The sequence below is a fragment of the Miniopterus natalensis genome, chromosome 19, assembly GCF_054644295.1.
Source record: "Miniopterus natalensis isolate mMinNat1 chromosome 19, mMinNat1.hap1, whole genome shotgun sequence".
Classification (NCBI taxonomy): domain Eukaryota; kingdom Metazoa; phylum Chordata; class Mammalia; order Chiroptera; family Miniopteridae; genus Miniopterus; species Miniopterus natalensis.
Window position 1 is genome coordinate 5969872 of NC_142099.1, and position 138991 is coordinate 6108862.

At 48.9% G+C, this 138991-nt stretch overlaps 9 protein-coding genes and 1 non-coding gene across 10 annotated transcripts; 6 read left to right on the forward strand and 4 right to left on the reverse strand.

The window, feature by feature from the left end:
- The first annotated feature begins 3435 nt into the window (after positions 1 to 3435).
- LOC107545276 (acidic mammalian chitinase-like) lies at positions 3436 to 9259 on the forward strand. Its single transcript, XM_087828279.1, has 11 exons — positions 3436 to 3460; positions 3878 to 3907; positions 4916 to 5117; positions 5656 to 5712; positions 5809 to 5974; positions 6279 to 6403; positions 6582 to 6705; positions 7355 to 7540; positions 7994 to 8113; positions 8229 to 8370; positions 9012 to 9259. The coding sequence occupies exons 1-11, from the start codon at positions 3436 to 3438 to the stop codon at positions 9257 to 9259; spliced, it is 1425 nt and encodes a 474-aa protein (XP_087684405.1).
- Positions 9260 to 15128: 5869 nt separating this feature from the next.
- LOC107545272 (chitinase acidic) lies at positions 15129 to 21582 on the forward strand. The gene is made up of 11 exons (XM_016223313.2): positions 15129 to 15153; positions 15753 to 15782; positions 16314 to 16515; positions 17604 to 17660; positions 18350 to 18515; positions 18820 to 18944; positions 19123 to 19246; positions 19554 to 19739; positions 20226 to 20345; positions 20447 to 20588; positions 21323 to 21582. The coding sequence occupies exons 1-11, from the start codon at positions 15129 to 15131 to the stop codon at positions 21580 to 21582; spliced, it is 1437 nt and encodes a 478-aa protein (XP_016078799.2).
- A 5456-nt stretch (positions 21583 to 27038) lies between these two features.
- Positions 27039 to 31767, forward strand: CIMAP3 (ciliary microtubule associated protein 3). The gene is made up of 6 exons (XM_087827745.1): positions 27039 to 27095; positions 27319 to 27461; positions 28105 to 28200; positions 29095 to 29225; positions 29867 to 29984; positions 31261 to 31767. The coding sequence occupies exons 1-6, from the start codon at positions 27053 to 27055 to the stop codon at positions 31327 to 31329; spliced, it is 600 nt and encodes a 199-aa protein (XP_087683871.1). The 5' UTR covers positions 27039 to 27052; the 3' UTR covers positions 31330 to 31767.
- Positions 31768 to 32659: 892 nt separating this feature from the next.
- Positions 32660 to 40050, reverse strand: PGB (pepsinogen B). Its single transcript, XM_087828155.1, has 9 exons — positions 39916 to 40050; positions 38675 to 38812; positions 38410 to 38476; positions 38104 to 38222; positions 37490 to 37689; positions 35964 to 36086; positions 33958 to 34105; positions 33030 to 33128; positions 32660 to 32812 (listed from the first exon to the last, which is right to left on the reverse strand). The coding sequence occupies exons 1-9, from the start codon at positions 40033 to 40035 to the stop codon at positions 32660 to 32662; spliced, it is 1167 nt and encodes a 388-aa protein (XP_087684281.1). The 5' UTR covers positions 40036 to 40050.
- A 3807-nt stretch (positions 40051 to 43857) lies between these two features.
- On the reverse strand, positions 43858 to 51863 carry OVGP1 (oviductal glycoprotein 1). The gene is given in 14 exon segments (XM_087827666.1): positions 43858 to 43919; positions 43922 to 43995; positions 43997 to 44066; positions 44069 to 44545; positions 45528 to 45663; positions 46100 to 46216; positions 46410 to 46595; positions 46685 to 46793; positions 47286 to 47410; positions 47869 to 48034; positions 49817 to 49873; positions 50681 to 50885; positions 51274 to 51303; positions 51839 to 51863. Coding segments are annotated over 14 exon segments (1839 nt in total).
- Positions 51864 to 56762: 4899 nt separating this feature from the next.
- WDR77 (WD repeat domain 77) lies at positions 56763 to 63078 on the reverse strand. Its single transcript, XM_016223296.2, has 10 exons — positions 62894 to 63078; positions 62461 to 62646; positions 61118 to 61259; positions 60886 to 60935; positions 60408 to 60478; positions 60215 to 60269; positions 59667 to 59738; positions 58934 to 59042; positions 58415 to 58483; positions 56763 to 57841 (listed from the first exon to the last, which is right to left on the reverse strand). The coding sequence occupies exons 1-10, from the start codon at positions 63006 to 63008 to the stop codon at positions 57682 to 57684; spliced, it is 1029 nt and encodes a 342-aa protein (XP_016078782.1). The 5' UTR covers positions 63009 to 63078; the 3' UTR covers positions 56763 to 57681.
- Positions 63079 to 63275: 197 nt separating this feature from the next.
- Positions 63276 to 73663, forward strand: ATP5PB (ATP synthase peripheral stalk-membrane subunit b). Its single transcript, XM_016223439.2, has 7 exons — positions 63276 to 63395; positions 63672 to 63708; positions 67373 to 67518; positions 68381 to 68544; positions 68971 to 69096; positions 72309 to 72488; positions 73418 to 73663. Exons 1-7 carry the CDS (start codon positions 63356 to 63358, stop codon positions 73493 to 73495), a joined length of 771 nt encoding a protein of 256 aa, XP_016078925.2. The 5' UTR covers positions 63276 to 63355; the 3' UTR covers positions 73496 to 73663.
- A 4864-nt stretch (positions 73664 to 78527) lies between these two features.
- Positions 78528 to 83526, forward strand: LOC107545261 (uncharacterized). The gene is made up of 3 exons (XR_015716129.1): positions 78528 to 80546; positions 82489 to 82524; positions 83317 to 83526. It is a non-coding gene; the product is annotated as an uncharacterized LOC107545261 (transcript).
- A 1668-nt stretch (positions 83527 to 85194) lies between these two features.
- Positions 85195 to 87643, forward strand: C19H1orf162 (chromosome 19 C1orf162 homolog). The gene is made up of 4 exons (XM_087828156.1): positions 85195 to 85198; positions 86335 to 86487; positions 86779 to 86828; positions 87084 to 87643. Exons 1-4 carry the CDS (start codon positions 85195 to 85197, stop codon positions 87213 to 87215), a joined length of 339 nt encoding a protein of 112 aa, XP_087684282.1. The 3' UTR covers positions 87216 to 87643.
- Positions 87644 to 90400: 2757 nt separating this feature from the next.
- On the reverse strand, positions 90401 to 100576 carry ADORA3 (adenosine A3 receptor). The gene is made up of 8 exons (XM_087828157.1): positions 100220 to 100576; positions 97989 to 98591; positions 97618 to 97626; positions 95209 to 95309; positions 93175 to 93522; positions 92884 to 92950; positions 92268 to 92368; positions 90401 to 90471 (listed from the first exon to the last, which is right to left on the reverse strand). Exons 1-8 carry the CDS (start codon positions 100567 to 100569, stop codon positions 90401 to 90403), a joined length of 1650 nt encoding a protein of 549 aa, XP_087684283.1. The 5' UTR covers positions 100570 to 100576.
- Between the last annotated feature and the right edge of the window lie 38415 nt (positions 100577 to 138991).

A 138991-nucleotide genomic window follows, 5' to 3' on the forward strand; every position in this document is an offset into this window, starting at 1 on the left:
ACCCGTTACACAGGGAACCACCACTGGGCGTTGGCAACACGTACAGTCCGGGTCCCCTGCAGCCAGCGCCTCAAGCTCTGGCAGTGGGCGATGAGTCCGCAGGAAGGTTTCGCTCATCCCACTGATTTTGGCTCCTCACAGCTCTCCATCTCCTTTCTTGGACAATGTGATGGAAAATTGAAATGAATAGCGAGAAAGTCCTGGCAAATGATACTAGATATTTGCTGAGAGTCCATTCTGATCCAGGCACTCTGCTAAGCGGCTCACGTGCATGGTCACATGTGATCCCCACACACAATCCCAAGGGGAAGGCAATCTTATGGCCCCCACTCTTTAAGGACTTTCCCTGGCCTCTGTCTGCAAAGAGTTGGGCGGGCCCAGGGACAGGTGATGTGTGATTATCTCAGGCCCCCTCCAGGACCTGGGCCCCCCCTTCTACAGCACGAACTCTGACAACAGCTTTCTTTTCATCTCTGCCTACTGTTCCCATCCTCCTGCGCCTCCTTCCTTCCCCAACTTGCAGTTCTGCAGACCTGGCAGTCCCCCGAATGGGCCCCACTAGCAAATCAGAGGCACTTTCAGGGCCCAGCCCCCACCCTCGAAAATAGGAAGGTGAGACGCTCTCAGCCCACATCCTGTACCTTAGCAAAGTTCCCACCAGTGGTTCAACCCAGGCAAGACGTTATGCAACCTCTCGCAGCTTATGGCTAGCCTGGTGGCCACCAGGCCTGGGCTCCCAAGAGGTCACTCACAGTCATTCATTCATTCATTTATCAATGATGAACTGCCAGCGACAGGCCTGCTGTGTGCAGGAGCCAGCGGGAAGTAGCAGATGAATGAGCTCTTCATTCATTCTTACACTGGCTTATTTAACAATGACTTCCTGAGACCCTCTTTTGTATGAGACAAGTCTTGAAGATCTGGTGGCAAGCAAGAAGCGGTCTTGACCTCACATTTCACTTAGCCGAAGGGAAAAGGGTTGGAGCCCATTATTAAAGGACTTTACTATCGTCCAGGCTCACACACAAAGCCCCGAAGAATATACGAGAGATTTTTAGTCAAGGTTTGATAGTAACTTCTCAGGCAAGAGGGGTTCTCAGACAAGGTGGGTGTTTGGGTGTCTCCTTCTGTTTGCCTTCTTCCTCCCTCGTTCTCTGGGTGCTTCACAGGCCCACCCCCCACATCAGGGAGCAAATCCGAAACCTGCTCTCTCTCCTCTCCTCCCCTGTGGGCACTTCCAGCGCCCTGCCTTGTGGGCGGGCCTCTCTTCCCAAGTGTCCCACGGGTCCCAGGCTGACATATGTGGAAAGAGCTCATCTCTTCTACCTTGAGGCACATTAACAAGATCCCTTTGTCATTATGCCAAGTTTAGGTCTGAACCAGGCCCAGAAAACTAGGAGGGCAGGTGGCAGGCCTCAGGAATGCGCATGTGTTGGGGCAAAGGAGGAAAATCTCTTTCTCCATGGTTAGAGCAGGGTAGAAGAAATGGCTTTTCTGCATTTTCCCCTTTGCCCTTCCCCAGTGTTCTCCCTCCGCTTCCCCTTTTGGGTGCACTGTTTCCACAGTGAGCCAGGTCATGGACTCATTCTCTCAACTTCTCTGAGATGATCCCCATCCTAAGAAGAGATTGAGAGGCTGGGGAGACAGCAGCCTCAGGGGACCCAAGGCCAGCACTCACCGGGTGTTGAGGCACCGTCAGCCACCAGCAGAGGGCGCTAGGTTTCCCTCTGGGCACCCCCCCCCCCCCCACCCCGTGCTCCTAGGCTCTCTCCCAGTCTAGGCTGGGGGTGGGCCGCAGCACTGGGGTGGGGGTGGAGGTGGGGTGGGGAGCTAGACCCAGGATTCCATCTCGACCAGTGACAGTGCCTCCGTTTCCCCGTTGACTAATAAAAGCCTCCTTCACTTTTATGTCCATTTGGGGCAGAACTAGGTTCTGAATTTCCTCCTTAAGCAAATCTCTTGGGCAACTTATTTACCTTCTCTGTGCCCCAGTTTTCTCATCTGTAAAATGGGGGTAATAAGAGTGCCTGTCTCCCAGGGATATGAGGGGTAAGTAAGTTCTTATTTGTACAGCATTTAGGCGAGTGCCTGACACATCACTAACACTTTTTGTGTTTGTTGTTACTTTGATGATTATGGACAGTTGCCCAACATGTTAACCTTGGCCTTTCTTAGAGCCTGAGAGTCCACCAAAGGCCCATGTCTTGGGCTCCAAGCCCTGAGCTCCATGGAGTCAAGTCTCATACCTGCTGTGAGGAGAGAGCCATTGCTTTGCAAGCATAGGGCCTCTTGTTTAGCTCCTGGTGCATTGTATTTGTTGAATGAATGGCAGCTGCTATTATTCTCTTTCAAGATGGGCCCAATTCTAGTCAGTCAATGCCTCACGTTCTTGCAGTCAATGACGAGTCTTCAGACAGAAGCCAGCTGAGTTGAAGGCCTGAGAAGGACCGGGGGAGACTGGACAATAGTCCTGGGAGTGCCATCAGCTTTTCATAACACGTACTGATGTCTAGAGGACCCATTCCCAAATTTTCGGTGAACCCAGATTGCCCTTAAATGAGGCTGGATTCAAAGTTCCCTAGGGTCCGATCAGCATCTTTCGAAAGATCTTGACAACTCACCTGGTGGATCCTTAAGTGGGAGGTGTCACCACACTTCTTCTCATGGTGCAGCCCACAGTGCCACCCTGTCCTAACTGGGATTGTAGTCAGGCTGCGTGGATGCCCCGGGGCTGGTATCCATGGCAAAGGTAAAGCCAGGCCATGCCTTTGTTCCTCCCATTGCCTCTGAGGCTGGGGGACCCTCAGGCGCGGTCTGGACACCTACAGTCCCTTTTGACTCCTCTGTTTTAAATTCTGTTTTCTCTCCTCTTTGGAGGAGAATAACAATTGTGAAAAGGGAAACAAGAAGGAAAATCTTCAGAGTGCTCACTGGTTTTCAGGCAGGTAAATTCTAGCAAACCGTACATAGGAAATTTGAGAATCTGGACATTTATTCTATTTAAAAGGGGTTGTTAGATATTCTAGCATCAGGTGTGAGGACATGGGGGAAAGAGAGAGACAGAGTGAGAGCATGTTAACCTGTTTCTGGAAGGAACCACGGAAACCATTTGCTACAAATACAAATGGGGGAAATGGCCAAGCAGAGAATAGGCCACTGCACAGAACCATTTTGAATTACATAAGCTATTCCATAATGGAGCTTATTACGGCCCTGGGCTTGAGCCCAATCCTTTCTTCTTGTAAAGTTAAGTCAAGATAATATGGTTTCCCCGTCAGTAACGGGCTCTTAAATGGGTTTGAGGTTTTCGAGCACGACCAATATCAACATTGACTTTAGAGGCGATCACGATAAAGGAGAACCTGATAAGTCACGGGAGGGGAGGAAGGGGTATAAAGGCAGGTGGAGCCAGGGCGTTGCTACCACTGAGGCAAGATGACCAAGCTCACCCTCCTCACCGGTAAGGAGCCACCGCCACTCCTGTGAACCTCTCTCCCTCCCGCTTTTCTGCCCCTTTAAAACTTTCTTTTACCTTCAAACTCAGCCAAATTGTCTGAGATGACTGCTTTGAGGAGAGCTCAGGGACAGAGTTCCTTCCCTAGCGACAGGCCTTCCACTGCTCTGCAGTCCCCTCCCTTCCCCAAGCCTCAAGGCTCATGACCCGTGAATGGTTTTGTGAGCAGGAGTGGAGGGGAGTGGGCTTCTAGGAGAAACCCACTGAGACTTTATCAGCCTCAGCAGGTTGCGAGTCTACAGACAGTGTTAGAAGAGTAAAGCCTGGGGGAAAATGTCCTACTGTGAATGAAACACTGTGTAGAAAGGCTGCTGTGTCCACAGACAGGTTCCTCCAGCTCACTGACCTCTCTGCTGCTTTCAGGTCTGCTCCTTGTGCTGACAGCTGAGATAGGTATGTATTGGTCGTGGCTCGGCCCCTCTATTGTTCCCTTGTTGTTTCTTTACCATCTGGACACTCAGCATGGCCCTCCATCCTTCTACATAAAACAAAGACCTAGTTAATTTTTTTTAGAGAGTTCAAAGTTCCCTAACCAAGTTAAAGGATTGGGATCATTGGCCTAAAACTCCAAAGCTAAAATCGACGAGACAGTGGTCTTCTAAATAAATGCTAACAATAGAAAAATAACATGGCGAGGCATCTTCATGGGGCTGTCTGCTCTGTTGAAGCATTTTCTAACCTGTCATCTCACTGAGTCTTTAAAAGTAACTTCTCTGAGAGGAGGACAGGTAAAAGTATTACCACTCATCTTGCGGCCCAGTCAACTAAGACAGAGCTGACTTGTCATATGACTTGTCCCAGGAGATACAGGGAGGTCGTGACAGAATCTAAACCTGAAGCCAGGACTCTTGACTCCGAGGTGATGGATCATTTGAGACTGATTGAAATTATTACTCAGGGAGACAGCTACAAGAGCTAAATAGACTTATGCCATCACCCTCTCTGGGTTGTAGTCTCCAAATGAGTAAAATGGGAATAATAATAACACCTACCTTTTAGGGTTTTGGTGGTGATTAATGAATGAATTTAAACAACCTACTGAGAGCAGTGCTTGGTACATAAATGCTGAGGAAGCCTTAGCGATGGCTAGGGTTAGCCCGCAGAGGGGACTAGAGTATATTTAAATGGGCGTTTACAGCTTTAAGGTCTCATTTCAGCAAAGGGCACTGATGGCCAAGGGTCTTTTATTCTTTCTGGAGGGGCCTCTGAGAGGTATTATCTCCAGCCCTGAACTGCCTGCTAGCTGCGGGTTGGCTACAATACACAGGATCCCAGGCACGTCTTCCCCTCCCCGTGAGGCTCACCAGGAAAGCTGTTCAGAGGGCCAGGCTCCCGGGCAGTCGCTGGCTCCCCAGGGAGCTTGCTACTCCCTCATGTGTCTCTCCCTCCTCCTGGTGACAGGCTCTGCCTACCAGCTGACATGCTACTTCACCAACTGGGCCCAGTACCGGCCGGGCCCGGGGCGCTTCAAGCCCGAGGACATCGATCCCTGCCTCTGCACCCACCTCATCTACGCCTTCGCGGGGATGCGGGACAACCAGATCACCACCATCGAGTGGAACGACGTCGCCCTCTACCAGGCCTTCAACGGCCTGAAGAGCAAGTAAGCGATGAAAGGACTGGCGTTTAAAATCTTCTCACCTTCGAGAATAGTTTGAAGGGCACCTTCCACCGTAGCCTCCAGGCTGAAACTCCAAACAGGCCACCAAGCAGCACACTTTCCACTGCAGGGGCGGCTCTAAGCTAAGGGCAAAGCTGGCTCTCAGGAGAGGGTGAGCACTACGTGCAGCTCAGTTGCCAAGGGGCATTTAGGAAATCCAAGTCATGAGGACCCAGGTGAGGGCCATCCACCAGCTGGCTGCAACCCAAAGCTGGCATTGCCAAAGCCCTTAGTGTCCGTAGCTGCTTCACTGCAAGGGGAGGGATCAGAACCGCAGGCACATTGAAGCCACCAGCCTTAGGCCACCTGCCCCAACCGCTCTCACAGTGTGGGAGGGAAGGGTGCGAATTTAGGAGAAGGGGACCCGGTATGAGAGGCTGCGGGAGACCTCCTGGCCCCTCGACCATGCAAACAGCCGACGGTGAAAGGATTTCCCTTGCTTTCCCTTTGTTCTGACACACTCTCTGCTCCCTGCACGCAGAAACAGTCAGCTGAAGACTCTCCTGGCCATCGGCGGCTGGAACTTCGGAACTGCCCCGTAAGTTCCTCAAGATGACTTCCTGCACTGATGTTACAGCAAGGTGTTGGGGCCACCGAGCAAGCCCTCCCCCTGCCTTCTTGGGGTCTCCCGTAGTTTCACTGCCATGGTGGCCACTCCTGAGAACCGCCAGACTTTCATTGCCTCGGTCATCAAATTCCTGCGCCAGCATGACTTCGACGGGCTGGACTTTGACTGGGAGTATCCTGGCTCTCGTGGGAGCCCGCCTCAGGACAAGCGCCTCTTCACTGTCCTGGTGCAGGTGAGCTGCGATCCGTGTCATTTTATAAAATTTAAATTTCATTTTAAAATTCCAGTTTACAGTCAATATTCTTTGGTGTTAGTTTCTGGAAAGCACACAGCCGGTCTCCCGTGAAAGATCGCGGAGGCCATACAGAAAACCCAGCTCCCTGCAGGCTCCGTGGGAGAGGAAGGACCTGGACGCCCCATTCCAGCGAGAATGCTAAAGAAGGAAAGATGGAAGATGAATTAAATTTCATTCAAAGAGTAGTCATGGAAGTCAACTTCGAGGTCATGCTCATAGACGGTCTCCTGCTCTTGCACAGGAAATGCGGGAAGCTTTTGAGCAGGAGGCCAAGCAGGTGAACAGGCCCAGGCTCATGGTCACCGCCGCAGTAGCTGGTGGCATCGCCAACATCCAGGCTGGCTATGAGATCCCCCAGCTGTCCCAGTGAGTGGTCACTTGTCCCACAACCCCTTCCTCTGTGTGTCACTTGTGTAAGAGATGTTCATCCTTAGTCTGTCTTGCTGTCCGGGACCTTGTTGAGGAGACTTTGGAAGTGGTATCTTTGCCTGCAGAGGTGTGGGAGACACCAGAGATGATTTTAACTGCTTTCCCTGGACTGCAGGTACCTGGACTACATCCATGTCATGACCTATGACCTCCATGGGTCCTGGGAGGGCTACACAGGAGAGAACAGCCCCCTCTACAAATACCCAACCGACACTGGCAGCAACGCCTACCTCAATGTGGTGAGTCCCTCCCTACACAGGCACATACAGACCACAGATGGGGTCCTAAATCACGTGGAGGTTCAGGGACAAAAGGCATCATAAATTTGGTCAGGCTCTCAAATGGGCAATTAGGCTGCTATAATTAATTAACTAGTTCCATTTATAAAAAAATTCACCAACTAACTAACACCAAACTGACAGTTCTATCAGATAGGAAAGATTAATAACCAGTGCTTTTTTTAATAAAAGAACATGATATGCCATTACTCATATTTCAATAAATTACAAAATGCTTCTCTGATCTTTCCCCACTTCCTGTTCCCCTTTTACCTTGTCTGATTTCTACCATTCCAATCTTTGCACGTGTGTGCCATACAGAATTTCAGCCATTCACCAACAGGTCATACCAGGAAAATTACGGGGGGAAAAACAAACTTAGTCCTTCACTCATATGTTTTTGATATCTAAAAGCATATCTAAAGCTTACACATTGGCATGTTACTAAAAGAAGTTAGGTGAGATAGGATAGGCCACTTCAATAGAGGTCCATCAGTGATGCTTTAAAATACTTCGTACAACAGACACGACCGTACCACAGACACTTAGCTAATTACTAATTACTAGGCCATCAGCCTGGTGGGCCTCTCGCTAACCCGCTGCCGTTCAGGATTACATCATGAACTACTGGAAGGACAGCGGAGCCCCAGCTGAGAAGCTCATTGTTGGATTCCCAGCCTACGGACACACCTTCATCCTGAGCGACCCCTCCAACCATGGAATTGGAGCCCCTATCACTGGCCCTGGCCCTGCTGGGCCCTACACCAGGCAGTCTGGGTTCTGGGCCTACTATGAGGTATGTTCCTGACAATCTGAGAGAGACAGAGAAGACTGGCTTCTCTGGGTCATGAGTTCAACGATATAAACAACTCAACACTTCTCAGCTCACTGAACTAGGAGTTGGTTCTTTACGGGGGGAAAGATGAGCACTCAGGTTGCATGTTAGGCTGGATTCCAAGTACAGGGCGAGTAGGAAACAAAGACATCGGCAGTGAGATTATATCAGTGTACAGACACTGCTCACTGCCTGCCAAGGCATTCTTTGATTTAAGAGCTCCCCTCATTGAAAATCAATGACCCAGATGTGACAAAGAATCAGAATCCTAGGTGAACCAAGAAATTTGCTGATAGAGCTCTCCTTTTCAAGTAGCTTTTGTCTGTCCCTTCTCTTTCCCCCTCCCCCATGCCCTTTGTCCCTGCCACCTGGACACTTTGCCTACCTCTTGGCCTCCTGCTTATCTCCTCTTAGATCTGCACCTTCCTGAAGAATGGAGCTACTGAAGTGTGGGAGGCTGCTGAGGATGTCCCCTATGCTTACAAAGGCAATGAGTGGCTTGGCTATGACAACACCGAGAGCTTCAAAATCAAGGTAGACAGTGTTCTGTGGACTATTGGTGCCTGTGAGTCTGTCCCCATCTGTAGGCCTGGAGCCCCAGGTTGGCCTTGGTGTCTGAACTTCATTGGATTCCCTGTCATTGCCACAGGCTGACTGGCTGAAGAAGAACAACTTTGGAGGCGCCATGGTCTGGGCCATTGATCTGGATGACTTCACGGGCACTTTCTGCAACCAGGGCAAATACCCCTTGATCACCACCCTGAAGGATGCCCTGGGCCTGCAGAGTGCAAGTGAGTTGAGGTTGAGAAGGGACCCTAAGCCTCAAACTTGAAAGAAATTTCAAAGCCTCCTTGAAAGTCAAGGAGCCATTGTCCAAGTGAGGTGATGATTGTTGCTCCATTCACATCTGGTAATGATTCAGTAACGGCGGGAGGGCCAACAGGGCTCTTCACCCTTCCTTTATCCGTTACTGATTTCACAAGCAAGTTTCTGAGCACCTGTTAGGTATCCAGCACTAAGGAGGTATCACGGGGGTTCCTGAATACATCAGTCACAACCTCTACCCTATAGAAGCTTACAGTCTAGTTGGGGAGATACTATTGATGTGATTACAAAGTTCGGTAACAACGCAGAGGATATTCTATGGTGAAATCCCAGAAAAAAATAAGAAACTTCCCCCTAAGTTTATGACATTAAGGTCCCAAAGCATCAGGGGGATCTAGGAAGGAGGGGGAAAACAAAGTGTACTTTGAAGGATGAGAGTTAATAAGTAAAGAGGAGAGGGGAGGGCGGGGATCCCAGATCAGGAGGCTGACATACGCAGAGACGTGGGAGGAGGCGCTGAGAACGAAATCCACGATGTTAGTTCTCTTGCATCAGACACGCTAACTGAAAGCAGGTGGGGCTCAGGATCTGGATTTTTTTCTTTTAGGTTGCAAAGCCCCAGCCCGGCCCATCGCTCCCATCACCGAGGCTCCCAGGACAGGTGGTGGCACTGGCGGTGGCAGCTCAGGGGGCAGCCCCGGTGGCAGCGGATTCTGTGCCAACAGGGCCAGTGGCCTGTACCCTGAGCCCACAGACAGAAACGCCTTCTACAACTGTGTGAATGGACATACCTTCATCCAGCACTGCCAGCCCGGCCTGGTCTTCGATGCCTCCTGCTCCTGCTGCAACTGGTGACGTCTTTGCCAGACACCACGCCCCTCATCCCAGCTCCGAAACTGCTGTACAATAAAGGGTTGAGCGTTCCTGTGCAGTGGCTCCTGCTACTTTCCTGAAAGGCCTTCGATGTAGCTGACCCCAGCCTCCCAACGACATGCTACAGCTCCAGCAGCCCACCAGCTGCGTGGTCGCTTTGGAGACCACCCACTGCATGCCCAGCTCTCTCCTGGGTGCTGGGTGGCAGGAGCAGAGGGATTCAAGGAAGATGCCTGGTCCTTTCATTCTCAAAACATGTACTCGGAGGAGGGTGGGCAGCGACAAGGGTGTAAGACCCAGACAACAATGACCCGTACACAAATGTGTCTCTCTACACTCCTCCAGAGCAACGATTTTCAACTGGCGTGCCACACGAATTTTTAAAACATGCACAATCTGGCCATTTGGCCAGGCACACTGACCTCTTTTTCCTTAGATTAGTCAAAATTATACCTATTTTTTTTGTCAGATCAGCAAAAAATATATTTCTTGGAGTGCTGCAGAATTTTATTAATTAGTTTATGTGAGCCATGAGATGAAAAGGTTGAAAATCGTGGCTTTAGAGAAACATTTCTAAATGTCCAAGAGGTGAATAGTGAAGGTAATTTATGTGTGAAAATAAGACAGGAAGTGGGTGTGAGCAGGATTTGGGAGGATTAGGAGGAAAGGCGAGACAGAGGAGGTGGGGCTCTCTGGGAGGGCAATATAAAGTGAGTGACCTGGCCCTGGCGAGTGTGGCTCAGTGGTTAAAGCATTGGCCCGGCACCAAAGAGTCACGGGTTTGATTCCCAGTCAAGGGCATGCACCTGGGTTGCAGGTTCAATCCCTGGCTCCGGTAAGGGTGCGTGCGGGAGGCAACCAATCAATGTGTCTCTTTCACAACAATAGTTTTTTCTCTTTCCCCCTCCTTCCCTTCCACTCTCTGAAAATGGACAAAATATCCTCAAGTGAAGATTAAAAAAAAAAAAGCATTTGGAAATAAAAGTGGAGACATTTAAAAAAAAATTTGAGTGACCTGGCCTATATAAAAGTTTGGAGGTTATATGTAAATTTCTTGAGCTAAACCCAAAGAAATTAAGCTTTATTATTCAAAATAAACTTAAGATAAGAATTTAAATAACTTTAAAAAATTGGTGCTGAAAAGTGTTATAAAAACATAGAGGAGAGTAGGGGGCTGGGAGGCTGATGGTGGAGGGGTGCAGTTTTAGACGGGGTGGTCGTGGTGACCACTACAGAAGGACGTATGAGTAGGGCCAGTTTCCTAAGTACGTGACCTACACACTCAGTGTCATGCTCTGCTGTTGACATCTTGGAATTCTTTTTTGTTGTTGTTTTGTTTTGTTTATTTTTGTTTAAAATATTACAGATGTCCCTTTTTCTCCCCAATGACCCATTCCACCCCGTCCCATCCCCCTCCCCAGTCCCTCTCCCCACCATTGTCTGTGTCCTTGGGTTGTGCATATAAGTTCTTTGGTTACTCTCTCCCCCTCCACCCACCCGCCCTCCTCCATCCCTCTGAGATTCGTCAGTCTGATCCTTGCTTCCATGTCATTGAATCTATTCTATTCATCAGTTTATTAAGTTCTTTAGATTCCACATATAAGTGAGATCATGTGATGTTTGTCTTTCTCTGCCTGGCTTATGTCGCTTAGCATAATTTTCTCCAGGTCCCTCCATGCTGTCCCAAAGGGTACGAGATCCTTCTTTTTTTACAGCTGCGTAGTATTCCATGGTGTGAATGTCCCACAGCTTTTATCCATTCACCTACTGATGGGCACTTGGGCTGTTTCCAGATCTTAGCTATTGTAAATTGCGCTGCTATGAACATAGGGGTGCGTATATTCTTTCTGATTAGCGTCTTGGAATTCTTAATGACTTTTGCACATGGGGTCCCATGTTTTCATTTTATGCTGGGCCCACAAATTACCTGAGCAAAGAGAAAGGAAGTGAGGATGCTAGCTGTCTAGGGGCAGTGCTAGCTTGTGGCCACCTGGGGACAGTGTCCCCTACAGAAGGAAAGACCAGTGCAAAGGCCCCAGGGAAGGAGAATTCCTGACATATTAAAGGAACAGTAGCAAGGAGGCCAGTCTGGTTGGAGAAAAAAGGAGCGAGGGCAGAGGAGTCTTAGGGGGTGTTATAGCGGATGTGATTGGAAGAAGGCAGATTGGCCAACTTTTTCTATAAAGGGCCAGCTGGTAAATCTTTCAGGCTTTGTGGGCCATGTGGTCCATGTTGTAACTACTCAGCCCCGCTGGTGTCATAGTGTGCAAGCAGCCAGCGATGAGACAGAAAAAAGAAGCATGGCTGCCCCCAATGAAATGTTATTTATGGACACTGAAAGTTGAATGTCATATAATGTTCAAGTGTCATGAAATATTGCCCTTCTTTTTATTTTTTTCCACCCATTTAAAAATGTAAAAATTATTCTTAGCTCAAGGGCCACTGTGCAAAAACAAGCAGCAAGTTGGCTTTGGCCCTCAGTAGCTTGCTGACCCTTGGTTTGAGGCCTTGTAGGGCATTGTAAGATTTCTGCTTCTGCTCCAAAAGAAACAGGAGCCTTAGAAGGTTATAAAGTGGACAAAGAATTTGATTTGGTTTCTATTTTTAAGTAATCAATTTAGCTGCTTTGCTGAAAATGCATAGTTTGGAGACTATTGCAATCCCCAGGAGAGAAATAATGTCTTAGAATAGGGCAGCAGACAGAGAGGTGGCCAGAGGTGATTGGATTTAGGCTGTATTTTTAAGATTTGGGGAGGGGGAGGTTGTGGGGGTTTTTTTAGCTAGTCCAAATTTCTTTATGACTTGTATGTAGCATATGGAGGGGACTAGGGAGGAGTCGAGGATAATTCTGACATTTTGGCCTGAGAGTTACCATCAACTCAACTGAGAAAGGTGAAACGTAGAGCCGGTTTTGGAGAAAGGTCACGAATTCAGTTTGGACGGGTCAGATTTAAGATTTCTATTGGGTTTCGAAGTGGAGATGCTGAGTAAGCATTTGGTCATAACATTTTGGGAGGTAGCTGGTACGTAGTTGGTGTTTAAAGTCAGTAGATTGGATAGATCATTAAGGGTGTGAATATAGATAGGGAAGGAAAGAACCCAAAGACTGAGCCCTGGGCACGCCAACGTCCAGAGGCTGGGGACAAGAGTAGGACTAAGAGACCCGGGGTTAGAAAATCTTCCTGGTGTGCTGTGGCCGGTTACCTTCAAAGGTTGTTATGACAGTCATGGGGACTAGTTCCCCAAATTCCTGAGGATTCAGTGATGAAAAGAGACTGGGTAGTTAAAAGCACCTAGCCTAATACTCCACGGCTGTTTCGCTCTCACATCGATGTTTCTCTCTCTCTCTCTCTCTCTCTCCCTCCCCCACTCTCAAATCAATAAACATACCCTTCAGTGAGGATTTAAAAAAAGAAGAGAGACCAGATCTTGATCTCTCTCTCCTCCCCTCTGTAGACAGCCAGAAAGAGAGCTCTTACAGAAACTGAGCCCTGTTGGAACTTTTCTCTTGGACTTGCCATTCTCCAGAACCGTGAGAAAAGACATTTCGGTTAAATCACCCAGCCTGTGGTATTTTATTGTGACAGCCCACACTTATTAAGACAATGTCCGGACCTAATCGGATGGCTGCTTCATCTCTTGTTACCCACGGAGGCTGGGAGTGAAAGGATGCGATGGAGCCAACTCAGAGGCAACCCGCTCAAGCCCATGTTCACGTCTCACGGGGAGGCTAAGGGCGTCGTCTGCCCAGGGCTATAAATGTCCCAAACACAGCCATTCCCAGCAACACCCATCTGTTCTCAGCCATCCGCTAGGAACCTGGAGCCTGAGGACAGGAGGTTCTCCGGGGCCTCCTGTGAGCTGAGAACCCAATCCAGGTAACCTTTTCTTCTTTTCAGTCCCCTGACTTTGCCCCCTTGGTGACTGTGAGTCAGGATCGTGTGCTGTGCTGAGTGAGTGGAAAACAAGCCGGGTGGCTGCCACCTCTGCCTGGCTGTTGCTGGAAAACCTAGCTGCAGCCGTGACTATTATTTACCTTGCTCTGGGCCCCGGACCCTGTCGTGTGGGCACCGAGAAGCCATCCTTATCATGCTGCTGGTGCAAATAAAGTGCCCCAGCTATGGCATGACCACGGAATGGGGATTCTTTCCAACACCCAAGTGCTCAGCTGGCCGGCAAGCTGGCCGGGGACTCCCCTGGAGCTTTTAAGGGGCTATGAAGAAGGGGTGCTTTATCTGCAGGTCCTTCATGTAGCGCTGGGGCTGCCAAATTCAACAGCAAAGATTTCACTAAGTCTACACAGCAGGTAGGCCTGAGGGTCAAATTGGATAAACCTGGAACCACGCCTTGCTGCTTGGTTTTTGCAAATCCTTGACTTAACCCTGATTTGACACAGTTGGGGCTCTTTGTCCCAACAGCATTCTTCTGGGCGCCTGAGGGAAATGCCTATCCCAGGTCAGCCTAGACCACCAACCAGCCTCCATATGAATATAAGGGGGGAGCGCAGTGTAAATGTTAGATTTTCATTCAGGGGGCAGCTGATCTTGGCGCTGAATCCTGGATCCGGCATTTACGATTTTATCTGTTTTCTCTCCTACAGAATTAGGCTGAGGGCAAGAATTATTTTCATAGGCTAAATGAAATCATGAGCAGAGCCGTCCGGTGAACATTCATTGTTTTTCGGTCACTCGGTAGTCACTCTCCGTACTTTTGAATTTCATTTTGTGACCTGATGGAAATGGAAACCCAAGTGCCCTGCCCTTTTCATCATCAAACTAGTCTGGGTTCACAATAAGTCTGCTAAGGTGCCCACATCCCACGATGGGGCTGCCCATCGACGGCATTCCGGGGATTGTCACAAGACCGTAAGCAGTACAGACAATATGTACTCGGGGCCATGAAATATTTCAGAAGAAGGAGAGACCATTGAACTTCAAAGAGAGGACCTGAGCTGGGCACTGAAGGAGTGTAATATCAGGGTAGGCACTGAGGAGAAGGGGAGACATTACAGGCAAGGGACAGAGGGGTAGTGTAGTGTGAACAAATGCATATGACATATTTAGGAATAACGAATAGGTCGTTTTGGCTGAAGCAGAAGTTTATTATAAGACAATGGGAGTGGATAACGTTTGGAAAGGTGGGTTGAGATAAATTCCAAACAAGAAATTCTAGCAATAGTCAAGTTGCAAATATTTCTATTAGAAGAGATTCTTTTCAATATCATCGCCATCATCTCTGTCAGCAACATGAAATACTTTTTAACATCGTCTGGGAGTAATTTGGAATTAGGGAACACTGGAGAGCTTTTGGTGACCTTTGGAGGGGATAGTTAGGGAATCATACCTTCTTAATGAAATTATTGTAAAATAATGACTTAATGTAATTCCTTAATGTTCACAAAGTAGCACCTAGAGTGGAAAAGTTCCTTAGGCACTGCTTGTACAAATTACATATAAATAATTCCATCAAAAGATTTAAGAACAGCTAATAACTTCCAAAGGCATTCATTATTTACTTTCCAATAAAGGTATGCTTCAATGCCAGGCACGAAATGTCCACAACATAAAAGCCTAACCACAGTGTTGAAACGGATGCTTATCAGCCCTGGGAACTCCCCAAAAGGCTATTTTCTGTGGCGGGGGACATGGCATTGTTGAGTCCGTGCGGAGCAGGGAGAGTGGTGGTGGGGGAAGGCAGGTTGGAGGCCACCAAGCGCTGTTTGCAGGAGAGGAGATCTGTTGGTTTTCTGATAAGCTAAATGCCCTCCGCTGGGAAGCCCTCATGATAACCAGCAACTCGCATGGCATAAAAAGCCAACCCGGGCTCTGCGGGACCCACACCGACAGCGACCATGGCAAAGCTCGCGGTCCTCGCAGGTGGGTTTGTAATCAGAGACCGAGCCTTACTCTTCAGCTGATCGCTTTTCCTCCCTGGGCCTGGCAGCCCTAACGCGGTCCTCATGTTAAACCTCAACCCTTTTCCATTCTTCCTTCATTTCAAATTTCCAAGACAATCCTGACATATACAAACCTGCCTACCTCTTGTTCCCTTAATCGATTCCGGTAACATTTCCACCCTCATTAAGCCCATGGGCATGGTCCTAAAAGAAAGGTTTGTTGGCTTCCAGTCTTTGTCTCACTCTCTCATCTCCCGTTGGATTGTTCCTCTCCTGCACCCCCTCATTTTAATTGGTATTATTTTTATGTACATGCTTGTGTCCTTGGTCTAGCTTTCAAGGGTGAAAGTCAGTAGGAGCTGAGACAGAGTTAAGCAAGCTATTTTTTTTCTAGAGTTTTCAGAATTATTTCTCTTTCATCCCCTACTGTCCTACTGCGTTGCTGTTATATCATAAAAATGTCACTGCTAGAAATTCAATCATTCAAAGGGAATGATTCAGTAAGTCCTTTAGAGCCAAGTTGTAGCCATAGTTTATTAGTTGCTCTCGAGCTGTGATTTACTTTCTCTCTCTCTCTAGGTCTGGCCCTTCTGTTGAATGCTCAGCTAGGTAAGTCATGGACTCTATGTTTGATCTTGGACAAAGTTTTTTCCTTCCATAAGCCTCAAATTTTTATAAATTATCCCTGTGGCAATTGTCTGCTAATGTACGTGGTTTTAAAATATCCCAATAGTACTTTCTTAGAAAGTATATCAAGAGATAAGCCATATTAGGGACGTGAGCTATGATTGACTTCATAGACAGATGGGTTTGACGTTGGGGAAATCTGGGGTTTTGGACTGGCTGTCACTGTGGCCTCCTTTAGCATGACCACCTGAGATTAGAAACACCTGGGCATCTTTCCTTCAGTGGTTCCCAGGCTCGTCCAAGATCGAAAAATAAATCCATCAAAGTTGAAAATAACCACCCCAGTCCCCAACTAGTTTCCAAGTGGGAACCTTTGAACTCATCTGCAAGAGGACTCGCGCACAGAGATCGGGCATCTGAGGCAGAGGGAGGAGTCTCAAGGGAGGGCCAGACTCATGGCACGTTTCAGTGGCACCCAAATCAGGCCATGTCCTTTCTCCTTACTACCCACAGGCTCTGCCTACCAGCTGATATGCTACTTCACCAACTGGGCCCAGTACCGGCCGGGCCTGGGGCGCTTCATGCCCGACGACATCGATCCCTGCCTCTGCACCCACCTCATCTACGCCTTCGCGGGGATGCGGGACAACCAGATCACCACCATCGAGTGGAACGATGTCGCCCTCTACCAGGCCTTCAACGGCCTGAAGAGCAAGTAAAGGAAGGGGTTGGGGACCAAGATGCTGCATTTCTAACAAGCTCCCGCATGCTCCTGGTGCTTCTGGCCCAGGAGCCACACTCTAAGTAGCAAGAATATAGATAACATAGCACATTGCCCGCTCTAGCAGGTGTTCAAAAAATAATAGTTTTGTGTCTTCCTTTCTTCGTCAATATCTTCTTTATGACGCAGGAAACCGCAAGCCGTCCCAGCTATTTGCATCAGAGATCAGGAGGCAGGGTACTAACACTTAGACGTGGCCAAACCCAAGAAATCAGCAGAGTTTGCTGTACTTGAACAGAGTTCTATTTTGTGTAAAAAACAAATGAAATGAAAACCCTGGTATCTTTTCATTTCCGATTTGTTCAGTTTGGTTATATCTAGGAGGAGGAGCCCTGCGCTAGGAGTAGCTCTGTTCTGAATGCAGCTGCTCGACTTAAGCTCTGATGCGTAAGAGGAAAGGAACCCTTTTGGAGCCGTGTTTCTTGAGATGTGCTCCAGTTGACGACTTGCATGGAAATCCCCTGGGGCACTTGATAGGAATGCAATCCCTAACCCAGGCCAACTGCATCAGCATCTCTGCGGAAGGGGCTATAAACCTGGCATTTGAACATGGTCCTCCCACTCTGACGCTTGCACTTAATTCTCACATAAACTGACGCCTGAGAGCTGCTACTCCAGAGAATGTGTGTAATTCTCAGCCACAGAGAGGCTGAGAGAGTATCTATGCTCAAGCAGCATTTACCATTCCATCGGATTGAATTGAGTATGAGCTAATTATGCTGACAGGTAGATATAGATAGCTATATATATTTCAAATATATTGCCAGTACATTCTTTTTTTAAACAAACAATCCATTTCCAAAATTTAGGTTCCCCAGGAGAACCCTGAGTACACTTATGAGGATCTCAACTCAAAGAGTTTTTATGAAGGACGTTTTCAGGAGCGGAGAGAACCTGTCTACACTCTAGCATGTCAGGGCAACACCACTGTAGAAGATCAGGCCCGATACTCAGGCAACGGTATTTTCAATAGAGAGGCTCGTGGGTTTTAAAGTGTCTTTTTTCCATCCTTTGCTTTACAGGAACAGCCAGCTGAAAACTCTCCTGGCCATCGGCGGCTGGAACTTCGGAACTGCCCCGTGAGTCCCTGTGGGAGAGGCTGGTGCTTATTTATTTGCTTTGGAAACAAGGTAGCCCGGTGTGACCCGCGTCCCTTCAGACCTCACCATCTAAGACAGGGCATTAAGGACTCACATTAAGCAAACGTGCTGCTTAACTAAATTACCACACCGGAGCCTCGCTATCCTATAGGACGCAACTTATTTTAGACATTTAAATGTGGATGGATATTCTGAGACCCTACTCACCAAGACTTAGTTAATGAGATGGCAAAACAATTGGTTCCTAAAGTTTTTCCAAAGCACAGCCCCCAGGAGGGTGTTAGAGCAATTTTCTCTATTTATCCGCTGGGGGAAGGGAAGGGAAAGACATGCAAGTGAGCGAGACTCCCCTGAGGCAGAGGAACTTGGGGGCTACTGGGAGGGAGATCTCGGGGAGCAGGTGGAGGCAGCCAGGTGTTCAAAGCAACCGGTGCGACTTGGGAGAAAGATCAGAGTTGGATCCAGGGCAAAATAAAAGGCGACACTGAGGTACCCTGCTGGGCAGAGTGATGATTACAATGTAAGGACGGGAAGCCAGGAACATACTTTATTCGGGCTGTGGGTCCAGGTGAAGAGCTCTGAGGCAAAAGTACTGGAGTTTGATTTTATGACAAGATTTTGGGACCACTGAACATGTCCTCCCCTTGCCTTCTTGGGGTCTCCCGTAGTTTCACTGCCATGGTGGCCACTCCTGAGAACCGCCAGACTTTCATTGCCTCGGTCATCAAATTCCTGCGCCAGCATGACTTCGACGGGCTGGACTTTGACTGGGAGTATCCTGGCTCTCGTGGGAGCCCGCCTCAGGACAAGCACCTCTTCACTGTCCTGGTGCAGGTGAGCTGCGATCCGTGTCATTTTATAAAATTTAAATTTCATTTTAAAATTCCAGTTTACAGTCAATATTCTTTGGTGTTAGTTTCTGGAAAGCACACAGCCGGTCTCCCGTGAAAGATCACGGAGGCCATACAGAAAACCCAGCTCCCTGCAGGCTCCGTGGGAGAGGAAGGACCTGGACGCCCCATTCCAGCGAGAATGCTAAAGAAGGAAAGATGGAAGATGAATTAAATTTCATTCAAAGAGTAGTCATGGAAGTCAGCTTCGAGGTCATGCTCATAGACGGTCTCCTGCTCTTGCACAGGAAATGCGGGAAGCTTTTGAGCAGGAGGCCAAGCAGGTGAACAGGCCCAGGCTCATGGTCACCGCCGCAGTAGCTGGTGGCATCGCCAACATCCAGGCTGGCTATGAGATCCCCCAGCTGTCCCAGTGAGTGGTCACTTGTCCCACAACCCCTTCCTCTGTGTGTCACTTGTGTAAGAGATGTTCATCCTTAGTCTGTCTTGCTGTCCGGGACCTTGTTGAGGAGACTTTGGAAGTGGTATCTTTGCCTGCAGAGGTGTGGGAGACACCAGAGATGATTTTAACTGCTTTCCCTGGACTGCAGGTACCTGGACTACATCCATGTCATGACCTATGACCTCCATGGGTCCTGGGAGGGCTACACAGGAGAGAACAGCCCCCTCTACAAATACCCAACCGACACTGGCAGCAACGCCTACCTCAATGTGGTGAGTCCCTCCCTACACAGACATATAAAGACCAGAGATAAAGACCAGAGATGGGGTCCTAAATCACGTGGAGATGATTCAGGGACAAAACAAACAGATTCTGCAAATGTCTTACTTGTCATAACTGTCCTTTTAAGTGGCTGATCAAATCTCTTTTATTATAATTCCATGAATATGTTTTTTTAAAAACACTAACAAATCCTCTGTCATTAACATGAAACAATTTATCTGCTAGCACAGGGGTCTAACATAACTAAGCCTTTGGCCACCAGCCTGGTGGGCCTCTCGCTAACCCGCTGCCGTTCAGGATTACATCATGAACTTCTGGAAGGACAGCGGAGCCCCAGCTGAGAAGCTCATTGTTGGATTCCCGACCTACGGACACACCTTCATCCTGAGCGACCCCTCCAACCATGGAATTGGGGCCCCTATCACTGGCCCTGGCCCTGCTGGGCCCTACACCAGGCAGTCTGGGTTCTGGGCCTACTACGAGGTATGTTCCTGACAATCTGAGAGAGACAGAGAAGACTGGCTTCTCTGGGTCATGAGTTCAACGATATAAACAACTCAACACTTCTCAGCTAACTTAACAAATAGTTGGGGCTGAAAGTGGATGCTCCTGTCTATTTATAGGGGAGGCAAGACACACTTATGTTGCAAGTTAGGTTGGATTCCAAGTACAGGGCGAGTAGGCAAAAGAGATACCATCAATGAGATTATATCAATGTCTACACAATGCTCACTGCCTGCCAAGGCATTCTTTGATTTGAGAACTTCTGCCCACATTGAAAATCAATTGACTCAGATGTGACAAAGAATCAGAATCCTAGGTGAACCGAGAAATTTGCTGATAGAGCTCTCCTTTTCAAGTAGCTTTCGTCTATCCCTTCTCTTTCCCCCTCCCCCCTCCCCCATGCCCTTTGTCCCTGCCACCTGGACACTTTGTCTACCTCTTGGCCTCCTGCTTATCTCCTCTTAGATCTGCACCTTCCTGAAGAATGGAGCTACTGAAGCATGGGAAGCTGCTCAGGATGTCCCCTACGCTTACAAAGGCAATGAGTGGCTTGGCTATGACAACACCGAGAGCTTCAAAATCAAGGTACACTGTTGTTGCCTGTGAGTCTGTCCCCATCTGTAGGCCTGGAGCCCCAGGTTGGCCTTGGTGTCTGAACTTCATTGGATTTCCTGTCATTGCCGCAGGCTGACTGGCTGAAGAAGAACAACTTTGGAGGAGCCATGATCTGGGCCATCGATCTGGATGACTTCACGGGCACTTTCTGCAACCAGGGCAAATACCCCCTGACCACCACCCTGAAGGATGCCCTGGGCCTGCAGAGTGCAAGTGAGTGACAGCAGGAGGACGCTCGGGGGTCTATAAATGCTCCTTCTCCAACTCAAAGGGCAGTTCTCACATCTGCCCACCCCCATTGACCAGGGAGCTTCTTCCCCTTTCACACCTCTGCTCTTTAGAGACTGATGCTAAAATCTTTCCCTACCCTTGAACTTCATGTAAGAAATATCATGCTCTTATGGGAAACCAAGAGTACCTGGGTGGGTTTTTCAGGTCTGCTAAGTCTTAGAGCTGTGGCAAAGCCTCAAGAAATCAGGCTGACCTTATAACATAAGCATGTACTCTTTATGATCCCCTTATTAAAAGTCTCTTTCAGCCCACCTGGGAAGATTTAACAAGAAACCCTCAGTAGTGTTGACATATTTCTAGTCTGTAATTCAGGAAAAGTACCAACTCCCTGAACTTTTCCCAGATTTTCTCTTAGAGCTTATTTGCTCAAGACTTACACTCAGATCCAAATTTTGCACATTTGCATGTTCAGTAAATTTGTTTTAATGATTTTGACATCGTAAAGGAAGAGAGAACTTTATTAGAAACCAGGCCAACTTGAAGTTATAGCTTTCCCAGCTCCTGAGTATGGAGCTATCTTGCAATCTTTTCAGTGGTAGGGATCCAGCGTTAACTATCCCACCTCCAGACCTCACCTGCAGATCCACTAGTCCCTGCACCTCTAGGCAAAGCTGGGAGCCTCTACCAGTCACTAGTCTGCTCTTCTATCGTTTCAGGTTGCACTGCCCCCTCTCAGCCCACTGCACCAGCAACTCTTCCTCCCAGCACCGGTAGTGGAAGCGGAAGCGGGAGCGGGAACGGAAGCGGAAGCGGAAGTGGGGGCACTGGCTTCTGTGCTGACAAACCTGATGGCCTCTACCCTGTGGCGGACAACAGGAATGCTTTCTGGCACTGCTTGAATGGAATCACTTACCAGCAGAACTGCCAGGCCGGCCTTGTCTTTGACCCCAGCTGTTCTTGCTGCAACTGGCCATAAACCTGACCTGTCTCCATTCCCTAGGGTTCTGAACAGTCTCCTTTCTTTACAACATCTTGCTTCTACCTGGAGTTCTGCAATAAAATCCATCAGTCAAAACACGAGTGGTCTTGGTCTAAATGATTTGGGTGGAAGCCTCTCTAGATGGGAAAATGCAGGCTGTGCAGGGGGCGGAGTGGCAGAAGCAAGTGTGTGAGAACCTGGCGGTGATGACCACATGGTTCTCTATCTGGCTGTGTTGATCAGCATGAGGGCTGGAGGCATCAGGTGGAAAGGTTGGAAGGTTTGCTGCTGGGATGGGATGGGGCCATGAAGAAAATAGGTCTGTAGCCTGGTGACTGTCCTGAGGAAGGAGCCAAAGTGATTCCATGAGACTTGGGGGCACAGGCCTGCTTGGCTCACTCAGAGAGCAGAAGACTAGGGCATTCTCTTCATGTCTGCTGAGGTCCCAGAGCTGGTACAGCACCTCTGGGATGGGCAACTTTGGGAAGACCTGTGCAGTGGACTCCTTTTGGGGTGTCTACCCAGCCCATGGGCCAGCAGTGTCCCTTTCTTGGGAGATTGCCCCCTCCTTGAACCCCCAGCAGTGGTCACCAGCTCCTGGGCTTGCAATGCATCATGTCCTCCCCTGGTCTGACTAGTTGACTGGGGTGGGCATCAGACTCCACAGGGCCAATCAGATTATCACCTCTTGGAATCTGCAATGGGAAACGAGGACTGGTTGTCAGTCCCTGAGAGTGGCTGGGCCTCTCTCAGCTCAGGAGGTGTAGTGAGAGACAGAATGGAAAGTTGTCCTGGATGCAGAGCAAGAACACTAACGGGGAGCTACAGAGGAAGCCACAACATCGTGGAGAAAGAACCCTTACCACTGGCTTTCCAACTTGATTCTAGCTCCTTCCCAAGGCCCAGATGCATTTCTGCCTGTGTGCTCTGTGAAACTCCCCTGTAACTACATAATAAGTTCTTTGCTGCTTAAGATGGCTCGAGTTTCTTTCTTTTATTTGCAACTAAAAGAGCTTCAACTATATAAAAAGAACATAACGGTTCCTGTTTTTTCCTAGTGTGGTAACTATGTGTCAAACTCTGTTTTAAGTGTTTTACATGTCTTTATTTATTTCTCCCAGCAACCTTGTGAAGCACAGAGGAATTAGGTGACCTGCCCAACATCGCACAGCTAGTAAGTTGCAGAGCCAGACCCAAAGCCTAGCAGGCTGGTTCCAGAGCTCATACATAGTCCTAACGACTGCATTTTCCTGCCTCCCTTGACACTGCCCCCTCCTGGTGGAAAGCGGCATTCTGGTACTGACGAGGCACATGCCTGCAGCTTTCCAGGTAATAACCATTCATGAGCTCACAGCACTTACTGATTATTTATTATGTGTCAACTAATGTTCTAGATCTAAAGACAGTGGTCAAGTTTGGATTTTATTGTAAGTGAGCCACGAAGCCACTAGAAGGGCATAGCAGGGATGGCGGGGTGATGAAAATTCAATATTGGTAAGAGGGGGCTGGGATAGAGTCACAGAACTTAGGAAAAAACGTTCATTGTGATTGCAGCTGATGTATTGAGTTCCGAGCCTTCATGTGACATGCCTTGGAGATTGAAGACATAGATATGGGTGGGAGACCAGGGTCCCCGTGAAGGCAAGGGGCAGTAAAATTGGGTATTGTTATAAATGTAATTACATCTCTAGCTAAAGCATGACAAACCTTGGAGAAAAATTAACCTCTCTGAGGACAAGGATTTCTGTTCAGTGCTATGTTCCCATTGCCTGAAGCAGTGCCTGACATACTACAAGAGTTTAACAAGCACTTGTTGAATGAATGCATCGAAGAAGGCAGGACGGGAGGTAGGACCTAACAAGTGGAGTATTCCAAGCGTTGGACTAGGTCCTTTAATATGTTATCTCCCATGTGGTGGATATTGTTACAGGTGAGGAAATTGAGATCGTGGGTGGAAAACTCGCCCAAGATCATGTAGTTAATAGTTAGCAGAGCTGCTTTTCAAGGTTGGGCCTTTCTGGCTCCCTTGACACCACAATGCGTTGGTTTGAAGAAGCCATGTCACAAAGACTTGAAAGGGGACTTCGAGGGTGGGGCTGGTGCTTAGCAGTCAGTTTTAGTTACATCCTTCATTTGTTGGTTAAAGTTCACTTATGAGAGTGGTGACTCATGGAGACTGAACACTGGAAACACTGGAGGTTAGAAAGCATCTCTGAGTCTGAGATCTGGTCCAGAGCTTCTCGGAAATCTTCCCAGTCCTTGCTATTGGATCTACCTAGGACCACAAAGGTGACCAAGTCAACAAAGACCTTCCAGCCATTCCTCTGGAACTTTGATGATGGTAATGGTGTCCTTGAACTCTCGTACATTATGAAAACTCACTCCTTCAGTACTGGAGTCTGACTGGAAAGAGGTGGGGTGTGCACAGGGTTACAGGAGGACCCTGATCTGGGTGGGTATGGGGAAGTGCTCCTCTCACCACGTCACATGGGTGGCACCCACCCAGATGCAAGGGCACCATTTTTTGTAGTTGCTGTTGGTTGTCCTCACCAGAGGATATTTTTTCCATTGATTTTTAGAGAGAGTGGAAGGGAGGGAGGGGAGGGGAAGGAGGGGGAGAGAGAGAGAGAGAGAGAGAAACATCGATGTGAGAGAGACACATTGATTGGTTGCCTTCCCATACCCATCCTGACTGGGGCCTGGGATTGAATCTGCAGCCCAGGTATGTGCCCTTGACCGGGAATTGAACCCGTGACCCCTTTGGTGTACCAACCGATGTTCTAACCACTGAGCAACACCGGCCATTTTTTAGATTTGCACAAAGGTACCCTTGGAGTTAGCTGTAGCCCTGGGCATGGAGGTGAGAGATTGGAAGTGCACTGACATTTATTAAATGCCAATTATAGGTCAGTCCCTTGCCATGCAAGATTTGTTCTGCAGTGTCTCCTGAATTCTCATGGCAGCCTTAAGAGGTGACAATGATTAGAGACATTTCATAGATGAACCAAGGCTTAGGTAGATGGAGTAACTTCCACAAGGTCATGGAGCTCGTAAACGACAGACGAGGACCTATTGGGAACCGGCTTTGAGTGGCTTTAAAGCCTGTGTCCATTCTACCCCCAGAAGAGAGAGGTTGGTATCTAAGAAAGACCAGAAAGTGGGGCTTGGAAAGTCTATTTTCCTCTCTTCTGATCTGGACACATCCATCCTCCAGCATCCTGTTCAGACCCAAGTCCTGCTTTGAGTGACAAATTCTTTTGTAACATTTCGAAACACTATTTTGTAATTATTTTATCCTAAAATCAAATTCATGGATAACATCACCTACCACATATGATTTCATAAACAATATAATGCCATAATATTAATGTAAAGAAGAAAAAATAATTCCCAATAAAATAACATATAAATGCTCAGCTGTAACTGCTTTAGAAGACAATGAAGTAGCCAGGCTCTTGCACTGTATAATGACCGATGCCTAAGTCTAGAGTTAAGAGAGGAGGTGAGATGCCATTTCATGCAGGCTGCGTAGGAAAACAAAAGAGCAGAGTGATCACCGGGCACCTTTATTCCCTGGGTTTATCTCTTTAGGGTCCCAACTAAAAGCCCAGGGTGTTTTCCAGTCCTCCCTCCTCCATGATCCGCCTAATTTTTGCTCCCCAGCTTTCAGAGACTCTGTTCCCAGTTCTGCTAGAACCTTCTGCTTCTCGGCCAGCTTTTTAATTAGCGAATGTTCAAAGGGAAGAGCAGCGCCAACTGTTGGGCGCACCACTTTGGTTTTTCTTCTGTCTGGGATCTTGGCCCTGCATGTTTTTTCTTCTTTGGTATATCTCTGACGACACCACATATTTTATTTAGTCTAGCTTTTTAATCTCTCCTCAGCCAGAGGATCAGTTGGAACCCAACCAAAACACCAATGAGGGAACGAGTTGTCATATTATCAAAGTACTTTGTAAGACATGTTGCATGTCACTAATAATGTTAACACTAATTTCAAAAACACTGTGGGTACCTAAAATGTTAATAAAAATGAAAGTTATCAATCAATGCCAAGATTTCTTTACACTTTACCATTCATGTTACTGAAATTTGAGTAGACAGAATGCTTGGAGTAAATTATACGATAATTTTGAAATTGTATCTTTGTTTCTCATAATGACCTTCTCCTATATTACTGGGCTTTCTGCATCCTTTCTTTTTTTTTAAAAAAAAAAAAGTCCAGCTATTATATATGTCAAGTACGGCCAATTATTTTTGTAGCATCCAGCAGGACATGTAGGACAAGAGACAATGCCCTGCCAGGTGTCCAGCCTCCCCGGCCCATCGAGAGGGGCATCCCTCCAATAATTTTTAGCAAGCAAAATGCTTTCATGAGTGTCCAAAATATCCTCCAGGACTCAGCAGCACTTTTTGGAAACCCTACCTTCGATATATAAAATCATCCCCTGCTTACAATGCTAGCCCAGGGTAAGCGTGGATCCCAGGGTCATCCTTAGGGGCCAAAGGGTTGTATGGACCAGTCACACGGTGCACTCTGTTGCCTCCCACACCTGACGATTCCTACAGCCATCCTAAAGTCGAGTGCAAACAAGTTAGTGACAATGTCCCCGAGAGAGGAAAAGAAGTCAGCACACACCCAGCTGCTGCTGCTTGGGTCGGGGATGGGAGGGAGCGCTCCAGCTGGCTGGGTATTATCTCCCCTAAGAATAACCCTTTGCACTGCCCCTTACCAAGTACCAGACACCGAATTTCTTTAAATCTGTTATCTCGGTCCTCTCAACAACCCTGTAAAGAGGAATTATTCTCAATTTAGAGATAAGGACACGGGACTTAGACATTTAAGTGACTGCCCAAGATTTTAAAACTAGCAGCACTTCTGTGATTCTGTTGCACTCTTACTGCTCCACTCACGGCCTCCAGCGATGCTAAAAGCTTGTGCTCCCTTTAGGGGGACAAGGGGACAACCTGATGGGGAGGGCTGGAGGAAAAGAAAGGTCTAAGATGCGCCTAATGGGGAACGATCCAGGCCCCATTCGGTCCCCAATTCCCCGGCTCTGGTCGTCGCCCCGGGAGCCCACCTCCTAGTCCCTGAGCCCAGTGGCCCGAATTTCCAGGCACTCTGAGCCCGTGTCCCCTCTCTCCTCAGCACATTCCCGATGGCCCAGCTTCCAAAACCCTTGGGCCCAGCCCTCCCCCGGAGCTCCTGCAGCCGCGGGCCCAGCCCAGCCACCTTCCCCCAGCCCCGCCGCAGGCCCCGCCCTTCCCGCCGCAGGCCCCACCCTCCCCGCAACAGGCCCCGCCCTCCCTCTGCAGGCCCCGCCCTCCCCGCTGCAGGCCCCGCCCTCCCCGCCGCAGGCCCCGCCCCCCGGGTTCCCTCCGCGCGGCCGCCGCCCTTGCCGCGCAGGCGCGCTGGGAGCCACGCCGCCGGGCCCGCGCCCGTCCGTTCCCTTGGCAACGCGGTACACAAATGCAAACCCGGACCGGGAACGCGATGCGCTTCAACCGAGCGGGTGAGGGGGGCTGCGGCCCAGGGGGAAGAGTAGGGCGCAGGGGGCCTGGGGGGCTGGGAAAGGCCGAGGGCAGGAAACGCAGGCCGGTCCCCTTCTGGCACTGGGGCCTGGTGTTTGTTAAGAGCTCCTCTGCCCCGCCTCCCCACATCCCCCCCCCAACCCCCCCCCCCAAGCTCCCACTTAGACCCCTCGCGCGGAGTTTCTGCTCCTTCTGGACCCTCAGAATCGCTGGTTCACTACCACTTTGGAACGTGTCAGCAGAAGAAGATCTTCCCTCACTTCCACCCCCACAACTTTTTGGGGAACAAGTTTATGCCTATTAGGGGAGCACCCCACAGAGGGCCTGGATGTTACGGCACCGAGAGTGTGAGTACTCACCTTCCCCGAGGTGGCTCCCCGCTCCCCATCTATTTAAAGACAGCCCCCTTTAGTGAAAGAAAATCTCCGACTCTGTGGCCCTCAGGGTCCCAGCATGAGAAAGGGCTTTTGTTCTTTGCAACCAGCCCTCAGGGTCAATGTCAGAGCTAAAGGACCATTGCTCCCTGCTTCCAACCCGCACCCCACCCCCAAAAAACGCAAGGCTTTGCTTCATATGGTTAACAGGATAGTCCCCACTCCATTCCCACCTCCACCGACTTGTGAGCCAACGCCAGTTATCCTGCCGTTAATCCAAACCTGGATTGCGGATGTGCTGGTAGGTGGGTTTATGAAATAAGATGATCAGACACACTTGCTTTAGAGCAAGTTCAGCTCTGTGGCGCGGGGGGCTGGATTCACTGGAAGGCATAGAAATGTCACTTACTCTGCCTATCCAGGCACATCCCGCAGCAGAGGTACCTGTTCCTTATGTCATTGTTCCCATGGTCTTGACTCAGAGGAGTCAAGAGAGAGCAACTTTTGCAGAGAAAATTCAAATAAGACCATTCTAAGTTCACTCTGTTTTTGATGACTATAACGTTCTCTGTTTTTTTCTTTCTTTGTTTATTTTTTTAATATGTTCTACCCAAAGAGGTATGACTGGGTGTACAACCTCTCCAAGATCCCGACCAGTATAAAAGGATATACTTTGGGAGCCAGAACATCCGTGAGGTTTAAGCAAGCCAAGGTTAGACATGGTTGGATGTGCTTAAATTTTCGTGTGACCCATGGTGGTGGTGTGTGTATTTGCACTGGGAGCACAGAGCAGTGAGTGGGAGGTTACCTAAATAATAGGCTCTGAAATTCAAGAATTATAGGCAGTTTATTCAAAAGCCATTAAGCCTATCTGAAAAGCTTGGGCTTTAGCATTGCAAATGTGTGTGTGAGCGTCCTGGGAGAATGGGAAACAATGCTCGGGAGAAGTGGTACCAAGTCAGTTTCGGTGCCCACTGAGACACCTGATGTTAAAATACTGGAAGCTTTGTTGTATGCATTGGGTTATCCTCTCAGTTAAAAACCAAATTCCACCCCGGCCAGTGTGACTCAGTGGGTTGAAAGGTTGCCGGATTCCCCGTCAGGGCACATACCTAGGTTTCAGATGGATGCTTCTCTCTCTCTCCCTCTTCCTCTCTCTCCCTTCCTCGCTCTAAAATCAATAAATCAACAAACATAACCCCGTGTGAAGATTAGAAAAACCCAAATTCCAACTTTTCCATCCTTTTGTGTCATTGGATTTCAGTATAGCATCCTAATCTCGTGGGCCCTTTGCTGACACGGTCTCCGGGTGGGATGGAGGGTAGTAGCTGCACCGAGTTAACTTGGTTCTCCACCCAGCTTAGGTTGATTCCTGCAACTGAAGCATTAGGTACCTTCAGGTAGTTGACCCGCACGTGCCTTGGCTCTCTACCTATGGTAGGCCTACTTCTGTAGCTTGAGGGGGTTAAACAGTAGCTGATACATGAACAGGGAGAGGATGACTCTGTCTTGGTTTGGCTTTTGCTTGTTTTGTTTACTTAGAAAGCTTTATATGTGTATACCTGTGTGTCACCCTCTAACGTACTGGTCTTTTTCTTGGAAACAGGATGCGACACCTCATCCAGGCACGTACCAGACAGTCAGTCTTCAGGAACAAAAACACAAACAAAGTTTTGCTCCATTTAATGCCATGTTGCCTCGATTTAGGACATGCTCAAAGGACATGTGTTATCCTGGGTATGTCTCCTCTTTTCTGGGGCACTTCCACAGAGAGCGGTAAGAAAGGAAGGACAGCTAAAGAGCCACTCATCTTTAAGATTCCACCTCTTGCCTTCCAGATCTCTGGCATCATAGAAGTGAAAATCATTGTGATTCATTAAATAAATATTTATAAATGTGTCTACACCAAAAGACAAAGCAATCACGAACAAAAGCAGCTATAAAATAATCCCACTGTCAAGAAAATTTAACTGGTTCTGCTCTGCTGTCCCTAGATTGCTGATAGATTGAATTATCCCAGCACTTTTATCCCATTTCAAATGGTGGGCAGAACTAATTCATCACTGTGGTAGATTGCTCTTATCACCCACCACTCCTGGGATCTTCTGGCCTCTCAGCTAAGATGCAGAATTGCAGAAATATTTTTAAAATTAGAGTCAATTTTTACCTTAGCTGGATGTCAAGACTAGATATCTTTCACACGAATACCTAATTAGAAATACATTAACAGGCGAAGGAACCAACATTAAAAACCTGGTCAATCTGTTGCCTTTTATCAGGAAGTTAGACCTGGTTCAGGGACAGCTCTGATACTGATGGATGGGGTTCCCAAATGGTCACTAACTCATAGACATCATGTCACATATTTTTATTTCCAGCCCTGGCACGTACAACCCAGAGATAAAGCCACCCCCAAAAGTTACCTGGCCAATGAAATTTGGATCTCCAGATTGGGCTCAGGTTCCATGTCTACAGAAAAGAACCATAAAAGCTGAGGTAATAAGACAGGGCATCTTCCTAACACCATCTGGTTCTTCCTAACTGGGAGTCTGTGCATGAGCTTTAAAAAGTCCTGCCCCCCCCCCCCCCAAATTCTATGTACAATTTTGTGTGTATATGCATATGGGGATTCGGGGAGAAAGTTGAGCAATTGTATTAGATTTTTAAAGGTGTGCACGACTGCATGAAAGTTACATTTTCTTATTTAATCCTCAAGTAATCTGTGGTAGGTACAGGAAAATTATCTGTATATGATAGAAGAGGGAATCGAGACTCAGTTGGATTAAGCCACTTGTGCAGGCTACACAGCATGAATCTAGGTCTTGTGACTCCTAGGCCCCTGCTCTTTCCATCACACCCCTTGAGTATTAGATCATCAGGGGGTTGTAGAACATTCTGGCAAGAGCATGGATTGCCGGGACAGACTGCCTGGGTTCAAATCCTAGCTCCAGTACTTACTTGCTGTGTGATCTTGGACAAGTCCACAAATTTTTCCAAGCCTCAGTTTTCTTTTCTTTAAAATGAGTACAATAATAGAATCAATCTGATAAGGTTGTAAAGATTGAGATAAGGTAGAAGAGCATTTAACACCGTATCTACAACATAATAAATGCTCAATCCATGTTAGCTGTCATAATCCCAAAGGTGCCTTTTATTTCCTAATGGAATTTTGCATTAATTTCATGAATATTTATTAAACGCCTGATGTACCAGTATAATCGTGTTAGGGCCTATAGGTAACATTCAAGAATGAAACATATAATCTGTGTTTTCAAGGAGTTTGCCAGCTAACTCTTAGAGATTTACCAAATAAAAAATAATTCTTAACATGATAGACACCAGAGTAAGATGACAAAGAGTCACTGTAAGTGCAAAAGTTGAGAGAATCAGCCCTGGCCAGTGTGGCTCAGTTGGTTGCCAGTTTAATTCCTGGTCTAAAGGTTGCCGGTTCAATTCCTGGTCAGGTCACATGCTCCAGTTGCAGGCTTGATCCCTGGTAGGGGGCATGCAGGAGGGTTACACTCTCACATCGATGTTTCTTTCTCTCTCCCTTCCTCTCTCTCTAAAAAAAATTATATATATATATATATATATATATATATATTAAATTTTTTTTAAAAAGTTGACTGAGGCTAGAGGCTAGACAGCTGTGGGCTGGGGTTTAGCTAGGTCACAAAAGCTGCAGCGGGCAGCTCATTTTGCACAGCCAGGAAGATCAGAGGCAGAGGGTTCTCATCAGAATCGGGTCTGAGACAACATTCTTTCGTTGCAGCTGCCCACTGACAAGGACTTCAGAAGACACCGGAACCGGTTGGCCTACTTGAGCTTGTTCTACGATTGAGAAGCTGGGCCTTGGCTCACAGGCTCCCCCTGGCCGCAGGATGTCCTGGATGGACAGAGCTGCTCTTCTCCCTCTGCCCCGCTGTGGTCCCCTGTCTGCCAGCACGGGGCCCGGGGAGGGGCAAGGGCTCGTGACCACCACGCGAGAGCATAAAGACAGTTCAGAACCTTCTCTTCCACGTGCTGGCTCGTTGTATTCCTGCTTAGATGGGTCTGGGGGTTCCTGTTGCGTGTTCAGTGGGGTGGCAAACACTGCGAACCATTCATCGATCAGTCTGAATTTTCAGCACAGGATTTGACTGAACACAATCAATTCAAGTTGGAAGGAAAATCAAATTAGTGATATTCTTCTGCCATTGACATGGATGAAATAGAATTGAGTACGGCTTTGGGGCTGTGGGAAAGATGGTGCCATACACTTCAAAACCCAAAAAGGAAGATCAGGTAGATTTTTTTTTTTAAGTGAAAAGTGTTCCCCGGCCATCATCTCGCCTTTCTCCAGGCTGCTGTGCTCAGAGTCATGAAAAGCCGGGGTGTGGGATCTCAAGAGTAGAAGGGTAGCTGCCCTGGCCGGGTGGCTCAGGTGGTTGGAGCTTTGGGTGCATCAGAAGGATGCCATTTGATTCCAGGTCAAGGCCCAGGCCCAGGCTACAGGTTCGATTCCCGGTCATAGAGTGTACAGGAGGCAACTGAGTGATGTTTCTCTCTCTCACAAATTAATAAAAGCATATTCTCAGGTGAGGATTTTATATATATATATATACACACACACATATATATTTATCCATATATATGTATATATGTGTAAATATATGCGATTCCCCTCCATAAAAAACAAACAAAAGCCCCCCAGCTGTTTCTGATCAGATTTCGGCCTTCAGAGCGCCTATTGAAATGCTAAGGTTTCTTTTTCTCTCTAACATTCCTAAGTCGGGGAGAGGTCTGGTTCATGTTCTTTTCCAGAATATTCAGAGAGAAGGGTTGAAGGGAGGCTGCCGGGAGGGGCGGTGACCTGGGTCCAGGGCCTCCCGCAGAGCCCACGAGTCCTCCCGCAGACCTGCTCCCCTGGGTCCTCGCCCGCTGGCCCGTGAGCAGATCCCCTGACACCGCCGCCGCTAAGTTTCCATTTCGAATCAATGACTGAAAGCAGAACACACACAAAAAGACGCCTTGGAAGGAACTTCAGAGACGTTTGGAGTTCCCTGATTTATTGGCTGTGGGAAGTAAGACTGTGAGCAGAGGGGTCAGGACAGTGAGAAGGCCGCGGCCAGTCCAGGGGCACATCGGCCGCCGCAGCGTCCTGCGGGCAGGGTGCGGGCTGCCTCCGCCGTCTAGGCCGAGAAGGCAAAGCCCACCCTGTTGTTGGCCATGTCGTAGACGGAGTAGTACTCCTTGAGGAAGACGTCTCCCAGGATCCACAGCGGCTGCCCGTTGGGGGAGGGCAGGTAGGTGGCCTCAATCCCCAGCCTGCAGTAGCCGTTGTCCTAAGGAGACGGAGGACGTGCGTGTGTAACCAGCGACACCGTAGAGACCTCCCCCCACCTTATGTTCCATGGCACTCCTGGGGGCCTCTGAACTCTTGGCCACCCTCAGCCCTGCCCCTGGGGGCTCCCCATAGCTGCCCAGATGTGAGCTGGGACTCGGGACGGCTGTGGGGCCCATCCAGCCACACAGCCGGGGAGCCTGGGAGTGACTACGTACGCTGAAGACATAGGCAGAGGGAGGCAGGGGGAACTGGGACCCGCTGATGGTGAAGGTGATGGTGGGCAGGCTCTGCACGGAGCTGCAGTCGACCACGAACTGGGAGACGGAAAAGGCGACGCTGTAGAGCCCCGACGAAGGGCCGAGCCCCCTTTTCCGGTGAGACTCTCTTCCTGACCTTCCAGCAGAGGCTCTTCCAGAGCCTGGACAGCAAGGCCCCACCCCCAGGTACAACTCTGACCAGACACTCTTGCTTCGTGAGTCCTCTCCTTAAATGCATCTCAGCCCTTAGGCTTTGGTTGTATCAATATGGTCAAAAGGAGTTGGGCTCATTCCAGAATACAATTTCTAACCTCAGAAAGTACAAATTACAGAGAAAAGGCATGGATATACACGTGTAGAAATGCACACCCGCACTCCCCCACCCCACCCCGAGGAACCAGGATTTCGTCTGGGCCCCTGCTCTCGCATTCAGGGAAAAGCAAACTACGGATATGTGTACACAGGGAGGAGGGGTGGGGACAGGAGGCTTCTCGGTAAAACCCAAAGGTGTATTCCTAGTGAAGACAGAAACCCCGTGGAATGGAAAAATGCATTGGGCCCTGATGACAGTGCAGTCAAATGACAGTGGCCAGACCAAGCTGACGTGCTCCTAGGACCTGCAATGGATTAACAGCACCTCCTGACAACCGCTGAGCCCACAGTCACCGTCTGGATGGAGCCGGTATTACTCGTCCCCTTACCCTTCCTTGCGTTGAGGGTTCATGCTGATGTGCCATGCTGTGTCCCCACGTGACCTGTCCTGCCAGGGACTCAGGTGCCCACCCAGCCCTCCCTCCTCCTTCCCGTGAACTCATTGCCCGAGCTTGGGCTCCCATGTGGAGGCTGCCTGGCCGTGCAGACACACCCGTGGCTTCTGGTTACTCACATCACCATTCTGAGCTTGCTGGGCTCCTGTTGCCTGCAGGAAGGAGCCCATGTACTGCTGGGGGACAGCCAGCAAGAAGGTGCCCGTGTCCACGATGGCCTGGCAGCCCTGGGAGCACCAGCCAGTGGCCTGGTTACCGATGGCAAACCTGAGGGGGACACCAGCACAGAGAGAGTCAGGAGCCTCTGCCGCAGACATGGTTCATGCCCCCCCTCATCCACCAACCCTGCAGCTTCAGCGTCTGGCTCTGCCAGGAAGCCAGGCCACCCCTTAACACCTCTGCCCCGGCAACGCTTTCGTGTCTTTGTGATCACTGGCGTGATAGCCTCAGTCTTGGCCTGGCAACCCCTCCGGCTCTGGCTGAAAGCTCTTGGAAGGCAGGAACTGGATCTTCCTTAATCTACCTGTATGTACCTGTATGGTTCCCCACACATGTGCCAAACACAGTCATGGCTTGAAATCAATTAATAAGTACATTCTGAGTACCTACCACGAGCCAAACACTCTTACGGGGCTTAAGGGGATATCAGGAGGGGGTGAGTTGTACTTACTATTTTTAAGGAGCTTATTCTAATAGAGATGAGGCAACATAGTGCATTAAACCATGACTAACGCCATGAGGCAGTAGCTGATAAACTCCATACTGTGGGGCTTAAAGTCCCACGTGACTCGGCCCCTGATTCCTTGCCCAGCTTTTTCTGCTGCTCAACCTTTCCTCTTCATTCCACATGCGTGTGTTTGGTGCTGTCCATAAGCCAAGGTGCTTGGAGACGTGGTGGCGAACAAGACAGATAGCACAGTCTAGCGGAAAAGCCGGACACTTAACGAAAATACACAAATGATGCAGCTCCGACAAGTGCCATGAAGGGAATGCTCTGTGCCTGAGAAGAGGGGACTTGATCTAGTCGGGGTGGGGGAGGGGTCAGGCAAGGATTTTTCTGAGCAAGTGATGTTTTTAAAAGGGTGAGAAAAAGGCAATTCTATTCCAAGCACATTCAACTAGTCCCCAGACATGCCAAGCTCTTACCCCTCTCTCTTGCACATTGGGCCATTTCCCAGAGTCTTACCCAATGATTAGGACATAGAAATTGAGACAGGAGCACAGATAAATACTACAGGAGAGATAAGGGGTGGGGGAGAGAGAGAGAGAGAGAGAGAGAGAGAAATATCACTGTGGACTGAGCCCCCTGAGAAGACTTTTTGGAGGAGGTAGGAATTAATCCAGACTCTGAAGGATGCCCAAAATTCGAGTAAGCACAGGGGAGAGGAGTCACACATCAGGAGATATATTCAAAAGTAAAGAAGCAAGAAAGGCATGGCAGGCTGCAAGGACTTGCTGAAGTCTATGCTTCAGATCAGGGAGCAGTGAGAGGCTGTATTCATGGGCAGAGCCTTGCTTACGTATGGTCTTGAGCAGAGGCCCAAGGAGTTTTGTCTTCAATTTGCATGCGATGGAGAACTTTTGAAGACCTTGAGCGGTGGCATAACTGATTCATGATCATGAGCTTTGGGGTTAGATACACTTGTGCTCGGATTTTGAAATTTGTGACAGGCGTGCCTTGGGTAAGTTGCTTAACCTCTGAGCCATGGTTTCTTTATCTATAGAATGAAATACACTGCTGACCCCCTTATGTTGTTGTGGAAATCGTGTGCACTCCTCTACGTAAAGTATTTAGCATAATCTCTGGCACATAGAGGACCTTAATGACAGCTATTCCTCTTCCTGATGATGGAAGCGGTAAAGATGATGTCAGCTGGGATCATGAAACTTCCAAGAATGAAGACAGAGGCACCCAGAGCCTAGGAATGGACCGATCTGCTATCATGACGAGGCTCGGTGACCAGGTCAAAAGATTCAGTCAAAAGCTAGACGCCAGAGCCTCTCTCAGCCTGAGGGTTTGGGGATTCTCTGAGAAAGCTGTGACAGGAACAGGAAATACTGTCACTCTGGAGAAACGCCCCATGAGTGTCCATAATCCACGGGAACTCTCTACTTCTCTACTTACTCCTGAATGGCGATCTGCCAGTACAGTTCCTGGGTCACCGGGGCCCAGACAATCTGACCCGAATAAAGTCGGTTGTCCACACCTCCCAGGATGAGCTCCCCGCCATACTGATGGGTTGGTTGGCTGAAAAGAAACGTAGACAAACATGAGTTTCCATAACACAAATGGAAACTCCCCCCACCTTCCCTCCCTCCTACACAGGGGTGCCGCAGAAGGAGGGGATGTTCTTCAGACTTCGCCTGGCTTAAGGTACAGTGGAAAGGAAATTCTCAGAGAAGCACCCAAAGTATCAGAGCATTGGAAACACAGACCATGCCCATAAAGAAGATGGAATTGGAAACCAGGCACCAGAAAAGAAACTATAAAGGTATACCAGAGAGCCTGGCCGGCGTGGCTCAGTGGTTGATCATTGACCCATGAACCAAGAGGTCACTGGTTTGATTCCCCATCAGGGCGCATGCCCTGGTTGTGGGCTCGATCCCCAGTAGGGAGAGTGCAGGAAGCAGCCGATCAATGATGTTTCTCATTGATGTTTCTCTGTCTCTCTCTCCCTCTCCCTTCCTCTCTCTCTAAAAATCAATTAAAATGTGTGTGTGTTTTTAAAAAGTATCCCAGAGAAACCCTGCCTGGGACAAAGTGAGAAATCCCCCTGAGAGTACCTGGAATGGGCCTGACAGCGATCACAAGGGTACTATGATGGGGGTGCTACTGTCCTGGTCAGTTGGCCACTCGGTGATGTTAAGAGGATATAGGCCTGTTGCTTTCACTACCCTGCACCTGCCAGTTGTAGAAGGAAGACATTTGGACTTCAGGTTCCCTGAGGATCATGTGTGTAGGAAAAAGGAGTGAAGCATGTCACAGAAGTTCAAGGCCAGATGGAGTAAGAAAAACACTGGGTTTCAGATGAAAATATTTGTGTTTGAGTCTCAGTTTTACACCCACCATGGGTGACCTTTCTCAACATTCACAACCTGTTCGAGCTTCCATTTCCTCGCTGGCAAAATGAGGCTAATACTAGGATTTTTAAGATGCCATTTGAAGTCACTGCTATAAGAGCCCTTCATAAAGCCAGAGGTGTCATTATAATTACCATCTCATTACCATCATTTGGAGTCATTGCTACAAGAACCCTTCATAAAGCCAGAGGTGCTGTTATAATTACCATCTCAGTATTGTGCTCTTCACTGGTAAAAGTCCATGGGGCTTTTCTAGGGCTCTACAGCTGTGTCAGTCTATTACAGCAACCTCCACGATTACTGAGCAAATATCGAGGGCCTATTGCTTATTTTTTTAGAAAAGAGTCATCATATGGTTTATGGCCATACTTAAAATTTTTTCCAGTGCATTTAAAAGAAAATCCTCCCCCCAAACATGATTATAAATTTTCAGACATACGTGGATTATAAATAGCAAGTTCTGTTCATTGAGTCAGAAAACTTCATCCCCTGAGCCCCGCCTGATGGTGAATTGTCCAAAGGCCCACGGAGCCTCGCTTGCTGAGCTCTTCCCGGGACACGGCTTCTTACCGAGAGAAGTAGAAGCTGAAGATGGGCAGGGAGAGCTGGCCCTGCTGCAGCATCCCCTGCATGACCGTCGGGGCATTGCCCACGGCCATGTTGGGGTAGGCCATCCCCAGGATCCCGTCAAAGTCGGAGTAGTAGAAGGGGCTGCTGGGCTCATTCTCGCTCAGGCCAAACTCCTGGTTATTGACGACGATGTTCTGAACCTGGGGCGAGCAGACAGAGGAGCTGAGCAATTCATGTGGACAAATCCTTCATGGACGTAGGTGCCCAGGCTCTGGAATCTAGAACCTCCCTTGGGGAGAGCAGTTGGCTTCCTTCGTGCTGAACTCACTCACGGGCGTGGGTGTGGAAGGTGAAAAGGCAAGAGTGTCGCCCAACCACATGTGTTTTAAGAAAAAAAGTGGGGGTGCTGGGGAGGCAGAAGTGGTATTTTCTGGAGTTCTAGTTTCCATTTCCATGGGTAGTGACTGGTTTTATATTGAACTATCCATGTGCAAGAATAACAGAGAAACTGGGAAGGTTGTACCTAACTAGTGATCATGGATTTCTCTGAGAGCTTAAGTTCTAGAAATGGGAGCCCCCCGTGGACCCCTGTAGGCTCTGAGAACATCACTCACAGTCACGGTGTCATATCCCAGGACCACACTCAGGCTGCCGCTCCCGTAGGACAGTGTGTAGGTTTGTCCATTGTTCCTGAAGGTGGAGGACAGGCTGGGGTTGAACCTGTGGTGATTGGCTGTGGAAAGACAGAAGGAAATATGAGCGTCATTCACTGCCACCCAAAAGGCTTGGAGGAAACTTTCCCTCAATGGCCTGTGATCATCAGACCAAGTCTAGGATGGGGCTCGGCCTCAGAGCCTTCATAATACAGACAAGCTGGGTCAGGCCCAGAAAAGCCTGTCCCCTTGGGCAACAAACATTGCCCGAATCTTTCCAATCCTTCATTCCCTGAGGGATGATCCCTTCAAAAGCGTCAGGGATTGTGGCCCACTGGAGAGAGCAGGGGGAAAGGGGCAATGCGGCAAGAAGTGGAAGTTTTAGTCTAGTTCTGCTGTCTGTCTCCAGAACTGTCGCTGAAATGCAGGCTGGGGGCAAGATTTCTAGAGGTTCCTCATTTAAGAAGGATGAGACCGTGGCTAAGCACCAAGAGCCCTGGACTTGACATTACGAGCCTGGGTCCCCCCTCACTCTGCCCCCGTCATGGGCAGGTGGTGACAGGCTCTGGCAGTAGGTGGAGGGCACCCACAGGTTGGAGGAGCCCGTGTCAAAGAGAACCAGGAAATTTTGAGGTGGTGTCCCAATGCTGATCTCCCCAAAATAGAAAGCCTGCAGAGAAAGGGTTGTCCACCTCATCAAGCAGCTTAGCCTTGTCCTAAGGATGGGCAAGAAGTTGACCCCCTGGGAGTCACATTTTGCCTAATTTCCTCAGGGGAGTAAGAGGCTTCTCCCACAATCCCCCCCCTCCCCCATGTGGAGCCAGCTCCTCTCAATGTTTTACATTTTTGTTCCTAATTGTTAGCCTTTGACCAGCTGAGACAGTCTTGCAAGACAATACCCTCTTCTAAATGTGTTTTCTGCTTTGCAGTAAGGTGATATCGCCATGGATTTGCCGTGCTTGACGGAACACCCAAAGTTGGAGAAGCAGTCGCTCTTTTCTCCTTTCCAAGTATCCATCCACTCTCCCCCCGACACCCCCCCTCACACACACACACACACACACCTCCCCTTCTCTTCCAGTGCTAGATGCTTCCACCACCACCCTCCTCCCTCCTGGCCTCACTCTAGCAAAGGGTGCTAGGGTGTCTAAGGTGAGGGGTCTCGTGAAAAGCAAGAAGAGAATTCCACCGAGGGGCAGTTTGAGTTCTAAGTGAATGTGGGCCAGTCGTGTCACTTACCCGCCTCTATTCCTCCACCTATAAAATGTGAGGCCCCTGAAGAGCCTTCCATCTCTGACGCTCTGTGTAACATCTCACTAAGGACAGTCCGCAGGACGCCAGTAAGCTGGGATGCCCTGAGCAGACATTGCAGCCTAAGAACATTCAAATACTTTCTTTGGGGACACCAGTGTATCTTTCCAAAGGGGCATTTTCCCTGCTGGCCTTGCACGTGTTTTCTTTCTTTCTCCTGCAGCTCATTGCTAGGACTTCCTCGGGGTCTCTCGACTGGGTTGAACATCACACCTGTAAATCTCTTTACCATATAAACAGGGCTTTGGAGAGATGAGCCAGTAATGAGAGGAACGAGGGAAAGAAAGGGCGCTACTATCCTATTAGATAACATCAACTCATAATTTATTCAGATACTTCCCATAGGAAAGTGAGACTTGGGTTTAGTTATTAGTCCAAATCAGAGCTAATGAGGGATATAAATGAGTATTTAAAAATGGTTCTCAGCCAAGAGTTATGGGCACCCCCTCTGCCTTCACTCACGTCCAAGTAGTTGGTGATGGGCTCGTAAGCAACGGCATCATTGTTGAAGCGATACTTGGCAGCTGGGTCATCCTTCCCATGGTTCTTCAGGAATTCCTCCAGGACACCCTTCTCCTCCATTGTCTGGCGGATAGACTTGCCTTTTTTCAGAATGACTCTGCAGAAAATAGGGTTTAAAAAAAGGAATGAGCTTCACCTCGCCCCCTTAAAACAACCTCTTCGATGACCTGGCCTCCCGTTTTCAATCCTCTCCAGTACTCTGCTCAAAAAGAGCCTGTTGCAGGAAATTGTCCTGGATCTCAGCAAGTTCTGACCAACAAATACACCCAACCCACCCTTACACACCCACACATCCACACGTACACACACACACGGACACACACCCACCGTCCATCCATTTCAAGTCTTGGCCCCCAGCGCGTGTTCAGTTGATGGTACCAAGAGACGATCTGACCGCCTCTCCAAGAGACCTGCGCCCCTTTGCTCCCCCCTAGCTTGTCATGCCCCCCTTGGGCTGGGACCCACAATGAGGCTGAACCCTAATACACACCTTTCCACACCCTCGGAGAGGTGTAGGCAAACCAAGACCAAGACCAGGATCTTCATGGTGCTGATTTTCACCAACACACAGGACGCGGTGACAGACCCAAGTGTTGGGACACACGGAGGGAGGCTGGGTCCCTCTCTTATACGTCGATCTCCCTGCACTTTTGGTCTCTAGGACACGGGCTTTTCCACCTGTGGGACAGCCCGTTCCCCTACACTTCCACGGCCTCTGTTTGTTTTTCCCTTTGGCAGGCGCGAAGGACTTTAATGTCTACTCTGTGGTCTATTTAAAAAGCAATTAATGGCTTTGCTGAAGGAATCTAAAGATTAGGGTGTGATAACAAATGTAAAGTGTACTTGGGACAAAAGATCCTGGTGCCCGTGTCTACTGGGAAGGGTGCTGGCAACTTCTGCCAGGACAACGGAACAGCTTGCTCTTTAGCTCCAAAGGGCAACGTGCTCTTCGGAGATTTACAACCCACTCCCTCCTTCCTCTCTGCTCCATCTTCCTCTGCCCGGGCTCACCTACAGCTTCCCACGTGTGATTCTCTGCTCTTCATTTTCAATGTCTCAGTCCCCAAATTAGCCAACATTTATTGAATGCCTACTCCACGCTCACCTCTGTACTGAGATCTGGAAATGCAGAGATCCTCAGGAAATGGCCCTTGTCTGCCAATGTCTGCATTCTTGCTGGAATGACTGGCCCGTAACTGAATTACGAGGCCACGTGATTACTCTAGAAATTCAAATGTGTGTGGAAGGAGTGAGAGGGGTAGCGACTGTATTCATGGAGCGAGCAGGGGGAGGAAATGCGGCTCCTGGCAGGTGGGGAAGGCCTGGGGGGGGGGGCCTGCAGGGCTCCTCGTGGGAAGCGGGGGGGGGGGGGGGGGGGGGGGGGGGGGGGACTGGCGCAGGAGGAAAGCTCACAGGTGGCACCAAGCAGTGAGCCTGTGTGACCAATGCAGAGAACATGCGAGCAACGTGGCCAGAAGGGCATTCTCAGCAGGCATCTGCACAACTCTCCTCATGTCGTTGTAGCTTTGAAAACTCTTTTCTACTCCAGAGACCATTTGAAATGGAAAGGCCTATAACGCTGAAATAGGAATACTATTGAGTCTACAATACGGTGTTAAAGCAGTACGTATTTGGTACTTAACTGTTATTCTACCCATTACTCGTGACATGCCTCGTTAGTGATTGCAACGCACCAGGGCTAGAACTCCGGGACGACAGGCCTACGTGTCTATCTGGACGTGACCAGGTTGTAAGGCAGACCCTCCATACCGGGCTAAGGAATATTGACTTTGTTCTGTAAACGGTAAGGAGCCGTTAAAGTTTTTTAAATCCAGCAAATGACACAATGCCTTCTATATACTGTTTCTGCCATGTGGCATTTTAGAAGCATTAGTGGAAATGGCCGGCTACCAACATGATTCTCTAAGTAAAATCGTAGCTGGCGTGGGAGAAGTTACTGGACCTTTGTCAGGAGCCTACCCTTGAAGCCATTGAGCTCTGCAGAGACCGAAAGAAGTTTCCAAGTTCGTGGGTATGATATAAAATTTCTTTATAGAAGTAAAATTATTTGAGGGAAACAAGAGCTACAGAGGATATAACAATAACTCCCACTCGTCGAACACCGTGCGTGTCCCAGCACATATTTCATGTAACCTTTGCTAAGTTAATTCCCCCGAGATCGCATAGTTGATGAGCAGCAGAGCTGGGGCTGGGGCTGGTTTGTCTGAATCAGCTTCTACTTAACCCCAGCCTCCTCTAGGCCTGGTGCACGCGAGCTCCCTTTGCTTCAGTGTGCGTGACCCTATCGACTTTAACCATAAAGAGATTTAGACTTGCTGTCCCCTTTTTTGCAAAAAGGTGTTCTAATTGTTTTTTCACACTCCCAGCTTTCCTTCAGGCCCTGTAAAAAATGTAACCCTGCGTGCTGCCGCCACCTGGTGGCAGCATTCCTCACTTACAAAAACCGTTTTTAAGATATTCCAGTCTTTTCTTGCACCTTCTCTGCCCCAGTCCAAGAATCAGTCATCTCTTCAAGGATCCCCAGATCCTTTTATTGGAAAACAAAATTTAGAAATCAAGACCTGAGCGTTAGATGCACATACAGCTTCTGCAATGTCATTGCTTCCGGGCCCTCTCAGTGGTCCAAGCTAGGAATCTATTTGTGTACACACACTGTATTTCTATATCAATTTTCTATTGACCTATCTGTATATACTTTTAGAACCAGAATTTCACACTGATACCTCCGATCCTAACACCACAGGGTTCATTCTGGCCTTTCCCTGTCTAGCCTGTTTGGTCAGTCACTATGTTTTGGGGTTGTTTGTTATGCAGCTTAACTGATTTGTGATTTGTGCTGTTGGCAAGATGGGCCTGTGACCATGAACCCACATGTGTGGAGGTGCACCTTTCGTCTGTTTCAGTCATTTTTGATAGGTGCCTGGCCCCACAGGAATTTTATTTTGAGACTTTTATCTTAAAAACTTGGAGACTGCGCTTCCAAAAGAACCTGGAGACTGCACTTTGGTGGTAGGTATGGCACCCACTCAGCATCATGGTCTCCTAGAAGGGGAGGACTAGAAATCCTGTGTCTGTACTAACTTATGAGGGTCCTTCATGCCCAGGAAAACACCAAGTAGGTAGATCGCAGTGTGTAGTAAGTGAGAATTGATGTTTCTGGAGGAGGCCTGGGAGAAGCTTGCAGGCAACACACAACAATAACGTTTTCCCTTCCTCTCAACCACTTCTTATGGAAAGAATGGGTGGGAAATTTTTTCAGAGACAGCTAAGATTTTACCAAGCAGGGACTATAATTGGAAGATTCAACCTTCCCCCTCCTCCCAGCCTCCCTTGTGGATTATGGAAAAATTCTCTAGAAGTGATTCTAGTTCTGACCAAAGTAAAATGAGAGGTGGTTCCCAGCAGAGAGAGAAGCACATAATCCACAATGGAAAACATCCGTGTGGGCTACACACAACTCCCTCTTTCCAAAAACAGCAGCTGGGGAAAGTGACCTTGAAGAGGAGCAGCTGACATTGAGTTGCACAGGTCACTTCGAGAAAGTGACTCCAGACTTGGGGTAGTGAACACACAATACATATACAGATGATGTATTATAGAACTGTACCTCTGAAACCAATATGATTTTATTAACCAATGTCACCCCAATAAATTAATTTAAAAAGAAAGAAAGAAACTTCAAAGAACTCAGATGGATTCTTTATTTCTAGTTTATTTAACAGAGAAGAGATTAGCTCACTGTGGCTTTGGGACCTCCTTTGCCCCATGAAAGGTTTGTGAATAGTTGGGCACAGGAGGCTTCTGCCAGGTGACCTGGAAGAATAGACAAGGGCTTTCCCCAGCGTCTGCCACCAACAGAGCTCAGGCTTCTTGATCCACAGCTGAGTTTTCTTTCTTTAGAGAAAGAGCACTGGTTGGAGGGTCGTCAGGTTGACAGAATGGTTTCCATCAATGGGAACAAAGGGGTTGTCAAAGCAAGAGAAATGTGTCCTGGGAGCTAGGTGACAAGCCAGAAGGTAGCATCCTGTTTTCAGCTTCCATCTAAAGACCAAAGTGACCTATCAGAGGTCGGTGCCCACCTCAGATGTCAAATTCTCTCCGCTTAGAGTCTTTGTCTTCCCATCAGGGGTCCCTGTCACCTTTCCCAAGGGGACAGACATCTTTGCAGGTGCTACAGCCTTCCTCCCGTGGACCACTCTCTTCACTCCAGAGGTCTCAGTCGGAAGATGCACAGAAGCCATCGTCATCTGTTCAGGGATCACAGGGGTCATGGCGTTTTCCCCAGGGGCCTCAGTCTTCCCTTGTAGAACCACAGTGTGCTTTACAAAGGATGCAGCTCCCCTTGTAGGGGTCACAACCCCACCTCTGGGGATTGTAGTCATATTTTCCATCTTTCTTGGGGTCTCAGTGGCCACACCCTCTCCTCCTGGGAGGAAAATCCCCGAATCTTTGGGCAGTGCCTTGGTCACAGCCAGCCTTCCAGGGCCAGTCCTTGAAGAATTCATAGCAGATGAGAGCCAACATTTTGGTGAAAGGGTTGAACTGGACTCTACAGAAAATCATCAGAAAAGGGTGAGAGTCCTCCCTCTTTCTTCCCACCCCATAATTACTGGCAGGGCTAGCACCACTCCAGGGCAGAAGTACCTGCTCCCCAAATCCAGAACAGGATCCCACAACACACCCGCTTGAGAACATAGATTAAAATCCCGCCACACGGAAGCCCTGCTCCCCACCTCATCATGTTAACATGACCCCAGGCACCCGTGGGTGCCCAGGGGATTTGCTACGGGCCCGGTGAATGGCCCCAGGAAGGAACCTGCCAGGTTCTCTATCCTTACACCCTCACATTGACCCCGCGGACGGCATCTTCAGCAAGACCTTGCTCCCAAGGCCTAAGTCCTTACTTGTTGAATCCTCAAAGAGAAACCTCCTGTGTCCCCCAGGGTAGGAGGCACCAGGGACAGCGTGAGGTCAAGGAGGCTGCTCTAGACAGCTTGTCGTAAGGAACCAGGATGGGGTCCCGTCTCCACCCCTGACTAGCTCTGGTACCTTTCTGAGCCCCAGGCTCCTTATCCATAAAATGGGGATTATCAACCATCAGGGAGCATGCCATCTCCTAACTGCCCGGGAAGTCTTACTATCAAAGAGATATCAAAAGAAATCTAATTTCCTTTTCTGGCCCTTGACCAGGAAAGCAGGAGAAAAAAACAGAACAGAAATAAACTAACATATACTGAGTGCTAACTAGGAGCTAACCCAGTTTTCATTCCATATCTCATTTGGTTCTCATACTAATGTCAGGAGTATAGGATCATTCCCATTTTACAGATACAGAAAACCAAGGTCAGAGAGGTCAGACGGAGGACACATCCAAACCAAGATTAGAAAACAGATGGGCCTGAGAACAGTCAAAACGTATCTTCTCTCAGTGTCACGTTGCCTCACCAAAGCCTTGAGATCTAACAGAAGGGACCCACCCAGTGCCTCCTTATGCAATTTCCGACCCCAGCTTCCAGGTCACGGCTACTTACCAGCCTGCAGCAGGAGGTTCTTTAACACGTGGACAAGGGGGAAAGGGCCAGTGCCACAGAAAGTGCCCCTGACGTCATCCAGGTCCAATGTCCATACCATGGCCCCCCCATAGTGCTCTCTCTTTACGAAAGATGCCTACAAAGGGAGCAGTCAGTCAACCTGCTATACTGGCCACCTCCAGACTGGGCACCGCGGCGAAAAACAGAAGATAGCTCCCAGGAGGCAATACAGCAGGATGGGTAGGAGAAGAGCCTGCCTTTGAATCTAGCCCCTACCACTTATTAGCTATGGGACCTTGAAAAAACTGAGATTTCTTCTCTTTAAAATAAGGATTAGACTAGATGGGATTAGGAAATTAATTCAGGTATGCCTGAGACTCACCGGATAGGGTCACCGTCACCCTCTCATCTTCCACCCAGTGCGCGCACACACACATAGAGCACAGACAGACACACACACACAGAGCACAGACACGCACACGCACACGCACACGCACACGCACAGCACAGGCAAGGGCCTCCTGCAGCCGGGGGGAAGCTATGTGCTGGATCAAGAAAGAACCAGGCCGCACCTTGTACCTGAAGCTGGTGGGGTCGTCATAGCCAACCCACTCGTCCCCCTTGTGGGCATAAGGGACATGCTGATGATCGATCCAGTGTGTCCTCGCTCTCCAGACAAAGGAGCAAACCTGCCAGGAGGATGGCGGGTTAGCTCCGCGAAGGGCCGCGGGGAGCAGCACTGGCAGGCGCGCTGTCCCTTGCCCAGGAATAGAGAATCTAAGGCTCCCTCGCCAGGGACTGAGGAGAGGGTGGACCAGAGAGGGCCTGGGGAAGCCGGGTGGGGAGGCTTCACTGACAGACGGAGGCCCCTGTTCCTGTCACCTCGTAATAAGCCAAGAAGCCAGGCTGCTTGGTGTACTTCCCTGGAGGCGCAGGTCCCACCGCTTCAGCCTGCAGCCAATTCTCAGAGGCCTTGAGGAGGCGAAACGTCCGTCCATAGGTGGGGAACCCCATGAGGAGCTTCTCCGAGGGGGCCCCCAGTTTCCGCCAGTGATTCATGGCATAGGCCTGCACGTGGGACATCACGGCCCTCCTGTTACTATGGCCGGGGCTAGGGGGCAAAGGTCGGCTGCCTCTGAGACCCTCCCCTCTCTTACCGCAGATTTGGGGTCTCCAAGGCGAGAGAACAGGGGGCTGTTGTGTCCTGTGAACTTTTCCCAGCTCCCATGCATGTCATAAGTCAAGACGTTGATGAAATCCAGGAGTCTGTAGAGAGCAGGAGGAAGAAATGTGTATAAAGTTTGGGCTAGCTAGATGTTTAAGTCTGATCATCACAGTGCCAACTAGCTAACTAGCTAACTAGCTGCGCATTGGCCACCCAAGCTTCCCTGCCCGAGGGCCCTGTCCAAGCTGTGCCATCCACTTAAGATAGTGCCACAAGAACAGACTGCCACAGTTGTCCTCTGGGACGGCAGAGGCCAGGCCTATGGGACTCTCTCTTGTGAGACCTAGCAACGGGTTACACAGAAGATTCTACCTAGGCTGATGTTGTGGGGGCTGGTACTACATCACCTCCCTCTGACTCCTAAAGAAAGCCTGGGGCTAATGGAGCCGATCCTTGTCCCCAAACTTGCACTTACCCCAGCGCAGGCACACGGGAAGCTCAGGGACAGTTTGGGAGCAGCTCTGGGGATCTGAGCTTGAGATGCCTCCTTCCTTTCAATGTCCTGCCTGCCCTCTGAGGCAGCACCCACTCACCTTCCCAGACGGGGCACATCATAAGCTCTTTGGATGATCTTCGGGTCCCCAGAGACAGCAGCAGAGAGCAACAGCCTTGGACACCTGCTGCGCTGGGCCTCCTTCTGGAAGGCAAACAGCAGCTCCTGCAAAGTAAGAGAGGCAAATGCAGCGAACCAGACAAACAGTGAGGGAAAGAGAGCACCACCCAGGGAATCTTTGTTTATGGAGCCTTGATCCAGGCTCTGGAAACAGAAAGGTGAGTCAGATGCAGGCCCTGGCCACAGGCCCTTTAGAGATAACTGATTTCACAGAGGGGTGGCAGGCTGGCTCAGGAGCACAGGGCTCGGACCGCCTGCCTGCCTGTGGGAGTCCAGGAAGACACCTGAAGAAGGCATCACCTGAGCTGGAGGACTGGAGCAAGGGCTGGATACAACAGAGAAAAAGGGCCACCAAGGGGCACCTGCTCAGCAGCTCTTTGGCCCAACACCTCTAGGGCTTTCCTGCCCTTGCCCTTGGCCTCCTGCTCCTCCTGTGCCATGAGCCCACATTATGATAAAAATATAATCATTTCCAGATTCGGGAGCTGTCAGACTGGCCTTACTTGAATTAAGGAGAGAAAGTTCCACCGGTCATGCATGGGGCTGCCTCTTAGCCCAGGGTACAAGAAGCAGAGGTCCAGACCATCGAAGTTGTGTGTCCTCAGGAGGGATATAGCTGAATTGATAAACTTCTCCCGGGTGGCAGATGTGGACAGCATAGTGGTGAACCTGCAGGGAGATGGGGGCACTCTCTGTAGAGCCATGACCTCCTTGCAAGGTCCCTTAGCCCCTGTCCCATGAAGGGCACAGGGATGTGGCTAGAGGAGAGGAAGGCAGGTCTTTGAAACTCTCAAACCTCTTCAAACCCCCTCCCAGCACCAGGGGCTGAGTACCCAGGAATAGGGCTTCAGGCAGCAAGGGGGAGTGGCAGATCTTGACCTGGCCCTGGGCAGATGGCACACGGGGCAGCAGGCACAAAACAAGTGCCCGCCTGGGTGGAAAGTGGGCTGTCTCAAGGGCTGCAGAACACATGGTGCCCGAAGGCCAGGCACTCTACCCCCTGCTGTTCCTCATGGGGGAGGGGGGGGAACTATTCAGTCCCTACCACTTGTCCTAGCAGGACATTCTTTCCCTGACCCAACTAAGGCAGGGAACCCCAGGCAAGGGCCAGCATTTCCACCAAGGTCTCGGAGCTCATCTAGGCCTGGGCTGCAAAACATCAGACGAGAGGCCCAGGCTCTGATAGGGGTTCTGGACTCTTGGCTCTTTTGTTCATTGGCTGTTTGGTTTTTGTACTTTTTCTACGTTATTGGAAAACTTCTGATTTATGGGAGTTGAACTCTAAGCAATTCTGGGCTAGTTCTTTGTGCAGTGATTAGACAGCAGATTTGGGGTGAGGCAGGCCCGGGTTCCGTGATCTATCTGCCCCCTCTTAGCCTGGTCATCCCTGAGGAACACCTGCGTGAAATACTGCAAGTTCCTTAAAGCCTCCCACTCCCGCTTTCTTTTCTGCAAATGTGTAAGGCAAACGACCACGCTCTGAGTGTGTTCCCAGTGATCACGAGACAAGTGTGTAAGCGCCTGGCCCAGAGTCTGCACAGGTGCAGCGCTCAGAACCTGCCAGAGGGGGGAGGGAGGCGTGGCCACGGAGGGAGAGGCGGGGCCACAGCTGGGAGGCGGGGCCACAGGGAGGCGTGGTCACAGGGGGCGTGACCGCAGAATAAGAGGCGTGGCCACAGATGGGAGGCGTGGCCACAGAGGGAGGCGTGGCCCTAGGTGGGCGTAGTCGCAGAGGGCGTGGCCTGGGTGGGCGGAGCCTTGCCACCCAGCAGCCCCAGTCCTCTCTCCAGGGTCCCACGGGCGCACCCTCACGCCCCCAGGCCGCCAGGGCGCCCTCTCCTGAAGCGCCTTCCTCCCAGGCGAGGAGACAGGCGTGGCCTCTACCCCTGACCTCCGCCTCGGAATTGGGGAAATGCTCCTTCAGGGAACACGAGGGCAGTTTTTCATCTCCGCGCTGCCTCTTGGAGGGTCCCGTGCGCACAGAGCAGCCACCGTGTGCCAAGGCCCTACTGTGGCATTTCATTTCATTTCTGCTACCCCCCCCCCCCCCCTTTGAGGTGGATATTTATAAACATCCATTTACAAAGTGAGGAAACCCAGGCCCTGTGAAGTTGGGGGTTTCTTCTTGTTCTAAACAAGATGCCTCCCCTGTCTTAAGACAAAACCCCTGCCTCTTATGAAAGGTTGAGGGGACAACTGTGAGGACCCCCATTTTGCCCCTCATTTCCCCCCAACCCCTTTCCCATCACCTGCTGAAACTTCCCTGTTTCTCTCATTTACCCTGGAGGAGAGGTCAGGGGGCCTTGATTCCAGGGCCAGGGCAGGACCCGCACAGTGTCTGCACCAGCCCCTCTCCCCAGGGCCACGCTGGCCTCCCGCCCTGTCCTCACTCCACCTTCCACCGGCACTACCCCCCACCCCAGAGAGAAGATGGGGGCGGCAGACTCTCACCTTGATGTGCCGAAGTTCCAGCCGCCGATGGACAGCAGCGTTTTCAGCTGCCAGTTCCTGTGATGTGGGAGAGAGTCAGTGAGCTGGGTCCACACCCCAGTGGACAGCTGCAGTCACCACTGCTTGTTTCCTTCATTTGGGGGAACAATGGGAAGGGGGGGTGGGAGGGAGGGAAAGTGAAAGGGCAGGTGGAGGGAAGGAGCAGAGCAGAGCCCAGGAAAGCGGAACAAAGGAGAAGAGAGGAACGTAACCAACCCACAGGCATCACCCCCAGGAAGCCCCAGGCTGTCCAAAGTCCACCCAAGTCCCCTCTCGCCCCCCAATCCCCATAATGTTCCCATGAACAGGAAAAGAAAAACAGTGTGCAATGTTTCTCTTCACTCGTATTCTTAGTCAAGAAATATTTATTGAGCAATTACTATGTGCCACTGAGTGCTTTAGGTTCTTGAAATACAACAGTGAGCAAGACAGCCGGGCTCCCCCCGCCCTCAGGGAGCCTGTGATCAGTGGTGCGGGATTTCTGCCCTGTGCATCTATAGCCATTCACGCAGGGACAGAGAGAGAACCCAGGAGCTGCGGAGAAAGGATTAAACCAGCATGTCCTGAGTGCCAGCTCTATGCCAGGCACTGACCTAGCCGCTGGAGCACAGGGATAGCGGACACCCTGCCCCTTCCCTTCGGGGTGCACAGCTTGGGGGTTGCAGGAGAGTGGCAATAAAAATGCCAGCATTTGTGAAGTGTTTGTGATGAGCAGGCCCCCTTTGAAGCATTGGAGGAACATTGATAAATAACAGGAGGAAATGCTTAATTCTGTTCCATCCGTAAAATCTGGAAGTAGGACCCTCACGTTCCATATGAACCCACCTCTCCTTGAGCTTGTTGAACTCGGGGTAGAGGATCTTCTCATCGTAGGAGTCCTTAGCCACCATCCGATTGTCGCTCATTGAGGCAAAGGCAAATATCAGGTGGGTACAGAGAAAGGGGTCCAGGTCTCTGGGCAAGACCAAGGCTGAGCCGGGTCGACTGTGTGCCCAGTTGGTGAAATAACACACCAGTTTGTGGGCAGCGCCTGGCAAGGGAGAGCTCACATTAGTTGGCAGAGACCAAAGGAGGGGATGGAGCTCAGCTTTCACAGACACAGCCACTGCAACATTCTCCCCCCCACCCTCGCCACACACACACTCAATGCGACACTGAGGACCCCCATTGCTGAGATCTGAGGTCCCAGAAGAAAAGAATGCCTTCTGAAATCCTGGTCAGAACGGATCCTCGAGACTGGGTCCCAGCACACAGAGAGGGACACAAACAGCAGGTGACAAAATTCTCTGCTGGACTGGATTGGGCCAGTGATCCCTGACACAGGACCGAGGCAAGGTAAGGATGCAGGGGACACTAAACGCAGAGCACGGCTCAGCCAGAGGATGACCTGGCTCAGAGAGGGGGCACAATTTCCTCACCATCGTGTTGTTTCAGCATCAGAACCAGCCCTGCAGGAAACAAAGGGATCACACACAAAGTGAGTGGCACACCCCAGCATGCCCTCAGCCCCCTGAGAGCACCCACCAACCCGGCACCAAAGCCAGAGGCAGACACATGAGTGGAGACACACGTTGTTCACTCATTTGCTCGTCTCTAAGCTGAGTCCGTGGAGCCAGAGCTATCTAAGCTCCTTGTCACTCTAATAAACACTATTATGAGTGTACACACGTGCTGCACACAGGGACAGCCAGGACTTTCAGGAGCCCCGGCAGGAGCTCTAGGCCAGCACCTCTCAAACCTGCCTGCAAACTGCAAAGCCGTGGCATCCTGGCTCCTCCCCACGTAGATTCTGATTTCACTAGTCAGAGGTGGAAACCAGACATAGGAATGTTTAACGTGCAGCCAGGTCTGAGAATCACCTCTGGTCACCCCTCCCTGGGCCCCTCTGGCCCTTCACCAGGTCTGGTCCCACCTCTATCGAGCCCAGACCACCCGAGGCCTGAGGCCCAGGCTGGTACCTGCTGGACTGAGTGACACACTCACCAACCCACAGCAACAGTCTCCTCATGTCCATGGTCTGAGAGTTGTGAGGCTAGAGCTTGGGTCCCTTTTATAGGAGCTTCCCCAGGGACAACCGTGGGACGAGACCGGGTTGGCCCAGCTGCACACACAGGAAACAGGGGCAGCGATTAATGGGCTGCTGCCCCAGAGTCACAGCGACCCCACCGCCTCCTGTCCTCCCTCTCCGGCTCTCAGAACCAACAAAGCAAAGCTCCATCAGATGGTGGCATGGAGAGGGTGTCACCACGGGCCAGGGTGAGGGCAGGGCAGTGCCAGTCCCTCTTCCTGGTATTCAGTCCACATGGGCTGAGGGTAAGAAAGAAACATGCATGGGAGCAGCCGTTCCATTGTTATAAGATGATTAGTTAGGAAACAGTGTATTATAAAGTTTTCAAGCCCCAGCTGGGGACTCAGGCAGACCAAAGTTTGAATCTCAGTGTCACCAATTAGAAGTTTTATAGTCTTGGGCAAACTACTTAGCTCTTTGAGCTTCAGCTCCCATACTTGGGAAATGGAAACGATAGCTCATACTTACTCCGTAGGGTTTTAGAGGAATTAAAGAGATAACGTCTGAAAAGTATTAGGTCAGTGCTGGGCAGATAGTAAGGGCTCGGTGAAAGGTAGCTGTTGGCAGGGAGGCCAAATGAGTTGCCCAGCGGAGCAGGGGTCTCACACTCCAGTGTTGACACTCACCAGGCAGATAATATGTGTGGTTGGGGGGGGGTCTTGATAAAGTAGCTCACTCTCCACTTTATCAGACAAAAAGCAGTTCGAGCCCAGGGATGCACATCAGGTGCGTGAGGCGTCTGGGTCAGGGGAGAGCAGAGGTTGGTGCGGGGGCCCATCGCTCCGTAGCCACTGGTGGCCGCCACGCAGTGAAGTAGGCCCGCTGTTGGCAGATTCTTTGATTTCTCAAGACGGAGCCTGAATTTCTGTTTGAGCCAACAGCGTTTGAGCCAGTATATGAGCCCATGGGGTGGGGTGGGGTGTCAGGATCCTAAGGAATATAATGAACACAGTTCTGGATACCTGAGAGCCAAAATTTAAAAACACAACAGAGCAAGGTGAGAAATACACAGAACAGGCCTGCTGCCAGGCGCTTTTGTGACCCACCCATTTCCTTTTTCTGCCACGGAAGACCTCGGCCCATGGGTCAGTCCCAGGTCCCGGGATCTGAGTGTCAGCGATGGAGGACCCGCAATCGGATGTGCTCAGTGTATCCAGTACGCGCATCCTCGGGGACTGACACTATCACCTAATCCACATGTCACCGAGGCGCTAACCAGAGGCCACTATGGTAAATGACACAGAAAAATAACAGTGACTAGTGGTTGGATTTGCTCCGGGGGAATGAACTTTCCTATCAGCAGTTTGCCTGGATCGCACAGAATAAAAACAGTGGGCGGTGCAGAGCATTCAGGGCGAGGGCGTCTCTCTGGGGCTCTGGGAGAGCCTAACGGGGTGTCTGCCTAACAGAGACTGTCTCCCTTTGTTCAGCTCAGGCCCCTGCCAAGGGGCACGGGCGACTAACGCTGTACCCGTCGCAGGGCCAAGTTCGCCTTGCGAAGCTCGTTCGGCTGCACCGGGGCCAGTCCTCCGGGTGCGGTTCATGCCTGCGGGAGGCACCGGTACTGCCGAGGAGGGCGCCACGGCGCAGCGATGCCCAGCAATGCCCAGCAATGACCCCTCCGCCTCACTCGGCCACGGCCGTGCCAGGGGCTGGCAGCTGCGCCTCTGTGCCAGCAGGCGATGAATGTGAGACGCTGAGTGGGCGGCCTGCTGAGGATCCGTGAGCCGCGTCCCTCTGTCCTCAATCTTTCTCCTGAGTTCTTGCTGTCAAAAGATACAATCGCTGCTTTTAATTTTTATACATTCAACCGGATACTTAAAAATCCTCCCCTCTCGGGCTTAGCCTGTTCTCATGAAATGAGAAAAGACATTTGCAAATGTCCTACAGGTGACTTGCTGAAGAAACCCCTACACCAGCGCAACCGCTTCTGTGTTATCCAACCCTCCGCGACATGAGGGCAAGACCACGGACACGGAGGGAGCCGTTTGGTTTCAGCAGAGCATTTGACCGCATCTTTCTGAGGCCCGTGAGTGAACTGGAGAAGTAGGACTTGAACAAAGTCAATAGGTTGAAGGCTGTAAGAACTCAGAGCGCTGGCTGCAGATCAGTGCGAACATCGAAGAGCCTTACCACGTCTTTAAAATAAAGGATATTCATAAAATAAAGGCTATTGACTAGAGCAGCATTTTCCAGCATTTAATATAAAAGATGATTTTTGGTTTGCATGAGCATTTTTTAATTTTAATATTTATTTTAATATGCATTAGAAAATGTATATTACCTCCCCAAACCATAATTTCCTAGATATTGTTTAAAAACTGAGGCAGTTAAAAAGTCTATTTTAAAAAAGTAGGAGAGGTCAGTACTATGTCCAAATGAGCTTCATTGCTGTCAGCCGGGGACCCCAGGTAAGGGTTTCTGCTGAAATGGAAAAGTTCCGTTTGAAACTAAAGTTCCTAATGCTTATGACATGGAGCCTCCCCAGGGGACATGCTTGACGGGAATCCTCCGGCACCACCATGGACGGGACGGGACGGGGGAGCCGCGTCCCTGTCCCCTGAAGGAACCAGCCGGAGCGCTGCTGGGCCCTCACCAGGAAGCTCAAGGGTGCTGTCTGGGGATTTGACTCTCTATACCAATCTTTTGAATTTTAAGGATCAATTCTATCTTGAAGCTGCAGGACATGATTTATGAGACAAAGAGAGTTTCCACAATATGTTATGGACTACATCACACCTTATTCCACATCAAAGGACATCGCAAGATCATGGAGTGAGGTGTCTTCTGAACCTTAAAACAAGTTACCCCCTCCTCTCCTGACCTCCACACCTCACAGTCTCTCTGGATTGTACCATCTCTAGTAATGTGACCATGTAATGAATCAGGAGGATGGACACCTCTACAATTCCTTTTTCCTTTTTAATGGAGAACTCAAGAAAATGTGTTTTGGGTCCAAGATTGGTCCGCTCGCTTTAGTTTTCCAAAACCGTGCTATATGGGCTGTTGATGTTCTTGAGAAATTCTAATGAACTCAAAAGTGAGACTAGAGCTAGCTTACCCTTTTTCCAAATAGTTTCCTGCACAAGTGATTCTGTTGTGTGACCCAAGGACTGGTAGTAAGAAACTCGCTACAAAAGTTAATTGTTCATGAAGTCCCAGCTTCTCCACCTATGCTGACTTTCCTTAGATGCCCTAACGCTGCCCTAGAACACATCAAAGCCTTCAGTGCATGTCTTCCTGAACGACTTAAGTATACTTTGAAGCAAACCTATTCTTTTAGTTTGTAGATACAAAGTTAAGTCAAGCAACTACTGAGATGCAAATATGAAAGGCACAATAGTCACTCTGTCCAAATATATCAAGACCCTGCCTCTTAAAGAGCCTCTACTTTCAGGTCTAGACGTGGCAAGTCTTGGAGCCCTCTGAAGAGAAATGAAACTATGGGGACACTCCCCTCTGGCCCCATTTCCTGCCCTTTCTAACATGCTACTCAGAAGAAACATGGCTGGAAGCCCAAAGCAGTCAGAGCTTGGGTGACTTTGCTGCTGGAATGTGACTGTGAATCAGTAGGTGACGCCTGCACAGCCGTTTGTATGAAAGAACCCGCCTCCCACTGTCCTGGGGGGCAGGATACCTCAGGCATCAGCCCACTGCCTGGTGCCACCTGCATCTGGACCAAGCCTTCCTGCTTGCTGTGGACCCGAGGGCCACCCCAGGGTGAGCCTCCTATGCCCTGGACCAGTGATCAGCTGTGAAATTCAGTAGGTTTAGTTCTAAAGCTACTTTGTCCACCCCTGTATCAATGGACTTCAGCATAACAAAAACAAGGAAATGGACTTACTCCGACATTCGGACATCTAAACCAGTGAAATTAAACACACGTGCTTGTGTGGTTTTAAACAAAATGAGCACAGTCCCACCTGTCACAGCAAGTCCATGCTCCCTCTACGGAAACTATTCTCAAGTCTGCAATCGTGATAGCCATTCCTACTGCGACTCTGATTAGGCTTACAAGTGTCTTGGTGGCAATCAATAGATGCGAATTACTCTCATCAGCACAGATCTGAATCCAAACTATTATTTTTTACAGTAAGATAATATGGTTCTTCAAAAGCTGTTTTCCTTCTCTGATGCCATTTTCACCACCTTAACATATCCACACACTTCCTTGGATTCTTCTCTCTTCCAGTTTCCTCTCTGCCATTCTCAAGGGCTGTGCGAGTTCAATTCCTACCCACCTTACCCCTGGCCTTCCCATCTCTAATCACAAGTTTTAAGTGTTTTGTTTTTTAAAAATATTTATTGATTTCAGAGAGAGGAAGGAAGAGGAGAGATAGAAACATCAATGATGAGAGTCACTGATTGCCTGCCTCCTGCACGCCCCCTGCTGGGGATCGAGCCCACAGCCCGGGCACGTGCCCTGACCGGGAATCAAACCGTGACCTCCTGGATCCTAGGTCGATGCTCAACCGCTGAGCCACAATGGCCGAGCACGAATTTTTAAGTTTTTACCTCTGGGAAGAACTTGTGTTTCCACCCATTTACCCTATTACCTCCCAAGAAGTTACAGTTAAGAACAGCGAAGGCAAATAAATAAAAATAAAAAATAAATCATTTAAGATTTTCCTAAAAAAAGAACAGTGAAGGCTTTATTCTCACCTCACCCCAAACCCGGTAGATCACATGACAATTCCCACGGATTTTCACTTAAGGGTAATTGTGAGAACTGAGCTCGAGCTTGGCAATGAATAAATAAATAAATAAATGGCTGCAAGACTGATGCCCTGATAAGTGAAATATGTCGAACTGCACACAAGACGCGCTGGAAAAGACAGGCCCACAAAGCCTAAACTTTTTATTTCATCAGCCAGTATTTCCAAGTCTCTGATGCCACCATTTAAAATCTTCAGTCCACAAAAACAGTCTTCACACTGCCCATATCCGCAGAAAGGTGCCCAGAGACAGGAGAGGTCAGGCCCAGGCTGTTTCCAGGTAAGAAAAGTGGCAGACATTTCCCTGCCAGTCAGGTCAGTTTCTAACTCAACTGAAATGCCTCTAAGCTCTCCCCCGTCCCCATCTATGACATCTGACATCTATGACAGAAAAACACTCATCTCTCCTGTACACAACTCCACAGGGAGTGGGGGGCATTATCTAGGCCAGGAAATGGACTTCGGACTCAGTTTAATGGCAAGATGTGTAAAACTGTGGTGAGCGACCTGGCTCTTCCTCAAGGCAAGCTGGGCTGGATTCTGTGAATGGAGCACCGCCCATGTTAAAGTGAATTAAGTTCTATAAAAAAACTAAGCTGCTCCTATCCTGCGAGTAGTACATGGGCTGCTCCTAGAATCCAGAAATGCCCACAGCCCACACCTCATCCACATACGGCCAACTCCTCATGCACAGCTACACGGGAAGCATAAAAGCCTTTTATAAACTCTTTTTGTAGGGGGGCGGGGACAGTGGGTCCTGGGAACAATGTGGGATGGATTTTTGATCCCATCCCCCCACCAAGAAACACACACACACACACACACACACTCAGACATACATACCTATCCATTTCCCAGATAGTTTCTCCCCTATGACTACAGGATCCCAGAATCCAGCCACCCCTGGCTGAAACATGCCTACTAACTGCCCAGACCTGGGGTATCAACAACCGCTGAGGCTCCAGTGTGGCCTCACAGACTGAGAGGCCGGGGCAAAGGGTGAGGCTACTCCTGGGGGATTTGTTTTCTGTCTTAAATCCAATCTAGTCGGCAACACTGTTAGGTCCAGGGGCTGAGAGAGGCTCTGTGGGCAGCAGGTGGTGGATGACCTGGTGGTCCCAGCCCACGGTGGTGAGGAGGGAGTGATTGAGTGAAGACCAAGTGGCATCTCTCACAAAGTCTCTGTGGGCTCGACTTCTAAACCTAAAAAAGGAAAGAAAGTTTGAGCATGGTAGGAGACAGGAGGAAAAATGACCTGAAGAAGAGAACCCACCATATCCAGGGCACATTTTTGGGATGTGTTATAAACATGTCATCATAGACGGCCTTGCCACCAGGATAGCATTGTACCCAAAGGATTTCATCGATCACTATTTTCACAGACAAAGAAATGGTGGCTAGAGCAACAACAGGGATATGGGCCAAGAGCAAGAGCAGGGATATGGGCCAAGAAGCAAGAACAATCCAGACCTGCTGTCTGGTGCCCCTCACCGGGTAACAGGCTATAATTCACTATGCGCTTCTTATGGGAGGAGGGCAGATTGCCCTCCCGGGAGACAGCTGGAATCCAGCCTCAGAAATGCCACCCACCACCACACTCCCTCTACGAGGGACAGGGCTGGTTGTGAATCCGCCTCGGGGAGGGAGACAGTCAACACTCGGCCTGCTGCCACCACTGGGCCCCTTGAAAGGGACATTGTGTTTTGTGAAGAGGAAAGGGCCCAGCCACCGCTGCTCTCCCCCCGCCTGCTGACCACAGGCTCCACCCCGACTTACACCTGGGACAGGCTGGCGTCCAGCACAGCGAGGGAGCAGTCTTCACTGACAGAGGCCAGGAGGGGGGCACTAGGAGAGGAAGGAGACGGTGTGAAAGGGAAAGCATGGGTCCCAGGACAAACCCCGAAGGGCCAGACCCCACCCCCCACTCTAAAGTGACCTGGAGAAGGGGGCCTGATCCCCACGTTGGGTTAAGGTCTGGCTACCACTCAAGCCCATATTGTAGGTTCCAAGGAAAGATGAGGTAAACGGAGGAAAGCCAGGGTTGACAGTCGCCCTGGCAACTAACCATCCCATCTGGTCCCTCCCTGCAGCTCCAGCAACAACCCAGAAACACAGGCTTCTCAACCACTGTCCCAGAAAGGACTCGTCTTCAGAGGCCTCTGACATTCTGAAAGCTCAGCAGAGCAGTGTCTGCTTTCAGGAACCCCTATTGTTGGCTAATGCTTGGCTGACATAAAGCAAGCCCCCTCGCTGTGCCCACGCATCCCCAGCAGGCCCGATGACAAAGAACAGTACCTGTGTGGGGAGAACACCAGCCTGGTGACACACTGGGAATGCACAGCTGAGCTAAGGACACAGCTTGCACTCTTGGTGTCCACAAGGGAGATAGTCCCATTCTCATCGCCTACAAGAGAGAGAGAGCGTGGGCACTGGAGTCAGCCAGGCCTGGGTGTGAAGATGCTGGTCCCTCGATGTTGGACAAGTTAACCACTCTGAGGATTAGCTTTCTCTTTTGCTAAGTAGGAATACTTAGTTATTGGGTGGTTGTGAAAACTGAATTAACGGATGATGTAGTTATTAGTTTAAGCACAAACCATATCTCCACGATGGCACCACAACCATCCATAGTAGAACCAATTTACCCCAGGCTCACTGATATAAACAAGATTTAAGCTCCTGTGGTGTCTCGTCAATGTTGTAACAAAACAATGTTGAGTGAAGTGAGCTTCAAGGGCCTGCTGTGTAGTAATCCATGTGCTTTGTGGCCCACTGACTTCTGGCCATGCCCAGTATACAGGAACGAGAACAATCAGGACTGAAATCCACTGAGGAAAAATCATCATGTTGTCCAAAGCTAACCAAAACCACTTTTGGCGCATGCCTCCCCCAGCCCCCATCAGCACCTTTCATCTGGCGCCCAGGGGTGCTGATGAGACGGAGCAGCCAGAGCCTGTGCGTTACGGAGTCAGCACTCCCTCTCCTCCTCCCCCTTCCCAGAGTCAACACACAGTTCGAGATGCTCCCTTACCCAAGACAAAGACTTCGCTCTGCTGAGGGTGCCAAGCCAGGGAGGTAGGAAGGTAGCCAGAGGCTGCGCAGCCTGCAGAGAAAAGGGGGGTGCTGTACGAGACCCAGAGCCCAGCTCTGAGAAGAAGTTTCTCTGGTGAAGTCAGTCCAGGTCCCAGGAGCACTCTATTCTGTTTCCAAACCCCACTAAGGCAGCCGTGTCCTTGCCCTTGACCCTCATAACCTCCATTTATCCATCAGCCTCCTGCCCTTTCTGGGCAAAAGTCACAGGCAAGCTTCAGGCATAAAACATGAAGATATCAACTCTGGCCCCTTTGTCGACCCATCTAGGAAATGTAAAGTAAATCACCCACCCAGGAACCAGCCCTTCCTCTTGGTACCCACTGCATAAAATGGGGTCAGCAGAGCTTTGGTGGGAAAGAGAGCGATTATGTAACTTATGTCACAGCAACTGGGCATTTGGCAACTTTTCCTTTGACTCTGGCCAAGGGAAGCCTCTTCTGGTTGGGTTCCCAGTACCACTCTCCCACCACTGGCTCAAAGACTCACCCATCTGCGATGCTGGCTTGGGACAGCGGGTATCCCAGAGTAAAATTCTACTGTCCTAGAAGCAGAGGAACAGAAAAGGGGCTTCAGAATCCAAAGCAGCAGCTGCCTGCCAGGAGGTCTCCATGCTGGATTCTGGCCTAGAGGGTTGGAGTGTGGTTGGGGAGTGGGGAGGGAAGAAGAGGCCGTTTCTCACCTCACTGCACGAAAGAAACATGGAGTCCTGGTGGGGGGAGGCAGCAACACAGGTGACCTGCCCAGAGTGAGCTATAAAGGAAAGAGAGAGAGAAATATGGCAGAGAAGAGGCTGGAGCCACCACTATCCAGCAGCCCAGACCCTACCAAGGGGTAGGAGGGAGAGGGTAAGAAACAGGCCTAGGCTAACAATGCAATTTAATAAATTTCATAAGAGATTCTGAACTAGACAAAACCTAAGAGGAGATGTTGATGGAGTTATAAAACCTAAAAAGGTGGTGAGGCCATCAACAGAAGTGGAGGAATTAAGGGCAAGGGATGGGCATTAGGGCCTGACTATAGCTTTGGAAGAAAACCATCAGGCAGGAGAGTGAGGACCTGCTGCCCTTAACATCCAAGCAAAGTTCAAAGAGCCCAAAGAGAAAAATAAAAACAAAACAGCGAAGGCCAGGACTGGAAAAGAAAGAAAAGGCACTCACCCCGGTATGAATTCAGTACCATCTGCTGAGCGAGGTCCCAAACCTTGATGCTAAGGAGCAAAAGGAAACCAATACTTCAGTGGGTTGCAAAATCTTTAGAGAGACCTTACGGACACTAGGTTAGTCACTAGGTTCTGGTAATGAGTCCCAAACGTTATATAACGAGGGTAATCGGATAGTAAAGACATCCAAAGGAGGCCCGGAGCCAGGAGTGGTGAGAACAAGGACCCACCAGAAGTCTTTGCTCCCGCTGACAGCCTGCGCGCCGGAGCTCAGGACACTGACGGCACACACTATGTCATCGTGCTCGTACTTGCAGAACTTGCTGACAATGAGCGTCTCATTCTCATCTAGCTCCCACAACTCAACAGCACCTGGTGGGGGCGGGATGCGGGATGAAGGAAACAAGCCTGAGTTACACCGAGAGAGCAACTCACTTCTTGGGTTCAAATAGTCCCCGGTCCCTGAACTAACAGAGTTTCTTCTATACAATCAAAGGCCCTATCATTAGAGGGCTTAGCTAACTTCCGAGCCATTTGCCTTTACGCTGGCATCACTCTCTTCCTAAGGACAGTCCAGATAATTAGGTGGGGAAGGCTTCTAGAGCAAGACAGAAAAAGATGGATCAGCTGGTAAAATCCGTTACCCAGCTTCTAGTGAGAAAATATTGGAAAACAAGTTCCCGGGAGAAAGGATGGCATCTCCACAATTGTCTGTGTAGCAAACAGTCCAACTGCAATGTGTGTGGGACAATTTCAATGAATGTCTTACAGAGTCTTAAACAAAATAGCCACAGCTCGGTATCGTGCACAGTGACTGGCTGAGTACCGACAACCAAAAGTTGTCTTGAATACATGTAGTGCCCAAGCTCAACAGCCAGAGAGGCTCAGTTTTTAACGCCCACATTTACCCTCCCCTGTGATGCCTGCCAACACCCCAATTCTGATTTTTTAAAATAATAAAGTCTCCACTGTTGGGTCTGACATTCGAAACAAAGAAAGCAGAATGGAGACGTTTAAGAAGAGAATGGGCCCGGCCGGGCGTGGCTCAGTGGTTGAGCGTTGACCTAAGATCCAGGCGATCGGGGTTCGATTCCCAGCCAGGGCACATGACTGGGTTGCGGCCTTGATCAATGACTCTCTCATCATTGATGTTTCTATCTCTCCCTGTCCCTCTCCTTTCCTCTCTCTGAAATCAATAAAAATATATTTAAAAAAAAAAAAAGAAGAGAATGGGAAGGTATGGAAAGAGGCAGCACAGATTGGCTTCAGCGCCACCTGTAAGATTCAGATTATCCTTGGTCTGGATTGGGGGGCAGGGGGATATGGGACAGATTACATAGAAGAAAAAATGGTTCCAATCCATTTCTTAATTTTGTTATGGCTTTTCCTAGAAATTCCCATCAGCGAATTCAGAATCTTGGAAAAGGTATTTCCACCTACACAGCAGTTCTCCTTGGGGATCAAACCCCTCAATACCCCGAGCACCGCATGTGGGGCATGAAAGACTGAACCTAGCCCGCCCCGTACTCCTCGGCCTCTGCTGCACCTGGGGGTGGAGGAGAAGGTGACTCACCTGAATCGGAAGCCACTAGGATACCTCTGTCCCCCACCCACGTGAGGTCAGCCACTCCAGCCTCCGTCTGGACTCCAGCGGAACAGAAACCTTCGTTGGGGGCGGCACAAGGGTCCTTGAAAAACCAGAGGGAGCCAGCCCAGCAGCGGCCACTCAGGCTGGAGGCCCCGAGCAGGAGCGCCCCGTCTGCGGGAGGGACAAGCTGTCAGCGCGTGCGGAGCGTGAGGGCCCGTCTCCATGGCGACCGCCCGGGAAACCACGCGGGCCGGGTCCGGACGCGAGCTCAGGATCGCGGGGCACGGTTAGGGACGGAGTTCAGGGAGGGAAGGGCCAGGATGGCAGGCGGGGCGGGGGCGGGCGAGGAGGATCAGCCTCGGGAAGGGTCGCCCGGAGCCGGGGTGAGGGGAGCCCCAGGCCCGGGATCTCGGCTCACCCGACCGGTACCGCGCAGCCTCCAACTGCCGCTCCATACAGGCGGGCGCATTAGGGGGCAGGTTCCACTCGCGATCCTCCGGGGGTACTAGAGGAGGCGGGGTTTCCTTCCTCATCTCCACGGTTTCAATGCCAACCTGGACCCAAACGGGACGCCCGAGGGAGATTCAGCTCCGACAGTTCCCACGTGGTACCCTCCTGGGCCTCCGCCCCTCTGGACAAGCGACTGCCACTCTACATCTCGCGAGATTTGCAGCTCTAGCCCGCTTTCGCTCGACTGCAGGTTCTGTGCTCTGTGCCCCTTCTCGCGAGAAAAAAAAAAAATTCCAGAGGAAGTAGAAGGGAACGAGGTTTGCGTTCTCTCCTCGCGAGACTTGCGAGCGACCATCTTGCCCTGCCTCTGACAGATTCCTCCCTGCAGGTCACCGGGACGCCAAGGCCGCGGAGCGGACCCTCGCTGACCATGCTGTCCCGGGTGGTGCTTTCTGCTGCAGCCACAGCAGGTGAGAGGGGTAGACCCTGGTCGGGGCTTTCAGAGTGACCGTAAAGAGGCGCGTCCATGGTTACGCGGAGGGGGTGGAAGGCAGCGGGTGAAGAAACGCTAGCGAGGCTTGGGCCTGAGCTGGGAGTCAGTAGCGCCGCTCCGAAGGTGAGCGTGGGGTCTCGGGGGACAGGAAAGGGGGGTGAATGGCCTTAGTGTTCGGGCCCCGAGAGGACCGAGGGAGGGGCAGACCACATTTCACCTTGACCTTGCTGACCTGCGCCTTGTGTATTTGCAGCCCCCTCTCTGAAGAACGCGGCCCTCCTCGGTCCCGGGTGAGTGAGAGGGGTTAATCCTCCCCTTCGTCCTTGGTTTTTTTCGTCTCATTTCGCTTCTCGGTGACCTTGTCTTCGCTTTGGGCCAGAAATTACCTTTCTTTAGGTAATTTTGGAACGCGCAAAATTCAAACGCTTGGGCTTTTGTAACTGCCTGGGACGACATCGTCGTAGCACATAGCGGCAAACGTTAAGATTTTTAAGTGGCGTGTTCTAACTAAACTATAAACTGGTTTTGATGTCTCCTAAGCCCCGCCCCTCTCCCCGTGACCTTCAGCTAGACACAGCTGCCGCGGCGCGAATCAGAGTTCTTGTAATCAGAATTTTTGCATACTCAAGAACAAGCTTTTGTTTTGTTTTTAATTAAACTTGTTGGGGTGACATTGGTAAATAACACAGTTTAAAGCGCACGGTTCCGTGATACATCGTCTGTGTGTTGCATTGTGTGCTCACCACCCAGTCTAGTCTCCTTTCCTCGCCGTATATCGGACCCCCTTTATTCTCTACACCCTTCCCCCACCCCCCTTCCCCTCTGGTAACCTTCATACTGTTGTCTGTGTCTATGAATTTATTTGCTTTGTTTGTTTGTTTGTTGCTTCCTGTTTCATATCTCACATGGGAGAGCAAGTTTTTTAAAGTAAAACAATGAATCGGGTTGTATTTTTACTGCTAGCTCATAAGTGAGGGGAAATCTGTTGATTCAGTCGGTATTTATTTGCCACCTGGAGATAGAAAAATGAGTAAGGCTAAGTACCTGCCTTTATGGAACTCGCACGGTCTAGAGAGGAGGTAGCTATAGAGCGGTGGTTTGGAGCAGCTGTTTTCAACCAGTGTGCTGCAAAGATTTTTAAAACATGAGGTCCCGCTGACCTCTTTTCTTTTCCCATAGATTGTCAAATAAAAAAATGAAAACAGCCAACACAGCATTAGCCATCAGGTGTGAATTAATCAAAATTATACTTTTATACTTTTTTTTTTTTTTTTTGGTAAGATAGGCAAAAAATATATTTTTTGGTGTGCCACAGAATTTTAGTAATTAGTTTATGTGTGCCATGAGATGAAAAAGTTTGAAAATCACTGGTTTAGAGTGAGGTCTCCAAAGCTAGAAGAGGGGTACACCTGGCCTCTCCACTTACCAGCTGTGTGACCTCAGTTTCCTCATGTGCAAAAGGGACATAATAGTACATTATGGGTTACGAAAATTAAAATACTTAATTCCTGTGAAACTGTAAAAACAGTGCCTGATACATAGTATGTGTTTAGTAAATGTTAGCAGCTGTTACTGTTAATATTGTTTCATAAATTGTGTCATGGGGCGGGGGTGTTTTTAGTCCTAAATCTTGTAAAATTTGATAACTATTCAGTGGCTTGAAAAAGTGGCTTAAATCTGTTTTTTGAGTATGCAATAAAGGCTGTAATTGACTGCTTCCAGCTTTTGAGAGAAAAAAGATTCCATACAGACAAGTAGATAATCACAATACAGGTAATGAGTAAAATACACAAAACACATACATAAGATACAAGGAACATCCTCGATCTCTCTCTCACATTCCGTATCTAATATATCAGCAAGGCTCTCCCACCAGATTACACCTGGACTCTGACCACTTCTTCCAGTTCCACTATTCCTGGGGTATGACCCTCCATCACTTTCACCCAGGCTAGTCCAGTAGTCTCTTAACTAGTCTCCTTTCATCTCTCTTCTTTCCCATTATGGGCCATTCTCCCAGGAGCCATAGGAATTAAGTCAGTCCCCTTACCTCACCCCCACAAAACCCTCCAGAGCTCCGTATCCCATTTGAAATAAAATCCAAATTAACATAACCCAGAAGGTCCAAACTGAATTGATCCCATCCTACCTCTTTATTTTCTTCCGCTGTCTTTTTAGCTCATTCTGTAGCCTTATTGGCCTTCTTCCTTTGAAAACTGCCAAGCTTATTTTTTCCTTGCTCAGAATCTTAGTACTTGTTCTCTTTCCCCCAGGTCATTTGCTCAAATGTCCTCTGGCCTTCTACCGAAAACGTCTTTCCCCCATTCTCTGTTGCTCCCTATCCCCTTACCTTGCTCCATTTTTCTTCATAGAACTTAGAACAGTTGCCTCAAATTCTATATGGATCTATACACGCACTCCCCACACCCTACTAGAGTGTTGAAGGCTGAGACTTTGCTCGTTGCTATGCTTTCAAGGCCTGACATAAGTAGAAAGTCAGAGAATGTTTGTAGAATGAATGAATGTTAGCCCAAGATTAGAGCAGCCTTTATAAAGGATATACTTGAGATGTTCTAAAGGCTGGTTGGGCTTGGTAGTTATGAAGCAAAAAGCATATCAGGCTGAAGGAGCAGCATGAAGTGTGTTTTTGGTTTTTGTTTGTTATTGAGAGCTCTAAGTACTTCCATATGGCTAGAGGGTAGGAGAATAGTGGAAGGTGAGTGCCTAAATTTGACAGGTGCTAAATCACCTGTGCTACATTAAGTAGTTTTTTTTCTGTAGGCAGGAGACACCCTGTTAGAGAGTTTTTAAGTCAAACTTGCATTTTAAAAACATTAGCAGCATGTGGAGGGGGGTAGGTTTAAGGGGTATTTGACCAGAAGAAGAGAGACCAGATTTTGGATTAAGTTCAGGCAAGAGATAAGGGCTACAGTAGATGGGAAAAAGAGTGAATTTTATTTCATCTGAAACCTAATGAGACACTAGTTTGTTATAACTACTAAAAATGCAGTCTTAGGCTACTTCAATACAAGAATAATTTGCAAATAATACAGTAGTTCAAGCCCAATAATGGCAAAGCAAGTTCAGAATACATATTTGCAGAGTGAGTGATTTGGTCATACTATGTTAAGTATTACATTCAGTTCTGTATACTACCTTATTTTTGTAAACCAAACCAGAGAGCTCTTTGTGGTGGACAATCAGTATTGGATTGTGAGAGGAGTGAGATGTTTAACCCAGATACAGGAACGTTGTCTTTCTTACTGAGAAAAATAAAATTAGAGCCAATGGAAGGAGGTTTCAAAGACATATGTAGCAGTTCAGTTCAACAGTGAACATAATTAGAACTACCTAACACTGAAAAAGCCTGTTTCACTTAGAATTGGTCAACACCCTACTACAGAGAATATTCAAAATGTCAAAGTTCTTGCCATCAGGGAACTCACAACACAGTAGGCATGTAATAGTTAACCACTTACATAGAACTTTAACGAATGCCAAGTACCATTCTAAACACTACGTGTATTAACTCAATTCTCACAACCACCTTATAAGGTTGTATCCTTTATTTCCCCTTTACTTAGAGAAACTAGAGAGTACAAAAGTTTACATCATTTGCTCAAAGTCAAGTGGCAGGTTTAGGATTTGAACCCAGATAGTCTGGCTGCAGTCTATGTACTTAAATTTATTTCAGTGCTGATAGAAGACAGATGACTGATGAGACTTAGAGGAGGGATTCTAGTATTGGGTAGAAGATTACATACAGCTTTATGTAAGTCATTTTCCCTGGTCACACAGCTGGTGAATAGACCCTGACCTTCCCATGCTTGGTCTGTTCTCTTTCTGACACTGGGAAACCGCCCCAGTCCTCATCCCCATTCATTGTTTCTCCTGTTTACACACGGTGTTCTCTTTAAAGAACAGGCTTTAAAGTTGTGTAACTGCTACCTGTAGGGTGCTGCAGGCAACCAGGATCTTTCACACTGGGCAGCCAAGTCTTGCCCCTGTACCACCTCTTCCTGAATATGGAGGCAAAGTTCGTCATGGGCTGATCCCTGAGGAGTTCTTCCAGTTCCTTTATCCTAAAACTGGTGTGACAGGTAAGCATTTGCACGGTGTTTGATAGTATGTTTGGATGGTGTGGTTTATATTAACCTAGGATTTTAGTGGCCGCTTACCTCTTCAATATACCACAGAAATCCAGTCAGCACCCCAGTTTCCCCGCTCCTCCACCGCAGTGTTCAAGGGTCAGCAGCATGCCCTTTAATCTCTAACACAGCCTCACATCCTTTGGTGCTCGTGTTGCTCAGAAACACTGTAAAATGCTGCCCTGAAGGCCCGCTTTGTCTGCTTAGCATCTTGTGAGGGAAGAAAAGGCTATATTTGAAGCATTTGAAGATGCCGCAGGAATTGAGAATCCTGGTATCAGATCTTCCTTTTTTATATGTACTACTTTATAGTTGTTTGTTTTTTGTTCTTATTTTCAGTTTCAGGTTCCTATTGAATAAAAATAAGCAGTAGTGGATAGAATTTATCCTGACCAATGTTCCCATTCAATAAATTGTACATTTTGCAACACAAGTTATTTCTGAAAGTTACCTGACATCTTTGTGGAATAGTTCCTGCTTGTTGAGCAGTTGTGCTAGGCACTTGTCATACATTATGTTTAATTTCGTCAGCTCTGTGAAGGAGGTACTGTTCTCATTTTACAGAGAAGGAAACTAAGCTCAGAGGTTATTTACATTGCTCAGTTTCTAAGTTGTAGAGACAGATTTTCTTGAGTCCAGGTCCTTGTTCTCTCAACTCTACCATAATGCTTCGCAACCCAGGGTTCTGTCTTTGAATCCAGTTATTTTAATCATCACTTAACTTTGCCTTCAGCTTAATAAATGCAGAAGTATCTTTTTGTCTTCTCCTTTTAGACCTAGCATATCCATCATAAAATACTTTTTCTTCTTTTAGGACCCTATGTGCTCGGAACTGGGCTTATCTTATATTTCCTATCTAAAGAAATATATGTGGTTACTCCAGAAACCATCTCTGCCATATCAACAATAGGGTTGCTTGTCTATATAGTTAAAAAATATGGTGCCTCTATTGGGGAATTTGCTGATAAACTCAATGAGGTAAGAACCATAAACCTTGTTTCCCATTTTAAACCATAGTAGAAGCATTAAGGCCATCAAGTGATGTTTTTGATATGAATGTATATGTATTTGTATAAATATTCAGTATAATTAGAAATTAATGATAATGAATACAATTTCAGGCATTAATATGTTACTAATTTGAGACTGGAAGTCAAAATAAATTTTTGAAAATTTACCAAACTTTTCCAGTCTTTTTGTAGCTTTGTTCATTCAACAGATATTGTGTAGCTGTCATGGGCAATTCTTCTTAAGGATTTGTGCATTTCTTCATATATGTGTATGTTTCTTTGTGGGGTTTTTTTTTATATATGAGGGTTATAACTTTGAGGAAAAATAAAATGAATCTGTTTTTATTACCCTTGGTGCTTTCATTGATCTTTGTTATAAATATTATAATTGCAGCAAAAAATTGCCCAACTAGAAGAAGCAAAACAGGCTTCCATCAAAGGCATCCAAGATGCAATTGATCTGGAGAAGTCCCAGCAGGCACTGGTTCAAAAGCGTCATTACCTTTTTGATGTCCAGAGGGTAGGTTTCAGAACTTTCTAAGGAGAATGAAGTTACTCATTTGTGTGCATTTAAAACAAAAATTTAGAATTTCTTACATGAAGAATGGCTGAAGATTGAGCATATTTTATTTAGAAAAGAGATTTGGGTGGGGGCTTGACAGTTATGGCTGTTTAGATATTGAAGACCTATCAAGCAGACAAATGATTAGAATTATTACCCTAAAATTAGAAAGAGTAAAGGTTATAAATCCACACAAAGAAAATAGTCATTAAATTAAGCTGATTAAAGGATGGAATTCGGTGTCCAGGGCATGTCATGAGGAAACATATTTGCTGCAAGAAAATCTGATACTTACATTCCAAATTCACAAGCAGATTCAGGTAGCAGTAGAGCTTTTACCATAGTCAGAGCAGAATTAGATCCTAAAATATTTTGTTTCTAAATCCACTTTAGGAACATGTCCAAGTATTTTGTTGTTATTTACTTTGAGCGCAACACTTTATGCCTGATACTTAAAGTGAGATTTCCTTATGAGGAGGTTTTATGTTATAGAAGCGCCTATGAAGTTAAAAATGAGGTGTTAAGATAAAGTAGGTACCTGACGAGGATGGCCCTTTTCCTGTATTTCTTAGCATCATATGTGCATCAATCATTTGGTGCAGGGCTTTGGACCCATTCTAAGTCCTGTGGAATCAGAACCTCTGCTAGGAGTTATCCAAAAATCTGTATTTTTAAAAACAGGATTCCTAAAGATTCTTAAGTACATGGATGTTTGAAAACCTCAGAAAATTTTAAACCCTCTTTCCAATGCATATTGAGGTTACAACCAGAGAATGCTTTCTGCCTCATGCATAATTTGTACACACAAAAACTGGCTTTTGAAGATGTAGCTTTTTCAAAGAACCAAATGATAGTCATTAACTTTTTTATGTATTTAATATTTATTGAGTTCCTCTTCTGGAGACACCAGTCAGGCCAGGGTTCTGGGGTTACAGCAGAGAACAGAACAAAGTCTGCCTTCATGAGTCTACTTTCTAGCCAAAGGTTGAGAGGAGGCCAGAAAAAAAATTAATAAGACATGAGTGTCAACTGGTAATAAGTGCTATGTAGAGCAATAAACTAATGTTAAAAGGAAAGAGATTTTAGAATGAGGGAGTTACTGTTTTAATGGACAGTCTAGAAAGGCCTCTAATGTGATTTTTGAGCAGTGAAGAAGTGATAGTGCAAGCTCTGTGGACTTCTGGGGAAATAGTATTCCAGGCAGAGGAAAGAACAATTGTAAGTTCATCCCTAAACCTGGAAGCTTGCTCAGTATAGTCAAGGGAAAGAAGGAGGCCAATGTAGCTGAAGTAGATGGATGAAGAGGAGAATTTAGAAAAGCAAGGTGGCCAGGGGCTCGATCATGCAGTCTTACAGCCTTCTGGAAGAACTTTGACTTGTTCTCTGAAGGAGAGAGAAAGTCACTGAAGCTTTTAAGCAAAGGAGCAATATGATCTCACATTTTGAAGGGCCACTCTGATTGCCTTGTTGCAAATAGCCTTTAGTCTTGTATGCATTGGTTTAAAATGACTGTGAGTTGGTGAAGTAGAGTTATTGGAGGACTGTTAGGTGAGTCTGGAATTGATGGGGAGAATTCCAGGCTGCAGATTTGGGAGTCATGAGCTTACAGCTGGCACTTAAAGCTGTAAGACTGGAACACAAGGGAAAAAACAAGGACTTTTTCAATTTGTGGTCACTCTACTTATGGTCAGGTAATAATGGGCCTAAGAATTTGCCGTAGGATTTAGCAACATGGATTTTCTTGGGGCCCTTGGTAAGGACTATTTTAGTGAAGTGATTGGAGTAGGTTGGAGGGGAAAAAATGGGAGAAAAGAAATTGGAGTTAGTTTTACAAACTCAGAATTGCCAGGGAGTTATGGTAAGCAAAGAAATTAGTAGCTAGGAGGGGAGGGTGCAGGAACCGAGAGGGTTTTTAAAGATGGACGGTATCATTGCATGTGATCATCCGGTAGAGGTTAGAAAATTAATGTAAGAAAGGGGAGAGGAATTTACTTCAGTGACATCCTTCAGTAGGCTAGAAGGCTTTGACTAGAATGCACAAGTGGAGGGCGTGGCTTCAAGAGTATAGATAGCTCCACCATAGTTACGGGCAGGAATGCTACGTGTATGAGTATAGGATCAGGCAGGTTGGCTTGTGTGGTGGTAGAAGTTGGTGGGAATTCTTATCGCACCCTTTTTCTCAGTGGAATGGGAAGGAAGGTCATTTGCTGAGAGTTGACAGTAGTGAAGGGTATGTGAGAGTTTTGAGGAGAAAGAAGAGCAGGGGTGAATGGACTAAAGAACTACACTGAAAAGTGTTAAGGGCCTACTTGAGATTGATACATCAAGCCTTTACATTTGATAGGCAGACTTGTCAGGATCTCATCACATACTAGAAGATGACGATATCCTACCACCGTTATTAATTTGATAAAGTTCTGGAGGCAGTAGTTGATATTAGAGAAGAGAAAGAAACAAGAGGTATAAAAATTCAAAAAGGCAAAGTTAATCCTACTTATAGATTACCTGATTATATACCTAGAAATCCTGAGAATCAGCATAAATCATAAAGCAATAAGCAAATTCAGCAAGGTGTCCGGATGCAAAATTAATATTGAATAAAATCAGTAGCCTTCTTTATATAAATAGCAGTCCATTAGAAAATATACTGGAAGAAGATACTCCATTTAGGAAAAGGTGTCTAGGAGTAAACTTAACTAGAAATGTATAATCTTTTTACTTTGTGAAGTGCTTGTGAGGTACAAGGCTCTAAGATTGGAAGGCTCAGTGTTATAAATACATCAATTCTACTTGAATCTTTAACACATTCCTAGACAGAAAATATTAAGAGATGGGGGGCAGAGGAAGGGGAGATGTTGGGACTTGGACAAATTGATTAATAGAAAAAGTAAAAAGAATATACAGGAGTATTCTGAAAAAGTGAAGTCAAGAATTTTAAAATTCATTATAAAATTAGAATAAACTTGATATAGTGTGGTACAGTGTATGAATAGAAAGATTGGCACAACAGGTTAGAGGGTTTAGAGATAGACCTAAACTCATAAGGCATTTTACATAGGTAGCATTTTATGTCTGTTAAACCTCAATAAAAGGAAAATTTGGAAACTATAAGAGTGGAAGCGATCCTTCAACTGTGCAAACAGTTTCATCATTTCTTAATTTTGCTTCAGAATAACATCGCTATGGCCTTGGAGGTTACTTACCGGGAACGGCTGCATAGAGTATACAAGGAGGTAAAGAATCGCCTGGACTATCATATCGCGGTGCAGAATATGATGCGTCGGAAGGAACAAGAGCACATGGTACAGTGGGTGGAGAAGCACGTGGTGCAGAGCATCTCTGCACAGCAGGTACATGATGCTTGAAGCTTCTGGAGTTGGAGTGGCACAAGCCTTTGACAGGCATCTGCTGATGGCTCTGTTAGGATTGAATAACTAGCCAGGAGTCTTTAGAGACAGGCTCTGGTTGATTTTCCTGGATGGTGAAACCTAGAAAACGCTGCACAGCTGCCCCGGTGGCTCCCTCCTTCCTCAAAGTTTGGTTAAGGGCCTCTTAGCTCAGGTTGGAACAGTGGAAAACTTGTTCAGAACACTGGTTGTTGCAGACTGTGTTCAAGTTCCATCATTTGGGAAACATTAACCAACATTTAATTTCTCTGTAAAACATAGAGACTGGACAAGGCTATTTCTGAGCCCCTTCTATTGCCTAATTCCATGATTTTCATTCCATTTCCTCTTCCCCACCATCTGGTGTATTGGTCTTGAACAAAAAGGTTTTCTATTATTTACATAAACTTGATTTTCTTTTTAGAATTTACATTATTTATTTACTTTTGTCATGATTAAACTATCTTTTACATAAAAGTAATATATACTTAAGAAACTTGGAAAATACAAAAAGTACAGAAAATAAATTAATTTTTATTCTTAACAATTCTGTATTACTAATGTTCATTAGTTTGGTGTTTTTCAAGCAGCTAATAGCTGTACAAGCTAACACTGGTGGCATGTGGTTACAGAAGTATCTGGCTTCAAACTCTATACGTTTCACTTATAAAAGCTATGAGCCAGGGGATTTTAACTGATTTTTTTGACTTGCTTAAAATAAATTGCATCTTCCCTCTGTAAACAAATAATTCCTAGTAGTCGATCAGATGAAACCAGTAATCTATCTTGAGATTGTGTAGGAAACTCAAGGTCTTGCAGGAGGTGAGAATTATAGGGTTCATATCCTTCCATGATTTAGAAAGGTCTAACCAGATTTCTCTTCCCTATCACAGGAAAAGGAGACAATTGCCAAGTGCATTGCAGATCTAAAGCTGCTTGCAAAGAAGGCTCAGGCACAGCCAGTTATGTAAATCATCTGTCCCGATGGAGACAGCTAGAAACACTTGACTGACAAATGGAAACTAGGCTGTGACAAAAGTTTTCTGTATCGCCACCTGCTGGAGTTACAGTTTACCCCACCTAAAATGAAGCACGTGAGTTTCATCTAGTGAGAAAATTAAAACAGTGTTGGCCAGTGAGCTGTTTCCTGTCCTTCTTGTTCTGCAGTTTGAATTGCTCCATGATCACTTTTGAATAAGCAGTTTGCTTTTCGTACAGTTTGGTGCCTGACTAAAGACTACCAAGTTATAGTTTATATTTGTAATTAATGCTGCCATCTTACACTAAAGTAACAGTTGAAACAAGGTCTTTCGAATTGCATAATCTTCTGAAATATTATTTCAACATTTGCCATATGGGTGAAAATTGATAATCTTGTTTATAAGACTATTATTGGTAAATTGCTTCTGGCTGACAGGTTATGGGCAATTTAAAGCTTTTAGTATTCTTAAAATAATGAAAGGAAATATTGTACATCAAATCATACCATTGACTTTGTTATCATTTTAGTAGTATGTCAGTGGAAAATATTGTGGACTCAGTGTATTGTAAAGTCACTCTTAAGAATCCAGCAGATAAATCAGGAAGTTCTGCCCTTCTGTAGATTTGTCTGCATTTAGTTCTTCCATGCTTACATAAAGATTTACTTGTACACAAGTGGACAACTTACATAATAGGAAATATTTGAAAATATTTATCATATGGGTAATTGCTATTTTCTTGACTTCCTAGGATTTTAATTTATGTAACATCATTTAGGTCAATATTTATTGATGGCTAATATATCCATCTACTATAGAACTCAGAGGGACATCTTTATTGTTACTTAAAAGAGATTTTGATATGGTCAACAGGGGTGTTCTAAATTATTCATTTAACAGTTACAAACACCTAGTTCATGCTAAGCACCATCCTGCGCTTGTCATACAGACATAAAAGTCAGTCCCTACCTCAAAGAGTTTAAAATTTAGTAGAAAGGCAACAAGAATGTGTGATACAATGTCAGAGAACCATCTACTAGGATGTATGTTTATATAAAGGGATTTGACTTCACGGAACAGGCAGTTAAGAAGGGAAGATGAATATAAATTGAGAGAGGGTAGGAATGAACGGAAATCATAAGCACACACGACCGAAATTGTCAGTTTTATTCCCTCTGACCTTGATGATAAGATTGTCCTACAAAACCCCAGGTCCTTTATCACACGTACATGGTCCAAAGGTTAGAGAAGCTGGAGGCTGATCCAGGGAAAGGTTGGGAAGTTGCAGGCCCAGCACAACTGGGTGAGCCAACAGATGACAACATGTCACTGCCTCACACCCACCGTCTAATCTCTGTGGCTCACTCTTGCTAGAATGTTCAAGAAAGAATTCTGGAAAGTAGTTCAGCCTAAGCAATTTGACGTGTTATGACCCACCACAACTATCCTATCAAATGTTTACCTGGATGAGTAATACTTAAAGCAAAAATTCTAGTCCCAAGAAGGCAATGAAAGCACCCAATAAAACATGGAGAGAGCAGAAAAACAACAGGTCAGAAAAGATGTCTGAGTTGGCATTTGAAAGAGGAAGTCAGCCTGGCTGGCGTGGCTCAGCAGTTGAGCGTCGACCTAGGATCCAGAAGATCACAGTTCGATTCCTGGTCAGGGCACATGCCTGGGTTGCCAGCTTGTTCCCCAGTAGGGGACATGCAGGAGGCAGGCGATCAATAACTCTCTCATCATTGATGTTTCTATCTCTCTCCCTCTCCTTTCCTCTTCCTGAAATCAATAAAGATTTTATTTATTTTTTTTAAAGAGAGAAAACATTAAGAAAAAGAGGAAGTCAGCCAAAAGTGTTGGGATTGGAGTCCAGGAAGGTGGAGCAGCATCTGTGATCATAGAGAAGCCACTCTAGAAGAGTAACATTTTTTAAACTCAAGAAGTTAAGAGTGAAACAAATAGTAAGAATTTACATTAGGGTTCCTAAATGCTATGCTTAGAAGTTAGATTTTGTTCTGAGGACAGGGACGCCAATGGAAAGGTCTGAAGCAGAGGAGTGATGAGCAGATTCTTGTTTCAGAGCAATCACTAGCAACTAGAGGGCAGTTTGGAGAGAATGTTGGCTCATTCTAACTAAAGGACATTGGAGACCTTGACTAAAGGCCTTGGCAGTGTGGATAGAAAGGAAGGAATTGGTGAGAAATACTCAAGGCAACATTAGTAGGACTTGAGTAGGGAGAATCTGGAAGAAGGGATGTATTAAGATGAGTCACAGTCTTGTTTGAGAGAGAAGAAAAGGGGAGAACTGTTCCCTGTGATTTGGAATATAGGGGTGTTTCAGGAAAGAACACGTCAGAGCAGTGTCAGAGAAAGCAAATTCTGCAAAAGCGAAAATGGCCAGTCATAGGAGGAAAACCAGGAGAAAGTGGAGCTGTGAAGTCAACAGACTAGAGAGTTTCATGTAAGAAGAGCCAATTTTTCAGGGAGACTAAGAGGATTGAAAGTACCCATAGAGTTAATAGCTTGGAGTCTTTGGGGGCCCTCCTTAGAGTCACTTTGGTTGAATGGCAGGGACAGGAGATAGGTTATAGTGGTGGTAAGGGATTGAAAGGCAGTGAGGAAATAGACCTATGTAGGTTAATTTCCAGAACACTACTCACCCCAGTAGATGGTAACTAGAGGGAGCCACAGGTGGGCTCAGAGGAATGTTGTTTGAAGATGAGACAGGCTGGAACAAATAATAGCTGTGAAGGAAAAGCCATAGAAGGAAGAGGGCGAAAGATAGCAGGGATGATAGAAGTAGTCAAGTCCCGAGGTGGGAAGTGACACTCAGGTGACACGTGGAGGAATTAGCCTTCAGCAGGAGGGAGACTTCCCTCTGAAACCAGCAAGGTAAGGATGGGCCTTGAAAGAATGAAGCTTTTCAGTGGGAAACAGGAAACTCATTTGATAGTCACTTAGGAAAAGCACACTATGTGTCAGGCACTGCTCAAAACTAGGATTAGTAGGACTGTAATTTTTGCCCATCAAGCTTACAGTCTAGCAATCTAGACATTGAACAACGTTAGACACTGTTCCTAATACTCACTGGGGTGTGATGGGGGCACATGCAAATGAACTTATTCTAGTATAGGAGATCATGAAATGCCTTCTGGAACAAACTATGCTTAATATCTGAAGGAAGGGAGATGTTAAGACAGAGAACCATTGTGCAAAGACCCTGAGATGAGAAAGCGTGGCACCTTGAAAAACAGTCCTGGAGCACAGAAAGGGAAGGAGAGAGGCAGGAGACTGCTGGAGAGGTAGGTTGTCCAGATTACGTAGGTTTATGCTCACCCTGAGGGGATGGGGTCAGAGGAGGTCTTTCTTCAGCAATTAAGTGACAACTAAAAGGGGCATCACTTTTATTCATAGTCCAGCAGCCAGAACTCATCACATGGCGCTACCCAGCCACCAGCGAGGCTCTGAGACAAAAGGAGAGGACATCTGGTTGTGGCTGAGCACTAGTACTGTCTACCACACAAATCGAGATCTCTTTCATGAGCCCCGGACCTGTGCATCCAACTACCTTCTCCACATCTCTACCTGAATGTTCCACAGGCATCCTGAACTCACTGTCCAAAAGCAAACTCGTTATTTACGCCCAATCCTACACCCCCTTCTTCCATATTCTGTGAGACAGTGCAGAACACTGGGAGTTATCCCGAGCCCTCTGTCTTCCTTACCTTCCTCTCAACTAATAAATGAATATATTCATCACTCATCTGCCCTACCTCCTCTTACCATGGCCTTGGCCTCTGATCGGATCACCTCCGTTTCTCCTCTGGAACTCTGCAACACTAAAGCACCCAGTGCCTGGCCCCTCACCAGTTGCTCCTACTCTCTGTTGCCTGAGCCCAAATGTGATCATGCTACTTCAGCAGTCTCTCCGTTGCCTCTAGGGTCCTCCATCACATAGTCTTGCTCTTCTCTCCAGCCTGTCTTTCCTCTACCATCCCCATCCCCACCCCACCCCGCCCTCATACCCTACAGCACCAGTAATGACGAAATACTTGCATTTCTCTGAAGATGACGGGTGTGCCTGTGCTCATGCTGTTCCTCTGCATCGAATAGCTTCCTCCTAGAAAAGGTGACTCATCTTGCAAGATGCAATTCACACGTCTCCATGATGCTTTTCTTGACACCCACTCTCCCTCCTTTTCTCCCTCCTCCCTCCTTGACACCCACTTCTCCTTTTCTCTTTTGGGTCCCACTCCATCCTGTGGTGATGCCCAACATGGCATCTACAGCATTTCATTGCGTTGATGCACTCCAGAACATAGCATTGTGTTTGGATCATAGTAGGTGCTCAGTAAATGTCTGATTAACTCATTAATCCTCTCTAAACCTTGAGCTATGGCTGTTTCCTTCTTCTTTCTGTTCTTTGGTGACATCTTTGACCGCAGTATTTGACGTTTTGCCCTCCCTTGTTTTGTTCCCACTCTCCTAAATGTCTCTCAACTGAATTTATATCCCTTCACCTCGCTACTGCTGGTCAGAGCTACTATTATCCTTCAACTGGGTCATGGCAGTAACCTCTCAGCCAGGCTTTTCATACCTGTTCTGGTTGCCTTCCAATCTGCTCTTCTCCAGTTGCAGTGATTCTTTCAGGCTGCACGTTTGATTGTGCCACCCTTGTTCAAATATCTTTAGTATAGAGGAACCCGCTTCTCTTATAATGAAGACGAAAGCTCTGAGGGAACTGGCTTCTTCCTGCCTCGTTAGCTTCGTCCCCTCCATGCTCCACATCCCCCAGCAGCCTGCATCACTCACTCCCTTGCTTGGGAAACTATCTGCCACACTTGTTTGCGTGTTTGGGCTTCCTGCCCTCCTTTCTGACACAGGGCTTTTGAATTTTAATGTTCTGTTCCCTGTGATCCCCCCACACCCCCCCCGGGTCTAGTGAAACTCCAACTCACACCTCAGATTTTGGTTTGTTTTCCTCCAGGAAGCCCACCCTGGTTCCCTGTGTCACAGACATACACAGCCTGAGGGGCCTGCTCCTTCACAGCTCATGGAATTGCTACCATTTCTTTGGTCACAGCTTCCTTTAATTAATGAGAGTTCCATGAAGGCAGGAAAAGGCCGTATTTTGCTCACTGTTATATCCTCAGAACTTAGACTCACACATGGCACAAAATAATTGTTCACTGTGAAGTGGGTGAAAAAATGAATTCTCTCAGCCACTGAGATTCAAAACCTTGACATAATCATGGACTTACCAAGTCATAACTTCCAATCTTATGACAGGTTTCCAGTGGGTTCCTCCTCATCCCTGCTGCTCATGCCCTTGTTAAATGCCTAAAATATTGCCCTACTCTCCTAACTTGTTTCCTCACCCCTCTCTACCCACAAGTTATGATGTGATGGGGTGGAGTCTCCCTTAAGGGTCATGTTTGTTATATCCCAATTCAAACCCCTTTAGTGGTTCCTTATTAACACTTAACATAATATTTATTGCTTAGATTGAAAGACCTCCACGATCTGGCTGAAACCCACCTTTGGAACTGCTTTTGCTTCCCACCCCTTAAAAATGCCCCACCCTTAAACTGTTGATACCTCAGAAGTATATCGCTTGAATGCCAGCAATGAGGCCTGGGCCTGGGCCCTCCTCACACAGTGATTTCTTTCTCCCTCCATCCAAACCCCATCCAGGCCCAGGCCCCAGCCCCAGGTCTGGGCATGCAGCCTCGCCAGACTCTGCCAGCTCTGCTAGCTCCTCCCTCTCAATAAACCTGTGAGTTGCCCTCTGCCTCCCCCAGGCGCTCTGCCTGGCCAGCTGTCGAGTCCTCTGGTTGTCACAGTGCTTGTCTGCTCCTTGCACAGGCCTGGCCGGGCACCCATGTTACTTAACGATCCTCCCATTACCCTCGAGCATGGCATTCTGCTGCTTGTCCCCAGGATTAGTCATGTGTTTATCGAGTCTCTTCTCAATTAGATGGCAGGCTTCCTGAGGAACTTCTCTGCTTTGCTCTCAATTACCCGCAGTACTCAGCCTGCGGTAGGACCCATCGTATTTATTTAATGAGTACATTTATGAATAGATGTTTGTAAATCATTTCCCTTCTCTTTGAAGGGCCCTCCAAGCTCTTAACACATTTAAAGTCTGCACTTAACTCTAACACAACTGTTTTGTTTTTTCCTTCACCTCAACTCCAGGGTTAGAATAAATGACACAGTAAGATGCTTGATGACAATGATCAGGTCACATTGCTGTGACCCCCCCACCATATCTGGTGTGTGGTTACTCGACATGTACTTAATTAGAAATAAACTTGTCTTATCCCTTGTACTTGACATTCATGTATCAAAAGATACAAAAATTCTGTGCTTATGAGATTAAAAAAACTATGGTGTTGGCCTCAAAGAGGAAGTCTGCCCTGGAGTTTAGTTGATTTGCAACACATAGCTTGACAGTGGCTATTTTGGGTATTTCATCATTTCTGAAAAATAGGAGTAGCCACGGAAGCAAAAGTTCAGTTTTAGACCGTGGCATCTCGTGACTGGACTTTTTCTTTAAAGGTAAGTGCATTTACACCATGCTTTTAATTTAGACAAAATAATCATTCACCAAAGGAAAATGTCATCTCATTGGATTTCTGTCCTCTCTTTCTTTTAAACTGTATTTGGTGGGGAAAGGGTTGTGTTTTAATGTCTGCATTGAGTTGGTGAATTTAATGGCAATTGAGAAGATTCTTCGGTGCCAGCCAGAATGTGAAAAGGTATGTATGGCATTGTTTCTATTTTAATTTATGCTTCTGTCGAGTGTGTGAGTGTTGTTTTTAAAGGGAAATGTGCTTCCTTCTCTTCTCGGCCTGGATCTGTAAGGAGCTATTGCCCCGTGGTGTCGTGTGATGGTTTTGTCTTTCAGGGTGAGTTGGCCCAACTTTTATTCAAGGTGGCTGTGGTAGCATTTCTTTGGGATGGTTGCAAATTCTGAGCCACTGATGTGAAGGTTAAGATTTTACAGAAACCTACAATCTTCTCTTCCACCTCCCCAGGGGTAAGGTCTAGTATAAGTTTATAGGTTAAGTTCATGCTCTATTTAGTACAAACACCTATTTCAGTATATTTAAAATGCTATATAAATATTTTATGGTGCTTTACAAAGAGCCTTGTTGACTTTTGAATGAAAACAGGAACAAAAAAGTGCTGAAAAGCCATTACCACTGCTGATTCTGCTGTGCGTGGTGTGCTTTCTGTTCCCCTGGCTCAGGGTTCTCACCCCGTTTCCCAGTGGGTGCCTTCCTGATTATCCCACATGCTGATCTGAAAAGGTTTGGTCTGATTGTAAGGCACTTGATATAATGTCGCTGCTGCTACTGGCCCATGGCAGAGGTCCGGCTCCCAACCCTCCCCATGTCCCCAGGACTTGGAAATTGCTTCACTTTTGAGAGCTGAACAATTAAACAAAGAATTGATGGCATTTGTTGTCTAAATGAATTACCTTAAAATACAACAGATACAGGAGAGCCAAAAATTCTTATCATGGGTTTACTTAATATGAAGTAAAATTGTGGCCACCTAGAACTGTTTTATTTTATTATAAAATAATAAAATATAAATAATAATAAAAGTGGAAACAATGTTTATCAACAGTCAGGGAACTGGTTAAGCAAATAATAGTACATAGTTGTAACAGAAAGAACTGTCGCCATGAAAATGCTTATGGAAAGTTTTTAGTGACATGGGAGAATGCCAATGATAAAAAGCTTAGTTTTAAAAAACAGGATGTATGAAGAAATATCTCAACTAGTCTTTTAAAAATGCATGACAGACAAACACTGTGGTCTCACTTATATGTGGAATCTCTAAAAATTGACTTCATACATGGAAAGAACAGATGCCAGAGAGGAGTGAGGGGAGTGGGGGTATGTGGCGGGGGAATGGGTGAAGGTGGTCAAAGGTACAAACCCAGTTATAAGATAAAGAAGTCCTGGGGACGTAATGTACAGCATGGTGATTATAATTAATAATACTGTATTGTATATTTGAAAGTTGCTAAGAGAGTAGATCTTAAACATTGGCATCACAAGAAAAATAATTTGTAACTCTGTGAGGTGATGGATGTTAGCTGAACTCATTGAGGTGATCATTTTGCAAATAAATCTGTGTCAAATCATTAATTGGTACACCTTAAACTAATACAATGTGATATGTCAATTATATCTCAATAAAACTGGAAAAAAGAAAAACTAAAAAGGGATTTAAAATTCATGGAAATGCAACTAAAAAGAAATACACTAAAATATTAACCATGGGTAGTGGGAGTTTGGATGATTTTACTTTTCTGCTTTTCAGCGCTTTGTACTTTTTGGAACAAATAAATAAAAGCGGGAAAGTATAGAAAACTTTACATAACAAATAGAATCATAGCCTAGACAAGGCTATTTTCACTCGAAAAGACAACATGTGAACGGAAGTGTCTGATGGACCTAGAGGAAGGATCTCCAGCAGCAAATTTGTTAAAGTTTGCCCAGTACTTGCCAGGGGAGGGGGAAGCAGAGGCGTCAGACCTAGTGACACTAAGTGTTAAAAACACGCATTCACCTTCTCCCACCCTGGCTTCAGTTCAATGTTTGCCAAGCAAAATTATGGTTTCAGTTCGGTTTCTTAGAAGTTCTGAGAGAATGCTGCTCGTTACAGCAACACGCTCCTTATGTCATTTCTGTTTATACATCAGTCTCCTGTGGGTTGGTTGGTGGGAGTTAGTTCCGGAGTAATCAGTCAATTCTAGGTGCCCTGATAACATCAAATTTCTGGACCTGCAAAGCTGAGGAGGCTGCTGAGCTGTGGCAACCACACCACATGAAGTTCGTGACCACTGACTTCGCTAGAACACCTGCCCACGACTTGCCTCTCTCGTTGCTCTTCTACTGAGATCACAGTGGACTCCACTGCCTCTCCTTTCCAGGCTTTCTCAGAGGTTCCTTCTTTATTTTCAGGGGAAGACAGCATGGGAGGGAGTCACTCCAACACTGGTAAGTTCAGGACAGAAACCATTACCTGCCTCACTGCCGGGTTAAGATGAACTGGAAAAACTGGAAAGTGTGCTGAGGGGCCGTAATGGGACGTTTCTGAACTTGGAAGAATCAGATTTCACGATGCAGTAACGCCCAGGGGGGTGAAAAGGGGAACCAGAGGCTATTGTCTGATCCTCCAAATTTTGAGTAAAGGGTGGGTGTCTCTGTGCTTGGTATTAGACCAGTTAGGTAGTTTGTGGAAATCTAGTTTACTTCTCTTACTACCCACGCCGGTGGTGGTGCAGGTATTGGGAAAACTCACCGTGGCTGCCTTTGACTTGCCTGCAAACAAAAGAACAAACCAAAATAAGGCAGCAGGTGCCAAGGTCAGATTCCCGAGGACCTTGGGAAACACTAGTTCTGTGATTCACCTTTGGTACTTGACTCTCTGGCCTTGGGATTCTCTGCTTAAATCCAAGGGAGCATATCTCCCTAGGAGTCCTATTAAAATCCTTGAGGGAGACCCAGGAGATGTTTTTGTTTTTGTTTTATCAAAGGGACATCTGGGGCTACAGAACCACCAGGCTTTTCTTTCACTTGTGTAGCTGATGGTTCTTTAAGTTCCAGTTCTAATTTCCACCTTAAAGGATCTGGGATCTAACAAACGATGCTCTCTTCATTCGCAGACTTGTAGCCCCCTTCATTGAGCTCCACTGGTTGCTCGGACAGGGCGAGGAACCTGGGGACACTTAAGCTGGAAAGTTCATGCGAAGTGGCAGATATGCTAATCCCCTTCATGTTCTCTCATAGGCAAGCAAACAGCCCTCACCACTATAGCTCCCACGGCTTCCCCTGCACCCTGCTTCTCCAAGTAAGTGAACATCCTCCTGCCCATTTCCTCTTGTACCACATGGTGTTGGATTTTGTGTTGACAGTTTTGCATTATGGGCTTGGGGAGGGGCATCTGGAGAGAAGAAGCCAGAACCAATGGAAAATCTCACTCAGTTTTTTACCCTCTTAGTGTTTTTCTTAACCTAGGGACCCCCAAGCCTCAAGAGTTCCATGAATCATTTACTTTTAAAAACAAAATTTGCTGTGTAGGGCCACCTATGGACATTTGAAAAAATGACAGTTGACATACCACGTTATATTGGTTTCAGGTGTACCACATAGTGGCTCAACATTTACATAACTTACAACAGATCCTGCTGATCCTTACAATACTTAACATCTGGTAACTGTCGATATTTTCTCTGTATCTATGAATTTGTTTCTGTTTTGTTTATTTTGTTTTTCGGATTCCACATATAAGTGAAATCATATGCTATTTTTCTTTGTCTGGCTTATTTCACTGAGCATAATATCCTCTAGGTCCATCCATGTTGTCTCAAATGGCAAGATTTCATTCTTTTTTATGGCTGAGTAATGTTCCATTATATATATATATATATATATATATATACACACACTCACCCCCCCCCATTTTCTTTATCCATTTGTCTATTGGTGAACACTTAGGTTGTTTCCATATCTTGCCTACTGTAAATAATGCTGCAATGAACACAGGGATGCATATGTTTTTATAATTAGTGTTTTGGATTTCTTCAAATAAATACCCAGAAGTAGAATCACTGGGTCATAAGGCAGTTCCATTATTAATATTTTGAGAAACCTCCATACTGTTTTATATAGTAGCTGCATGAGGGTTTCCTTTTCTCCACATTCTTGCCAACACTTATTTGTTGATTTGTTGATGGTAGCCATTCTGACAGGTGTAAGGTGCTATCTTACTGTGGCTTTAATTTGCATTTCCCTGATGTTGAGCAAATTTTCATGTCTCTTGGCCATCTGTGTGTCCTCTGGAGAAATGTTCTATTCAGGTCCTCTGCCCATGTTTTAATTGGTTTATTTTCTTAGTGTTAAGTTGTATGAGTTCTTTATATATTTTGAGTATTAACCCCATTTTGGATGTATTATTGGCAAATATCTTCTTCCATTCAGTAGGTTGTCTTTTTGTTTTTATTTTTTTGATGGTTTCCTTCGCTGTGCAAAAACTTTTTAGTTTGATGTAGCCTCATGGTGGTTGTATTTTGCTGTTGTTATTGTTTCTCTTGCCCAAGAAGACAATGTCAGAGAGCAATGTACTGAGAGCAATGTCAGAGAGTTTACTGCCTGTGTTTTCTTTTAGGAGTTTTATGGTTCCGAGTCTTACATTTAAGTCTTTAATCCATTTTGAGTTTATTCTTGTAAGAAAGTGGTCCATTTTCATTATTTTGCATGTGTCTGTCCAGTTTCCCCAACACTGTTTATTGAAGAGACTGTCTGTACCCAACTGTATATTCTTGCCTCCTTTGTCATATATTAATTGATCATATAGGTGTGGGCTTATTTCTGGCCTCTCTGTTCTATCCCATTGAGCTATGTGTCTCTTTTGATGCTGGTACCATGCTGTTTTGATTACTATGGCCTTGTGGTATAGTTCGATATCAGCATACCACCTCCAACTTTGTTCTTCTTTTTCAAGATGGCTTTGGCTATTTGCGGTCTTTTATGGTTCCATATAAATTTTAGGATTATTTATTCTAGTTTTATGAAAAATGCTATTGGTGTTTTGATAGAGATTGCATTGAAATCTGTAAATTGCTTTAGATAGTATGGATATTTTAATGGTGTTAATTCTTCCTATCCATGGGTATGGTATAGAATTTCATTTATTTGTGTCTTCTTCAGTTTCTTTCTTCAGTGTCTTATAGTTTTTGAGTACAGGTCTTTTGCCTCCTTGGTTGAATTTATTCCTAAGTATTTCATTCTTGCTGATGTAATTGTAAATGGAATTGTTTTCTTAATTTCTCTTTCAGGTAGTCTGTTATTGTGTATAAAAATGCAACCAATTTCTGAATATTAATTTTTTTATCTTGCTATTTAATGAGCTCATTTATTCTAGTAGTTTTTTGGTGGATTTTTTAGGGTTCTTTCTGTATAGTATCATGTCATCTGCAAATAATGACACTTTTACTTCTTCCTTTCCAGTTTGGATGCTCTTCCTTCCTCCCTCCCTCCCTCCCTCCCTCTCTCTCTCTCTCTCTCTCTCTCTCTCTCTCTCTCTCTCTCTCTCTCTCTCTCTCTCTCTCTCTCTCTTTCTTTCTTTCTTTCTTTCTTTCTTTCTTTCTTTCTTCTTTCCTTTATTTCCCCATCTGATTGTTGTGGCTAGGACTTCCAATACTATGTTAAATAAAAGTGGACATTCTTGACTTGTTTCTGATTTAAAGAAAAAGATTTTAGCTTTTCACCATTGAGTATGTTTCCTCTATCCTCACTTTGCTGAGAATGTGTATCATAATTGGATGCTGGATTTGTCCAATGCTTTTTCTGCATCTATTGATATAATCATATGATTTTTCCATTATGCTTCTGTGGTGTATCACATTAATTAATTTGTGGATATTGAACCAGCTTTGCATCCCAGGAATAAATCCCACTTAATCATGGTATATGATTTTTTTCAATGTATTGCTGAATTCAGCTTACTAATATTTTGTTGAGGATTATTACATCTATATTCATGGCCTATAATTTTTTTTTAAGTGTCTTTGTCTGGTTTTGGTACCAGGGTAATGCTGGCCTCGAAAAATGAATTTGGGAGCCTTTCCTCGTCATTAATTTTTTTGAATAGTTTGAGAACTATGTACATTTCTTGAGGGAAAACCTTTCACTGAAGCTTCAAAAGGATCTTGAACTCAAAACAAAAAAGTTGAAAACAGTGGGAAGTGTGAAAGCTATTTTAGAGGTTTTTCCCATTGGAGGGAAAGGTTACATTCTGGTCTTTAGAAAAGGCCTTCAAAAAGCCCAGAAGGTCATCTGCTCCCTTTATTTACCACAACAGCAAAGAACTTCATTTGGCCTTAGCCTTTCTTGCTGGGGTTCTACTGACACTGCTGCTGGTAGCCCTTGTCTTCCTCATCATGAAGAACTACAGAAAATGTAAGTGGCCTCCGAGCGATGGGATGGCTCTTTTTTCTCTGCCATTGAGAATAGAGTTAGTCTTGAGTGGCTAACAGGAAAGAGGGGATAAAACCTGCTCAGCCCACCTTCTCTGCAGACTGCAGATTCCAATCTCTCCACTTCTCACCTGCCCTCCTGACCCTCCACCTTTCCCACCTGCACCACCTCCTCCCAGCCCACGCCTTCACCCAAGACTGAAGGGAGAGACTTCCAATTCCTCCAGACCCCATTGGTGAGATTTGTCCCTTTTCTTCCTCGCACTTGTGGCAGGTCATTCAAGTCCCCAAGCTCTGGATCCTCACTCAGATTCTCTTGCCAAGGTAAGATGACCATGCTGTTTCTGTGACACTGGAGACCTGCTGCCATTGGAATTTCCCTCTACACTATGCCTTATCCACTAGACTAGTGGTATTGCTTTCTGGATGCTGGGCAAGTGATTCTTTGAAGGGTTCTTGTGATTTCTTTGGGTCTTCTCTCACCAAAGCTTCCAAGTTGCTCTGAAGAGGTCCTTGCTTCTCAAGAGGCACATTCCTCCAGACTGAACTCTCTCATTCCTCCTCCTTCGTCCTCTGCAGTTATCATCCACCCCGGAGGAGACGCTCACCTATGCCAGCGTGGATCTCAAAATGTCAGAAGAGAAGAGGGGCGACTTGATTGCAAACCATTCTGCAGGCCTGAACTCCGTTGTCTATGCTCAGATTAAGTGACAGATTCATCCTGAGTTTCCAATAAGGCTCGGATCCAATTCCTCTCATGTCAGCTCCATCTTCATACATCACTTTCCCTTTTTAGAGATTTTGGACCACAGTCTGTGTGAAACTGCAGGTGGAGTTGTTTGGGTGTGATCTGGCGATCTTAGCCAGCAGTTTTGTGACCCAGGGTCAGTCTTTTTCCTGGGCCTCCCACTGGGACTAACAGGATGTAAGCTCTCTGAGGGCCGAGACTGCCTCCCTTTGTCCCTTCCAAAGTGTATGGTACAGGCTTGGTGCACCAAGAGTGCTCACTCAGTGTCCCAAGTGTCGACTTAGGAGAAGTCAACCAAATGGACAATCTAGCAGGAATGACAAATAAAAGCAAACCCTTTGCAATACTGGCTCCTTCATCCTGTGTCCCTGTTACCTGCAGATGTCGGGGCCACAAGTCCAGAGCTCATCCACAGCAGGAAAAGACTAACCGAGGTGATGGTAATCAAGTTCAGGATTGATTGGGGTACAGGTCTCAACCTCTACCACTAACTAGCCATATTCATTTGGGCAAGTTCGTTAAACTTTTAAAGCTTCAATTCCTTTATCTGGAAGACAGAGCTGAAAACACCTCTTAGTGTGGGAATAAATGAGATATAATACACACGAGCCGTCTGTATATCCCAGAGCTCCACACAGATACAAGGTCCCTGTCGATTAAAGCACTATTCAAATGTGGATGTCCGTCTCCTTACGATATCATGAGCTATGCATAACACTATACGGGAGCTAAAGATTAACTCTAAATCTCCCCAGTCCCACTGGATAATTCCGTAGACGATCCCAGTAAAAAATATCAATACAATTATTTTTTACTCAGCAAGATTACTCTAAAAATCCTATGTTAACAATAACCAGAAAAGCAAATCCAGGAAAGTTCATAAAAATAAGTAAAAGGAACGTGGGAAGCCTCACCCTAACAGGTAACTGGAAGTACTGTTTCATTAGGCATATTTAGACTAATTAAAATGATATGTAAAATAGTACATGAGTAAACAAATCAGTGGGATACAATAAAAAGACCAGAAATAGACCAAAACACATAAGGAAATTCAGACTATGATGAAGGTGACTTACCAAGTCACCCGGGGGATGGGTTATTCCATCAACGGTACTGAGACAAGTTGGTGCCCTCCAGCCGGCGAGCGGCAGAATAAAATCTAAATCAGATCCTCTGCCGCCAGATTCCTGGCATCTGGCCTCCACCCCCCGCTGCCCCGGAGCACCCACAGTGGAAGAGAAACCAGAGGTGAAGTCAGGTGACACGGGCAGGGAAGGGAGACTTTTCCGAGGCAGGGAGCTGCTCCTGACAGCGGGCTCCGGAGGAGGCAGTGGGATTGGGGTTTGATGAGCGAGCGGCCCGCTGTGGGCGCCCACAGGTCTCGGAGGAAGGCAGGTTAGGGAGGCAGGGAGCCAGCCCCATGGGGTCTCTTCTCCAGCAAGGAGGCCTCGCTCACTTTCCGCTGTCCCCAAACCTTAGGCTGACACCAAACCAGTCTGCCCACCCTCACGCTAGGAGCCCCATCCGCTTTCCAGTTCAGAGCCAGTGCCTGAGCAACAGCTCCCGGATGAGTAAGCCTTGTCCTGGGCCACCCACCTGCGCGTGGAATGTCAGATGAATTGTCCTGCCCTCTTTTCCCGAAGCTTCTCATTTTTAACAGCACAGCCCTGTTTACAAAGCCGTGCCTTTTGTCCCCCTGTGGTGAGCAGCGGTGCGCAGCTAGCCTTGCTGGAGAGTGGAATGAGCGGGTCAATAACTGATTATCGATTGGAAAAGTCTTTGCAGGTGAGGGAAGAAACAGGGCTCTTGAACCCTGGATCACAGCAGCAGAACAAACCTGTAGGGTCCTCAGGGAAGTAGTTTTCCAGACAGGTAAGTGTAAATCTCCCAGGACATCTAGAGTGGCTTCCTCTGTCGTGGAAGGTGGCTGTCTGCTCTCTTGCCTGGTATTGGAGGACGTCCTAAGGGAGCCCAGACGGGGCTGCTGTTTGCAGAGCCCAGGGGCTAGTGGCTCCTCTGTGTGGGTTCAGTGCATGGTCACAGAGGGGGGATTGGGGTTGATTTGTGGCTGAGGGGTAAGAGCACCTCTGATGTTTGAGCTGAGATTCTGGAAGGAAGGGAGACTGACTGTATGGAAACGCGGGGGATGCAGGAATGGGATGAGCTCCCACCTAAGGAGAGAGGGCTTCTTTAGGGCGGACGCTGAAGGAACCATTTTCATGGAAGGCTTTGTGAGAGCCTGGACCTAAAGGTGCAGGGTGTGTGCAGAATCGAGCCAATCTCCCTGTCCCAGCCCTGCTCAGACAAAGGGCCACTTGAGTATCCTGAGCACTGAGACTGGCCAGCACCCTATTGGAAGAGACCAGAAAAGCGAGGTATTTATGAGGGCAGCAGAGGCAGTTTGGGGAGACCCTGGGAGCTCCCTGAAATAGCGGGAGAGACACTGCATAGGGAGAGAGGGTGCAGACACGCAGGTGACATCTAAGGCCGGTGGGTGCAGACATGCAGCTGGGAGCTAAGAGCTTTGGTAATTCGGGTGTTAATGACAATACAACCTCACTTGCACCCATAGCGGCTAATGCCTTAGTCTTGATTCGTGTTCTCTGATTGGAATGAATATTTCATTTAAGTTTTCTCACTTTGGGTTCTCATGGACCAGAACCGGCATCCACTCACTCTGGAGGCAGTTTCCCATGCAGGACAGTCTTTTCACCTGGAGAACCTGTGAACCCTGGATCTAGCCTATCTCCCTCCCTTTCTTTGGGTAGGACAGCACATGACACCAATTCCGGAATTAATTGGAATATCATACTTTAAAGGAAAAGTTTCCAGAAATACTTTTCCAGTGACATCCTAGGAGAAGGAAGTCATACTTTGGAGTTCATTCAACACTGGTTACAAATTTATTGGCTCACAGATAAAATATCTCCTAGGCGCCCAACCGAGATTCTGCCCCTCCTCTTGGCTTCCGGCTGGCCCAGTGCGTGAGAACTAAGATCTTGAGATGTCCTCTGACTAGTCTTGCTCAGGAGTGGCCTGGTGTAGCTCCTCTGGCCACCCCTGCTCTTACCTAACTGCAGATGTGGTTGCCATGGTGACTCTCTTGGAGCTTCACTTTGCTTATGAACTACATAAAAGAAACCTTCAGTCACATCTGTCCAGCTTGAGCCAGTTCCTTTGGAGTCAGGACACACGAGAGGGGCTTCAAGGAGTAGTTCACTTTGTTAGAAACAGAAAGGAAAGGTGGGGTTGAGATCTATTGCCCACCCCGGAGGAGTGTTTCTTCAATGAAGCTGCCCACTCTCTCATGAGGGCTTTGTGGGGACTAAACACCAAAGTTTGGTTTCAGGGCCGAAATCAGATTGTTATTACTTGGAAGTCGGCTGGTCGGTCAATAGGAAAGCTTGGTACATGAGCTGGCATTCACCTCTCACCAAGCCCGGTGATATGCATGCAACTGGACTCTTTCGGAACCCAAGGCTGTCAAGGCCAGGAGGGACCTTGGTTCAGGCTGCCGGGCTGCAGTTGCCTGAGTGCGAGGAAGCTGGCCAGGCTGTGCTACTGCTTCTAAGAAGGGGTAGGGTTGGGGTCCGTTGCCTCAACTTTCTGTACTGACTCTAGTTGACAGTTTTACATTGTGTGTGTGTGTGGGGGGGGATGGTTTGTCTCCCTCTCACGCTATAGTATAAGCTCCACAAAGACACGTGCTATTTCTTTCACTCATCTTTGTATCCCCACCACCTAGCATGGTCCTTGTTTATTGAATGAATGGATTGAATGTATGGATGAAAGGTCCTGGAGAGTCTGAGAATGGGGTCCTCAAGGTGTGCAGAAGAAAAGAGGCCCCTGCTCTTGGAAAGGTCACGCCTTAAGTGACAGTGGTTTTTGTAAAAACCTAGACTAGTTGTTTCCCAAAGGGAGGGTCTTGGGCAAAACTGAGAAAGATGTTGCCTTGTCTATAACCCCCACCTCCCTAGTTCCCCAAGCTCTTAGAGGACAGAGGCCAGGAAAGCTGCGGGGCCAGTACTCTTTATTCCTCAGGGGCTCCTGCTCGGGCCACGGGACCAGATGATCACAGGGAGAGTATGAGACCTGGGAGCCTTCCTTTGGAATCTCAGATTCTCCTGGCTATAGACCTTTGTGTTTCATTAACAGGTGTCTCCAGGTTTTCTGAAATGCTATTTTTCGACATTTTCATAGCCAGAGAACGTTGGAGTCTGTCTTGTAATTATACCTACAGTCTCTCCATTGCTCAAGGTATTTCCGTGCATTCTAAGCATTTAAAATAACAAAACAAGAAAAATCTATTGGCCAAACAGCGGCATCTATGTCTGGTGTCCTCTCTACCCCGTGTCCTTGTGGGAGGCTCACAGAATCCCCACGTGGTGGCTTTCAGGATTTGGGTTTCCCCGGAGCTGCCCCATAGGAAAGGTGGACAGCTCTGCACAGCCCGTCCGGAATGGAGTTCCTGTTCCCTGTTCTCTGCTTAGGAGCGGGGAGCCCTAAACATCAGGCAGTTGTGGCCCATCGAGCCCAGGCCAGAAGATTCAAGGAGGGAACCTACCAGAGGTGTGGCGATCGCAGAAGCAGCTTGCCTGGTCTTCTGGCTTCTAGTTAGGCCTTTACCTGTAATCGCTCGGAGGGAGAGGAAGGCACAGAGCTTACCGGCCACTCCTCCCATGGCCCAAGGCTAGGGTTGAGGCCCTTGGGCCCATCCTTCCACTCCTGACCCTTCTTCATGTGCTGGGCGGGCAGGTCGCCCCGAGACACAGCACCTGCGGTGTGGTCGTCTCAGGGCCTCCCTCCTCCCTGGTCCGCACACACCTCTGCTTACGAAGGGGACAGTGCTCTCTCTGTCAGCTCTCGTGGTGCCTTTGTCACCGTGAAGCAGAACCTCCCCAGGCCACTGGCTGGCCGCGCTGGCTTCCAGGGTTCCAGGCAACAAGAGGGTCGCCTTCACCCATTTGAAAGCTGCTCCTTGATCTCTTTCACCTCCCCCCCAACACACTACTTACCTCCTCTGGTTCTTTGATTGCGCCTCTGTCTGAACAAGTGAATCATTATGGAGATGATCCCCACCCCTGTGATGAGCATGCAGGGCACGAGGACAGACAGCCTGGAAGGAACCACAGACATCATGTCCCTTGGAAGGAGCCAGCTTTTGGCTCTTTGCTCAGGATCCCCTCGTCTGAGATCCCCTTGCCCGAGGTGGGTGTCTGACGGCTCAGGGCTGAGCCCCTTCCTCAGAAACTAGCCTGGGCCCGGGGGAGAACCCGGGCTGGGACTCGCGAGGCCTTAGAAGGGGAGACAAGCGCTCAGGAGCCAGACATGTCTCCCGGGGCCGAAACGAAGCGCAAAGGGCGGGGCAGAGCGGGAAGCCCACGGGACACGGAGCTGGGCCACCCTCGCCTTGGAGCCACCGCTCTCCCCAACTCCCTTTTAACGAAGACGGCGACAGCGCACTTCTGCTGCTTGCAACCCAGAGCCCTAACCTGCATCCTTCTGGAAGAAACCAACCGGTCCCAGGGAAGAGACCCCGAGGTGGCGAAGCGGCAGGTGCGAGTCAATGGTCACGGGGTTGTTACCCCCCGGCCCCCGCCAAATGGGCTTTTCTCCTGAGGCGCTGCTCACCTGAAGTGATCTGCCTTGTGCACGTGTTTGGAAGCCCTGCAGCTTCTGTTCATGTTCCCCGATGGCTCTGCGTCACAAAGGATTTGTTAAGGGTCCATTAGGGCCCGTTCCCAGGCCCACCCTTTGCCTCTGCATCTCTGTCTGTCATTTCCTTCCGTCTCCAGGGCATGACTGATGGCTGGTCAAGCAGAGGCACCAAGCACAGCAGAATGAACGTGCCCCGCACAGGGGTGAGGTCCCTGAGCCACCACTGTGGCGGACCCCCAAGCAGACCCCTGGCGTGCCCCTTACCCTTCACAGACCAAAAGTCACTGGTGTGGGCTCCTCTGTAGTCAGTCACAACCAGCTCGGTGAAATCCATCTCATCCCGGGCAAAGTCCCGCTGGATGCCACACCAGTACCAGCCTGTGTCCTCCTTGGTCAGGCAGGACACGGTGACAATGAGCTGGTTGCCCGTGTCATTCAGGGCCACGCGGCCGGAGCTGTTGGGTGTGAAGGCAACGATGCTGCAGTAGTCCCGGTAGTAGCCTCGGCACCAGTACTTGGGGTGGTCCTTGTAGTGGGTGTCGTAGCTGCAGACAGCAGACGCTGTGTCCAGCACAAAGCTTTCCTTCACCTTGTTGTCCATGACCATGGCTTCTGTCAAAAAACACGCCCACAGGGGGAGGGCAAAGGGGGGGTAAATGCTGATGGAAGGAGACTTGACTTGGGCCGGTGAACACACAACACAATATACAGACGATGCGTTATAGAATTGTACCCCTGAAACCTATATAATTTTATTAACCAATGTCACCCCAGTAAATTCAATTAAAAAACAAACAAACATGCACACGCATGAAAACACCATAATTTTTTTAAACACGTTGTAGCTCCTGCCCTCCTGGAGGAAAATTAATGAAAGCCTTGGAGGCTGGTTTTTGCCCGTTTGGGGCTGGCAACTGTTACGGGCTGAGTAGTGCCCCCTAAAACTCATACACTGAAATACTACCCCCAGTGCCTCAAAATGTGACTATATTTGGAGATAGGGCCTTTAAAGAGACAATTAAGTTGAAATGGGGTTGCTAGAATGGGCCCTAGTCCAACATGACGGTTGTCTTTACAAAAAAGGAGATTAGGACACGTGACAGAGGGAAAGACCATGTGAGGACACAGCGGGAAGGCGGCCCTCTGCACACCAAGAAGAGAGGCCTCGGGAGAAGCCACACCGCCAACACCTTGACCTTGAACTCCTAGCCCCCATGACTGTACGGAAAGAAGTCCCTGTTGTCTAAGCCGCCCAGTCTGTGGTGCTTGTTACAGCTGGCCTAGCGGAGGAACATGGCAGCCCTGGAGAAGCCTTCCTCCCTGGCCTCCGGGCAGGGAAAATACGGATCCCCCTCTGCAGGAACTGAGGCGGCCTCTCGCCCTTGCTCGGCGAGAGGCTCCAAGAGCCTGAGGCTTACTGTTCGTAGATCCTCTGCCCCCAGGCCCCCCGTTCCACCTTGGACCCTCAAAAAGAAAGCGAGAAGGGCTGAGGGCTTCTGTTGGCTGTGTGGGGCTAAAAACAGAGGGAGTCAGGCTCTGTCCTTAGGGATCAAGAACTTCTTATTTCCTCCCCACAAGGCCAGTGTGAGCACCTCTATCATCTCAGGATATTGCGTAACGAGGAAGCTGTGCACACCACGTCCAGCTTGACTGTGGCGGGCAAGTGTCCAACCAAGAAGAGATGGGGGGCAGCAACGCGTCTGTGTCTCGGCCTCCAGATGTGAGCTGGGGTCCCCTCCAGTGCCACCTCCAATGTGGCTCGCGGGGGGTGGGACCAGCCTACAAAGCAGGTGCATGTCCTTGATGCCAGTTGATACCATTTGATATTTTGTTCTCATGTCAACCCCACAAGGAAGATCGTGTGGTGCTGTTTACTGACAGGGACGCTGGCCCAGAGAGACACCCAGCAAGTCTCCAAGGTCATATGGCTGGAGGGAGGCAGAGCCCGGGCCAGCCCAGTCCTCGGAGCTTTGTCTGTGGCATCAAGAACGGGAGGAAAGGGGAAAAGTCTCAGGCTCATATATCCGCAAAACATTTTTTAAGGGAAGAAGTGGAAGGGAAGCGGAACCTAGACTGAGAGAGACAATACAGGGCCCTCGTTTTAGCTGAGGGCTTCAATTTCCCCGAAGCCCTCTAATCAGAGCGAAGAGCAAGAATGATTTTGGACAGGATCTCTTTGTCTCCTCTGATTCCCCCATCCCGCTCCTTCGGTGGTGAGCTGATAGGTAGGAGAGGGAAGGAAACGCAAGGCCTCCGGGGAGCTGGGAAGGCTGGAGATGTCTCTTCCCGGCTTCTTACCTGAAAAGCCGGTCAAGGAGAGCAGGAGGAAGAGCCCCATGACGGGGCGGAGACGAGCCTTCAGCGGCCAGAGGGGCCCAGGGGTCTCAGCAGTCCTGGATCTGTTTAAGGGAAACAGGTATTTTTGAGCTCAAGGCTGTTTTATGCTCTTTGGAGAAGTCAGGGAAAAGGTAACGACCAGCTAATCCCAGGTGCCCAGGTGCCCAGGTCTGCGCTGCACGGGGGCACCTCATCGGAGGGGTGCTGTTCATGGACACAAACTTATCAAGTGGGGCAAATGAGAAAGTTCTGGGCTTCCTGGCAGAGCCCCAGACAGGAATGGAGATTCCCATCCTGGATAAACCCACCCAGACACGAAGCCCTGGACACGCTCAGAGCAGCACATGTGCACACACACCGTTGCTGGCACACACTCGTGTGCGCAGCTGGGCCTGCCGTGCCAAGGGTCCGAGTGTCCCAGGGGCCACTCCTCCGGTCCTTCCACCACTCTCAGAGGCCCAATTCCTCTTCAGCTCAGAGGAAACTCCTAGCTTCCCGGACTCCTGAGTGGAAGGACCCTGAAGCCTCGCTGGGGGTGGGGCTGGGGGTGGAGCATGAGGCTGTCACTAGCAGACGTGGCTGTGGCCAGCGCCTCTGCAGCACGTGAGCAGGCCCACAGCCAGCCCAGGAAGCCAGCCCGCTGGAAGTCAGATGGGCAGGAAGTCAGGCCACCCTCTCTAGCAAGAGCCCAGGCTGCCCAACAGCCACCCCTGTGCACAATCAGCCCCAAGTGGCCAGGACTTGAGAATAACTGACGGCGTCCCTAAATTTCCCCCTGCTTCCAACTTGGGACCAACCAGAAAAAGTCCAACATGCTCCCCTAACCAAGCACACAGGGGCGCCCCTGTAGTTAGCCCGCCTGCAGCTTCCCAACGGCCTCCAGTCAGGCCCGAAGCCTCCCTTTCTCCCGATGCGGAGCATCCCACTCCTCCGCCCGCCTCAGTCTCTGCCAAGGTGCCTGTGACAGTGGCCGACCCCCTTGCTCAGTAAACTCAGAATAAGTAGCCTTCCGTCTGCTTATTTCCATAGTTGACTTGATAGAACATTCGGGCAAACAGACCCAGCTACTCGGCATCTGTCTTTGTTCCAGCGAAGTCATACGGGGGGAGAGGGAGCGGCCTGTTTCGTCTGGGTGGTCTTTCTGCTTTATTCCTTCAGAGTGAGAGCCCGACAGCCACCCGCCCACTACTGTTCAGCCGAGGGGAGCTGGCCAGGGATAGCGTCAGGGAGGCCCTGTGACATTATCTGGAAACCTGAAACCAGGGTGGGACTCGCCACTTCTACCCAAGCTCCACACCCAGGATTCTTGGTTCATCTTTTTTGAATTCACTCCAAAGGCCATTTTCTCTGTAAGGGCTTCTTCTGGGCTGATGGAACACCTTGGCCCAGGGGATGCCCATTTGACCAAATAACAAAACTCAGCTCCACGGGGAAGGAAAAGAAAGGGCAGGGAAAGGGTGGGGGGGAGCAAGGGAGAAAAGAAAACTGTTTTTCGGAATCTCAGGAGCTACAGCCTCTATGATGACATCAGATGACCCGGGACAGGCTGCTGTTTTGTTTAGAGGGAAATGATCGCTTTAGACCAAGTTTCCAAAAAAGGGCAGGTGCTGAATGTTGCTACAGCAGCAGAGTTCGAGATTGCAAATTAAGAAGCTCGCGTGAAGATGGGCAGGAACTTAGAACGAACCAGTACTTCCCTCAAGTTACCAACTCGGCAAAGGTGGCTCCAGGGCAGAACAGTGTGCCGGGGTCACCAGTAGCCCCAGAGTAAACCCAGGGCCTTGTCCCGGAGGGACGTTTTAACGAAACACAAATATTAATTCAGGGGGGAAAGGCTTGACTCAAATAAGGAGAGACCACTAAGAAAAACACCAGGGAGTAGGTTGAATTCTTAAGGGAAAATATCCCCCAAAATGTTGAAGGGGAGCTCGTCAGGTATAAAGCCATCCCCTACTCCCAAGGCCCCAGGGAGCTGTGGCGCTGTGTTCCAGCCTTCTGCCCCCAAGATACGATTGTGAGGGACCGACAGGGAGCGGGTGGGTGCGGTGACCAACTCAGACTTCCCAGAGAGTGTTCACTCTTCCTGGGGTGTCCTGGGGCAAGGGGTGAGGGGAACACAGGTGACCATGCCACGTGGCTCCAGGTAGCCAGGAGGCGGAATGCCAAGAGCAGCCAGCTGGATCTTCAAGCCCCAAGCGACCCTGGCCCTCAGCAAAGAGCGACACAATCGCTGGCTATCGTCTTTTATTTACACAAATACACGTACAGGTGAATTCAGCAGTTTAAGTCCCCCTTAAACTCCGTTCACTCCTGTTCCCACCGTCTCCCAGGCACCTGCGGGGAGCAGGGCTCTCTGCTTAGCTCCCCCACGGAGTGGAACTGAGTCACCATCACATGCACGTCCAGCCTGAGCGGGGCCTTCGGTCAGTAAGCCAGTGAGGCACCCTTCAGCTTCCATGACTTCTGTCTGGGAAGGAGGAACAGGGTCGATATTAACAATAGACCATTGTCCTTAAGCCAGGCATCCAGAAAATTGAATTAGGGAGCAAGGACAAGGGAGAAAAAAATCGAATTAGGGGAAGAAGGTAGCAGAAGAGGTACAATGGGAGACAGCCGGCCAAGTGCGCCCCACATCCGTGGGAGGAATCGAGCGTGTGAAAGGCCTGGGCCCAGGTGGGTGGGCCCTGACGCGGGTGCGGATGTTGAAGCTGAAGATCGGGTGGCAGGCAGTCGTCCTTCACTAAGAAATCTGTTCAATATCTGGTTCCAAGGAATCAGAGGCCTGGCAGTTCATACAGGCTTTGAAGATAAAGAAATAGGTTTCCTTGAACTTCTTTATTTTAAAAGCATACACGATAGGGTTCATCATGGAGTTAGCGTGGGACAGCAGGATGCCCAAGTACATCACCCCTGGGGACACGTCGCCTTTGAAGTAGATGATGCAGTTGATGATGGACAGAGGCAGCCAGGACAAAGCGAACAGAAAGAGCACCAGGAACAGGGACTTGGCCGTCTTGAACTCCCGCCCGTAGAACGCGCCTGACTCCTTGGAGCCTGAGAAGTTCTGGGCGAGCTTGTTCCGGATGACACAGAAGATGTCAATATAGATGGCGCACATGGCCACCAGCGGGATGAAAATCCAGGTGAAGAAGCTGAAGTACACCATGTAGTCCATCCTCATGACCGCGCGGAACCGGCAAGGAAGGGCGGTGTCGTTTCTGTGCGACTCCGGGGACAGTTTCATGTTCCAGCCGAACATGGGAGTCAGTCCCACCAGGAGGGACAGCAGCCAGCAAAGGCCCAGGGCACACCATATTCTTTTCTGGGTGGTGACCCTCCTGTATCTGTTTGGATGGAAGAGAGCGGGTGAGTTCACAGCGTTTGCTAAAGGGGGGGGGGGGGTTGGAGGCAGAACTGGCGAAGGAGAGGAGAGGCGGGGAGCGCTGGCAGGTGGATGACTGCGGCTGAACTCCACCAGGCATGAAAACAAGAGGAGCAGACAGTAAATTCGAGGGAAGTCAGCAAACCTCTCTGGGGGGACCGTTCCGAAGAGGGGCGATCTGTAATGGGTCAGGAATGAGCTCCCTGGGCTCAGGTGCTTGGCCGCTCCACTCACAAGCCCACTCCCAGCCCAATAATTCTTCAGTTCCTGGGAGGTAGGAGTCATCTGAGCCTCCCGGGATCGCCTCCCCGGCGAGAAATGATCTCAAAGCATGTTTACCTGCATTGCCGTTTTTTGGGGGGTGTTTTTTGTGTGCTGGTGTCCTTTCGTTAGGCTCTGTCCCCCCACACGCTCCCTCTTCCCTCTCACACTGACTCCACACTTGGTGTTTGAGGTCAGTGAATCCGTGGGGCTGGGAAGGTCATGTTGAAATGCTCCCAGGACCATAAAAAGCTCATCCAACAAGAGTCACCATTTCTCCTTAAACCATCCCCCCTGACAACTTTCTGCACAGACTGCAAGGAGAGCACTGATCCTGTCGATTACTGTGTACTCAGCAGACTTCCTCTGAATGAAATCTCACAACAAACTGTATATATTTTGGGATAATCTCCATTCCATTGACGGTAATGGTGAAAATAAATGGTATATCGTTACCATTTACTGAGTCTGTCAGCCGTAGACGGTGGGCCGGGCATTTTTCTAAGAGCCCTTGCGTGTGCTGATTCACTTAATCTTATGAGGAAGGTGTCATCACCGTCTCCAGGTTACAGGTGAGAAAATGAATCAGACAAGTTAAGTCACTGGTGCAGGCTAGAAGCGGAGAAGCTTAAACTGAAAAGAGATCAGGCTGGGCGCAGAGCACCTGAGCCATCGGGGTGAGAGGAGGAACTGAAGCAGCGGAAGTTCTATCACGTGCCCAAGATCAGATTTCAAGATCTGGGATTTGAACGCAGGCTTGTTTTTATCAAAAGCTCATCTATAACTTTCTCACCATGCTCCTTCCCCAAGAGAAGAGAAAAACAAGACCCATGCAGTCAGGGCACTTGGGGAATTGGATGCCTCCGTTGGGAGGCCTGTTCTGTTCACATGGGCACATGAAAGACTGTCACCACTTTGGGGAACTTTTGTAGCCACATCTCAGCTCGGAGGAGGGAGCCAAGTGACAACAACCTTAACCTACATCTGCAAAGAACAGAAGCGTGAATTTATCTCCTCTTATTATCTGCCTGTTCGTTGTCTTATCTAGCAGGTTGCTATCGTTTGTGCAAGTCAAGAGCATTGTTTTGACTAGTTCAAGATGCACCGAGCTCCCCCGTCGCTAGCTGCCCGGAGCTCGCACCTCAGCCAGCGGAGAGGGCTTCTTGTTTCTTGTTTCTGAGCCTCAGCTCGTCACTGCCGAACCCCTCACACGCCAGGTGGTGAAAAGAACCCCTTTCAGGCTCAGAGGCCAATCTGGATTTGTTTGTCGCTCCACTTCCCAGGCACCTCTACCAACTGCCCCACACCGCCCCTCCCGGAGCAGGTTACCTGACCGTGAGCTTGACCCGCAGGTAGCGGTCCACGGCGATGGCCAGCAAGAACATGATGGAGGCGTGGGTGAAGATCAGCAGCAGGCAGGTCATGAGGAGGCAGCTGTAGAAGTGGACCGTGATGCCCAGGCTGATGACAACGGCCAGAGGCATCACTAGCACCCCAACAGCAATATCAGCCAGCGCTAGGGAGACGATGAAGTAGAAGGTGGTGGTCTGCAGGCTGGGGTTCAGCTTGACTACCCAGATGACCAGCGTGTTGCCCACGATGGAGCAGAGCCCGATGACAGTCTCCATGGTGATGTAGCCAATGGTAGCCAACGACGGGGCAGTGCTGTTGACAGTCATCTTGCTTTCCAAGGGGAGCCTGCCGAGTGACAGGTGCACAGACGGGATCCGCGTGGGCCGGTGAATCCAGCGCTTGCCGGGGGTCCAGGTGCAGCAGCCACAGCCTAAAACTCACAGCTCGCCCATTCCTCCCCGTCTCCGGGGGCGCTGTCCTGGGGGCGGCCTCTCCTCAGGGAGAGCCCATCATGGGGCAGTCACTTCCAGCCGCCCTTCCTGCCAAGCATCCCCGGCTTCCCAAAAGCCTGGAGGGCGGCTCTTTGTGGGCTGACTCGGAAAGAGCTGTCGCTGCTCTTAGTTCCCCAGGCAGATTTGCTCAAGGGCTCCGCCTTCCCCTGTCCCCGAGGGCTCGTGAGGCTCCATCAAGATATGCAACCCTCTTCGGGGTGTTTCAGGAAGTGAGATGGGACAAGAGGAAGCAGGAGCCGGGGACCCTCGGCAGGAAGGTGGGAAGAGCAGGGGGCGTGAGCGGCAGGGAGAAAGCTCAGCACTCAATCATCGGGACCAGATGCCGGAGGCGAGCAGAGTTGGGGGAAGGTGGGAGAGGATCTGGGAGCACGGATGATGTAATACTCTGGCTTTCTGCTGGCTTAGCAAGAAACCCTGGGGCAGAGAGGCGAACGGAGACAGAGAGGGGCAAGAAATAGACTTTGGTGGCAGGCCCCTCACCTTAGCCAGAGTTTACTCTTCCAGTGCACAGAGCAGAGAGACTGACTGTGTGTCCCTCCCAAATTCACGTGTTGAAATCCACTCCTCAAGACAACGGTGTTTGGAGGTAGGGCCTTCAGGAGATTACTAGGTCAGGAGGGTGGAGCCCTCATGGATGGGATTAGTGTCCTTATAAGAGACCCCACGGAGCTCCCCGGCCCCTCCCACCGTCCATGAGCCAGGAAGTGTGTCCCCATCAGACACCGATTCTGCCTGGGCCTTGATCTTGAAGTTCCAGCCTCTTGAACTGTGAGAAATAAATTTTCCGTTGTTTATAAACCACCCACTCTGCTGGGCACAGCTGGAACCTAGCCTTCGTAGCAAAGGTGTTTTGCCAAAGGGACAAGCTAAGACTCCTTGCTCAGAAGAGCAAAAATTCAGGACCTCCCGTGAGCATTACATCTGCTGTTGCTCCACCTCCCCTTCCCAGCCCACACCCCACCTGACCCGCCTCCCCTTCCCAGCCCACACCCCACCTGACCCGCCTCCCCTTCCCAGCCCACACCCCACCTGACCCACCTCCCTTTCCCAGCCCACACCCCATCTGACCGACCTCCCCTTCCCAGCCCACACCCCATCTGACCCACCTCCCCTTCCCAGCCCACACCCCACCTGACCGGCCTCCCCTTCCCAGCCCACACCCGTTCGAGCCCTCACACCAGCAACCACCTGTGTCAAGTCTGTTTGAGGAATAGCTGGACGACAGGATGACCGGCCATGCAGAAAGGAAGGAAAGGGTAACATGTGTATGTGATCACAAGGCATCCCCTCTTCCCTCGTGCCCCAAACCCCACGCCCACCCCCACCTGCAGGAACAGGTGTCTGTCTGGGAGTAGGGCCCCTTCCTTGAGGCCGCTCACCAGGTCTCCACTCCTGGGAACCAGACACTCGAAGGCAATTGTCATTTGAGGGCCACCTAGTTCAGGTGCTTCTCAATGCCACCCAAGGGGGTCGTTTACAGAAACAGTTGGACCTAAGCCCACACAGTGGGTTAAAGGGTTTGTGAAATTTACCTTAAAGCACCAAAAACAAAATTCAGCGAAAACCAAGTGCTACTCTGGGGCTTACTAGCAGCTTCCACTGGGGCACTGGGAGATGCCTCAGCTGGGGTGGGCCAAGGTCTCCTTCATCACCCACCGATCCCCACTGCGCCCTGAGGGTCCAGGTCTGCCTGAGCACCTGCCTTGCCTTGTCTCCCTGAGTGATCTCCCCAGACACGAAGGGGTGGCCTCTCTGACTGTGTTTCCTCAAATTAGCTATGCCCACATCCCTGTGCTGTGGGCACTTGCCAATCTTCGTGGCTTCCCATGTGGCCTTTCATAAACATCTCTCCTGCAACCGCTCTCTTTATCTTTGCTTCAGAGAAGGAAGTCACAGGGTGACTTCCAGGAGGCTGTGTGCTAATGGAACTAGCTGTTCTCACTCTACAGCGATCTTCGAGTCTCAGTGAGTCGCTCAATGAGTGTACTCTCCCCCGGCCCCGACCTCCCACCCAGTAGCACCCAGGAACCTGGTAAGAGCAAGACCCTCTGCAGAGGGGGACAGTTGTGCTGCCTGGTTGTGGCCCTGGGACAGCTGAGGAGAAGCTTTCCTGGAGGGCTTGGCAGCCCCGGGTCTGCTTGCAGCCCAGCCTGTGGTGGCCCAGGGAGGAGGGGCCCATGGGAGAGCAGAGCACAGGGTCTGTGTTTGAGACAATGGACAGCTCCTGCTTTTTGAAAGAAAATGATTGTGGCCCTACTTAGGTGGCTATGGAAAGGTGGTGGAGGCCAGGAAAAGTACCCGAGCCATGGAACCAGCCACCGGAAGAGGTGGTAGGATTGCAGGTGACAGCTGGAGCTGAGGCCTGACTGGCATGTGCTTTCAGAGCCTGGCTCTCTTCTCCTCTAGCGCCCAGGTGAGTCCTTTCAGAGCCAGCCCATCTCAGCTGAGTGAGAGAAGCCAAGGACAAGGGGTTTGTCCGAGCACCGGTCACAAGAGCAGCGTGGTAGGGACAGGATGGCCCATGAGAGATTAACCCATGCGACAAAGGAGAGGCGGGACACACCGGCGCCCCCCCCCCCCCCGGACCAGGCCACATATTCTCACCTGGGAATTCTGTTTCTAGAATTCTCTGGCAGACCTGGGACTTGCTCTCATGAACAAGGAAGTCCTTCCTTTACATTTGATGACTAGACAGAGCCCATCGCTGCTTGGGGGGCGATTTGAGGGGTGGGAGGAAAGGCCTTCACAGCCGCTTAACATCTGGGCCCAGGACAGGGCCTTGAGTGTCCTTTCAGCCAAAAGGCAGGAGGGGAATGAAAACATAGAGGCCACAACCACTCCTGGTTAAGTAACTTCCCTCATCCCCTTGTGCCGAGGCCACTCCAACCTCCTAACCCATCCCCAGAGGCAAGGTTCCCAGGCAGCCTCCGTGTTGCCCCAAGGTCAAGTTCAGACTCCTTGGAATGGCGCACAGGACCCTCTGCAATGGGGTCTCCCGGCCCCTGCGGCCTCCTGTCGACTGGTTTCCCAGAAATCACAGGCCACACTGCTAACCACTGGGCCTCCAGGCTGCTTTCACTTCCTCTCCCCTGTGGGTATGCCCTGGCGGTCTAGAAAGGCCCTTCTCCCCCCTCTGCCCAGCAGACACGCCCTGTTCCTTCCAGACTGTTCTCAAACAGGACCTTGAAGAAAAAGTCCCCGACACCGCCCCCTTCTGGGACCCCAAACGCTGTGTCTCTCCTGCAAGCTCAGGGGGCAGGGACTGCTACTTTTCCTATCTGCATGTTGCCATATTATCAGCAGGGGGTTCTAACCTCATGTCTGGCAAAGAAAGAAGCGGCTGAGACCATGGGAGCAAAGGGCAAGTATAAAGTGGACCTGGCCCCAGCTCTGAGTTAGGCAGAGAGGAATGAACCAGACAGACGCTGTACGAGGGAGCCCTGGACCAGAAAGAAAATTTTTCATTGGACCAAGATGCCAAAAAAGAATTATTTTAAGTAATAAAATAAATTATCAGTGAAACATGGCTCTGGGATTTTCCCTTCTAAAAGGAGGGTCATGTCGGTTTCAGTTCTACTGGAAGAACCTGAACTTCATGGAGGAGGCAAGGATCTGGGAAAAACCCTGGGCCTGAATCGCAGGAAAGGCCACTGGCGTCCTGGGGAAAGGCCTCACCTGTCCCCAGCCCGGGCCAGGAGCCTCTTTGGGCTGACACGACTGCTTAACCGCAAGGCTACAACCTTGGCCTTGGAGTTCTGTTTAACATCCTGGCCAGAGACTCGTGTGATTTTTTGCAACTTCTCAGAAAAGCCTTGGAAACCCCAGCAACCAGCCTGCAAAAGCGGCAGGAGGCAGTGTTAGCGGAGGGGCCCAGGAAAGGGACCCTGAGCCCTGAGACTGGTGCAGGTGGCTGCGGAGACAGGATGTCAGGCAGGCGGAAGGTGGCAGGCTCTCCCAGACTCGGCTGCTGCCTGCAAAGTTGCACAAAATCAGTTTGCTCACTTCCTCTTGGCTCCGCGGGGCGACTTCCCCAAAGCCTCATAGTTGTACAGCGCTGTAGGCTTGCTGGCCAACTGCAGGGGCTTAGGCCGGACGAGAGCCCGGGGGGCAGCCGAGGGAGGCGGCCAGCCCTTACTCCCGGCTCCCTGCACCCCTCCGCCCTCTGCCTCTCAGCCAAGCCCAAGGGAGAAGCCATCTGGGCCCTTCAGATGGCTTCCTCAAGGGGCTGATCTGGAGCCACTGTCCCCAGGGGACTTCTTACTAGGGCCCAGTGACTGGAGCCAGTCGAGCTGTGGCCAAGCAGCCAGGGACTCCTGACACCCGTAGAGCTGCAGGAGACTCGCTTAGAGCCAGTGCGAGGGGGAAGGGGGAGGCCAGGGCTCCTTCGGTTTGAGTAACAGGAAATCCTGCCAGCAAAAGGGGACAGCTCCAGGCGCCACACCCCACCTACCGACCCCCCACCCACATCAGTGTGCCAGAAGGTCTGGGGCCCTAGGGGGGAATCCAGAGAAGGGCTCAGCTAGCTGGGTTCTAGGCGCTGGGAAAGTGAGGAGGTCTTTGAACGACACGCGGGTCTTAGCGGGTAGAAGCTTCCAGGCGCCCGCTTGGAAAGGCTTATTCCTGCCCCTGCTGGGGCGCTGTGCTCGGCAGCGACCACCGGGTGGCAGCACATTTCCACTGCCACCAAGACGCAGGCCCGCCTGGGAGCCCTCCTCTGCCTGCGGGCTCTCCACGGGTCTCGCTGCCCCTGCGTGGAGCCCACGGTGGCCCGACGACATCGCGAAACCATACACTTTAGCCCCCTGCTGAGACCTTAACTGGGCTCTTAAGTAAAGGACGGCCTGGAACGCCGCGCGTCTCAGCGTTTCCTCGCCACTGCAGACGCCTCTGCGGCTAGGCTGCTAACGGGACGTCTCCGACATAAATGCCTCTGAAGCGCTTAGGGCTGCGACAGAGGTCGCTTTCCTTCAGCAGCTGGCCTGCTCTGTCCGCCTGCTTCGTGGCGGAGCTCTGTGTGATTTCGCGTGGGCAGCGGAGGGGCTGGGAGCCGGTGGCCCGTCTCAGGGGCGAGGCTTCGCTCTGTTTTCCAAGGCGCCTGTCTGCCCCCCCGCCGCCCCCCGGCTCCCGTGGCCTAGCGACTCCATCAAACCCCGTTCTTTCACTCTGAGCCACTTCCCACCCTTTTTTTGGAAGTAGGCAAGGCATAAATAATAAAGACGTAGAACTGACATCTTGTTAACACTGATTATTCCAGGCTGTTGGGCGAAAAGATTCTTGCCAGCTTCTCCCCCCGTCCCCCATGACTTTGGGGCGAGAATCTCTTCCTCTACACGTGCTGCAGAATCACAGCTTAGATGGTCAGATTGGGCAAAAGAAAAAACCATCACGGAGACTAAAAATGCCCTCTGGGGTTGGGTGAGCCCTTTAAGGAAAGTTTTCAATATAGTAATTGGATCATCAATATCCAGTAATATGTAGTAAACGCCCCCTCAGGGATGGTGCTGAACAGGGCATAATATTATGGTTCCCCCAGGTGGGATTTATTTCTATTTGTGGACACCCCACCTCCTGCCACAAAGGACTGCAGTTACCACGAGGCTGAGTCAACAGCTTCCTCCTCTGTGCTCCCGCATCGGCTTACACACTTCTCTATCTGGGCGCTTACTACACTATTTTGTAGCTCTTTATTTACATGACTGCTTCTCCTGCTAGGTAGGAGACTCCCACTAGCTCATAAACAGCTTATGCAAATTCTACAAAAAATATGCTTTATTTCTCTATCTCCCTCCCACTCCCCTTCTCCCCAAAGTACCAAGAACCTGAAATAGCACCTGGCACATACGGGGCCCGCAGTAAATTCCCACCGAGTGTCGAATGTACTAGTCCCTGGCCTGTCTTCTCCTCGCCTGGTGAGGATGCCTCCCAAGCCTCTCTACGCGCCACGAGGAGTCAGGAAGGATCTAGAAAGGCCTCCTCCTCAACAGAAATAGCCTTTGGCATCTGACTTCAATCTCAGACCGGTACAGGTGAAAAACAGCGTGAGACCAGCTGGGGTCTAGTCGAAGGAGCCCTGGGAGCGAATGTCTGATGTGGACATTACGGTTCGTGGTTTCAGCATTTTTACATACGATAACCCATTTCATCGCTCATCTGTGATTCTAAAACGATGCCCCCTTTACACACACACACACACACACACACACACACATACACCTGCGCGCTCTCCATAACCACACTATTTCCTGTGTTACCCCTTTCACAATCAGAACTAGTTCATTCATTTCCCCACTTGTCCTGCAGGGCCTAGGGCCACCTGTGGCCCCAGCTGGCCACTTCGTCTAACACATGATGTCACGGGGCTCATGAAGCCCAGTGACTTGCCCCAGATCACTGTGTTTGACATGGGGTTTCCTGGACCCAAGGATTGGGGTGAGCTGGAGCACCAGAGGAAACTGACGCTCGGAGTGGCTAGTTCAAGGTCAAACCTGGGTCCAGCAAGCAGCCAGGTCCTTCACTAACAAAAAGGGCCTGGAATCCACGAGGATCATTCCCCAGGTCCCGAGACTCTTCCGCTGACTCTGTCTCTCCGCAAGGGTCCTATTCCTGTTTGAAATCCCTGACGGCGCTCCTGGCTTCAGAAATGGAAAGCGTCCCAAGGGGACTTGGGGGGCAGTAACACCTTCCTCTCCCACACACTTGGCGGGAAGCACCTCGCTTCCCCCATCCTGAGTGGCTGGTGAGCACCGGGGAGGCGCCCACCTGCCAGGGAAGCATAAGCAGATGGATGATGCTCAGTTCCCAAGGACGGGCCACCGCCAGGTCACCAGCCCTTGAGAGCCGCTTGGGCTCCCAACTTGCCGCAGGTGAAACTCCCGAGCAACTGTCATCGTTTGTTTCTCCTGTGTCGTTCGTCCCAGAGGGCTTCTCAGTCCGCTGGGCACTGTTCACTGTGAAGGGGCCCCTCCTGCGCAGGATGTTAGCGTAGCCAGATAGGCAGCCAGCTCTTGCCCAAACAGCTGCAAGGCGAACGTGGGGGGCACGCGAGGCCCTAATTTAATCTGCATCCCATTCGTTTGTACTTGCTCTCAACCCTCCACACCAAGCTTCATCTAATCTCTCATTAACTTCGGAATCTTTCCTGATTTCCAAGAAACAAGAAATAGAATGTGTCCTAGGTCAAGGGTTTGGCCTCAGGGCCGGGCTGGGCTCCGACCCGTCGTGGCCCCTAAGGTCTGCAAGAGTCACGCCCTGTCCCTGCCCTCCCAAGATGAGTCAACTGACCGGCTCTGGCCATCCCCAGAGGAAAGCTGGACCTCGCTGCAGCGACCAGGACTTCAGCTGGAGCAACGGGACTCTAGGTCGCTGCGTCCCCACCCCCAGCCCGCACCCCCGCCCGGCGCCCATGACTGGGGCTTTTTGTGTTATTGTGGAGCTGGCACCCTCTCCATCTCCTGCCTATAATGCTGGCTGTTGTTTCTGAGCAAATGGAACAAATGACCGATGTGAACCCCATGCCATCCGCAAACTAGAGACCTGCTGGGAGGCCAGGGCAGCGGGGGGCTGGGGCGAGGCTGCAGGGGAGGGTGGGTGGGGCTGTGGGGAAGATGCCAGAACCTCGGAGAGGAGGGCAAAGGGCACAGCTCCAACCCAGCCACCAAAGGCGAGGGGCCCTGGAGTGAGGCCCTAACCTTTCTGCCAGGCCCCCCCAACTCCCCTCCCCCTTTTCACTAGCAAATGAGGGAAGTTTATGCACAGCCTTGTATGAATATCATTTTAAATGTTAAATTCTATGTTAAAGCTGAAATGGAGCTTAGGAAACAGTAAGTTCATTTCACAGATGTGAGCAAAGGCCCAGAGAGGGAATGGAGGTAGTGCATTCGTGGCAAAGTCTAAAGTAGATCCAGCACCATGTGTGTGTGTGTGTGCGCGCGTGTGTGTGTGTGTGCGCACAGTTCGGGTTCGGGACTTTCCTCTAATACAGGAATAGCAACCACCCCTCTTGTGGGCCTCCTGTGGGCCTGGCACCATGCCAAGCGTTGTCACAGGCTCTTCCTGGATCCTGGGTGTGGCCCAGTGACGGAGCCCCCGACATTTTCATCACATCTGCTTTTTGCAGGTGAGGAAGTTGACCTTGAGGAAGGTTATGTAACCTGCCAAAGGCTGCACTGCCTATGGATCAGGGAGCCAGCCTCCAGCTCAGCAGTCACTTGCCCGGGCAGCTCCTGGGGTCCCAGGGCCAGTCTCTACAGAGGAGTGACAGAGGTCGAGACTCTGGAATCCTTAATTCAACAGGACGATGGCCCCAGGGTTGGCTCTTCCCCTAAAGAAGGAGCCTCTGGAGTGAAAGCCCAGTTCTCGGCCCAGACTCTAAGGTGGTCCGGCCTTTATAAGCCCAGCATGGACTGGTCACTGGCCCGTGGGACACACACTGGCTCTTCTCGCCCCTTGTCCCATGGTCTTTGGAACCAGGATGCCTGCCCAGTGAGGACTGAGTCTCAGTTCCCCCAGGCTGTGGACAGAAAGCACCTATTTCCTACGCTGTGCTTGTCCCCAGCCCTGCTTATCTGATGGAGTCACCAGGGACCTGCGCTTTTAGGCCGTGGCTGCTCTGCCGGCCTAAGAGCTGGGGAGAGGGCAGGGGCTGCGAGCTCCCTGGTGGGAACTGGGGCTGTTGTCAGTCATCCCCAGCAGATATAAGGCAGGAGGCCTCCACGACCGTCCCCGGCACCAAAAGCTGCTGGGCTCTGGGGCCACACTTGCAGTGCCCCAGCTGTAGGTCTGAGAGCTGGAGGAAGCCAGAGGTGACTGACGTTGGGACTTGTCACCTGGGCATCCCCCAGGAGCTAGGGTGTGGTCAGCTCAATTCCCCATTCTGACGCGGAGGTGGAGAGGGTGAGACCGTCATGTGATTCACCAGGGACACAGGATACTCCTACACCCTCCGGACATGCTCCTCTGAAACTGGAACTTCGTGACCCCAGGGCCTGGAGGGTATCCCCGCAGACAGCACAGGGAGCTGAGCATCTCGGTGCAGCCTCAGTGCATGGCCCCGGGGAGCCTGCAGGCTCCCTGTGACTCCTGCTGGTAACCGATCCGGGCCCCTCTTCACCCCCACCCCCGCCAGGGCCTGAGCCTGAAGCTGGGAGGCCTCGGACAGTCCGGCCAGGAACTCAGTCAGGCTTGGACCCTGCCTGCCAGGATGGCACCCTTGGCTCCCTCCTCCCCGCCCGTCACTGTCCTACACAGCCAGCCCTCGCCTCCCAGGACCCGGCCCCACCGCCCCAGCCTGAGCTGGCCTAAGCAGGAAGCTGCTGTCAGAGGGGAGCGGGATGAAGGCCCAAAAGGAAGTCTCAAAGATCAGCTTAAAAATAACCCCCTCTCACATCAGTCATGGGGGGGGAGGCTGCGCAGGAGCCAAGTTCGGGCGATGGTGGCTCAGAAAGGCCTGAAGGCAAATTTGCAGAGGCTCATCTAGGAGCACGCGGGTCCTTATCAGACCCCAAAGCCACTGCCCGAGCCCTGTCTTCCCAGGGGCTTCCGCCCAACCCGCATCTGTTTCCTCTCCTGCATTGAAACCGCCAGGTTCGTAAGCTTGGAAGAGCTTTTCTGTTCAGGGAAGGGCACAGCCTCCTTCAGAGCGCACAGGGCGTGGGGTGGCCCCGGGCGAGCGGAGCCCAGACTTCCTGAGAGGGCCTCCCGCCAGCTTCTGCGCTCGCCACGGGCGGCCGGGGGCCTGCCCACACAGGGCGTGATGCCTTCCGACGCCGGATGGGGCGACGGGCCCCAGGAAAGCCAGAAACCACACTTATCTCTCAGCCCAGCCCCGGTCATCGGTGTGTGCGACCCCCTAGCGCTGCTGGTTTCGGGACCTAGTCAGGCCTCTTGGCTATTTTTAGGCACCGTTTCCGCCCTGTCTAAACAGAACTGTTTGTTTGGAGAAAGGCCACCGCTGCTAGCAGGGACCTTTTCCTGGTCTTGCTGGTTCCTCCCTCCTGGGCTATTGTGGTCTCATCCCACCACACACGCACACACACACGCACACACAGACATAGACACGCACATAGACACACACCGACATGCACCCACATATAGACACTTACACACATATGTGCTCCTGCTCACTTTATGAAACGTTTAGAGAGAGGAAGCCTGCCTCAGGAACCCTCTGGAAAGCATCTCATGGCAGAAAGTACCAACACTGAGTAACCTAACTTAGCAACGTCATAGCCTAATTAAACTGGCCTCAAGCCCGCAGGCCCCCGCCATAGCCAAGAACCGTTCCCCACGCGTGGCCTCGAGCTGCTATGACAGTGCCCGATGCCTTTCCTGGGCTCAGCGGCTGTCACTGGGGAAACGCAAAGCCGTCTCCTGCCGCTGCGTCCTGGGCCCCTTTCCTCACCCCCGCGCACCCCAGGCCGTTTGTCTCAGCCAGGACTGGAGATGGAGGCTCGGCTTTAGGTTCTTCTGCCTCTCCTTGCACGTGGAGCCCAACTAGCCGAGTGTTTTCTAACCAGGAATTTCCCTGACTTGGCTCAGCCCCACAAAAACACGCTGGATTCAAAAGTTCGGCTCCTCCCCTTGGGGCTGCGTGAGCTTGGGCAAGTCCCTCTCATTGTTTGGAACCTGTCTTCGTATCTGTGAAATAATAACACCAAAGTGGGTTAATAAAAGCCATTTCCGAGTGTTGTCAAGGGGACGCAATGAGATGTATTTGTAAACCCCGGACCCCTCGCCCAGCAGCTCTTAGCGGGTCCGTGGCGGGTTGATGAACTTTCTATTGCCATGCGAATTACTGTTTGGCTTGTGTTCCCCTTCGCACTTCTTATGAAAACCAGTGGCCCTCTCAGCACCGGCTCCATGTGACCTCCCTTGGAATAACAGCAAATACCAGTTGAGTATCGCTGTGCTACGCAGACTCATCTTTTGTGTGTCTTAACACAGCTCTGTGAGGCAGGTGTCCCTGTCGTCCCCATTTCATAGGTAAGTAGACCGAGGTTCAATGACTTGCCCAAGAGCACACCTGTAGTAGATGGTAGAGCCGGGACGTGGACCCAGGCAGGCCGCCGCGGTTCCCCGGACGGCAGGTACCACTGTTAGGGGAAAGCCTTCGGCCTTTCAGCATGACGTCTGCCATAGGTTTTCACAGATGCCTGATGTCAGACGGAGGCAGTTCCCTTCAACTCCCAGGGGGAGTTCTATGATGGGCATCGGAGTGCTGTTCGTGCTGGGGGGGCAGAGGGTCCGAGATCTGAGGCCTGACACCTGACAAGGTACCACTATCGATGCCGCGGCTCTGGTGCGGTGTGTGCTCCATGCCGGCGAGTTGACCGGCTCGTGGTGCCCCGTGAAGGAGTGACGCCCACCATGTCCTGTCCTCGACAGCCCTCCAGCTCCTGCCGGCTCCTGCCTAGGGCTTCTTTTATGGGGTGAGCCCATCTCGTGCTTGGTCTCCCTCTTTTCCTGGTGCCTTCCATTTCCCCGGCATTACTCTCTTTTCCAAGGAGCCCTGCCTTCTCGTGATGTGCCCAAGTAGGACAGCTTCGGTTTCGTCACTTTTGCCTCCGGGATGTTTCAGGCTTAGTCTGCTCTAGGACCCACCTGTTGCTCTTTCTGGTGGCCCAGGGCATCTGCAGAGCTCTGCTCCAACACCGTGCCTCGAGGGAGTCATTTCCCCCCCCCCCGGCCTCCTTCACCGTCCAGCTTTCACATTCGTACGTAGTTATTGGGAACACGGGGGTGTGGGTGGTTTTAGCTTCGGTCTCTAATAACACATCCTTCCTGATTCTTCCATTGCTGCCCTTCCGGGTCTCCGCCTTCTCTTGATTTCTCGGCTGCGGACTGCATTTGAAGTGACGACTGAACCAACGTAGGCAACATCTTTAACATTCTCCATGTCTTTACTGTGTGTGTTTAACTTGGGTATCAGGGAACTACTTGATTAGAAAATAGCTCCTATGTGCACTGGAAAGGGCAAACTAGCGCAATGTTATAATGTACAAACTTAATGCATACATTCGCCAGCTTTGGAGCTGAACAGAGCTGGGTTCAGATCCCACCTCCGCCACAAATGAGCGGCCAGGATAAGACTCTCCTCTGGTGCCCGGTTTCACCCACCTGTAAAAGGAGATGAGCTTCCTCATCGCGGCACCTCGGTGTGAGAAATGCTCGCGTATGATCCCACCATCCCCACTCAGCAAACACAGCTCCAATCACGACGACGGGAGCTACCTGGGGAGGAGACGGTGACCGTGGGAAGGCGGTGGGAAGGTGCTACCTCTCCATACCTGTCACGACAAAGGCGATCATCCCCCCTTGCTCTAAAGTGACGTCCACGCAAGCCTAGGGAAAATCTAAGGACATCTCATCTGTGCTCCAAAGATCAAAGCTGTCAGAAATATCCTGAGCGAGGAGGGCTGTTCTCGGCCCTGGCTGGCAGTCCTTTAGAGGCTACCTTTCCCAGAAAGTCCGCCTCTTTTGTGACCGTGCCCAGGCACGAGACCCTGGGAGCCACCGGGCTGAGGGCCACCTGACCGCCAGGAAGGCCCCGGCGCAAGAGGCAGGAGCGCGCCCCTTCCTCCAGGGACCTTGGCTCCAGGTCAGGGAGGAAGGTCGATGGGCTGAGGGCAGACGCGGCAAAGGAGCTGCTGGGATCTGCTGAAGCGGGGCCGCCTCACAGGGACCTGTCCCCAGGCCAGCAAGGTGTCCGGCGGCTGGAACATGATCCCTCGGCGCGTGGGTGTGGGTGGCCCTGTTGATCGTCGCCCGTGTTAGGCATCCCAGTCCCTCGCCACACCCTGACGCGCCCATTTCAGCTCCTCTCCCTTCCCTGTTGCCTCTCCCGGCCTCTCGGTGCTCCTCCCTTTTCTCTCCTTTCTCTCTTCATTTTTCTCTCTTATTATTTTTTTTTTTTATTGCAGGAAAATCCACCTAACATAAAATGTATCATCTTAACCAGTTTTCGATGCACAGGTCAGTGGCATGAAGTCCATTCACACCGTGGGGCAGCCACACCACCATCCATCTCCAGGACCCTTCATCGCGTAAAACTGAAACCCGGTGCCCACTGAACACTAACCCCCCCCCCCCCCGCCCCCGGCGAGCGCCGCTCCCCTTCCTGTCTCTGTGATTTTGACTCAGCACCTCAGGGCCGCCTCTTACCTTTGAGTCATAGTCTAACTCCTCGCTGCTCACAAGCCCAACTCGCTTCCCATCCTGTCCCCCTAGAAACACACTGTGTGTAACCCTTTGAGGGTCAATGCTTGCTGCAGCCCTCGAAGAATTTCTAAAGCTGTACGCAAATAATAAGATCAATAATAATGCCGAAAAGTACAAAAGTGTGGATAATAAAAATAACGTTTCCCGCGCTGTCCTTCATCCCACCCACCGTTTATTTCCGCACCCCTTGGCCAGCCGTTGTTGGCGGTTTGCCGTGTGCTTGTCTAGAACTGGGCTGTGCTCAGTAACAGGCGCCCTGGGGCCAGGATGCGGGGCTTGAATTCTGACTTTGCCACTTAGCTGGGTGACCCTGAGCAAGCTACTTGACTTCTCTGAGCTTCGACTTCATATGAAACTGAGATGAGTGTCCATTTCATAGGATTGTCTTTGAGGATTAATACATTAACAAATACGCGAGGAAAAATGCCTAGTGCATAATTAGCACTATACAGATATTGCTACTGTGTGTTTTTATTACTGTTGTTATGCAGGTATTTTTATCTTTGTCACACAAATGGGATGGTACTGTGCATACAGTTGCGCACGCTTATTTCATCTAATAAACACACCGTGGGCGTCTTACGATATTAATTCAACCTCGTTCGTTGTAATCACAACACAGCATTCGATTGTATGGTTGTAAGAGCTGCAGTTGTTTTGAAACCCTGGGTACAAGAAACCATAGAGCACTTGACAGCATATCATAGAATATGTCCCCCTGTACACCTGACACTAATACAATATTGTATGTCAACTATAACTGAAAAATTTAAAAATAGTTAAAAAATAATAACATGTTCCCAGATGACCACCTTGGGGCCCTGGGTTGTGGGCACGCGTGGGAGTGACACGTCAGGAATGGCGTTTGCTTGTGTCGACACCGAGCCCGTGAAGGACAGGACCAATTTCCCGCTGCCTTCCGAGAGCGGGCGATTGCACCGTCTCACTTGCAGAAACGGGGCCTTCACGGTTGCTGCGCTTACGGATCGATCCTTGTAAGTGTCCCTTTCCAAACATGGTTTTCCGGCCAGCCCTTGGAAAGGAAGTCATCCCCTCCCTGCCCCTTCCCATGACCGAGAGGAGAAAGGCCTGATCCCTCGGGGGAGGACTATGTATAACCTGGCAGGAAAGGAGCCTCTGAGAGCACATGAGTGATGGGAATAGAAAATAAATAAATGGACCAGCTTGTGAGTGTGTGCCGTGTGTGCATGTGTGTGCACGTGGATGTGTGCTTGCTCCATGCACGACTTCTTCCCTTACCCTACACCCCCGTCGACTCTCCCATTACTTTCTGCTCATCTTATGCCTGGGAACCTGAGTATAAAGACAATAAATAGTCAAGAATCGAATTCAGAACTAAAACACAGCATGGCCCCCAGGACACCAAGAGGCGTGAAAGTGAGGGGCACACTCTGCTCACAGGGGATTAATACAGTGTCTGGCTCCGGGCATCACACCTGGGGCCCTGGCTCAGCTACCTCGTAGCTTCATGATCTAGCCTCTCTGTGCCCCAGTTTGCTCAAAATTAACATTGAAGACAATGATATCTATTTTATGGACTCACTTTGAGGATTAAATGAATTAAATTCACAAAGAACCCCTCCCAGCGAGCGCTGACTAAATGTCCACTGCGTTGTTACTGTATCTAAGCCCACCCGCGGCCACCTCTGTAAGCCCCAGTCTCCTTCTGGGTCAGCTCCTTATGCTCCACGCGGTTAAGGAGAAGCCACAGGAAAACGATCCCACAGAGGCTCAGCAGGAAAAGTAGTTTATCATTTTAGAAATTTTTCGCAAAGACGGGGTCAGAGCTGCGTCAGGGGCCATCTGATGGTATCTACTGGGCAGTAGGCACAGCGGTCCCTCCGGACATTCGGAATCAGATGGGCGCTTGTCCAGCACATTCCTGCGCCGGGTAGTTTACAAAATTCAACCAACGCAGCAGAAAGGCCCGCAGTCCAGAAACTTCCCCACCGAACACGGCCATCAGAGGCAGGGCAAACGCGAGACGGGGTAAAGGGGCGAGCGCTCCCTGCTTGGTGGAAGCACATGAGTGATTCGGCGGCCGGAGCAGCTCCTGTCCTGTCCGACGGCCTCTCGGCCCCTAGACTTCCCAGCCAGGCCCGACCTGCGTTTCCCTCTCCAGGCCAGTGTGTCCTTAGGGCGTGTCTCCGGAAGAGGCGATTCGGGAGGAATCGGAAAGATGCTGGCCACTGAGCCCCAGAAAGCCAGCTGCCTTCGCCCCGCTTCTGGACTCGCAACAGCTCCACTGCGCGCGAAGGAGACAGCCCGCTGCGTTCCTGCGGGCGGACTTGAACTTGGCCCTCCAGCGCGGAGTAGCAGCCAGCCCCCAGCGGGGCACCCCTCCTCTCCTCTGCTCTCCCCTCCATCTCGGCCAGAGGCTTTAGTTCCATTTAAGTCCAGGGGACGCGGCAAGAACAACACTCCCAGCGCCACTTCCATTTTTGGCCATGGGATCCTTCAGCCGGAGACAAACAGCCTGGCTCCCGGTCCTCCCCGCCCTCGCCCTCGGGGCACCTCACAGCCGGTGCTCTGCGCTCACTTCTGGGGGAAGCGTTGCGGTTCATTTTCTAACTTGTGTTTTAAGGAGAAAGAACATGGACATCAGCAGAGACGACAGAGTCTCGGGTTATTAACGCTGGCAGGACGTTAGCTAGTCACCAATCAACTGCCCCGGTTTTCAGATGGGGAGACTGAGGCCAAAGAGGCTAACAGCCCGGGCAGCAATTGGGACCCCAGAGAGGCTGACAGCCACACTTCTTTCCGTGTCCCTGTGCTGTTCCTCCCCATCAGCACGTGCGGACAAACTGCTTTGCGCCGACTGCTGTATCAAGAGAAGGAAGCAGAATTCAGCCCTGCAGGAGTTTATAGCGACTAAGTTCACTTCTTTTTCTTTGAATCCATTCTTCCCTGACACTCCTCAGCCCTGTCGTGTTTCGTGTCCACTCCCTTTTAATCCACTGGGTGCTGTCAATTAGCCGATTAAATACTTCATTATCCTCTGGACAGACTTATTCATCTCCCTCCGTGTGCCAAGCCCGGCCCCTTTCCGCTGGGCGCCTCTCTTTTCTCTCCATCCGTCCTCTCATCACCCCAATCCCAGGCTTCATTACCTTCCAAGAGCCTGGCATTTGTCAGACCTGCCCGGCTGCCTCTGGGCCGACTTCTCTGTCTCCAACAGGTCACGTCCGACCAATTTTCCTTGAACAGCTCCCGGGTCAAGCTGTCCTGCCCGCAGCTCGCAGCTGATTGCCTCCCGTTTCTCACCAGCTCAGGTCCAGTTCCTGCCCCTGGTTTCCAGGTTCTCCTGCGACCGCGTTATCTACACAAACTTACTTCCCCGCAGTTCTCACCTAACTCTTCTTCAGCTGGTAGAATTTCATTCGTCCTTCAAGGCCTGGGGTCAACGCTCACTGGCTTGCTAAAAAGTCCCTCTTCTGCCCTGGCCGGTGTGGCTCAGTTAATTGGGCCTTGTCTGGTTCAGTTCCTGGCGGGGCACATGCCCGGGCTGTGGGCTCGATCCCAGCAGGGGGTGTGCAGGGGGCAACCCATCGTGTTTCACTCTCACACTGATGTCTCTCTCTCCTTCTCCCTACCTCTCTCTAAAAATCAATTAAAAAATATATATCTTTAAAAGTTGCTTTTCCCTCCCTTTTAGCTGTCCCTGGGCACCCCCCACACACATGAGGTGACTCAGGCTGCCGTGAGGTTATTTGTCCACTGCTGGCTTCTCACCCAGCCTCTGAGCTCTCCGAACACAAGAAGGACCCTCTTTACTGTATTCTCATGTCCAGCAGAGTGCAGGTGCTCAAGAAATACCCGCTTGGAATGAATCAACAGCTCCTAGCACAGCGCTGACTCCTACTCAAGTGCTCAGTGAAGGCTGGCCAGGCGCCCGAAGGTAATCTGACACCAGAGCTCATCGCCCAGTGATGTCGGCGGGACAGTAAATGAAAATTATGATGCAAGACATATGTTCATGAGAGCATTGCTGCTTAAATGGGGGAGCTTCCCTTTTTGCGTGACCCAGGCCAACGAGGCTGGAAATCTGAGCAGCACTTTTGAAAGTTGTCCCGGGACAAGCTGTCTTAGGACACCAGGGAGTTCTCCTTTCCAAGGGAACCATGCCCTTTCGATATGTAATTTTAGAGAATGAAAACGGAGGTGGTCTGAACTTACTCGTAGATGCTAGGGAGTAACAATGTCATGCGTCCAAGGGGAACGGTCCTACTTCCCCAAGCCTATGGAAGACACGTCCAACCTGGAACTAATAAACTCTAAAATTAAGACAGTATACTTAGCAACATGAGATGGGGGGGCATGATAATTAGGATTAAAATGGATATGATCACTTTGTTGGACTGTTTTAATTACTATTCATTTATTCAAGACCATCCCCCCCCCCCCCCGTGCTCTTACTTGTAAAATGGCCCTCTTACTGTTTTCTTTAAATACTTTCCTTACAAACCTAAGCATTTAAGATAAAAAAACACTTGTCTGCTTTCCCCCCACACACACTTGTTCGCTTTTTGTCAGCTCCTGTGGCACCTTCACAATTTTTAAAAAGAATAAGTGCATCAGAAAATGGGACGTCTCAGGGTGATGCCATGAGTGACACCAGCCATTAAAAAACACGCTTCCTGTGATGTGCAGAAAACGACAGCAATTTCACTGAAAAACACAATTATTCTTCGGGAATGAGATCTCATATCAAACATTTACCAAGTGCATTGGATAAGCAGGCTGGACGGGTGTTAGCTAGGCCCGCATCGCCTCCCGCCTTGTCCAGTGGGCCTTATCATGGACACGATACTATGCAGAAAACCAGCTTGTACCCAAGCGACTCCTTACTCTCAGGTTTTCCAAATACAGAGAAAGGATTTGAGTTGGGAAGTTCATGACACACCCGTAATTCACGAGTCTGCAAAAACTGTGAGGTCTTCCCATGATCAAGTTCATTGTTTAGACATGCCATGTGTCTGTGTGTGATTAGTGGCGCTGAGCAGGGCGTGAGGAGGAGGTTCCTGTGAGGATGTGTCCCTTTTGTTGTGGCTGCTGAGTCAGCCCGCTCCTGGCATCTGGCCCTGTGCGGTGGGCACTTACACTGCGTCTATTCTGCCCTAAGCGCATTTGTTCATCTTTGATGTCGCAGGAACCAAGCCCACTGGGCCTCCTTTGGGTTTAGAACCATATCGTCTACGAAATAATTGCAACATCTACAGTTATTGGAGGGCGTTTGGAGAAACGTCCTCGAGAATTGAAAACCCAATATTGCATGAAACATGTTTCCATCTAAACGCGCCGTGGAACAAGGTCCCCGGGGCCTCTGGCATTTCTCCAGGAAAGCACAACTATAGCATAGAGGGGCTGGACTGTTGCCTGCCGGCCTTTGGAATGACCTGAACTTTATATACTTCTTCAAGCAGATGCCCAGCATAGTGCCCTGGCGACAGAAGTCATCTGCTACTTCCATGCCTCTGCAAGATTTCACCAAATATTCTACCCCCCAACGAGCCTGATCCTCGGGACCAATACTAGAGGATTTCTCCCCCTAGCCTCCCTTTGCCATTGGCAGTGACATCCATCCACCCTTAGCTGCAGGCACTTGCCTTGGAGACACAAAATTCCTTCAAGGTTTGTTAAACTAATTTTAATAGACATTATCTATGTGCCCAAAAGCGTGCCTAGCCAACGAAAGTGAAGCAAAAGATCTGAGCCCTGGTCTTGTCAAGCTTCCAGACAACTGCAATGTGATATATTGTCTGAACCAAACAGCGTAGACTGGGGACCCCTGAGACCCAGGAGAGAGCATCGTATCCAACATGGGAGTTTGGGAAAAGCTTCTTGGAGAAGAGGGCAGGTAGCCTAATTCCTAAAAGAAGAATTAGGAGAAGTCGCTCCCCCCAAATAGGAAGGGTGTCCTTGGCAGAGGGAACAGTGTAAGCAAAGGCCCAGCAGTATAGAGAGAATGGGCTGTGATAAGCAGCTGGGCATTAACTACCAAACACGTTCAAGGGAAAGCAGCTCCATAAATTCTCATTCCTTGACACCTTTAGCCAAATGCCTGTAAACTCTTTCCGAAAGGGACAGATAATAAATATTTTAGGCTTTGGGAGCCACAGCTACTCAACTCTGTGGTGGTAGCTCAAAAGCAGTCATAGATAGGAAGTGTGGGAATGGGTGTGGCTGTGTTCTAATAAAACTTTATTTACAAAAACGGACAGCACACCAGATTTGGCCCAGGAGGCATAGCTTGCCAACTTCTTCCACGAAAGGTAAAGCTTTACATGAACAAGGATTTGCTGCTACAGGATAGTTTAATGACAGCACCAGCTGTCATTAGATAGGATTGATTGGTGACCTCTAAGCTTGCCAGGGAACTTCGGGCGAGAAAATGATGAGCTCGGGGCTTTATTCTTAGCTCAAGGCCCGTGTAGGGGACCAGAAGTATTCCGTGAGCACCTGGAAGAATCCTGAACTGAAATCACTAGATAATTTGCAGGGCCAGCCGAAAAAGGGGGAGTAAATCTGCAGAGGGGGCGATGTGGGGTGTGCCAAGTGTGAAGTGCCTGGGGAAGGTGCAAGCGGAGGTGTTTAGTAGGCACGTGCGCGATGGTCACGGTCACGGTCACGGTCACGGTCACCAGCACCGATGAGATAACCAGGAAAAAGCGAAAGAAGGAGAAGATCACTGGCCAGAACACCGGGGGACCCAACACTCAGCAGTTGAGCAGGAAAGACAGACGCATCTTTTTTTGCTCTTGTTGTTAATCCACTGATTTTTAGAGAGAGTAGAAAGGAGGGAGGGAGGGGGAGAGAGAGAGAAAGAGAGAAACATCACACCAACCGATTGGTTGCATAGGGGCCAAGATGGAACCTGCAACCCAGGTGTGTGCCCTTGACCGGAATCAAACCTGTGACCCTTCAGTGCAAGGGCCGACACTCTAACCACTGAGCCACACCGGCCAGGCAGGGACCTATCATCTTTTATGGGCCTGAGACCCCAAGGAGAGAGCAGCCTCACGGAGGCCAAGGAAATGGAGGGTGTCAAGAAGCTAAGAGTGACCGCAATAAAATGTGTAAGTTTTATTGAGGCCGAAGTTGAGAAACTGGGTGAGGCAACACTGCTACTGCCCTCAAAAAAAAACAAGGGAGACGTGAATTTTTAAGAGGCCTATGTCACCAGGTCATCTTACTGGCGTTCCCTTCTTTAAATAGTCGTTGAATTGGGGACCAGGCACAAAGGTTAGATAAAGGAGAAGTGGCTCTGTGGCTCCTGGCCACATGGGTGAGAGGACGGCGCCGGATGAGAGGCGGGAGTGGCAGGAAGCGACCGGACGGCCTCTGCCATTTGATGGAGCAAGTACCAGGCACAGTCATGGAGGGGGGGAGGCCAGGGCTGCGGAGACAGTCCGAAGAGAGAAGCAAAATTTGGAACAGTCCCTTGAGGGTGGGGAAACTTCCCTTAAAGCCGTGCAGACCTCTTGCTCCACGGCCATATGACAGCGTCCTTTGGTCTGTGACTTATAATGTCAGGGAAGCATTTCTCTTACGCGCAGACTTACGATACCAGACAAGCCTGTCCCCATCCAGACCAGTTCTTGAATTCAGAATTTGTCATGTAGATTTCTTTCTGTAACCATGGATAATTGAAGAATAAATTAAAACGTTCCTGGTTCTTAGCAGCTCTGAGAGCATCTTTTTAAGTTCCCAATTTTCTAAGGAAATTCTCGGAGCACTCAGACGGACGAGCTAACCAGGCCTGCAGAGCTACAATGGTTTTGACTCCCCAATATCTCACCAGAGGACTGCGTGCAGGTTTCTGTTTATTTCGCTGTGAAACGTCCTGGGATTTGCCCTAGGAGCCCGCAGCCTGCCCTGCTGGAATGCCAGGCAGCCGCGTGTCTACCCTTTCCCAAACCCAGTGCGCTCCGGATCAAGGGAAACCTAAAAACCCTAATTGGGAATGCAATGGGAAGCTGACATCGCAAGTCCGTTTGTAGAGCCCCCCACTGGGTTAGAACATTTCTATAGAAATTCTTTGTGTTAAACACACACACACACACAACAGAAGTATGAGTTATTTGGTAAAATGTAGTTTTACTGATGAAGAAGAAAAAAGTAATTCTGTGTGAACTCAAGTACATATATAGAAACATAATATAACACTTAATAATATATATGTTGAACCTTAAAAGCAGAGGAGAGTTTGATTTTGAAAGGAAAACTGAAGAATTTCCTTCCCGAGAAGATTCACTACCAAACTCGGAAAGCGACACTGTCTGGCCCCCTCCCTGACGCCTCCTCCCGCACTCCAGCCAGACTGATCTCCCAGACACACCAGTGGACAAGGTCATCCTTCTGCCTCAGACTCCCAGGAGGGAGAGTTCACCGAAATGTTAACACACTCATTTCTTGGTGTCTCAGCGCTTTGGGGTAATGAAAAGTGGATTTTTCGCACTGAAAGACTGGGCCCTGCCTTGAGAAGGAGCGGGGAAGACACTCGAGCACAGATTGGATAGCTTCAACTAAAAATAGGATTATACCCATTCCTGCACTACCCTTCATCTCGGCGGCCAGAGCGGGCATCTTTGCAGGCGGTGGGGTTTGCTGATTTTCAGCCTTGGGCCTTCTCAGGGAGACTAGGCTGCGAGCTGCAGAGAAAGGCCCTTCCCTTAGGGGGCGCTACACTCCCCAGGCCTCCCCTGTACTCCATGCTGAAGGCCCCCAAATCTTATTTCCAGCCCTGGGCTCTCCCTAGGCACGGGTTAGAGGCCATAATTTCCAGCCAAATGCACAGTCTTCGATTGGAAGTCAACATGTTCCAAGTCAAATTTGCCATTTGTCCCCAAACATCAGCCTCCCCTTTCTAACTCACTCGTCTCTGTCAGTGAAATTATTCTCCTAATGATCCGGACTTGAAACCTGAAGAGGGTTCGCTCATTTTTTATTCATTTCTCTTTCTTAAATGGAGATCAAGTCTGTATAACATAAAATTTACCATTTTTACCAAGTTTAAAGTGTACAATTCAGTAATTTTTAGTATATTCAAATATTGTACAACCACCACCTCTCTCTAATTCTGGAACATTTCCATCTCCCTAAAAAGAGACCCTGCACTTTTCACTTCCCTCCTCCCGCATCTCTTGGCAGCTACTAATCTATATTGTGTCCCTATGGGTTTGACTAGTCCAGACATCTGTATAAATGGAACAACAGGATACGTGACCCTTTGTGTCTGGCTCCTTTCACTGAGCATAACGCTCTCACGGCTCATCCACGTTGTAGCCTGTATCAGTGCTTCGCTCCTTTTTTATGGCCGAATAATATTCCAGTGCGTGAATAGACCACGTCTGGTTACTCACATTGTTGTAGATCAATCGCCACCACCCATCTGTAGAACTCATTTCATCTTCTATCACTGACGCTCACCCCAACCCCCCAGCCCCTGACAACCACCGTTCTCCTTTCCGTGTCCATGAATCTGACGACTCTGGGTACCTCATGTAAGTGGAGTCATAGGATATTTGTCCCTTTGTGACTGGCTTCTTTAACTTATTGCCCTCAAAGTTCATCCACCTTGTAGCACGTATCAGAATCGCCTTCCTTTTTAAGGCTGAAAAATATTCCACTGCGTGTATACACCACGTTTGGTTTATCCACTCATCTGATGGGCACTTGGTTCGCTTCCACTTTGGGCTATTGCGAATGATGCTGCTATAAACATGGGTGTGCAAATATCTGTTTGGGTCCCTGCTTTCAATTCTTTGGGGCATATACCCAGACCTGAAACTGCTGGATCATATGGTAATCCTTTTTTTTTTTAATTTTTTGCGGAACCACTATGTCGTTTTTCCACAACAGCTGCACCATTTTACATTCCCACCAGCAGCGCACAAGGGAACCAGCTTCTCCACATCCTCGCCAACACTTATCATTTTCTGTTATTTTGTTTGGTTTTGGCTTTCTTTTTTGAAAAAAGCCATTTTAATGGGTTTGAATGCTGCCTTCCAAACAATGGTTTATCCCTAAATATTTTATTCTTTTTGATGGTATTATAAAATTGCTTTCTTAATTTTATTTTTGGGTCATGTATTGTCCTGTATAGAAATACAACTGATTTTTATATATTGATCTCCTATCCTTCAACTTTGCTAAACATGTTTGCTAGCACTAATTAAGTGTGTGTTTGCGTGTGTTCTTTAGGGTTTTCTATATTTAAATTGTACACAGATCGCATCACCTGTGGGAAAGATGGTTTTACTTCTTTCTTTCCAAACTGGATGCCTTTTATCTCTTCTCTTGCCGAATTACCCTGACTAGAACGTCCAATCGCATGTCGAGTAGAAGTGGGCAGAGTGGTCCTTTTTGTCTTTTTCCTGATTTCGTCTTGTTCCTGATTTCAGGGGAAAGATTTCAGCCTTTCCCCATAAACTATGATGTTGCCTGTCGGTTTTTCGTAGCCAACCTTTATCAGATTGAGGAATTTCCCTTCTATTTCTGGTTTAGCTGGATGCTTTTATTATGAAAGAGTGTTGGATTTCGTCAAGTGCCTTTTCTGTGTCTATTAAGATAATCCCGTGCTTCCCCTTTATTCTATAAATAAGTTGTATTACGTTGTTTGTATACCATACAAGAAATGCACCAGTCTTTCATTTCTGAGTTAAACCCCACCTGGTCATGATGTAAGATCTTTTTTATACGCTGCTGGGTTCAGCTTGCCGGCATTTTATTGAGGGTTTTTGCATCTACTTTCATGAGGAATTTGATCTGCAGTTTCCTTCTGACGTCTTTGGTTTTGATATCCTCCTGGAATAAGTTAGGGAGTGTTCACTGCCCTTGATTTTTTGGAAGTATTGGAGTGGGGTTGGTATTACTTCTTTGAGCATTGGGTAGAATTCACCAGTGAAGCCATCTGGTCCTGGGTTTTCCTTTGTTGGAAGGTTTTTGCTTGTGTGGTTTTTTTTTTTATTACCGACTCAATATTTTTACCTTTTACAGGTCGATTCAGATTTTCTATTTATTCTCGGATCAGTTTTTGGCAGTTTGTGCGTTTCTTCAGATTTGTTCATTTCATCCAGGTTGTTGGCATGCAACGGTGGACTGCGTTCTCTTTGTTCGCGAACGGTTTCCTGTGGGTACGCGCTGTGTCCCCGCCCTGGTCCCCGCCCTGGTCCCCAGCGGGGAGGAAGCGTGGGCCCGAGCAGGAGCCGAAGGGGACTGCTGCAGTGGCTCAGGGCATGGGCACCGAGGCTGGAGTTCCCAGGCTCAAATACCTACCACTCATTGGCTGTGTGACTCTGGCCGTATTTTCTACGCCTCCGTTTCTTCATCTTTAAAATGGGAACAATGATAACGATCATGCCCATCTCACAGACTTGTGAAAATAAAATAATACACACAAAAATACGCTGAAGTTCAAGGTAGAGACATCGCAGAAATTAGAGCTACGAGGACCCACAGAGGTGTGCGAGTATCGAAGGACTTCATTTCTGAAAACCTTGCTGCTTTAAACCTCTCGGAGCCACCAGGCCAAATCCAACAAACATCTTCTATTTGGAAATAAAATAAAAGAAAATATGTGAAGGTTAAAGATGAAAGCACAGCACAAACCTAAAGAGGAGGTTGAAAGCTAAAGCTGGGGGCTGTTCCGGAGCATCTGTTTTTTGATTTTTTGTTCTGTTTTGTTTTGTTTTTATTGAATTTATTGGGTCTAGAGCATAGGTCTGAGGTTCACACAAGTTGAAGAGTAAGGTCAGAAACCCAAACATTTACCCAGGAGTTGCAAAGGATTATACACTCCAAGAAACAGCTAAAGAAGACACATATATCCATCAAAGGAATATAGTGAAATTAAATTAATATATCATTCGTGGCATTTGGTACATGGTCCGAACGTCCTTTGTGAATTTTTAACCACACATGAGATCTCCAATAGGTTTGGGGTCAGATTCCAGCTTTCCTTCATGTTCAAAAAAACCTAAATCAAAAATGTGGTCAAAGTGATTGGTCTCAGTGGTCCCAGATTAGTAGCACCCACACCTCTGGCAACAGCAAACAAATTCTCTCTACTCAGGCCTCTAAGAATTCCCACAGAGTTCAAAGAATGTTAGCTCACAATCAAAAATCACAAACTACATGAGGACACACAGTTCCCGGAGTGAGAGACAGCAGATGAATGGGGGGAAAATCACCTGTGGAGACTTTAAATATAAGTATTAATGTCACAGAATATTAAATAAGCGCACAGTGAAATTCATAGAGACAGAATGGTGGTTGCCAGGGCCTGGGGGGAGAGTTAGTGTTTCATGGATATAAAATTTCAGTTTTAGAAAATAAACATTCTGGAGATGAATGACGGTAATGGTTGCAATGACGGTAAAAAAGTGACCGAGTGACCAAAACATTGACAAATCTACCACGACAGTGATAAATTTTTTACTTACCTCTTTTGGTAACTGATAGAACAAGCTGACTGCAATGCCAATAAGGTATGATTCACTTATGCAGTAGGCTTGATGAAAAGGATTATGTATAAAACATGGTCCCAGCAAGTAAAGGTTTTACTTTTACATAAATTAAACATATACTAGGCCACACCTAAGACAGAGTGAATGATCAGTTTTATTTAATCACAGACCGTTACTATTCTCCCCTATTGCTAACAACTGTTGAATTTTTTGTGATTTCTCCTCATTTATGGAAGTTTCTGTTAGTGGAAATCTTTTTCTCATGTGTGTGTATACATATAATTTAAAAAGGGCCTGAGTTGGGTCAATTCTACCAGAAAAGTGTCTGAAATTGATCTATTTGGGGTGCTGTACAGTAACACATCTACATTTATGTCCTTCGAATTTTCTGAACAAAAATCAAGATGCATGGTCTGAAAACGGGGCAGATGATTGGAAAATGGAAAATATATTTGAAAATATGTCATTGTGCCCCACACCTATGTCCCATAACCACTCCATCAACATCTCAGGATTAATATGCCGGTACCCCTTCCTCTACCCAAAGCCACTCTCATGGGTCAAGTGAGATTTATCAGTTGTTGACCCAAGAAAATTGCTTTTATATTGCTTTTTCAGCCTCTGCCTGGGTCAGGAAGCCATAACCCTTTCGGTTCTTATAGCTACACTGTGAGAGTCAAGCCAAAACTGGTCATGAATTGCTATTTGCTTTCTTTGCTTTACTACCAGTTCTCAATCAAGTATTTGGGGAAAACCCAATACTAGTACATCTGTGCCTAGTGTCATATTAGCAGCTATTGTTCAGAAAGTACAATTGATTAGCCTTTTGCTATGTACTAGGCACTGACTCAAGAACTTTGGTGCCCTGTCCAGTAGCTCAGTTGGTTAGAGCACTTGTCCCACACACCAAGGTTGCGGGATTGGCCCCCAGTCAAGGCACATACAAGAATCAATCACTGAATGTGTAAATAAGTGGACGCATTGATGTTTCTCTCTCTCTCACTCTCCATTCCTCTCTCTTTAAAATCAATCAATCAATAAAACATTTTTAAAAAGAACTTTGAATACATAATCTCTTTTAATTCTCACAACACTTTACAAATGCTATTATTAAGATGTCAATACTGTGGATAAGACTAGTGCTTAAAGAGACTACCTTACCTAAAGTCCTACACAGCAAGTAAGTAGCAAAGCCAAGATTTAAGCCCAGGATTTAATGATTCTGAAGTCTGTGCTCTTAACACAAGCAGTTTACAGTCTATCTGGGCAGATAAGACATTCACAAGCGAAATAATTGGAAGATAGCATTCATTAAAATGCTAAAATGCGGCTCCGTAAGTCACAAGTTATGGTGGTTCTTCAAGGCCAGATTGAGATTTGTTTTTCTGAGCCCAATGGGATCTACAGGAGGAAAGGATCTGGGTTTTATAACAAAATAAAAGTTTACAAGAGCCCCGAGTTGTATATGATCGATAAACCCAGTGATTGAATGTGTAGGGTTGGCAGACAAGAGGACACAAGGGAAAATGCCTAGAGTCCCAGTCCCTTCTATTTCTCAAACACGTTACAGTTTACGGCGCACTTTCCCATATCTCATGTCGTGTCATCTTCACAGCTATTCTGTGAATTACAAGTTATCTCCTTTTGCAAGAGAAGACGAAGCATTGATTGAGTCGCTTGCCCCATGTCACCGAGTCACGTTCCAAAGTGATCAACATGCAGACCCTGCCCCAGATTGTTGCCTCCAGCTCTTACGTTTTCTGCCCGGCCCACTGCCCCTCGGGACGCAGGCAGCCCCCAAAGCCCGCCCGGCTGCCTCTCCCAGGAGCTTCCCTACCTGGCCCCGGCCTCCTCCTCGCATCCTGCTGGAGTCCCTTCCATCAGTCCAACTGGTGGTCCCCTTCACCAACTGCCACGGAAGCTTCCAGCAGCCACGTTCCACCCAGATACAGGGGCAGAGGGGTGGACACACTCATGGAGCCCCCGCCTCCTAAAACTCACGGTTGTCCTGTTTCTCCTACAACAATGTTTGCCCCATAAATCAAGGAAAAGCTTGGGTGACTTTTCACGCATTTGGGCACTTTGAAATCTGAAATGGGAAAAATATTGTGATTTCTGGAACTCTGTGGCGGACGGCCTTGTCACCTTTTCCCTGTCCCCAAGCTCCCCTTCATAGATAGTCTAACCTCCTTGCAGCCAATAAATATTTATCGAGCACCTATTAGATGTCCAGGATTGTTCTAGAAATGCAGCATTGACCAAAACAGAAGAGTCCCTACTCTCATGAAACCCACAGTCTGGCAGGGAGATCAGGTTAATTAAGTCAGGAGCCGGGCTGTGGCACCTTGATGAAGAAGGGGGTGGGAAAAGGAATGGCAGAATCGGGGCTATTTTTAAGAGGTTGGCCTGGGGAGGCAGCTTTAACAAGGTCTCTAAATGTAGTGAGGAAACGAGCAAAGTCCGCTGGTCCGCCAGGTCCCAGAGCAGGGCAGGGCCCAGGGTCCCCGGCTCCTGCAGGACCCAGAGGGCATTGCTGGTGCTCAGCCACTGGACCTCGTTCAGACAATCCCAGCGGCTCTTTCGGGCCCGGATGGCTGGGGGCCGAAGATGAAAAGGAGAGTAGGACAGAGCCCCGACGGTCAGGCACAGACGCTATCGAAAAGGCCAGGGAGCAGGCAACGCTGTCCCGGCGTGAGAAGTGCCGTGGTCAGGCTCAGCACAAATGCTCCAGGGCCGCCTGCACCTGGGGACATCGGAGGAAGCGACGTGTAGACCTCTGCCGTCTAATAGGACGACCACCCCACTAGCCACGTGGGGTCATCAAGCACGTCAAATGTGACTAGTATGACTGAAGAACAGAATTTTTCATTTTGTTTAATTTAATGTAAAGTGAAGAAGCCCTGGCGGGGCAGCTCAGTTGGTTAGAGTGTCTTCCCAAGACACCAAGGTCGCAGGTTGCAGGGCACATCCGAGAATTAACCAATGAATGCTTAAATAAGTGGGACAGTAAATCGATGTTCCTCTCTCTCTCTCCGCCCCCCCTCCTCTCTTTCTCTAAATAAATAAATAAATACATTTTAAAAATCAATAAAAATTTTTAACAGATGAAATAAAATAAATGAGAGGAAGGAGCTAAGTCGTCCCTAAGCTCCCATCTACCTGAGTGATTCTGAGTGATTCCAGGAGTTTAAGCTCCTATCTTTCCGGGATTCACTTTCATGGGCCTCTGAGGCCTGGAGGTCCCACACGAACGAATCGTTGTCTACGACCGGGAGGTACTTCTGGCCAGGAGGCCTTCCCAGCATTCCTCAAATCACCCTTGGGTGTACAGGGCACTGTACTACCTACTCCAAAGTCTCAAAATCACCCCAATTCTTAGCATTTTTGAAGCCACAGATGTGTTTGAGGGAGGCAGAAATTCAGAGGTCTCCCTGGGAGGCTCTGATTAACAAGATCTTCTCCCGGTTAGAGGAGCAGACTCTGTGGTTGGGGGCAATCAAAGCATAAAATTTCAAGGAGGAAACTGCTGAGTGCTGTGTCCTGAGTGTGTGGCATAGGAAAGCTTCTTAATTTCCCAGAGGACATGCAAACGTTTGCCAACCTAGCCTTCATCTTGAGACGGGGACTCCAATGTTCTAGGAGCAAACAGTGGCCAGCACCCGGCTCTCCCCACCAGGCCAGCGTGAAGGCTGGTCAGAGTGGCTGATCTTCCTGGAAGTCTCGAGTGCTAACAGAATGACAAAAAACAGAGGCTGGGGTGCTGTGTGCTTGGCACCTGCGGCTGAGAGGCCCGCCATGTCCCCATGCAGGAGCTCGCCAGCAGCTGCATCTCAGCGAGTCGTGAAGTGAGAAAACGGGGAAGCCGCAGAGCAGGTCCAGCAGGCCTGCTCTGGGTGAAACAGGTGCTGGGGTAAACAACTGAGGGGGATGCCTTCCAGAAGCTCCTTTCACCACAGTGCAAGCGCTCTAGCAGCTGAGAATAGTTGTCCTTCCCAAGGTGGCCAACTCAGAAAGGACCTCCAGGACCTCCACAGCTACCAGTGTCAGAGTTCCTCATGTGCTAACTGAAACGAAGATTATCTCAGCAAGGACAGCTGGACACTCAGAACTCGGGGGTTCCTGAATCCTCAGCTGAGGGACCTCAAGAGAGCACCTTGCTCACTCACAGTGCTCATGCTTGCATCGAGAATAGCCCTTGTTTGAAAGGCTCTGTTTAGTTCCTGATTCAGTTCCCACCTGTGTAGGCAATAGGCTGGCCCCATTATTTCTACTTGAGCAGTAGAGAAAGGCCTGGGTGATGCTGAAGTTGTATAGCCCACCAGTCCATCTGGATTCTGAAATTGGGCTCCGCTTATATGTGATGTCTGCACAAGTCAGGAATTAGTAGGATGGGCAACCACGGTGGTTTGCCGGGAACTGAACAGGCTCCTGGGACACAGGACTTTCAGGGCTCAACCTGGAAAAGTCCAAGTCCCAGGCAAAGTGGGAGGAGTCGGTCACCCTAGGAAATGCCCAGTACTGACCTGAAATAAAGCTGGTCCCATATAGGCGTTTATGAGGCAGGATTCAGACCCTGGTTTTGTTTGAAAGTTTGCTCGATTTTCTCTTGAATTTGGTAATAAATAATGATGTGAGGCTACACAAAAATGAATCTCTACAGAAGTAAAAGGGTAAGCATGTAGGCTCCAGAATAAAAAATAATTCACAAAAATGTAAGGTTTTTGAGAGCAGGAACCATGATTTCTGTATCCCTAGCACATACTACAATGCATAGCACAGAGTAGTTATCCAATAAGTAGATGCTAAATAAATGAGTAAAAAAAGTTCAGTTCTGTCATTACTAGCTGTGTGACATTAATCGAGTTAATGAACTTTGGAAAGGCCCTGTTTCTTCATCTATAAAATGGGGAAAATAATAATTAGCCACTTTATAATTGTTATGAGCTGACTTGGGTCCCTCCAAAATTTATACGTTGAAATCCTAACCACCTGGACCTCAGGATGTACCCATATTTGGAGATAGGTGTTTAAAGAGATAATTAAGGTGCACTCACACTCTCTCTCTCTCTGGAGTATGTCTGTGCCTTTTCTTTGCCTCTCTTTCTCCTAAGCTCCATAGGGCCCTTCTTTGCCTCTGTAACCTGTTTCCTGAGCCCACGTGGCCCTGCTGACTCGCTTCTCCCACGGCTCACTGCTTCTCCCTCGGTGTCTTTCTAAAGGAACTTTTGCTTGTATGTGAGTCTTGGCTGTAAATTCTTTCTTAGCCAAAACTCCAGGACCGAGGTCTAACATCTGGTACCATTAACATTCTGGTGCCGTGACTCAGATGGTCTTATCAAAAAAAAAAAAAAGAGATAATTAAGTTAAAACGAAGCTATTAGGATGGGCCCTAATCCAATCTGATCTGTGAGAAGAGGAAATTTAGACACAGAGAAACCAGACACAGGCGCACATTGATAAGGGTCATGTGAGGACACAGCAAAACTACAGCCCCATCTACAAGCCAAGGAGGGAGAGCTCTCAGAAGAAAACAAACCCGCTGACACCTTGATCTTGGACTTCCAGCCTCCAGAACTGTGGGAAAATACGTTTTCGTTGCTTAAGCCGCCCAGCCTGCGGTACTTTGTTATGGAAGCGTAGTGACGCGTAAACCACCTAGCACATGAAGGCTCAGTAACCATTTCTTTTTCTTCTTATTATTTATTACTAATAAAAAATACCTGTGTAGGGCGCTGAAAAAATAGATAATATGTACAAAAAATACAAAAGGGATCAGTAGAATTATGTCCATGCTGGAGGATCCTGGGGAATGAGAAACCAGAGTTTCCCTCATATACTGACCACCATGCTGGGATCACAAAAGAGTCCATCAGCATCTCAGTAAACAACACGGTAGCCCGGAGCTGCTCAAACCTTAATGTGCCTATGTCACCTGAGGATCTTGGTAAAATGCAGATTCTGGTTCCGTGGCTCAGGGGTGGGGTCTAAGAGCCTGCATTGCTTTTTAAAAAATGTCCTTATTCTTGTTATTAGTTATTATTATTATTTGAATTACAGTTTATGTTCAATATTATTCTGTATTAGTTCCAGGTGTACAGCACAGGGCTTAAACAATCGTATACTTTACGAAGTGGCCTGTCCGAGGGTCTGCCTTTCTAACAAGCTCTGAGTTCATTCTCACACTGTTGGTCCGAGGACCGCACCAGGTGACGTTGAAGAAATGGGTTGTTTAGTCCCAACAGGGGGTTATCAACTATTTGGATACACAGACAAAACCAAATACATCAAGGTGGCCAGAAACGACTCACTAGACTGCATCCCGTGTCTCCCCGTAATGACTAGAGTCTGCAGCATTTCAGTCAACGTATCATTTGAGCCGCGCTCAGGTGCCCTGGCCGGTCAGGTCGTCTGGGAGTGGAAGGGGGCCGGTGACTCAGCAGAGGACCGGGGAGCACACACTCTGCAGGACCTCTCTGCGCTCAAGCAACTTTAAGTGGCCGAGGTGGTTTCGGGGTGTCTCTGTTCCCCAATCCAAATAAGGACAGGAGCAGTGTTGGCTGCTCCTTCGAGGGGCGCGGGGGAGGAAGGCGTGGGTGTGTTTATGGCACTGTTTGCTACCAGCTAGCTAATGTTTGGTTTCTTTATCTCTGGAGAGTGTAATGGGCGCTGGTGCCAGCTTGGAGGCCACCTGATTTCAATCAGGCTGTAAAGTCATTAAGGAAGCTACCAGGAGGTGGGCCTCCCTGTGGGCCTGCAGCCAGGGCTGTGGGAAGAGGGCCTACGAGGGGAAGGACAGACTTGGCCTTGGGTTACTAGGTAACCTCAGGCAAACACCCTGAATAGAGCTCCGGAACTTGCACGGCCAGGGCCCACTGCTCTCACGGTGCCTCAGGAAGCAGTCCCAGGTACCTGACCCCACGCAGGTCAGATTGTCCCTGTCCCCTGAGACCCAGGGGTAAGCAGGTGTGGATCCAGCAGCTGGGTGAGCTTGTATTTTTAGAGTTTTTCTAGAGTTGGAGGTGGGAAGATGGATTGAGAAGGGGGAATAGAAATCTCAGCCCCTGTAAATTTGGATGATTCTACTGACATCTAGATGTTCTGCAGGAATCCAGGCCAGGCGACGTGGGACAAACTAAGGGTAAAAGTTCTCTCTGAGATGACTGTGAGACCCACAGTGGATGTATGGGTTTGGGACTCAGGAGAGAAATCTGGGCTGGAACGAAGCATTTTGGAGTTGGTGTTGACATTAGAATTAAAGCTTTGAGAACAGGGGAGCGTGCACCAGGTAGAGAAAGAAGAAAGAAGACTAAGAAGAGAGCCCTGGGGCAAAGGATATTTTATTTTTATGAGAAGAAGGTACCCATGGAGGCTGATTATAGAGACTGGGGAGGGGGTGGGGGTAACCCAGGGAGCAAAGTTCTAGAGCAGCTTTTCTCAACCAGGGGCAGTTGATGTCAGAAGACATTTTGGGTTGTCGCCTCTGGCTTGGAGGAGTTGTTACTAGTTTCTGGTGGATTGAGCCCAAGGATGCTGTGCCATAACTTAGAACAAAAGGGACAGCCCCCCACAATAAAGAATTATCCAGACCAAACATCCGTAGTGTCAAAGTTGAGAAATCCCACGCTAAAGGAAGAAAAAACATACCAAGGATACAAGTGATAGGGTTAGCTGCCATCTGAGGTCATTAAATAAATATTTGTTGAATAAATGAATTAAAAATTTCATCTGGAAACCTTATATCTTAAGCATGGCATGAAGAATTTGAATACTGTGCGGATACAACGGACTCAGAGATAAGACACGAGCTCATTCATACTCTTAAGTTTTCGATAAAATCACGCTGCCTAGAGACTTAGGGAAGGCTTGGAAGATGGGCCTGGCAGAAGGATATTGGCATTTATTGAGTGTCCACTGTATGCCAAGCAGTTTATATAGCTGTGTGGCTTAATATTCACTACACTCCAGTGAGCGAGGTGTGAGCTCTGTTAACTGAGGAGGAAACCTACTTCCAGAGCGAAGTCGACTTGTCCAAGGTCATCAATCTACTAAAAAATGGTACCAAGATTTAAGCCCAGTTCTGTCTCTTTCTGAAGTCCAAGTTCTCTCCCCTGTGCCTTGCTGTCTTCATGCTATAACCAAATCAAGTGACATCTGAGCCCTGAAGGATGAGTAGGAACTTGCCAAACAAAGAGAGGAGGAGAGAGGAGGAGGGGCATTCCAGGTGTTGGGGGCATGTGGAAAGGCCCTGTGGTGTGAATCGGCCTAGCTGATGAGGCTGTGTGGCTGAAACAAATGGTACCCAGCCAGGGCAGGGGAAGGTGCGGAACCTGGAGCAAAGGGTGGATTAGTACCGTGCCCTCTATATGGCTTTCTGGAAGCCACCAGTCCTTAATTTTTGCCTTTTCCAATGTTACCCAACCAATGAGAGCCCCCCATCCTCTGTTTTACATGGCTTTCCTTTTGCCCAGTGTTAAATGTTCCATATTCCAAGCACAGAGGTGTCCGAATATGGGTTAAGTTTAGTCAGTCTGTTCCTTTTCTGTGACAGCAAAACCCAGCTATGTAGCTTAGGGGTCCCTTGACTGAGACACTCACTGTACAAGGCAAATGAGTTATTGATGAACGTGGCACTAGCTAGGCACCTGTTCAACAGCAGCAGGCACACGATTGCCCAGAACACAAAACTGGGGCCGTCAGGGATCAGCTCTAACTCGTGAACTGTAACGCCAGATAAATGTGACCCTCCCTGCCGGCTATGTCATAGTTTCTTAAAAAATAAAAATAAGATGTTCTCAGTTGTACTTCCTAAGGCATTTCCTGTTTACAGGGTGTGTGTTCTAACAGCTGTGTTCGAAAGCATGACCTAAGTAAGGGCTTTCAGATCAAGTTGCTCTTTGAAGTTCCTAGGTGCTAGGCGGGGGGATTACTCCCACCCAGGCCAGCGCCCTCTCTCCTGGCCCCGATCCTGGCTGTTCTGGGTTCCCGGCTGCTGCAACCACACAGTCCTGTCGTGACGGCGAGAGGGTGAAGGGTGGGTGGAGGCCTGGAGTCCACGGTCTATGTGGGACGTGTCATTTCATTGGAAAGGCAAGGAAAAATGATTTTCACAAAGTATTTTGCTGAGATGCCTGTGTTTCCCGGTCACAGATCCACACTGGTCCTCTAAACGCTCCCACTCTCACCCATCCCCAAAGTCTTGCCCTGCTCTGGAAAGGCCCAAAAGGGCATACCTACCACATAGGTAATGCTTACCAAAAAAACCCCACGAAGTTGCCTCCCTGTTAGTCCTTCCCTGGCGCTGGGAGAGCTAAGGAAAGCAGGGGTCCCAGCTTGAAAGGGAGGGTTAAACAAGGAGATTGCTTCTCCGACGGCGCGGACCGGGGGGGGGGGTGCTGTCTCTTCTAGTCGCCCCATGTTGGCTTCGTCAGCTGGACGGGCCGGATGCCGTCAGAGAAGCAATCTCCTTCTTTCCCATCCACAGCTCCTAATGTCAGTAAGAAAATATAAGAAAAGAGCGTGGAAACGCGATGAAAGATACTTTACGGTGTAGTTTTGCAGTGGAAAGCTGTACACACCTGTTTTTTAAGTATTGAAAAAAAGAGATCACACCAAATAATAGATGGCTATCTCTATTTTAAAACCGTCTTACGCATCTCGGAAATTTCTTGAGAAAAATAATAAAGGCCACTGAGAATGTGAGCTCTGTGAAATGTTTAAATTACAAAGGTTAAGGAGATTAAAAAGACATAGAAGATGGGCATTATTCCGGAGACATGTCAAAGATTAGCAGTTACTAAACCTGTTTACCGTCCTCCCAACAGAGAAAATAAACAATCACATTGTGCAATTTTTATCTTTCTTGCTCGTTTGCCAGAAGGCATGACAATATCCTCTGCCTCTGACGGGCTGTGGGGTGCAGTCCTGGGCCAGCCGGCTCCCTCCTGGACTCGATTTCCTCATTTGTCAGACCTTATAGTTCTGACATTTCTATGTTTCTCTAAAAGAAAATGTTCAGATGGACATGAATGATTACATATCATCCATTCTAAGACACGTTTAATTATAAGATACACCATTATTTTATGTATCACTAAGAGAAAAAAAAAGTCCTGCCTAAACTCTGACACAGAGCCTTCACCATAACCCTGTGACCCAGGAATTCGTCACACCAGCCTCTCAGCTTTGAAATACGGGACAATGCTCCAGGCCTTCCATTTCAGTTCTTGGTTTATCTCAGGCAATTCTTTGTGTATATATTAGAAACAGACAAAACACAATTGTATTTGTTTGTAGGTGTTTTTTCTTTCGAGGGTCCATAGCACACTTGGTTCTTGAGCTTTGCCATAATGTCTAGAATGGTGGTAATTTCTCCAACAATGAATATCTCTTTCCCTAATATCGGATTCATGTCCCACGATTTCCATGCCGTCTACAAATACAATAACTTTCATTTCAAAGCCAAATGATAGTGTAATTTTTTGGGAATTTAAACAACAACTAAGCTCAACATGTTATTACCAACAGTGTACTTAACTCAACTGAAGTAATGACAACCTGACCAGCTATGACTAAGTCTGAGCCCCGACAGACCATGACTACTGCACCGTGACTGCAGCCAGGCTGACATCAGTGTAAGAAGTGTCCCAAATGAGGCCTGAGATACTCAACAGTTGGAGGACAGTGGTGGGTGGGGAACGTGCGTCTCGGAACTGATGAATTGAGATAGATCTTGTTTGCCTCCAGTGACTAGGATCTGGCACATAATAAATGTTCAACGAATATTTTTAGGTTGCTGAAGGATTCGAACGAAAGGATGGGATGAAAGGAAACAAGTGAGTCGCTCATTAGGAATGCAGAAATGATACCTCACGGCCTTCTTTCAGATTGTTTTTTATTTGGTGGAGCTACCCTGCGGTCTTGAGTCACCGGGCCGGCTGGAATCACGCATCCCCTACCCTCCGCCTTGGACTCGCCGTCGGCTCACATCCCTTTTCTTCCCCCAACACCCTTACGCCTCCATCACATTGTGGAACTGCAGTGTCCACGTGGAGGACTCAAGGGCACGAGATCGCACATTTCTGGACTGCTCGGCACGGTGGCCTCGCCCTCTCGCCCCCTCCGGCAGCCTGCGCACAGCCCTCTCCCCCGGTCCTGGCATCTCGGCCACCCTGTGACACCCCCTTGACCGCCGATGTCCCGCGTCTGGCGCTGGCGGGCCAGGTGCCTACGGCGCTGGGCAGGCATATTCGCTGCGGCCTCGGTGGCTGTCAAGGGGCCGCTAGCCGGTGCCTGTGGCATTCTGCTGGGCAGCCCTCCCATCCTTCCCCTGTCCCCTCAAACCCTCAGCACCTTCCCTTCCCGCAAACCACGCCAGTGTCTACGCGACAGAAATTTAAAGCCATCAGGTTGCAGCTCCCTGAGCTCCCCGCCCGGCGCCTAAAAACGAAGGCCTCTGCTTCTAGTCTCGCCTCGCCCGCTCTTTCAGGGTAAATTCTCCCCCGGCCGGGGCTAACCCCTCCACCTGGCCTCGGCCTCCTCCAGAAAGTGTCCCTCTGCTTGTCGCACCCCCTCCGGGCCGCTCCAAGCCTCCCCGTCAGCCCATCTTTCCTGGCAGCCTGTAAATATTTCCATCTCTGCCCTCTTGGAAAACGACTTTCCCCCGGAGGCTTGACCTGGGGTGGCAAACACACAGCACAACACAGATGGGGCATCGTGGACCCGTTTACCCGAAACCTGTATAATTTTATTAACCGATGTCACCCCAATAAATTCAGCTGAAAAACAACTTCCACCCTCCCGCAGCACATCAATCCCTTGGGCATATGTGAAGAGCCTTCTAGAATCCCTTCCTGCGAGTCAGTGTGCCGAGGGAAGGGTCAGGTTATACGCGTCCTCGGCAGGGCCAGGCACCCTCCTAGGCACTGGAGGTGACCCTTGGAGACCAAAGGCAGCCCCTGCTCCCCTGGAACTTACCTTCCAGTCGGGAGAAGATACAAATAAGACGCCGTGCGCACACAGCACCCCCACCAGCACGCAGGCGTTTCATTCCATTTTATTAATCTCCTAGGTGTAAAATGATACCTGCCTGTTTTCATTTCTCTCTGATTACTAACACCCTTGGCCCTTTTTTCTTAGGTTTATTCACCAGTTTTAGTGTTTCTTTTTTTAAAGCATTTGTTTATATCTTTTGCCCATTTCCTCCCTGTTGAGATATCTTACTGTCAGTAATTTATGGGTTATATGATTCCTAATACTAATTTTGGGAGGTCTATACATTGGGTATATACACTGTTCCCTGCTGGCTTAACTCCTCACTTTGAGTGTTTTTGACATTTAGGAGTCTAATCTACCAAGAATTAATCTTGGTCCGTGGTACAAAGAGGTAACTGTCATTTTATTTTATTTTTGTATGCGGCAATCAACTGTCCTAGCCCCATGTCTTGACTTATTTGTAACACCATCCACTTGTCTTAGGGTAATTTTTTTTATATGTTTGGAACAGTTTCTGAGCTCTCTGTTCTGTTTCCTCAGTT

What these genes read in the sequence shown, in the direction of transcription:
- LOC107545276 (XM_087828279.1), top strand. Translation starts at nt 3,436, where the DNA reads ATGACCAAGCTCACCCTCCTCACCG. An exon ending in TTCAACGGCCTGAAGAGCAA is followed by an intron (nt 5,118 to 5,655) that starts GTAAGCGATGAA and finishes CCCTGCACGCAG; the next exon opens with AAACAGTCAGCTGAAGACTC. An exon ending in TCTTCACTGTCCTGGTGCAG is followed by an intron (nt 5,975 to 6,278) that starts GTGAGCTGCGAT and finishes GCTCTTGCACAG; the next exon opens with GAAATGCGGGAAGCTTTTGA.
- LOC107545272 (XM_016223313.2), top strand. Translation starts at nt 15,129, where the DNA reads ATGGCAAAGCTCGCGGTCCTCGCAG. An exon ending in TCTTCACTGTCCTGGTGCAG is followed by an intron (nt 18,516 to 18,819) that starts GTGAGCTGCGAT and finishes GCTCTTGCACAG; the next exon opens with GAAATGCGGGAAGCTTTTGA. An exon ending in GCAACGCCTACCTCAATGTG is followed by an intron (nt 19,247 to 19,553) that starts GTGAGTCCCTCC and finishes GCTGCCGTTCAG; the next exon opens with GATTACATCATGAACTTCTG.
- CIMAP3 (XM_087827745.1), top strand. Translation starts at nt 27,053, where the DNA reads ATGCAAACCCGGACCGGGAACGCGATGCGCTTCAACCGAGCGG. An exon ending in TGAGGTTTAAGCAAGCCAAG is followed by an intron (nt 28,201 to 29,094) that starts GTTAGACATGGT and finishes TCTTGGAAACAG; the next exon opens with GATGCGACACCTCATCCAGG. An exon ending in AAAGAACCATAAAAGCTGAG is followed by an intron (nt 29,985 to 31,260) that starts GTAATAAGACAG and finishes CTTTCGTTGCAG; the next exon opens with CTGCCCACTGACAAGGACTT.
- PGB (XM_087828155.1), bottom strand. Translation starts at nt 40,035, where the DNA reads ATGGAGGAGAAGGGTGTCCTGGAGGAATTCCTGAAGAACCATGGGAAG. An exon ending in CCATCACCAACTACTTGGAC is followed by an intron (nt 38,813 to 39,915) that starts GTGAGTGAAGGC and finishes CTTTCTCTGCAG; the next exon opens with GCTTTCTATTTTGGGGAGAT. An exon ending in TGGGATATGACACCGTGACT is followed by an intron (nt 37,690 to 38,103) that starts GTGAGTGATGTT and finishes TGCTCGCCCCAG; the next exon opens with GTTCAGAACATCGTCGTCAA.
- WDR77 (XM_016223296.2), bottom strand. Translation starts at nt 63,008, where the DNA reads ATGAGGAAGGAAACCCCGCCTCCTCTAGTACCCCCGGAGGATCGCGAG. An exon ending in CCTAGTGGCTTCCGATTCAG is followed by an intron (nt 61,260 to 62,460) that starts GTGAGTCACCTT and finishes CGCCCCCACCAG; the next exon opens with GTGCTGTTGAGTTGTGGGAG. An exon ending in CTGGTGTTCTCCCCACACAG is followed by an intron (nt 58,484 to 58,933) that starts GTACTGTTCTTT and finishes TTCCTCTCCTAG; the next exon opens with TGCCCCCCTCCTGGCCTCTG.
- ATP5PB (XM_016223439.2), top strand. Translation starts at nt 63,356, where the DNA reads ATGCTGTCCCGGGTGGTGCTTTCTGCTGCAGCCACAGCAG. An exon ending in TTGCTGATAAACTCAATGAG is followed by an intron (nt 68,545 to 68,970) that starts GTAAGAACCATA and finishes TTATAATTGCAG; the next exon opens with CAAAAAATTGCCCAACTAGA. An exon ending in AGAGCATCTCTGCACAGCAG is followed by an intron (nt 72,489 to 73,417) that starts GTACATGATGCT and finishes TCCCTATCACAG; the next exon opens with GAAAAGGAGACAATTGCCAA.
- C19H1orf162 (XM_087828156.1), top strand. An exon ending in CATGAAGAACTACAGAAAAT is followed by an intron (nt 86,488 to 86,778) that starts GTAAGTGGCCTC and finishes CACTTGTGGCAG; the next exon opens with GTCATTCAAGTCCCCAAGCT. An exon ending in ACTCAGATTCTCTTGCCAAG is followed by an intron (nt 86,829 to 87,083) that starts GTAAGATGACCA and finishes CGTCCTCTGCAG; the next exon opens with TTATCATCCACCCCGGAGGA.
- ADORA3 (XM_087828157.1), bottom strand. Translation starts at nt 100,569, where the DNA reads ATGACTGTCAACAGCACTGCCCCGTCGTTGGCTACCATTGGCTACATC. An exon ending in CGGGTCAAGCTCACGGTCAG is followed by an intron (nt 98,592 to 100,219) that starts GTAACCTGCTCC and finishes CCATCCAAACAG; the next exon opens with ATACAGGAGGGTCACCACCC. An exon ending in CACAAGGCAGATCACTTCAG is followed by an intron (nt 92,369 to 92,883) that starts GTGAGCAGCGCC and finishes GGTTCCTTCCAG; the next exon opens with GCTGTCTGTCCTCGTGCCCT.